Source organism: Periplaneta americana, chromosome 3 (genome assembly GCF_040183065.1).
Source record: "Periplaneta americana isolate PAMFEO1 chromosome 3, P.americana_PAMFEO1_priV1, whole genome shotgun sequence".
Taxonomy (NCBI): domain Eukaryota; kingdom Metazoa; phylum Arthropoda; class Insecta; order Blattodea; family Blattidae; genus Periplaneta; species Periplaneta americana.
The window spans coordinates 32490777-32602676 of NC_091119.1; the positions used below are offsets into that span (position 1 = coordinate 32490777).

Sequence of the window (111900 nt, forward strand, 5' to 3'; positions counted from 1 at the left end):
ATTCGTGTCATAATGTTATATTTTGCATATTTCTCATATTTAATGCATTCAAACCATAATGAGCCACGGTAAAATGTAATACTATGAAAGTTTTTCAGGATAGCTCTAAAATACCTGTATTTTCGCAGAAATGCAATGAAAATAAAGTATAGTCGGACCATCGGCTCTGTGTCCCCGTAAGATATGCGAACTGAACTCTAATTCCTTCTCAACCTCGGTAATTCATTTCTCTCCCTGCATTCCTATCTCTCTCCCTTTCTGTCCCCCACTACTCACAATTTTGGCCTTCTTGCAGGACAGTTTACAATATTTGCACTTGCAGTTCAGTGTTGTCAACTCAACATGAATATTGTAGCACGGAGTGGCGAAAGAAATATTATAAAGTACGTAATAGCATTTTGCGATGAAGAGAAACAAACAGGTCCAATATCTGTGTCCTATAAATCAGGCAACGAAAAAAGCAACTGATATCACAGGTGAGGCTTATTTTATTTCAACTGATTATGTATTAAAATTATTTACTTAACTAATACTAATAATACAACATTTTATGTAATTTATATAGACAGGTCAGAACTCCTAATAAAGAAAATCAGGAGAGAGGGAGCCTGTGCAGGAGATCAAAAGCTAGAATCACCAGAGAAGAATAGACCAAGGGAACTTTTAATTATTATAGATGATATGAACCGATGTATTTTAAGAAGAAAGATACAAGAATTTTATACCGTGCAGAAAGAAGTTTCAACATTGAATAAGTTACGGAAAAGTAATAATTTCCAAGGTTGGAGAGAAAAACTACCCGCCGCGCAGCTGACTCCCCTTCCTTGTTTGAAGGTCAACTGGCTTCCTTAACATGTGTTCTCATAATGTTGTGAGTACTGGTTGCAACAAGTCGCCATTGTGCATTTTGTGTTACTTCAAAATGAACGACATGATTGATAATCCCGCCGACTGTGAGGTGAGGAGTGTGATTCGATTTTTGAATGCCCGACATTTGAAACCTGCAGAAATTTACCGGCAATTGAAAGAAGTGTATGGTGATACTGTAATGAATGAAAGAAATGTGAGAAAATAGTGCGAAATGTTCAACAATGGGCGAACAAATGTCCACAATGAAACTCGACCCGGACGCCCATCACTCATCACAGAAGACCTGAAGACTAAAGTGAACGACAGAATCTTGCAAGACAGGCGCACATCACTCGACGAATTGCATATTGCCTTTCCTGACATTTCTCGTTCTTTGCTTGGTGAAATTGTGTCGCAACATCTTGGCTACCACAAAATCTGTGCCCGCCCGCACACTGCTGCTTCAACTCGAGAATTGCTGGATCAATTCGGTTGGGAAATCTTTGATCATCCGCCCTATAGTCAAGACCTTGCTCCTAGCGATTTTCACCTTTTCACTAAGCTGAAAGACTTTCTGGGTGGTACGCGTTTTGGAAGTGATGAAGAGTTGAAGAAGACAGTGAACACCTGGCTTAATGAACTGGCGACAGAGGAGTATAACACGGGAATTCTAAAGCTAGTGAACAGATACAACAAATGTTTAAATGTAGGTGGTGATTATGTAGAGAAGTAAAGGAAGCTTCAGTTATGTAACAGACTTTGTTTTTTCAAATAAATATATTTTTTTTTAATTATTACAACAAAACGGTCGTTATTTCCTGGATCCCCCTCGTAATTCAAGACATGGGATTTAGGTTTAAAAAATGTAGAAATACAAGATGTATTTTGACTGAAAGAAATAATATTGTAGCATGGAGGACCAGTTATTTATGACAATGTTTGACGGAAGTTTGGCAAATCCCTATTCGGCAAGGTTCGTGGCCTGCTGTTTAATGTGATGGGAGGAAAGCGGGTGAAATGGAGTGAGTACAGGCGTTAACTTTTCCAAGAACGACGACAGCGCTGAAGGGGCACAGATCCGATGGTCCGACAATATCCACTGACTGTGGAATGTGGGGTTGCAAGTAGCAGGTAGGCTTCTATTGTTTAGCCCTGTGAGCGAAAACATGCTGTACACAACAATACAGGGTTTCCTTACAATTTTCAAGTGTTCGTAACTTTCTCCTCCTCTCGGCCACTTCTTGCTTCTTCAGTATCTTTCCAACATGCTATTCTAAAAACAGAGGACATTTGAAGTAATCTGCTTAAATTAACATCCAACTGGTTAGACATTGTATTTTAATCAATGTACAGACGTGGACAAATTATTAACAAAATTCTTACAATTTTGCATATTTCTATCATTACAATAGATAGAAATATGAAAAAAGTCAACTGTACTCTAAATTGAAGAGTCAAATTTTGTAAAAATGTATAATAAAAATCTTCAGTTTTACTAATAAGTGTAAATACGCAAAATTTCAACTGTAGTCCAAATTGAAGAGTCTAATTTTGTAAAAACATGTAATAAAAATCTTCACTTTTGCTAATAATTTGTAAATATGCAAAATGTTAACTGTAGTCCAAATTAAAGAGTCAAATTTTGTAAATATATATAATCAAAATCTTCAATTTTGCTAATAATTTGTAAATATGCAAAATGTCAACTGTAGTCCAAATTAAAGAGTCAAATTTTGTAAAAATATATAATCAAAATCTTCAATTTTGCTAATAATTTGTAAATATGCAAAATGTTAACTGTAGTCCAAATTAAAGAGTCAAATTTTGTAAAAATATATAATAAAAATCTTCAATTTTTCTAATAATTTGTAAATATACAAAATGTCAACTGTAGTCCAAATTAAAGAGTCTAATTTTGTAAAAATATGTAATAAAAATCTTCAATTTTGCTAATAATTTGTAAATATGCAAAATGTTAACTGTAGTCCAAATTAAAGAGTCAAATTTTGTAAAAATATATAATAAAAATCTTCAATTTTGCTAATAATTTGTAAATATGCAAAATGTCAACTGTAGTCCAAATTAAAGAGTCAAATTTTGTAAAAATATATAATAAAAATCTTCAATTTTGCTAATAATTTGTAAATATACAAAATGTCAACTGTAGTCCAAATTAAAGAGTCTAATTTTGTAAAAATATGTAATAAAAATCTTCAATTTTGCTAATAATTTGTAAATATGCAAAATGTCAACTGTAGTCCAAATTAAAGAGTCTAATTTTGTAAAAATATATAATAAAAATCTTCACTTTTGCTAATAATTTGTAAATATGCAAAATGTTAACTATAGTCCAAATTGAAGAGTCAAATTTTGTAAAAATATATAATAAAAATCTTCAATTTTGCTAATAATTTGTAAATATACAAAATGTCAACTGTAGTCCAAATTGAAGAGTCTAATTTTGTAAAAATATATAACAAAACTCTTCAATTTTGCTAATAATTTGTAAATATACAAAATGTCAACTGTAGTCCAAATTGAAGAGTCTAATTTTGTAAAAATATGTAATAAAAAATCTTCAGTTTTGCTAATAATTTGTAAATATGCAAAAATATCAATTGTAGTCTAAATTGAAGAGTCAAATTTTGTAAAAATATATAAGTCTTCAATTTTTCTAATAATTTTGAAATACGCAAAGATGTCAACTGTAGTCTAAATTGAAGAATCATATTTTGTAAAAAATATATAACAAAACTCTTCAATTTTGCTAATAATTTGTCCACGTCTGTATAATGCAGAGAATTGGAAAAATCTAACATACATGTGTTACTGATAAAGTCATATTTCGAATTTTATTGCTCATTTTTTGTTTTTTAGGTCATAAATGCTTGCACATACAGTAGAACCTCTATTATCCGTGGTAATGAAGGGGGTTGATCGAAAAAATCGGATAATCCATACCATTAAAAATTTTGTGATTTCCTCCATGGTCTTGTATTTAACATGCTAAGTAGTGGATCAGAAGTTCATTAATTTAAGTCTGGTTGTCAACGACGGGTTTTTAAGGGGCAAGGAAGCCATTTGTAATGGCTGTCTCAGAGAAGATAGGAATAAAGGAAGTCTCATGTTGTAGATTTACATACTTTTTAACACTATATCCTTGTTGTTTTTATTAAATCGCGCAATTGTAACTCCATTCTCGTAATCTGATGCAAGATGAGCCACAGTTTTTCTTTCTGAAATCATTAAATTATTTCCATTTTTTTTTCCGATACTTAGCACAACACGTTTTCTGTTAACACCCGTGGAAGACATTTTATATACAAGTTATATTATAGAACGGCAATTCGAACAGTAGACAATGCTGTGTAACGATAAAGGCTTGTAATAACACACTCTAACAAAAACATATGTAGAACCTACTAATATGATGTGCAAAACAGTACTTCATATAAGTTATTTATTTCTGAGGAAAAAAAAAAAAAAAAAAGATCGAGAAATAGACAGTCGGATAATCCGTCAATTGGTTAATAGTGTGACGGATAATCGAGGTTCTACTGTAGCCTATTTTTTAGGTTAGTTATAAAACTTGAACTTGATTCTGACACATGTAATGCTAATCCAAATGCCATTTAATATAAACAATTGGAATACCCATGTGGGATAATGGTATGCGCTACCACTTTAGGAGTTGCGTGGGAGGAAAATCAGGCAATGTTGCCAACTTCATTTCGAATAAGCTGCAAAACCCTATCTTTCAGTTGTATATTTCGGAGGGGGGGGGGGAGAGTGTGAGGTATCCGAAAAAATACGATATCAATCTGTATTCACCATAATGCAATATCCTAACTGCTAGATGTTCATAAACTTGATTGTTATTTCGAATTCAAGTAACTCTTAAAAATGGTATTCCCTCAGTTAAGAAGTCCTAAGATGATAACATAACTATAAGCTGTAGCAAGAGAGAGAGAGAAACAAAAGATGTCAAAAACAAGAATGTTATTTATTAAAAGTGACACTGCAGCTCTTTAAACAATATATTCATTCTCCTAGCCCTTTCTTTTGCAGCACAATGAAAAAGTAGTAATAACTGGGGGGGAGAGAGGGGGGAATATGTATTAACTAATAGTAGTGATTAGAGATTAGATGAAGTCACGGTTTTATGAAAACACTAGCAGTTTTCAATTGAAAGTGATTATATAATTTTAAATTAATATATTTTGCATAACAAATTTGTGAAATTATTGTAACAAATTCTAATCTGGACTCATTGTGTAAACTGTTAAAATTTCATCGTAAGTGACTATGAAATTGTGTGTGGTAGGATACGATAATTCACAGAAACTGAAGATAACACATTCAAAACATATGCATTATTCAGAACTTAAAGAGTGCTGGCCCATATTAATGAGGCATATGTTTTAGCAATTTGCAGAATCTTTCCTTATGACAAAGTGCAACCATTATTTTTTAATCTGAATGCAGTTCAATTACAAATTACTGACAATTCTGGATTCCTTCATTTGGAATTAAAAATATTTTAATAATATAAAGCTTTAATCTTCGTTACTTCGAAGAGAGTCGAAAAGAAATCAACACTTACTTAAAGCATCCCCAACAATATCCAAATTATATCAAATTGTACTGGAAATTACTACATTTGAAATTTACTGTATAAATAATTGATTAAATGGCAATCTTACTCGTGTTAATTATATAAGCATGTGCGACTTACAGCTGTTTCGGTGCTACTTGACACCATCATCAGAGTCTTTTGTGTCTCGGTGCCATCTCAACTTCACTGCCTGTTGTGTGGGTGCGTTCGTGTGATGAAGAGTTCTGTCAAATATTGTGTGTGTTCTGAAATTGATCTTTGTGTTGAGAATTTGATTAGGGTGTGTTTTAGTGTGTCTGTATATTTCATATTGTTCTAGTGTGTCGAGTTTTTGGTTTTTGGGTTGTATGTGTAGGATTTCCATGTCTGTATTTATGTTATTGTATGTGTGGTTAGCATTGGTTATGTGTTCGGCACATGTAGATGTATTGTGTTCTCTGGTTATTGCTTTAATGTGTTATTTGTATCGAGTTTGGAATGATCTGCCAGTCTGTCCAATGTAGAAACTGTCGCAACTATTGCATGTGAGTTTGTGTTGTGTGAGATGTCTTTGTAGTGTTTTCTGTTCTGTATGCTATGTTGTATTTCTGTTTTCTGAATGAGGATGCGATCTTGTGCGTGTGTTTTTTTTTTTTTCGTATGTTAGTGTGATGTATTTATTGTGTTCTTGTGTTTGTGTTGTGTTTTGTGTGTTTGTTGAGTTTTTGTTTTGTCTTCCTTATGATGTTGTCTATTATGTTTGGGTTGTAACCATTTTCTTGTGCTATGCATTTGATTGTGTTCACTTCTTCATTGTAGTGTTGTTGGCTCATGGGTATGTTGAGTAATCTGTGTACCATTGTCCTGAATGCAGCATGTTTGTGTTGTATGGGGTGGTTAGAGGTGTTGTGTATGTCTATATATTTTGAAGGTGTGTTTGTTGTCAACTTTTGTTATGGTGATGTCTAGGAAATTTATGGAGTTACTGTTTTCAAATCCTATTGAAATCCTACATATACAACCCAAAAACCAACAATTCAACACACTAGAACAATATGAAGTATACAGACACGTGAAAACACACCCTAATCAAATTCTCAACACACAGATCAATTTCTGAACACACCCACTATTTGACACAACTCTTAATCACACGAACGCACCCACACAACAGGCAGCAAAGTTGAGATGGCGCCAAGACAGAGAAGGCTCTGAGGATGGTGTCAAGTAGCACCGAAACAGCTGTAAGCCGCACATGCTTACATAATTAACACGAGTAAGATCGCCATTTAATCAATTATTTATATTCAAGTGTTAAAAGTAGTGTACGAAAGATTCAACATGGATTTACTGTAGATATTAAAAAATGACACACTGCATTTAAGAATGATTAAAAAAATAAATACTCAATAATAATTAGTAAGAGTATACTGAAGAGATACGTCACCTACTTTCCTAACCCGATGTACCCTATTTTTTTAGCATTTAATTCCAAAAGTAGGAAACCTAAATGTCTACTTTCATTAAGGGGACTGGGTAGTCTTAGCGTATGGCTGTTGTGTATGCGTGAAGAAATTTTGCTATTACTCTTCAACTTTTGACTATATCAATTTACAAGTTTTACAGCATACACACAACATTCGCAGGTATATTTTAGTTTTTAGATTATCTTTCTACCTCATATACTTGATTTTATATATAAAAAAAAAAGGAAGAACTGGATAATACCCACGGCAGAGCAATGTCGATAGTCAACATTACTTGCTGGCCACTAGTCAGCCGTGTCAAACAGAAGACAATCGAAATGGTGGTAGTAAAATTCGCGACTATATTCTTAAATAAATCACTCCATTAGTCAAGTGCAAGGTTTATGTAGTACAATGACGATGTTTTGAATGCACTAAAAGAAAATGCTTATGTAGTAAGATCTTAAAGTAGATTATGACAACGAAATAAAGAGGAAAAAGGTGTGGTTCACGGAATATCATTTATATAACGGAAAGTAAATTTCCTGTTAATGTTCACCAAAGCATTAAATATATAATTATGAACGCGTTGCAGCTTTATTTGTGCCTAGAGAAAATACCTAGCCTTTTACGGAGGAAAAAAAAAATTTAGGGGCTATGAAATTATTCACCGCTTTAATTACATTACCGTCTATCAATATTACAGAACAAAAACTGTCATAAAGGCCATGACCGACTAGAATCATCGATACCGAAGAGATAAATCCCTATGGCCGTGATGAAACAAAGGAAAATGCGAGAGATTTTAGTTCGAAATAAAATGGACACACAATTTTGATGACCATACTGTTAGTAACTGGAGATCGCTTGTAAGATCTGTCTTCATCTTCTATGTAGAAATGTCGTCCAAGCAAATTGGTGGTCCAGGGAAAAATCATTGCAATAGATGAGAGCAACAGTGGTGCTATCTCTCAGTATGTTCATAACGAAGGAGGTAGAGAGAAAAAGAAACAAATTTCTCCTTCTAACGACACCAACGACCAAAATCATGTTATGTTGGCAACATTGTGTATGTAGTTAAATTTGGTAGTAAACATAATGGCACAGTTCAAAGCTACCGTGGTAATTCTCCAGTATAGCGAAAAATTTTAAACCTCAAAAACAATAATTAAATTTTAAGTTAAAAACATGGGTATTTTAGAGAATCCTATGTGGCTTACACAGCAATCACCAGAAAACTGATTTATGAATACAAGCTCTGAGATAACAAAAGGGTATCTGTCGGATACAGGGGGGAGAGCCATTAATCCTTCCCATTGAAGGCTTTAAGGAACCAACCTGGACAAATACCCAATGTCCCATCCCTACCGTTCCGTGGTGCAGCTGTTAGTAAGCATAATTTTACAAGCTGAACTAAAGGGAGGGGCTACTCATCAATTAGCACTGGTCAGCTTGATGAGTTAATGACTGCATTTGGTATAATTTTCCTCTATTCAATATCTAATTCCCTCTTTACCCTTTCCTATCCAGTCCTCTGACTGAACTCTTACTTTCTTCGACCCCGACGGCATTAGAGCATTCGAGGCCTAGGGGTTCATTTCACTTTCCTTCCTCCTCTTTCTACTTTTCTGTTCCTAGTGCTGACCTGCTATGGCACTAAAATCGTCCTCCAGTGGCTTAAGGAGGGAAAGCTGGTATCAACAAGATCTCCCAGCTAGGTCCAGTGGACCCGTCAACCAACAGCAGGTGTGGTCCTCCAGACATTCTGGGGGGTTGCGTGTGAATGAAGTAGCCACCAAAATGTTAAAATATGGTGTTCACTTAAATCGGCTACAACTTGCCATTTATAACCAAGAAATGGATTCGGAACACCTCAAAATCTGTGCTTCAGTGACTGACCATGATAATATCTTTGAAAAATATTGGAGTGCAAGAGGTCAAACGCCCGGCATTAGAAAATAACAACATATTTAATTAATATTTTTCAGGATTAAACATTTTTATAAAATCAAGTAGATGAGGTAGAAAGATAATCTAAAAACCAAAATATATCTACATATATTGTGTGTATGATGTAAAAATTGTAAATTGATAGATTCATAAGATGAAGAGTAATAGCAAAATTCCTTCACTTAAAAACAACAGCCATATGTTCAGATCATCCAGTCCCCTTAAATCTTAACTAAAGAAACAATATACATATTATGAAAATTTTGCTGAAAATCTAGCAAAATAGTTTCCGAATTATCGAAGCATACCGAAAGTGGAAAACATAATCTTCAGAAGTTTTATTTTTATGAATGAGAAAAACAATCCAATATATTGGAAGTTAATTTCAAAGACAGTGCACTATTTAAGCAAGTGTTTCATTCTGAGGTGTCTATATGTGTTACATTTCCAGTTCTTTCTGCAGAATGTATGTGGTTTTTTATACAAAATATGGTCGTGGGAGTGTACTTTAACTTCAAAACAAAATATACCTAATATCTGTCTTATAAAGGCAGTCTGACAGGACTACAACATGTTGAAACGAGTCCATTATGTGCAACACATACTTGAAAAACATCCCATCAGCTCTATGTAACATTTATCCCAGTCCTTCTGTATCTTGTAATTCAAATTCTCTGCTAATTATAAGGTACTGAACACAGAATTCTTACACAATAGAGGTTCAAACATTCAAACTTAAATATTAAAACCCAAAAAAGTTTAATCCACACTGCATACATTTCCAATGGAAGACAATATGGACAAATAAATTAGCAATTTTATCTCTCTTTAACGCATTTTGACCAGTACTGAAGAATTCTGTGTTCAAAAACATCCCTCTCAATCAGTTCAATTCAAAATCAACCAAAGAATCATGGTTCCTAGTCTAATAACAGCCTTATTTGTAAAATATTTTATTAACTTCTCACAAAGAGCAACCTACATTATACATGCAAGTTCTCCAAAGCCAACTCTTTTCTTCTTAGAACAGAAGCTAAAGAGTTTCCATTATCCCTAAGCCCACGACATGCATGACGCTACCATTATTATTATCTGCTGTGTGGTGATCTAATGTCATCAAGAGTTACAACAACAATCTTTCATTTCCAATGTAAGTCATTACAAAAACTCTGTTGACTTATCAATTTAATGCTTCCAAATTTAAATTACTTTTGTTAAGACTTAAAAAAAAAATAAAGAGGACCAATTAATGACATATGGTCAACAACCTGTCACACCAATCAGTCAATCAAGAAACGTTACAATACTTGGGAGTTATCACTGTAAAAATGCATTAGCTGTAGGGGTAAGGTTGGAAAAGCTGCTTCTTCGATCAGCTACATAGCTTTTAAATATGTATTTAAAAAAACAGCTCTCATTTGTGCTGCATAACAACTACAAAAACATCAAACCAAATTCAATTATTACACATATGTTGGGACAGAAGGTGTAATTTGCTAATGGTATTATGAAGCATCTGTCTGAACTTGTGAGTTGAAGGGAATGGGTAAAATGAACTTCAAAGTCGAATCGAAAATCTCTAAGACTTGAAAAAGAAAATCTCTGCAAACAATTACAAACATACGCACATAACACGCACACTCACAAACATTCGCGCGCACTACGAACTATGACTAAGTAATAGCTTTAACCTTTTACACTAGCTGTAATTAAAATCATTTGAGGACGAGTTTGTCACTTTTTTTTATCTACAACAATCAGCTCTGAGAGGGTATCTTCCCACCAGAATGTCCAAAATGATTCAAATTGCATATGATGCGATTAGGACAAAAGCCCACAAAGAGAACTTTTTCGAAATAACTGGATGCACTGACGATAAACACACACGACCACGCAACTTCTTCGAAGTGGAACGTGTTCGTAATTTATTCACATGTGTTATATTATTGTTGGGATATAACAGAGCCAATCTTGTCCTCGTACTCTTTCAATCAGAGACATCACTAAGACACAGCATTCAACAAGTTTTTCACAGTATGGTAGATGTGTGGTGAGGAGATTGTAACTAGTTTGTAACAGAAAAAAAGCTACAAGATATCTTATCACCAGCTGCAAATAATAACTTATGACAAAAAAAGCCACCAAAACAGATAACTTGATTCTGTCAACACAAAAACTTTATATTTCTTAAAAAAGTAACAAAGAAATGCAATGTTTTTAAATTGCAGAAATGCAACAGTCTCACTCACACCCTAAACAGGGAACTGAGCTGAAATGATTGAGACTTTCTAAGGTTAACTTAATGTATTTCAAAATGGTAAATCGGTTTAGTGCAGAAGTGGGGGATATAGGGACAGGCTTAGGATTCATCAAACACACATCCAATAATTATAATAATATTACTAATATAATTACATAGTTTAGAAAACAACATTATCATTACAACACACACAACCATTCTCACAATCACAACACAGTCTACCCCGCTTGCTGGTGCATGCACATTCACCCTATATGTAAACCTTCCCTTCCTATCCACGCACGCTTCGGCTCCATCCAACATCCTTATAATCTGTGACTCACATACACACGACAGAGACTCGTCTGAACCCACAATCGCAACCAAACATCACACCAACGGAACGCTGCTCCTCACAGAGGGCACTAGACAGCAAGAACACGAGACAATAACATGAGAGAAAAAAGTGTTTTCTTCTTTTCCATTTAGCACTCGTTCGCTCGGCTTTTGCTCGGCACCTCCGCACAGCATAGTCATAAAAAAATTAGGTTTTCAGGTACCTTTTGGTTGCTTGCTTAGATTTTAACTTTAAATTAACATAAAAGGGATCCAGTAATTGCAATGATGAGATGAGAAGCCGTACTGTACAATTTGCATCATGTCAAATAACCATCGAACATCCAGGATGTTCAACACGGGAGTGAAAAACGGATGAGCAAGAACACACTATGCCTGGCAGTAACAGAAGGTTATTTTAATTAAATTGAATTAAACATTCCTGACGTGAACTACAGTAGAAGCTGCTTTTGGAATCCCGTATATATTCACATAGCATGTGAATAATTCTAGCCCATCCCTCGACCTCTCCCACTAGTTTTATTGTAAGTGGTGTAGCAATTCATATTATCTGAAGTGAGCAGAAGATGTCAGCAGCCTAGACTATCTCGACTACTGGCATGATCGTGGAAGAATTTCCGGAGCAACCCTTCAAATGGTCCTGTGACATATCGGGTGAGTACCGAGAAATAGATCGAACAGCTGCAGTTCATCTTTCAGTAGGCTCTTGTATACAAATCATTATTTACCATACAAACTTAAAAAAGTTCTGCATTTTTACCTATTCTTTACGAAAAACCCAGATAAATATCAATACCAACTACACAGCATACATAATCGAGTCTTCAGTCCTGTCCAGTCGTTGGTTTCAAGATCACTGAAGCAATCCGGCAGATTGTGTGAACCCAGGTAGCTAGGTGATTCATTTTACCAATGGAATGGCTGCCAACCAGCAAGCCAGTTCCTGATTCAATCCTGCATCTCCTCTGGCATTTCATGAGGATTCAGGATGCCAGGAACAGACATCTGGATTCGGCGTTTCTCCTCTTGCGCCTGTTGTAATGCTGCCTCGCGTTCATCCAAGAAGAGATCAGAGTCGTCTTCACCCGTATATTCCTATAGGAGGCAAAATACATAATCAGTACATGTTGAAACAAGTTTTCTTGTGGCCAGTGGTCACCATTACAATTATGTTAATATTTACTTTATTAGCTTAACCACAATTTTAATGTTGTTGTTGTTGTCTAGTGCCTTGCATTTGGCAACGAAGCCATTAGCAGTCGTGCTTTCCAATACGGGGGTGTAAGGAGTAGCGATGCGCCTCCTATAGCCTCTCCTACCCAATTCCCAACCTCAACCTGCCCGTGGTACACCCTGCTTTTAACAGATGAGGATCTGGGGACCGAGTCACAGCGGTATAACTGTTTCATCTAAGATGGAGGAAATGCCATTTACATATGTGCTGGCCTATCACAGCACAACGGCGTCCCTCAGCGGCACATGAGGGAAAGGTCGGTGGATCTAAATAACATCTATTTAGTCCTCCCGGCTAGGTCCGAAGGACCCGTTGACCAACGACAGGTGGGGTCCCCCTTGCATAATGGGGGTTTACGTGGGTGATGTAACTGCCACATTGTAAAAACTGGTGCCCGTTAAGAAAACAGTTACATGAAAGCCACAACATACATGAGTATGAGTCCTAAAGATAAATATTCCGGAGTTAAAACTGTCCCCCAATCGGATCTCCGGGTGGGGACATCTTTAGGCAAATCTCACCATACCAATTCCAATACTTTAAGAATTCTACAGTGGAATGCAGGAGGCATGTCACAGTCTAAAAAGCTAGAGCTAATGAAAATATTAGAAGATCAGGATATAGATGTCTTCACAGTACAATTTTAATGTACTGCAGAGAAATTTTAATTAATTCATCTTTCATAAACGAAACAGAATGTAGATCTAGATTCATTTTCCAGGCTGAGAGGCCGTGGTCTGTTGGTTGGTTTTCTACACTACAAGAAATAGAATGTGTTCAAAACCAAGCTCTCAGGCTCATTACTGGTGGAATCAAAACAACTCCAATAGATTCTATGAGATTCCTCATTAATATTAACAGCATTAAAATGACACTAGAAGAAAAGCACTGATCCAATATGAAAAACTTATCAGATTACCAGGAAACAATTGGCATTCATAAAGTCCTCTCTGTAGATTAAAAGCTCAAAAAAGTTTCATATCCATGGTTCAAAAATCAAAACAGAAAACCAACATCCCGAATTTAAAAGAAAACTTACAAATTAAACCAAACCCTTTAATAGTAGAAAAGTTTTCCGGGCTATGAGGCCGTGGTCTGTTGGTTGTGAGACCAAACGCTTCGTTCACTGCTGCGGTGAACATCTTCAGTGGTGTCTATTGCTGGTGCGGCTGGTTCTACTGCGTGTGCCGATTACAGTCTGCGCTGGCTGCATCGTTGTATATATAGCGCGGGAGGGGGGGGGGGGGGCTTGCTGTTGTCGCCTCGGTCCGCGCTCGAATGTGCTTCGCGGGCGGGTTTGCTGTTTTCCACGCGCTCCGCGTCCGGGGTTGTGTTGTTTAATTGTGCAGCCAGCGCAGACTGTAATCGGCACACGCAGTAGAACCAGCCGCACCAGCAATAGACACCACTGAAGATGTTCACCGCAGCAGTGAACGAAACGTTTGGTCTCACAACCAACAGACCACGGCCTCATAGCCCGGAAAACTTTTCTACTATTGACGCCGGCCGTGAAAGCCTACACTCCAATACAAACCCTTTAACCCTATTAAATATAGAGTATAATCTAAATTTAACAGAAGGAATACTGAAATCAGAAGTAAACACTGAAATCAGAAGTAAACACTGAAATAATGAAGCAATTGTCTTTAGAGACAATTAATATTAGGTATCCTCCACAAAACTGGCTTCATTTATACACCGACAGATCCTTGATCTCCAGAGAACAAGGTGCTGGTGCAGATGTTACGTGCTGTCTCTTCTCACTTTATAGATCTCTTGGATATGGAACAACAAGTTTTGATGGAGAAATCATTGCAATAAGTGAAAGTCTCAGGAATCTTCTATGCCATAATCAGTAAATTTAAAAATGCAGTTATATTGTCAGACTCCAAAGCAGCTATTCTATCAATAGTCTTTAAACAAACACCTTCATCTCAAACAGAAATAACTAAAATGCTCTCTCAGTTAATAACACTCAATAAAAGAATTGTATTCCAATGGATACCATCCCATTGTGGAATCCTGGGAAACGAGAATGCGGATGCTTTAGCAAAGAAGGGCAGCACTGCTACTAACAAACCTGTTACTAAATCTACTTATTACTCTGTGAAAAGATTTATTAAATCTACATACTTAGACTTCAACAAACAAAATTTGATAATACAATCTCAAGGGAAAAAATGGAACTCTCTGCATCATAATCCACAGTTACTTCCCGATTTACCACGAAAATCGTCTGTAACTGCATTTAGATTGGCAAAAGGCCATGACTGTTTGGCCAAACACCTGCATAGAATTGGAATATATCAGTCCCCTAACTCCCATTGAGCAACTCAAGAAATGGATTCGGAACACCTCAAAATCTGCGCTTCAATGGCTGACCATGATAACATCTTTGAAAAATATTGGAGTGCAAGGGGTCAAATGACTTTATTGTCAAACGTCTGGCATTAGAAAACAACAACAACATATCAGTAATGCATAATAGCGTAAAAAATACTAAAAGTTTTCGTAACCTTATGACAGTTCTAAATGGCGACCATGTGATATGAAGAGCAGTGTAGCCAACGTCGCAACTATGAAGATAAACCTCTTTAACATATCTCTAATGTCTGCTTGTTTATATATGAATGAAAACTTTTACGCGCTGTAGGAACAGAGAATTTCACACTTTCCTACTTACACTCATCCAACACCCCTTTGAAACAGGCGAGTTCAAGTGGTAAATAATTTAAAGATATTGCCTCTACACATTGTTTGTAAGGCCTAAGTGACAACTTAACTGATGCAACCTGATCTAATCCAGGAACATAACGGGGTTTTCAGTCATGAACATTGTAAGGAGTAAACACAATATGTGGCATGTGTGATCCACAAAAACTGCTCACATTTTCGTCCGATTCTTCCTTTTTACACGAATGACTGTTTTTTTTTTTTTTTTGGCCTAGACAAAAGTGCCATTGTTTTGGTATTGCCGGTTATATGCGGGATTTTACTGTATTTTTAAATTTGTGTTGTATTTTCATTTAAATCAGGGGAAAACGTCAGCAGATTCCAGGAATAATAATAATAATAATAATAATAATTTATAACTTGCATATGATATGTCATTACATAAAACAATCATAGCTCTATGTGTGAAGTATCATCAGTAAGACAGAAAATCATGATAAACTACAAAAAACTAGGTAAAAAAAACTGTAATTTGAGATATAGTATATCACATATAATATGAGCAGACTTTAACCAAAAACGTGCATATTATTTCAAAACATTTATAGTACCTGAAAATAACCCACAAGAAATAATATCAGGAAGTATACAATGGTAGAATTTTATAAAACTAATATATTTCTATTACAATGTTGGCTCTGAGAATTGGGTTATATAAACAATAGGTCTGAGAATAGTGAAAACTGATATACACAACCTCAGGGACCAGGTTACTTATATCCGGGAAATATTAAACATATTCAATTTAAACTCATAAAAACTGCAGATTACTGACATCACTCTATAATACTGCACGTATTAACCCCCCAAAATATTCAATACAATACTAATGCCCACGTGCATCAATGTCGGTTAGTGTAACCATCGGTTAAAATTGTCACCTAATCCCTGATTAAGCATTTTTACAGTGGATCGACCTGGGTTACCACTTAAATAGCAGGTTAACCACAGTAATCTCTAACCAGCCAAATATGAGCGGTTAAAGGAGATAACCAGTGATTAGTAGAGCAAGTAAAGCAAAATGGCGGCCAGATCCACAACAGATTATTTCGAAGACGATTATTATTGTACAGTACTTGAATTACTTGGATAGAGCGTGAGCGTGAAGGTTCTTTAGTGGAAAGAGAGAATTCTTACGAGGAATTGGGTGACAGAAAATTTCAGGAGGGATTTCGTTTATCAAAATCTACAAATGGATCACTTGAAATAACACAAGAATAATCATATTTCTCCTACGGATCGGCTGCTTATATTACGATTCTATGTAACTGTTATTTTCTGTATTTTAAGAGGAAATACTCGAATACCGGTATCTCTTTCTCTATGTCACTGGCTGAACAAAGAGAGGTTATGGATGGATCTTAGGATAATGCACAATTCCCTGGTGTAAATGGGATCCAAGATCGTACACTCATTCCTACCAATCTTCTGCATCCTTTTCCTTTATGGATATTCCATCTTTTTTATATAATACATTTAAATCTAGTAATTAAGTCTATCGATACTTCAACCTAACATTGGGATATAATCATTTTTGGATTCAATTTTCCATTTTGTACGATTTTAACCTAACAGTACTAACAAACAAAGAAATGGAACTCACAAATATAACAGCGCCCAAAGGCAAACAAATGCAACGCGAAAATGTAGGATATGTTCATTTCGATGTAGAACATAATGAGCACAGTCGTTTTTAGACGTTGACTATTATCTTTGCAGCAGTATGGATGCTTTCCTTTAGTCATTTTGTACAAATAATGTATCATCATAGACTTTACTCCGGTTAAATGAGATGTCAGCTAGCCATGTTTTAGTAATCGGTGATTATGAATGGTGCACATAAATTACATTTTAACCACAGCTACTGTTTAACCATCGTTTCGTAATCTATGATTACTGCGTTTTTAATCAATGTTGATGCACTTCGCCATAAATGTCAAACCAATAGGATTAATAAGATGTCGGTCACATAGGAGGAAGATGAATATGATGTTGATGATGAAGAGGGATGACAAAATACCCGAAACAGTATGGTCTTACCCTAATCTGAACAAGGAAGTCACGCAGATGTTCTTTGAAAGCAGGGATGTCTTGATCAAGGTTGAAGAGTCCCTGAACCGTTATCTTGATCTGGTTGTCACTCAAATGAGGAAATGCTGCTCGCAAAAGACTTGCTACAAACTCTTGAACATAGAGTGTGTTATCAGAAGTTGGACCCAGGGGAACTGTGATGCGACCCAACTCCACCAGACTGAACATGTATGCCAAGATTGTGGCATGCATTGTCAAACCTAAATTAAAAAAGAAAACAAATTTATAAATAGAACCACCTTCAGTATTGTCAGTATGTAAATATGGCACATATATACAGTAGAACTTGGTTATAGCGACATCCAAGGGACCTTAAAAATTATGTTCTTATAAACGAGTGTCATAGTAACCGAGATTCACATTATCAATCTAGTTTTTTTTTTTTGTGTTATAATTTATTTATTTATTTATTTATTCTGGTGTAGTTAAGGCCATCAGGCCTTCTCTTCCACAACACCAGGAATACAAATACAATAACAGAAATAAAAAGGAAAAAAAAAAAACACTATAAACGAAGTAAAGTCACACAAAAATATACACAGGTTGCAATCACACAAACTTTAAATGAGTGATTAAGTATAATTAATTGTATCCTAATTAACTAACATAAACAAGAAACTTGCGATTTTAATCTGGAGTAAAAAAAAAAACAAATCGACACTTCTAGCAATATCTAAAAAGCATTAAACAAGACAAAATTTTCCAATTTAATTTTGAATTGTGATAAAGTCCGGCAGTCCCTGACATCATTAGGTAGCGAATTCCAGAGACGAGGTATTTCTACAGTGTAGGAGGATGAGTATAGAGACGTTCTATGATGAGGGATAGAAAGAAGTGCTTGATGTCAGTTTCGAAGAGTTGTAAGAAATTGAAAGCGCGATAAGAGATAATTCGGAGTAGAAGTATGCATGATTCTAAATAGAAGAGACAGTGAATGTATTGTTCTTCGTTCCTTCAGACGCACCCATGAAAGTAACTGGAGGGAAGGTGTTATATGGTCAAATTTACGAGTATTGCAGATGAATCGTATGCACACATTATGAACACGTTGTAGTCTCTCAGCTAAGAGTGAACTTACATTAGTTAGTAAGGAATCGCAATAATCAAAATGGGGCATTACAAGCGTCTGAATAAGATTCTTTTTTAGACTAAGTGGTAGAAATTCTTTCATATGAAACAAAGAGTGAAGTTGAGAAAATATTTTTTTGCAAGTGTGTGTTACTTGGGTGTTCCAATTTAGATCGCTATCCATAAAAATGCCAAGATTTTTAACTGTTTCACTGTATTTAACAATAATCCCATTCAATGTTATATGTGGTATAGTATCACTATCAAGAGTACTTCGTAGACGATTATGTCCCATTACGATTGCTTGCGATTTCTCTGGATTTAACCTTAATCCAAATTTGTGTGACCACAGTGCAATCGAATTTAAGTCTTCGTTTTTATTTTATTTACTGCGTCACTAGTCTCATCAGGGTGGAAATGCAAATAAATTTGCAAGTCGTCAGCATACATATGGTATTTGCAGTGTTTTATCATTTTAGTCACGTCATTAATATAAATCATGAAGAGTAAAGGTCCGAGAACTGATCCTTGTTGAATTCCAGATTTCACGACACACCATCTTGAAGAATAATCGCATGCAATGACACATTGTTGACGTTCGCGAAGGTAGGATTCAAACCAAGTAACAGAACTTTCAGAAAGATGCAGAAGTCTTAATTTACATAATAGAAGGTCCGTGTCAACTGTATCAAATGCCTTACTGAAGTCAAGTAATGTCAGTAATGTTAATTTACGTTCATCTGTGGCTTCACGTATATCCTCATTCACTTTTAGTAGTGCTGTAGTCGTACTATGTCCATTTCTGAACCCGGATTGGTATTCGTCCAGTAAGGCATGTTCGGTTAGATAGTTCATTAGTTGTTTGTGAACAATACGTTCCAGAGCTTTTGATAGGGCAGGTAGGATACTAATTGGACGGAAATCATTTGCACATAATGGGGTTTTAATTTTAGGGATCGGACGGATAAAGGCTTTCTTCCAGAGGTTCGGGTAGGTAGAAGTTATGAGTGAGGCGTTGAATATATGTGTTAATGTCGGCAGTATTATGTCCAATATTTTCTTCAATAATATTATACTAATATTATCCACACCTTCAGCTTTAGAAGTAATACGTTTTATTGCCGCTCTCACTTCAGTTTCTGTGACATAAGTGAAGAAAAATATTTCTCTATCCGGAATTGGAGTCATTTGTAATTCGTTAACTGTCTGCTGTTTATCGACCGTATCCAAGGTTATTGACTGTACCGTTGCAAAATGGTCATTTAGTTCGTCAAGAGAAACTGGCACACTGTCTACCTGAGTCCTGGGATTTCCTAAGCCAATTGTCCGTAAGTTTCTCCACAGTTTGGAAGGGTCAGCTCCCCCCCTTCAAGATGTTATGAAAATGTCTCAGTTTTGCGTTTCTAATGGCTTGAGTAGTTCTGTTACGTAAGAGTTTATAATAATTATAAGAGATTTCTGTCTTGTCATGTTTAAACGTTTTGTATGCAGTGTTTCTGTCCGTAATCATACTACGTATGTCAGCAGTCATCATGGTGCTGGTGTTCTTTTTATGCGTTTAGATTTGATAGGAGCATGCTTGTCATATAAATTTATAATATACTCATTTAGTTTAACAAGTTTCTCGTCAACAGTATGTAAGGTCCATATTGAGTCTCAGGGAATCTTTATTGCGTCTTCAAGTAGTTGGGTTTCATCAATACGTTTCAAGTCACGATACTTTATGAGTTTAGGTGTGGGCTTGGGACACTTCAAAGAATATACTAGATAAATAATATCGTGGTACGAAATTCCCGAAGCCGCACATTGTCCATGTTTTTGTACTTTGTCTGCATTCTTCGTAATAATTAAGTCTAATAGGGATTCGGAAGATTGGGTATGGTGGGTTGGTTCAAGGGGAAGGACTGCTAGATCAAGAGCCTGGAACATGGTCAATAGATGTCTAGTGTAGTTCGAATCAGAGGCCAACAAATTTGTGTTAAGATCACCCATTATTAAGACGTGTTCATAATCTGTGATGAATTCCAATAACGATCTCTCGATCTCCGCAATATCGTTAATCTTCGGGGGTTGGTAAATTACACAAATAAGGCATTTCTGAAAGCTTGTCAATACTTCTACAAATAGCATTTCAGGTTTTCCGGCATACTCGCCAGGAGATGTGTGTATTATTCTGGGATTGAGTTTGGTGGAAAATGAAAAATAACAAACTTGATTAGGCTTATTTTAGATTTATGTAAAGTCTATCATGAACATAACAAAATACACGTAGGCCTACAATTATAAATACAATATTCTGTATTAAAACAGTTTGTTCAGTACTCACCAAACTACTTTACTTAGAAGGGATGTAATCAGTCATTTTACTCTGTTGTCTTCTACTTGCCCAATACACACTTTCTAGGACTAAATTACGTTCTATGTTCATAATTTCAGTTGCAATTTCACTGCTCCCTTCCCTAGCTTCATAGAACATGTTCATAATTCTAATGACTTCTAAAGCGTCAATCACTTCTTTTATTGGCCATACTGCGTTAAATACGTGCACTTAGTGAAAACTTCCTATGGAAACTGATCAAATACCGCATGAATTCGGGCAGGTTACAATGGGGTGGGGAATCCGCCTGCATTCCAGAGGTCTATGACAGAAGGAGACTGTAAAGAATTTGTCAGGGTCAGATTTCAACAAAATATTTCTTAAAATACTTTGGTTCTTAGAAAATCTTATTCCAAACTGAGGTTGAAAATGACGTTATATGCGAGGTAGACGCATATGCGTTTGTCGTATTAAGCAAGGTAGGAAAGCATATGTCTTATGGGGAGTTTGTTGGGTCCACAGAATATTTGATGTGATAGGCGAGGTGTCGCACAAAACGAGGTCGCTACAACCAAGTTCTACTGTACATACATATATTATAGTACAGATAATGCCAATTTTTTAATATTAGTCAGGACAGGAAAGTAAATAATAGGTAAGTAATCTATCGCATGAGTTTTGTAATTTCAAACTCTAATGTACACATAACCACAAAATGTATATTGAAAAGTCAACTGGAAAGCTGCAGCTATATTGCAGCTGCAAAAGGAGCGTCTTGTGTGTGAACAGACTCGCAACCTCCAGCTGCAACTTTTGCAGCACTCAGGTTGCACAGCACGAAAAGTAGTATGCAGCGCGCTACTTTTGGCTTACGTGTGAACACGACATGCAACTTTTGGCAGCTGCAGTACAAAAGTTGCACAGCAAAAGTAGCAACGTGTGATTGTACCCTTAGTAATCAGAACACATTTTTTGTATGTGCATTTTAGCATATATGACGGATATACCTACCAGCTGTGTGAGATGTGTCTGTGACTACAGAAAAGATGTGCTGCAGAATATCCGTGAAGTATGTCTGATAGAAACTCTGAGCCGCTTGGTCATGTTGTTCCACATTCTGTAAAAGCTGATACAGAATCTGTAACATAAGAATGCAATTGCTTTCATTATTATTATTATTATTATTATTATTATTATTATTATTATTATTATTATTTCAGTACGTAGCATTGAGATTTTTCCCTCTTTGGTGATAAATGGTATTAGTTGGCAACACTGAAGAGACAGCCAAATTACACTTTTAGGAACTGCACTTACGTGATCCTCACAATAGTTTCTCTCCATGGTGTCTAAACCTAGAAATTTGATGTATTAAAAGTTACTACCATTAACTAAGATCTGACAACAAGGCACTCCACGTGTGGTGATGAAGAGCTAAATGGCAGTTAAAATACGGCATGGTTCCAATTTCAAAGACTTGAACAACAATAATGACACAATAACAAAAATTTTTTACATGCTGCTTGTCCATAAAGAAAACGAGACTACTATACACATGAAAGCAAACTGTGGAGACACAGACAGAGACCACAATAACTGATTACTTGGGGGGGGGGGGGGGGGGGGGAATTCTCGGAAAGATACTTTGTCCAAAACCTATCTAACAGAATATAGGAAATCAGATAGGAGTTATACATCTTCTATAATAATGCAGCACAGTCAACTTATACAAGTATTAGGAGACTAGTTAGAAAATCTGTGAGAATGGAAGATGGACACATCCCCAAAAATGTTTGAGGAACACTTGAAGGAGAAAAAACTCCACATTACACTACACAAACACACCCCCACAGGAAACAAAACAAAAAGCGCCAAGACCAGCAACAACCAGTTCTGAAGATGGCCAATAGCAGGCTGAAACATGTTAACAAGGTAATATAAAATTTAACACAAGAAAGACAAATAATACGTTTTCAGAAGTGATATAATGTTAAAAGTTGTTATGTAATCAAGGTGTATAGAAAAAACGAGTAGGAAGACCTCATAGCTGATACGAAGAGACTGTTCAGAAAGATGGTGCCAACCTGATCTAGGAAAAAATTGGAAAGGCAACAGCCCAAAAATGGGCTAAATGCCACATACAGGATGATTAAAAAATTGTTAATACTTATATCGGTGATTCAGTTGATAATTATAATATGGCTGTACTGAGCCCATTTCTGTGTTAATTTGTTTATGCTCGACCATGTCGAATTGTAGTAATTATACACCTGGTAGCAGTCCTTTAATGCATGTCATTAAAGTACACCTATTCATTAAAGTTCAGGTTTTCGATTATTCTCGGATACGCAATCGAAAGACAACTAGCAAAACGTCACGCAGGCTGGAAATCCAATCCTGTCGCAGAAGGTTATGTTGTTATTATAATAATTAGCGTTAATTGTAAATAATATTCAAATAAATTCAATTTGTCATCTCGTTTTTCAATGTCGAGTTCAATTTCAAGGTTATATCAAGTTTAACATTTATCTTGCTCTCTAGATTATATCAAAGTCGTCGACATTCGTTGCCAGGAAAAAATCAATACTTTCGCGTCTGCACACATCTCACAATTTACGAGATTGCACAAGGTCAGTTTGCTCCCCAGTCACATAAGAATAACATGAATACTTATGAATAATTTCAAGTTAGAAATATGGTCGAGCATAAAAAGTCGTATGAAATTTGCCTATAATGGAATTAAGATGTTCGTATGAAAATTATGAAACTCGCTTGCTCTCGTTTCATAAACATCCTCGCATCTTAATTACTATCATTATAGGCTCGTTGCATAATGTACTATTAAAATATACATAGTACATCACAGAACGTCATAATATTTTCATGTAGACAAACTTAAGTCCATTGTGTAATATGTAAGTGTATATTTGAATCACAATATATTCACCCATATAAGTGTTAACATTTTTTTCTATATAAACGTTATGAGTGGCCATCATTGTCACTATCATTTAAAACAACTACGTTTGTTCTGATGCAAGAAGAAAAATCTGAAAGAACTTTAACTCTCCTGGCATCATAGTGTTATTTGCACTATTTTTGACAATGAAATTCTGCAGTTTGAATTTGACTGCAACCACAATGTCCATTTCTCACCTGTAAGCCTGTATCTGCCACATTCCTCATCGTATGTTTAAAGGCCCAGATAATGGAATCTAATACCAACTTGAACTGAGCCGGTGGGATACTTAGGAATGCAGGAAAGCAATGGTTATTCACAGCCTGAAAATAAGCCATACTCCAATTAGTCATTTATATTACTCACATAATTATAAGACAAAATAGAATATATAGACGGGCAAATTCAATTTTATATCCACACTTATCCCAATAACTTTGTAGAACCTCATTTATTATATTAGTCTGAAGTTCAAGCCTATTATACCGTATTACTCACATAATAGAAGAAATTTTTTTCCCCCCAAATTTTTGGAACAAAACCACAGGATGTATATTTTATGTGAGGAAAAAATTTTGGAATAAAATTAGAGCTACCAGACGTATTTCATATACATTTGCTGGATAGTTGCCACTTTTTGGGCCACAAAATGCATTTTTTCATTTATTTGGCATTTCCTAAGTGCTTGTTTTTGTTTTCACCAGTTAAGCACATTGCAATCAGACAATGTAAACTCTCGACCAGTGACCACGCTCTCAGACTCATTATTGGTGGAATCAAAACAACTCCAATAGATTCTATGAGATTCCTCACTAACATTAACAGCATCAAAATGACAATAGAAGAAAAAGCACTGATTCAATATGAAAAACTTATCAGATTACCAGGAAACAATTGGCATTCATACAGCCCTCTTTGTAGATTGAAAACTTAAAAAAGTTTCATATCCATTGTTCAAGAATTAAAACAGAAAATCATTATCCCGAATTTAAAAGAAAACTTACAAATTAAACCAAACCATTTAACTCTATTAAACATAGAATATAATCTAAATTTAACAGAAGAAATACTGAAATCAGAAGTAAACACTGAAATAATGAAACAATTGTCTTAGAGATAATTAATATTAGGTAACCCTCCACAAAACTGGCTTCATTTATACACCGACGGATCCTTGATCTCCAGAGAACAAGGTGCCGGTGCAGGTGTTACGTACTGTCTCTTCTCACTTTATAGATCTCTTCGATATGGAACAACAAGTTTTGATGGAGAAATCACTGAAATAAGTGAAAGTCTCAGGAATCTTCTATGCCATATCAATAAATTTAAGAATGCAGTTATATTGTCAGACTCCAAAGCAGCTATTCTATCAATAGTCTCTAAACACACACCTTCATCTCAAACAGCAGAAATAACTAAAATGCTCTCTCAATTAATATCACTCAATAAAAGAATTGTATTCCAATGGATACCATCCTATTATGGAATCCTGGGAAACGAGAATGCAGATGCTTTAGCAAAGAAGGGCAGCACTGCTACTTACAGACCTGTTACTAAATCTGTGTATTACTCTGTGAAAAGATTTATTAAATCTACGTACTTAGACTTCAACAAACAAAATTTGGTAACACAAACTCAAGGGAAAAAATGGAACTCTCTGCATCATAATCCACAGTTAATTCCCGATTTACCACGAAAATCGTCTGTAGCTGCATTTAGATTGGCAACAGGCCACGATTGTTTGGCCAAACACCTGCATAGAATTGGAATATATCAGTCCCCTAACTGTCCACTGTGCAACTCAAACCAAGAAATGGATTCGGAACACCTCAAAATCTGTGCTTCAGTGGCTGACCATGATAATATCTTTGAAAAATATTGGAGTGCAAGAGGTCAAATGACTTTATTGTCAAACGCCTGGCATTAGAAAACAACAACTTTCGTGAACTTCTACAAATTTAAACACTTGCGAGAACTTTAATATTTAGACTTCACTTTGTTCACTGTAAAACACCAGTAATGAGCACATGGGACACAAGTGACATTGTAACAGACAACACTCCCAAGACACAGTGCTGCCAACTTTGTTAGATATTTTCCTACTAACTCGTTGAACCTGCTAAACTGGTGGAAAAATCTGCCAGAAAAAATATTTTGTACTTAATTCTGTAACTCTGTTTACTGTGAAAAATTAATGTTTTTGATTCAATATTATGCACCATTTCAAAACTGAGATATAGCAATTTTGCCATAATTCATAAATTGTTCAGCAGATAAATAGAAAATTGTTATTTTTTCAATACCAGTCCCTTGTTTTTTTAATAAGTTATTTTACGATGCTTTATCAACATCTTCGGTTATTTAGCATCTGAATGAGGAAAGTTACCTAGCATTTGCTCATATTGGGTTGAGGGAAAACCCCGGAAAAAAACCTCAACCAGGTAACTTGCCTCGACAGGAATCGAACCCGGGCCACCTGGTTTTGCAGCCAGACACGCTAACCATTACTCCACAGGTGAGGACGTCCCTTGTTAAGTCACTCTTTTATAACATAACACTTCTCCTCTGCATGAATTAACGTGTAGAATTTCAATACTCTCTATATGAAAATTGATATTTCAGGTTTTCATCCACGTCTTCTTCTAGAAATATTCTGCTATTATTACTATTTAATACGAGAAAAATTCGTACCGGCACCGGGAATCGAACCCAGGACCTCTCAGCTCTGCACGCTGAGCGCTCTTTCCAACTGAGCTATGCTGGGACACGATCCACGGCGCCGGCCGAACCCCTCTCATAATGCTTTTACGGCCTTACTACCTGCATTTGAGACGATACAAGTCATATATGCAGGAGCGCATATTTAAATGACTTTGTGGCCATATTCAACATCAGTTTGTGACAACTGCTAACAGTTAATACATCTCGTATTAAATAGTAATAATACATATTGGCTACTTCATAGTAGCCGTGTAGTATTCAATGAGGTGGGTGAGACCTCATACAAAATGAATATGTGACGTATATTCTGCTATTTTCAGACATCTGTATAGTTCGATGTTAGCCCATTTTTATGCCACACTGAACAGTTTCATGTAACTTTGACTTTGTAATAACAAAAAATCTCCCATTCATCGTAAATTAGAAACTAGATTTTCTTCTAAAGAATGTGTAATTATTTTACTAGTTGAATAACACAGCCAGTTAATAATTTCACTGCTTAAAATAATATAATCAATTAACCAATGTAAAAAATCTGGCAGATTTTCGGCTGTTGGCTGACAGGGTTATTTTCCAGCTTTAATGAATCCAAATCTGCCAGATATCTGAGTGGCAATACTGCCAAGAGACAATTGACAATAATGATGCTATGATACTGTGATATTCGAAAAGTCTGTTTTCTGTATGTTAAAATGAACAAATTGGAAAGAGTTACACAATATGAGACCAACTGCCAAAAACCTGTTTTCGAGGTACTGATCACTGATATAAATCTCGTTTTTATTAATGCAAGTAGTATTGTAACGTTCATAATATTACAAAAAATAGCACAAATAATACTAAAAAAAAGGCTACCAATTTTTAATAACAGACAAGCAGTTGATTTAATATTGTAAAGCAAAATAAATGAATAAATTTTATTCAAGAAACGAATTTTGCTTATAAATAGCAACAAAATGCACATATCGCATTCTTTATTTCTTCCGAGTTAAATATCAGTAATTCAGTCAAGAACAGATTTGTGTAAATATCATAATTAGGGACCGGATTTTTATGTAATTACATATTATATTCCTTTGAACCTAACCATATATAAATAACAAATCTTTGCGAATCTTGTAATTACCATTAATATATCAAAATTTGATACTACATATTTTTACATATTTACCCCACATTACACATTATGGCTTGGTATTACATAAATCTGCATATTTAGGGGTTTTATTCATTTTTACTTCTTTAAAAGGAAAAAGAAAACTGCTGCTGGGGAAATTTACAATTTGAAATAAGCCTTTTTATATACCCGAAAACATAACACCTAAGTTCCAGGAAGTAAAAGAGGCACTCACCCCTTACCGCCCACTGTAAATATGAATGAACAAAAGGCAACATTTCTCATACAACTACTCTGTATTGTGAAATTCAAAGATGGAATAATCTCATACCATAAGCGGACGACATAGTAGTAGGGTCTAAAGACCTTACAAAGTTAAAAGAAACAATAAACATCATGGTAAAATGGTGCAATGAAAACAAATTTGATATAAATGTGAACAAGACAGAAATGATGATACTCAGAAACGGCAGAAATCGCCATGAAGAACAGAAAATTAAAAATTGTACCAAACTACAAATATCTAGGCCTAACAATACAAACCAGCGCAGATACTGATATTAAATATTTTCATGATTTTACATATTTTGATACATATTCAGCTTATTTTTCTTACATAAATATGTACATATTTCACACCTTGATATTACATAAAAATCCGGTCCCTAATCATAATATATTTTTTTTTTCAAATTGTCGGTTGGTCTATTGCTGCATAGCTCCGTCCAATTATGAGAATGCATTTTAAAAATACCAATCATGATCAATTAACTCACTGTTTTTTTTTTTTTTAATTTTTAATCCAACTTAACATTACGATTCTATATGTTACTGTTGATTTACAGTGAGGGATTTCGGTTACTGCATGGGACAGGTATCTTTGCCAGTGTCGAGTTTACAAACTACTATCTCTACAGTCTATAACATCATCAGTACACTCTGCAGGAAATATCAGTTGCCTCGGAACCCGATTATTTGTCAGAGTTTCACAATGCTGACTGTATCTATTGCTTCTTTCTCTCCCTCATTCCCTGCTAATAGCTATATATTGACGTAAATACAACAGCAATGCTACGTAGCTCAGCAGCATTCCTATTTGTCCTAAGTGGTACATAAATTTTCCCGTAGCCAGCCAATATAGTTTACATATCTTCTTCAGCTCGGGGCTTTTCAGAAGAGTGACGATTTTATATTACCTCAGACATTATTGAAAATGGAATGTGTACATTATGCAAGAAGTTTTTTACAAATATTTTTAATTTTACTAAGAAAAATTGGGATGCAAACAATTATGGTGGCATAAATTAAGCGAGTAACAGAAATATCATAAAAAAAAAACCTCTGCACACAAATATTATTCACATGCTTCACGTCAAAGAATTTAACCACAACCGTCCACTTTTAACATATACTTCATGTAGAATACAGTAATCCTAATCTCAGATTTTTGTACAGTAATAATGTTATATACACACTGCAATAAAAAGCAGAGTTCAGTTACCTGCAAAAGCAGAAAGAAATTTGTTCTATGTTCAGGATATTCTTCGAAATCCTTATTTATCATCTCCAATGTACATTCAAAAACAGCATCGAATATCTTGGGAACTTCACTGGTGATGTGACCTCCCAACTTATTAACAATGGTCCCCATAGCACTCAAAACCTCTGGTTCCCGAGCAGAAGGCACACTAGTCCGCTGATAATCTAACAATACTGCATCCAACAGTGGAGGGATGAAATTTTCCAATACCTACAAGGAAAACAGCAGTTTTAAAATTATAATACACGTACGTGATATGGGTATACAGTAAAACCTTGATAAGACGCGCCTGCTTATTATGCTATCCTGTGTAATACGCTTTTTTTGTCCGGTCCCTGCACATTTCATATATAACACCTTTATAAAATACTCCGTTTGTTGCACTCATGTCCCGCATAATACGCTGTTTTTGTGGAATATTTTCGATGTAATTTTCAGCAATGTACTGTAACAGCAATGAAACATCTTGGTCAGTGCACTCACTGGTGCCATTAACCTGAAAAGTATTGGTATTCGACCCTTTACCTGTGCATTTAAACCTTCATACTTCATATCTTAGTATACCCCACTCTCTTGTTACGCTCTCTTATTCCACTCTTTACTTGCGTGGTTAAAGCCTACATACAGTTACAATACCTCACCCTCTTGCTAACCCTCTCTCTCAAACAGCATTCCTCACTCGGCCGTAATAAAATTCTGGAAATTTTTGCTGGGCAGTTTGTTGTCCTTTAGTGTATTGAAGTGTCTGTGAATGTGATTACAATGACAATGAGTGTTAAACAAAAAGTGCTTTCTGTGTCGGAAAAATTGGAAATCTTACGAAGTACGATGAGAACAGTACTCTTACTCAGAAACAACTCTCTGATTCATTAGGAATTCCATCATTGATATTAAGAACAATAATAAAAAATCGCGACTCAATCACTACAGCTGCGACATCAACGCAGGAAACTGAAGTGTGGTAAACATGAGGACTTGGAGAACACGCACATGGCAAACAACTATAAATGACTTCTTTCCGAAAGAATTAAGTACAGTACATATTGTAAATGTCTTTGACGTACAGTACAGTAATTACATAATGGAATAATACTATATTACCTTTCATGAATCATGTATTTCGATAATGAAAAATGCTAATAGATACTGTATATGTCAAAATTAGTATACCCGCCTAATACACGGTCCCGGTTAATACGCGGTTTACACCCAGTCCCTTGAACAGCGTCTTATCGGGGTTTTACTGTATAAAGTAAATCAATGTTTACTTTATTTATTTAAAAGATTTATTTCTACTGGCAAAGTTAAGACCATAAGGCCTTCTCTTCCACTCAACCAGTATAAGAACAATATCAAATATAAAAATGACAGCAGTACAGGAGCAATATACAATTAATAATAATAATAATAATAATAATAATAATAATAATAATAATAATAATAATAATAATTATTATTATTATTATTTATTTATTTATTATTTATGTGCTATACAACAGCCATTGGCCAATAAAAGTCCAGCTCAGCAATACAATTAATACAATAAAATAAACAATTATGGTACAAATTAAATAATTGAGATAAAAACAACAAAATCAAGAACAAAGATTACAATGATTAATTTACAAGAATTAATTCTATTATATGTTAGGAAGGGAGAGTGCATACGCACGCACACACTCACACATGGTTGAGTTTTTATCAGAGATTTTGAATAAGTGTTTTCCCATTAAAGTCAATACTTTTATAGCCTTACAATACTTCATCTGTTATTAGGTTGACCAGATTTTTTATGGCCCAGCAGGGGACATCAGCAATTAAAAAAAAAAAAAACACAAACGCTTATTTAGTCACTCTCCATTGAAATGTTGCACAAAATACATGTAACAGTAGATACAATGATAGTACTTCGCACACTAAATTTGTAAAAGTATCTTAACTGTTTTAATTAAATGCATAAACACACGTAACTCCTGTACATAATTATAGTCACTAAGAATTCAATTTTAGTACTGACACATGCATGGAAGTCTTTCACATAATATTGTACACACTGAACTCCAACATACACATACTTGTCTGAAGAATGTATTTATTTAAGCATCTGTTCATTCCCATATAGCTTCACACTAAGTTCTTCACATGAGGAATGAAAGTTTGTTTTCACTTGTAACAAAGCTTTAACTGTTTCAATTTTCATTCTTGAATTTTCATCAGTCTAGATTGAGTTCATTGTGGGGAAAAAGTCTTTCAAATGATGAATTACTGACTGAAAGACACATGATTAATGACACTATTTTGAGAAGATTTTAAAATGAATGGAAATTTTTTTTTTTCAAATGTTGAAAATCATCATACCATTTTTCACTTGTTGGTTTGTCACAAAATTCCTCATTTTTTTAACTACTTAAAAATAGACACCGTAGGAAGTTCTAACATTCCGCGCAAAGCTAATGAAGACAAAGTTGCTGTGGTCTTCTCAAAGAGTGCAGAATATCTCATACTGTGCTCGTTGGTTCTTCTGCCTCATACTGAGAACTGTTCAGAAATGTGCATGAATCACAGCAGTTTCATCATGATACTTAAATCCATTTCAAACTGCATCCTCATTAAAGCTGACAATATGATTAAAAGCGCAGTAAAGGAAATATTACAATTACCAGGTGACACTCCTAATAGCATGATATATACAAGTAACAAATACAAAGGATTGTCAGTGATGCACGCTACATAGGAAGCCTATCTGCAGCAACTCAACATCAATACCAAGCTAGAAAACCTAAATGACCAGCATGTTAATGCTGTACAAGATTATGACACTATAAGAACCCGTTTCTTGTTGGAATTGCAAGTGAGCAGAGACGAGGCTACAGGATCCGTGAAGCAATTAAGACAACATCTTCGGTACCGTGAATTTAAAACCTGGTGTGCATACCCCCAGAAGGGAAAAGGAGTTGTATTGTTTGAAGAAATACCTGCAGCCAACTCCTGGATCATCAAGCATGAAGGATTATCAAGTTCTGAATGGAGAGATATGCTAAAAATGACTGCGATGGTGGCACCAGTACGTTCTCTCCCTGGTCGCTCTACAGGCACAACCCACTGTAGGCACTGCAGTGAGTATGAAACTTTACCACATGTGCTTGGGAGTTGACCACAGGGAGAAGTACTCAGAATAAAACGTCACAATATCATACGTTCTATGATCGCAGATGCACTTCGATCCAAAAATCTAGACGTTTATGAGGAAGTTCATTGTATTGCTGATGGTGGAAGCAATCGTAGGATCGATATCATAGCTATAAATAGAAATAAACAGACAGCCGAAATAATTGATCCTACAATCAGATTTGAAATCTCAGCCACTCAACCATCTGAAGTGAATGAGGAGAAAAAGAAAATCTATGAGCCCACGATTCAGTACCTATCGGCGAAATACAACATAGAAAAAATCACAGTTACCGGTCTCTTCTTCAGAGTGTGAGGCACCATTCCGAAAGCCTTTGTAAAGTGGAGGGAAAAATACAAGCTGACGAGAGATCTTCAAGATGCCATCGTCACCTCCATCATAAAATTTTCTGTAGCGATATTTCGTCAGCATCTTAATGGTGTACATTCAATTTAAATTATATTTGGTTCTGTTTTTTTTTTCTTATGTCTTAATCAATTTTGTCTGAAGCCTGTTTATATAATTTTTCATTTTAAATTTTATTGTGAGCTATTCTGTGTCGCAGGGCAAACCCAAAATATTGGGTCAGAACAATAAATTAATTAATGTGTAAAATATTACTGAAACAAAATCAAAACTTCTGGGGACAAAATTTATTTCCAGGGACATTTGCTCCCAGGGGACAGCAACTCAAAACCGGGGACTGTCCCCGGAAATCAGGGATGTCTGGTCAGCCTATCTGTTATACTTAATAATGGGAAAGTAAAATGGTGTATAGGTTTAAATATGTAAAAATAAAATGCAGAAGTTGAACATGAAGAACAGAAAACTAAAGCTTTGTACAAATAAACATAAAAATTAATACTTTTTTCAATATCAAAATAAACTTTGCATGTAATGATAAATGCATCTATCGACTTACCATGGTATGGTCGGTTGACCTGCTAACCCAGTCAGAAATGAGCTTCAGTGTCTCCTTTTTTACAACACGCATACTCTTGATAAGTGGCTGTTTTGTCACACCTTCTCCATTCACTGCAATCGCCGCAATGATGTTCTCACTCATAACTTTATACACATTCAACATATCCAAATATATACGACCCAACTGGAACAAACAAAAACATAAGCTTTTGTAGTACACTAATTCACACTTTTCTTTTTTAGTAGGTTATTTAATGATGATGCATCAACTGCTACATTATTTAGTACTGACAGAATCTGTGATAGTGAAATGGTATTTGGTAAGCTGAGACAGGGGATTCACCATATGATCATCTGTCATTCACCTTACAGCTGGAAAAATCCTATGAAAAAATCCAACCTGGTAATCAGCCCAAGCACAGCTCCGGACTTGCAGGCAAACGGACCTGCTCGCTGAGCTATGCTCATGATTTTTTCCCTTATTACCCACAAACATTTTAACAGTTGCCATTCTATATATTATACTCCATGTTAACAGAAATTCAGCATTTTATAGCAGTCTTCCATAAAAGAGGTAAGTGTTGAAACTTAACGTAAAAAAATAAACATACAAATATGACTTTAATAGCTATGTAATTCACTGAAGATTCAACTAAAATGTCAAGTATTTTAACATTATGAGGACTGAAACTTTCAAACTACCTAGTACAACCAGCACCACTCATTTTGACCTGCACGTTTTATCGTCAATTTTTCTATTAGAAAATTTTACTTGAAGAAATAATATCTTACTAAAGACTTAGTGACTGTAATTAAAGAGTTGAGGGTTAATTTCAGAACATAATTCGATACTGGTTTATACTCTTCTTGTAAGAAAAAATTATGTTATGCTAAGATGAAAAAATTTGTTTTATTAATTGTGTATAACTACCAGCATATTAATTCTACCATTTCTCAGTTGAAATTCTGCTCTTAACATCATGTGCAATGAATTATTCATGTTCACTCAATTTTACAATATATATTTCAAGAAATGGATTCGGAACACCTCAAAATCTGTGCTTCAGTGGCTGGCCATGATAATATCTTTGAAAAATATTGGAGTGCAAGAGGCCAAATGACTTTATTGTTAAACGCCTGGCATTAGAAAACAACAACAACATTATATATTTTGGAAATGCAGTAACCACACAAGGAATGTCTGAAACAGCAAGTTCAGGAAGAATGGAAGCAGACACGTATGACGTCATTGAAAGGAGAGACGCGTGGTCGCAAATAAGTCCTTCGTCACCTTGCAAGCAACAGTCACTGAAGACTGCTGACAATAGCGGAAGGGATAAGATGACGAATCAGCTGACAGCGGGAAGAGTAGGTCATAGAAAACAGGTCAAGAAGGTGGTTAAGAAGAAACTAGCAAAATGTCCGGAGCCGACAAGAAGGGGAAGTAAAGAAGATTTGGGTAGTCCATCTACTTGTGAGTGGAAGAAAGGAGGAAATAAAGAACCGCAGAACTACAGTCTACGAAGTTGGTGCTTAAGTTGGTCGAGTGATAAAAGTGTGGCAAAAGACATAGAAACAATAAAGTGAGTGTTCAAGGAGTAAGAGTAACTAGCGAAATAATCGGAGAGAGAATGTATGAACGAATAAGTGAATTAGTGTTCAGAGAGACAAGAGTTGATAAAGGAAGTGACTAGAGAAAATTAGAAGTGTTTGTTAATAGTAATTGGTAGTGAAATGTTACTAATATTGGAGTGTCGACTAAGTTAGCGTACAATCAGAGAAATAGAAATGGTAGGAAGACAGAAAGTATTTTAATGTAAGTTTACAAATGAAGGTTGAGTTGACCTACAAAAATAGTGGCAAACGGAAAATTTATCGGGGTGGAAGGGAACAGTTTAACAAAATAAACATGTAATTCAGTGTCTAATGGAGAAATAGGGGATAAGAGTGATGACAGAAGTGAGGAGAGGTAGAACTGATTGTAAATTAGTGATGAAAGTGAATGAGTATGATTAAATAGTGTTAGTAAAAGTTAGTTCAAAATTTGGGAAATTTTAGACGATAGGAAGTACTTCAAATATAAGTAAACAATAAAAGTGGTGAGGTGTTCATTAGAAAGAAGGGAAAATTTTAGGGGAGAGGTTAGAGAGCAAGTTGAGAGTATGTATTATAGTAATAGAAGTAACAAAGATAAAATAAGATGACAGCACACGTCAATGAAAGTTTATTGTAATTAGAAAGTAATGGGAAGCACGAATACAGAGATGTGGTGGCGACCCATTACCAAATAAGAGTTGTAGAATAAACATATCAATATCAATATTTTGGAAATATATATTTTGTGTTTTCTGAATGTATATCGTCTATTGGTCATTTATAATCACATCTCGCTCACACATACATTATTCTTTCAGAACATTGGCCACACAAAAATCTATATATATATCATTTGAACTGGTAATGGAAATTACGGGAAAACGGCTGAACGGATTTTAATAAATGGCCCCTCATTTTGAAGCTTGAAACCCAAAGTTTTTCGGAAAAGTAGTAGTTTTCAGTAAAATGTCAATTTTCCTACATAATTTTCCTATTTTCCAAAATCCATCTGTTGTCAGTTTTGAGAACTAATTTTTATTGAATCACGGCCGACTTGATTGAATTTCAGAACAAAACACACACTACAATAAACAATAGGCTATTGCACGAAGGCCATGACCTGCAGGATTGCCGACATATTTTGAGCTCAATAAAATTCAATTTATCATTAGAAACTGATTCTGCAGTGTATAATTTTCTGAGTATAGCTGTGTATTGGACGTTCAAATCTACGAAACTTGAGCTGGTTTGATGACATTATTACCATTAGAAATTAAATATTATTACAGTTAATATCATGATGCGTCTATTCTTCATTAATTGTATATAATATTGATGCTATATTGATGACATGAAAGTGAAACGTTTTGAGGTTATGTAAGTAAATGTAGAGAATATCTTAATTTAGATCTTCATTTCTATAATTTACTGAGTGGCTGCTATATATAACTACAAAACTTAAGTAAGATAATAATATTGTTATTAAAAATCAAATATTTTTATACTTATTAAACCAGTGGGTTGGGTCTTTTTCATATACTTAATGGCGGTGTAGTGTAGATATTGATATGTGTCATTGTCTTCAGCATTGGCTCGAGAGAGCGCAAAAATTACAGTTCCTAAGGAAAGATAAAAAGGTATTACTTACTGATAAAATAAGAGGCCTAGAAAATTTTGTAGTCTCCAGATCATTTCAGCAAGATCTCTTAAAAATGATTTTATGCTCCACATTTCAAGTTCTACATGCAGCAGCTATACGAAAATGCTATTGTTCGAAAGCTCAGCAAACCTGACATTTTTTTAACTTTTGCCTACAATCCACAATGACCTGAAATAGCTACTGCTATCGTCCTGACATTGATACTTGCGTTTTCGCGTTGAAACTCAAAAACTGAAGTTGGATAGGTTCAAGAAAAAGTATTTGGCCTAAAAAAATCCATTCAGAGGGAGTATGTTTCATTATTATGAAAGCAAATAACTTTCAAAATGTCTGGTATTCTTCATTGAAAATAAATCTGAAAAATTTTTATTTGAACGTCTAACGAACTTAGTTTGCAGCAGCATTTGCTGCACAAGCCACTAGTTTGTTATATTTAGTGCAGAAATGTGATGTTTTGTTTCTGCTATGACAACCTCCAATCTGACAGATCTTCCTCCCTAGTTTCCTGGACACTGCTGAAATATACAATCTTTCAAGATACAATTAAGATCACCAGTCTCATTCTCATCTTCGTCACAAATACTAACTCGGTATTCTTTCTCCAAATCTATTTCTGACAATGTTTCTAAATAATGCAGAATTCTTCATCGCTCATGATTTTTCGTGCCAGAAGTTCTTCAACACTCGAACCTTTCATGCCATGTTTGCAAAAGAACTACAGTAAATGGCGAAGAGGAATCTTGACTAATGACACAGTTGTCAAAAGAATTGCCACTGTCATCCAAAATATATTGACTGTATTGTGATGTCATAGAAAAGCGGTTATAAACTCCCTGTTGTCATTTGTATATTTTGAGTATCAACCAGTCTACGTAATGGAAATATCAGTCTACATAAAGGGAATATTTTTGGTAATATGAAAAACTTGCTGCATACATTCAATAAACTTACCACATGGTGATGATGAATTGAATTCTTTGTTAGACAACGAAAGACAATCATAAAACAGCAATATTTGTACTGCAGTTTGCTGCTGCATGAAAATAAGAGAGACCTGTGTTGGTCCTTCTAGGTAGCTGTACTTGTTACGTCCATAAATAATAACTTTTGGGACTTGAAATTTTCAGAGAACCTTAAGAGAGTAAATGCAATAAAAGTCCCGAAGAATGAACTTGATGAGTCAATACATAGAGGAGATACAAATAAATTATCAACTGGTGGCTTGTGCAGCAAATGCTGCAAACTAAGTTCATTAGACGTTCAAATACAAATTTTTCAGATTTATTTTCAATGAAGAATACCAGACATTTTGAAAGTTATTTGCTTCTGTAATGATGAAACATACTCCCTCTGAATGATTCTTTTATGCCAAATACTTTTTCTTGAAACTATCCACCTTCAGTTTTTGAGTTTCAACGCAAAAAAACAAGTAACGATATCAGGACAATCAGTGGGTTTTTCATGTGGGAGTAAAGCAATAGCTATTTCAGGTCATTGTGGATTCTAGGTGAAAGTTAAAAAAATGTCAGGTTTGCTGTGCTTTCGAACAATATACATAGCATCTTGGCATAGCTGCTGCATGTGGAGCTTGAAATGTAGAGGGTAAAATCGTTTTATCCTGCTAAGAGATCTTGCTGAAATGATCGACTACAAAATTTTGTAGGGCACTTATTTTATCAGTAAATAATACCTTTTGGTCTGTCCTTAGGAACTGTAATTTTTGCACACTCTCGAGCCAATACTGAAGAAAATGACGCATATAATAATATCTACACCACACCGCCATTAAATATATGAAAAAGACTCAACCCCACTTGATTAATAACTAAAAAAATATTTGATTTTTAATAACAATATTATTATCTTACGTAAGTTTTGTAGTTATATATGTACTATATAGCCCCTACTCAGTAAATTATAGAAATGAAGACCTAATTTAAGATATTCTCTACATCTACTTACATAACCCCAAAACGTTTCACTTTCATATCATCAATATAGTATTAAATTAATGAAGTTTTTAATGACCAATTGAATTTGGGCTCTAAATATGTCAGCAATCCTGCAGGTCATGGCCTTCGTGTAATAGCCTATTGTTTATTGTAATGTGTGTTTTGTTTTATACTGAAATGTGATTAGTTCTCAAAGTTAACGAAAGATGGATTTTGGAAAATATGAAAATTATGAAGAAAAACTAACGCCTCACTAAAAGTTGCTAATTTTCTGAAAATCCTTGGATGTCAAGCTTCAAAATGAAGGATCATTCATTAAAATCTGTTCAGCCGTTTTCCTGTAATTTCCATTACTAGTTTAAATTACATATATATATATATATATATATATATATATATATATATATATATTGTCATGGTTAGCCTCAAAATCTGTACTTCAGTGGCTAACCATGACAATATCTTCGAAAAATATTGGAGTGCAAGAGGTCAAATGACTTTACTGTCATACGCCTGGCATTAGAAAACAACATAGCCTATATAGATATAGGTCAAAATGACTGGTTTCTCCTTCTAGTGTTAAAAAACCTTTACTAACCTGCAAAACATAAGGATGGCCAAGTGCTTTGCATGCACGCACATTTGTTTTTAATATACTTGCAAGCTGTTTGACAGCATCTTGGTCTTTCAACACATCCACATTCTGTAACAGAATAAAAAGGTAAAATAAGATAGGCTACATAAATGTGCAATGGCAGATTTCGTATTATTCCATAACAGAATTTGTCGTCTCTTCTGAATTTTATGTAAATGCTGTTGAATACCTCAGAGCCTGGGTTGTTCTTTCACAAGATATCTATGCAATGCATTTTGCTGAGATCTTCTCCAGCAAGAGTTTTTTCATATGCTGATATCTCTCCAAGGAAATTGTGAAAAAAATCTGGTAAATTTACCACATCATCATTAACATTATATCAATAACAAGAAAGAAGCACTTACTTTCGATGCTTGACTGATGATGTCATCCCATACTTGATTGGGAAGCATCATGTACTTTTCAATGAGATGCTCCTGGATCACTTGATCCACCTGGGCACTGATCATGTATCCAACTGCTTCGTAAAAGGTGTGAACCTATAAAAATATTTAAATGATTACATCAAACATCACTGCCACATGTATTCTAAATTATTATCAAATAATTATAATTCTGATGCGACCTTCAGCCTGTACAGTTCCCACAGATTTGCAGCTGCAAGATGTGATTTTCAATTTTATAACCAGCCTGCTCTAAAATATGCTATCCTTGTGGTTACTCTTTTAATAACACTCAACAAAAGAATTGTATTCCAATGGATACCATCCCATTGTGGAATCCTGGGAAACGAGAATGCGGATGCATTAGCAAAGAAGGGCAGCACTGCTACTTACAGACCTGTTACTAAATCTACCTATTACTCTATGAAAAGATTTATTAAATCTACATACAGTACTTAGACTTCAACAAACAAAAATTTGATAACAGAATCTCAAGGGAAAAAATGGAACTCTCTGCATCATAATCCACAGTTGATTCCCAATTTACCACGCAAATCGTCTGTAGCTGCATTTAGATTGGCAACAGGCCATGATTGTTTGGCCAAGCACCTGCACAGAATTGGAATATTGATCGTCTCGTTCAAAAGTATGACAACTCAAAAAAACAAGTTTTGAGATATCTTCAGTTGAAAGTTTCAAATAAATCACTTAGAAAGGAACACAGTTCTGGTTCATAACTGCGACAATTAGAAATGAGTCGGTATTCAGGACGAGTTTATCACAATCTTCCAGTTCATTATTAATACATTTCGAAATGTACTAATAATGAATTAGTAAAGTCCATAGTTATAATTATTTGTAAAGCAGTTTATTTAGTTTTTTTTTTTCTTTTTGGTTGTAAATATGACTTAGCTCAATACTGAATCGGAAAGAGCTCCGAAAGGGGCTTTCAGTAGTATAAATAACTAAAAAATGGCAATTTTTGAGTTGTCGCACTGTTGAACTGGACGATCGATATATCAGTACCCTACCTGCCCATTGTGCAACTCAAATCAAGAAATGGATTCGGAAAACCTCAAAATCTGTGCTTCAGTGGTGACCATGACAATATCTTTGAAAAATATTGGAGTGCAAGAGGTCAAATGACTTTATTGTCAAATGTCTGGCATTAGAAACAACAACTTTTTAAAATATCTTGGTGACTGTTTAATACGAGTTTTGTAATATATAAAACAAAGTTTACTTTGCTGCAATCATTCACAATCTGGATGAATTCTAGTGAGGTCATGACAGCCTTTGCAAGGTGAAGATGGGAGTCTTGTTAAAAGATAACTCAAAATTTTCGATATTTTATAATTAATTACACTTTTTCAATTCATATTTCTGTACTTGACAAGATTGGTCTAGGACAACTGTGGAGACAAAATCATGAATAATGTTTTGAATAATATAAGACAAAGGTGTAACAATATAGAAAACCAACAAATGTTTAGTTATGTGAATGACAAAACTTCACCGCAAAATTACAGGAAAATTAAAACTGTATGGAATCAAAAACAATATATAATGATATGTAATAGAAATACTAGAATTAGTTTTGCATGGATTAGGTAGGGAGAGTGGAAACTGAGAGGTTTTCAGAGGTAATATAGAAAATGAAAGATGTATATTATGTAGTGAAATAAAAACTATAAAGTATATATTATTAACACGTGTCAAGACAGATTGGAGTGAACGCAGTTTTACGAAAAGGGAATGGTTAAATTTTAGTAATGAAATTGTTTTAGCCAAAAAAAGAGAAAAACGAATGAAGGAAATTAGTTAAAAGTCATGTAAAATAAAGTTTAAAATATATGTGTGCATATTAATGTAAGAAAGTCTACCTATGTATAGTCCGGATCAGCTTACTTCATACCCTAAGGGTGAAACCTAACCATTTTCCCCCCATTACTACATATGCTAGTGGATTGTGGTGATTTTCTAGTTTGCAGGTTGAATTTTCTTTTGCCAACTTCGTTTCGAATTTCGATACTGACAAATACTACAAATGGTAGTGATTTTGTAACTAGTATGTTGGCAGCTGAGACAAATATCGACAATATTTTTCGGTACTGGAGTTCCATGAAATTGAAATTGTACTAGATTCCTGAGCTTGTTATTGGAAGCTAGTGAACTTTGAACATACTAATAATTAATTAATATCAGTATTAATATCAATACATAATAGTTATTTTATGTGTTGTGTTGTGGTTATAATTCAAGACTATAATCAGGTAAGTTTTCGGAGTTAGTAATAATAATTTCATGTGGTAAACAAAATACATTTTTAGGTTAGGTCTCGTGAGTCAACTGTTTAGTCAAACCAATGAATTTCGTATTGCCAGACAAAATACTTGACATGTTGATTCCTTTCTCATATAGTTTGCCTACGAAAAAATGTTACAAATTATTGAATTATTTAGAATAACCTTCCAGCATAAAGTACGGTAAGTAAATAAGTCATTTAGTATGAAGGGTCGTGTGATATCTGGTAACAGTTGGCAACACTGACAAGACGGCAATATTACTGTTCTTATGTGACCCTCACTATATATACAAAAATTGTATTTTGATAAGTGAGTGATAGCTATATGACCTGAGGTCAATGCTCTCATTCATCATTGTAACGCACTGCAGCCAAATAAACAAATTCATATTTCTTATGTAATATGAACTAATATTAGTCTATATTTTGTAAGGGACGGGGTACTTAATTAGCCTGTAATACGGACCTTGAAAACCAATACATTATTATTCTTTCCTATATATATTCGCATTGTCTGTAATGAGGCGATATTAACAATTCTAGTGGTAAGCAACTATGTATGGATGCATATTTACTACATATTGAGCTTCGTGACTGTATATACTAGACTGTGGTATTACTTTGAAGAGATTCTGCAAACATACATATCTCTTCCTACTTCTATATATGGAAAAAGAAACAAGTCTTCAAAACCAACTTGAGTAAATAATAATGTTTTGTCACTTTTGTTTATGCAACTAAAACATGTCAAATTTATTTTTCAACAGTAATCTCACTAGACGTTTTGATTTTATCGATAAATCTGCAAGTGGAACACGAGCAGATTTATCTAGAGAAAATCAAAACTCGAGTGGGATTTAATTGACTATTACACGATTAGAAGAAAGTATAAAGATTAGAAGTAACGAAGTACTCCAATACAATAAAATATTAATTGACTTACGAAAATACAACTGTCTTCAAATGTATTATTGTACCATCTCAACATTACAAATATTACGCTAGATGCATGCTAGATGGCAGTAGTGTCTTTATACAGACACTGTAATGATTACTATTCAATAAATCTTAGTATTAAACAATCTCTGATACGTGACTATCCATAACATCATATAGCAGAAGTTCTTTTTATCCTCTCAGAGCAGAAGCTATAACATAACCTAACTAATATACACAAGTGTTAGAAAAGTTTTAATTAACGACGATGACATAAAAAATAAACAGGAATAATTTTAAAAGGAATAATTATTGAATGTACAATTTTCAAATTTGAATGTGGTTGGTGGTTCAATTGATGTTATATTGGACGTGTGCGTAATAGAAGTGGAACTCGTTGATTTAGGCCTACATGGTGTATTCAACTTATTCAGAATTTCCGAATGAATAATTTTAAAAGGAATAATTATTGAATGTACAATTTTCAAATTTGAATGTGGTTGGTGGTTCAAATGATGTTATATTGGACGTGTGCATAATAGAAGTGGAACTTGTTGATTTAGGCCTACTTGGTGTATTCAACTTATTCAGGATTTCCGAATGGTGCTCTTCATTTATTTGTAAATCGGATTTCAGAAGATGCATAGGTATGATCAGTGATTTTTATTAATTCTTGTTCTTGAATGCCAATGCGAGTCATATTTGAAACTGCTGTGCATCGACTGGAGTGGTTTGTAATTTTATATATATTTTTGACGTCCAGACCAGCGCAGTTTCAAATGTTGGCAAACAAAGAAACAAATGCTAGGGACGCGATAAAATTAAACAAATGCTAGGGACGCGATAAAATTGTGCGATAAGCAGCCATGATTGGTTGAAATACGTCCTTTCGTACCGTTTTATTGGTCAAAAGTAGTATGACGTAGTAAGAGTGTAATAGTCAAATATAAATTCAGGCATGTTTGATACATACTTCCTAGATGTAACTCACCTGTTGTGTTTGCAAATCACAGATGATTGTACTGATGGTTGTCAAGATTTCCTCAATGAATGGCATCACTTCTCCAACCTGAACCGTCACAAAGTGTCTCCGGCACTTCAAAGCTATTTTTATAAATGTATCACATGCCATGTCCTGCACACCATCATGAGTTTCTAAAATAAAAAAAATAAAAATACTTAATACTGTGCAAAATGTTTTCAGTTATAACACAACATAAAATAACATAACACAACAAAACATACCTTAAATATTAATGTAAGATTCAAACATACCAAGTAAGTATTGGTTTATCTCACAAAATTTCTTTCAAACAATAAATATTATCAAGAATAAATTGTCCTGGAAACTGCACATGTACTAGAACAGTCTAAAGTGAAATATGATTTTTACACGTACACACATAATATTCTGAGTATTCGAGAACAGAATGCACATAGCTAGACAACTAATGAATTGAAGATATGCTTCAAGAACTAAAATTATTATTACATTTTTTTTTTCTCTTGCTGTTATTTAGCCTATACTTGCTTTAACATTTCTGGTCATATTGCCTGTGTGAAATCCAAAGGCCTGTGTACTATTGTTGAGACCAGTTTATTGTTGTGAACTAGATGGCGACTGTATATGTATTACTGATTTGTTATGAATATGATTTCAGTGATGAATGAGGCCGGTGATATTCAGGGATGTTGTGGCCCGAATTTTCTGGCATTTGCCTTATAGTTGAGGGAAAACCCTGAAAGAAGGAAGTTCAACCAAAGCGGGAATCGAACCCGGGCCCTCTGCGTAAGAGACCAGCATGCTGACCCCCACACCACAGAGGTGGTTTTTATTATTATTATTATTATTATTATTATTATTATTATTATTATTATTATTATTATTATCATCATCATCATCATAAAAATTCATGATTAAATTTTATTTTAAAGGCACAATATTACTCAAAATTCTAAATTACGTGACTGCATCATAATTGAAAATATTTTATAATAAAAGCAGTTGACATGCGACACCATGAACTGAACTGTGTTTCTGGGTAAAAAAAATCATCTGGCTAATGACTAATACATACTTACTTACTGGCTTTTAAGGAACCCGGAGGTTCATTGCCGCCCTCACATAAGCCCGCCATTGGTCCCTATCCTGAGCAAGATTAATCCAGTCTCTATCATCATATCCCACCTCCCTCAAATCCATTTTAATATTATCTTCCCATCTATGTCTCGGCCTTCCCATAGGTCTTTTTCCCTCCGGCCTTCCAACTAACACTCTATATGCATTTCAGGATTCCCCAATACGTGGTACATGCCATGCCCATCTCAAACGTCTGGATTTAATGTTCCTAATTATGTCAGGTAAAGAATACAATGCATCCAGTTCTGTGTTGTGTAACTTTCTCCATTCTCCTGTAACTTCATCCCCCTTAGCCCCAAATATTTTCCTAAGAACCTTATTCTCAAACACCCTTAACCTATGTTCCTCTCTCAAAGTGAGAGTCCAAGTTTCACAACCATATAGAACAACTGGTAATAGAACTGTTTTATAAATTCTAAATTTCAGATTTTTTGAAAACAGACTGGATTATAAAAGCTTCTCAACCGAATAATAACAGGCATTTCCCATATTTATTCTGTGTTTAATTTCCTCCCGAGTAATATTTATATTTGTTACTGTTGCTCCCAGGTATTTGAATTTTTCCACCTCTTCAAAGGATAAATTTCCAATTTTTATATTTCCATTTCGTACAATATTCTGGTCACGAGACATAATCATATACTTAGTCTTTTCGGGATTAACTTCCAAACCTATTTCTTTACTTGCTTCAAGTAAAATTCCCGTATTTTCCCTAATGGTTTGTGGATTTTCTCCTAACATATTCACGTCATCCGCATAGACAAGCAGCTGATGTAACCCGTTCAATTCCAAACCCTCTCTGTTATCCTGGACTTTCCTAATGGCATACTCTAGAGCGAAGTTAAAAAGTAAAGGTGATAGTGCATCTCCTTGCTTTAGCCCACAGTGAATTGGAAACGCATCTGACAGAAACTGACCTATACGGACTCTGCTGTACGTATCACTGAGACACATTTTAATTAATCGAACTAATACATACGTTTATAAAACATCATAAAATGTATACTCACCATGCATGAACTCGAACAGCTTGTTAACCACAGTCTTAAGGAACTTCCAATGGGCCCGAAGGAACCTGGGATATTGCCCCACAACATACATTATGTTGGATGCAATAATAGCCTTGTTGTCCTTCCCTTTCTTTTGCTCGCACAGACCTAACAAGTCTTTAATAACGGTCACCAGAAACCTCTTTTCATCTTCTTCATGCATGGCACCAGATATACTTCCTATGGCCCAGCAAAGCTATAAAAATTGAACACAATTATTCTAAATATAATTGAATTACGCAATTCAATAAAAAGAAAGACTACTTTCTGCAAACTTGTACACAAAACCATATGCATAGTATTTTTATAGTTTGTGCCATGTTTAAAAAGCCTTTGCCTATGATCGGCAATTAATAACAGAGGACGTACTTCAGATAACGAATGACTGCCTCCATGGTCTGGTGGTCAGCATGCTGGCTTTCAGATCTGGAGGTGCCGGGTTTGATTCCCGGGCTGGCTCTTGGGAAATTTTCCTTGAAGAAGAAAAGTTTCCTGGGTGTCTACAGTCTGGATACTTGCATGAATGTGAATGTGATTGTGCCAAGTTAATATTAATTAAAATATGCTAGAGAGTTAACAATTGGGGAAGGGGAGGGGGGGGAGGTAACGAAACCATCACAACCTCCGATTTCGTCTTCAAGATATCCAAGGAACACAAATAATTGACTTTAGGTTTATTATGTTTTCTAAGCAATAACGATACTGCCACTTCTTATGGATGACTGTCACATCTGACTTGTATGAGCTTTGCAAAGGATAAGATACCAGTAATATATAAGATAGAAAGAAGTAGCAACTGTGACAGCAAGATCACTGTATGTCTGCCCTACTCCCAATGTCAAACAAAACACTGATGATATAATAAAGACGGTCTTTTAAACATGGCACATACCATATAGTGTATAAACATATAGTAAATTTCTGATTATCTGGCTGATGATGGGGACACAAAAGTAACAAAAAGTACACATAACGGAGCTGACTTCTTACATGGACGATTTTACAAATTGACATTTTATTGTACTACCATATCCAGCACATAAAAAAACACATGTACACACACATATTAAAAATTCCTTATATTGTGTAAATGTATCTTATATTCTTATTACATCTAAGAGAGCAAATGGAACTTCTTAAGTTGTGAAATTCATCAAAATTGTTTATATATCAGCCATTGTTAAAAGTTAATGATATAAATTAATTATAATTAAAACAGACTGTATAAACCAGTGAGACTATTAACTGATATTTTTTTCATTTTCTTTTACCACAAGCCTTCACAATTATGAATTCATTATCATGGTACAGTATATTACAGCACGAGTTAAAAAAGATTAAACGAAAACGACTAAATACAGAATTTTGGTTTTATCATTATTCAGTCATGAACAAGGGATCTTTTATTACGTTTGAAAACAATGCTTTTCGTGACAATCAGTGAGAATGCCTATGATTGACAAAATCAGGAACAATGTTCTCTCTCCTCAAAATCTCGTGCATTTCATAAAATACAAACAAAATATGAAAATTATACAAAAGAAATGTTTGAACAGACTCTACCAGAAAGAAAGAAAGAAAGAAAGGAAGAAAGAAAGGAAGGAAGGAAGGAAGAAAGCAAGGAAGGAAGAAAGAAAGCAAGGAAGAAAGAAAGCAAGGAAGAAAGCAAGGAAGGAAGAAAGGAAGAAAGAAAGGAAGAGAGAAGGGAGAAAGAAAGGAAGAAAGCAAGGAAGGAAGAAAGAAAGAAAGAAAAGAATAGAAAAGAAAAGAAAAGGAAAGAAAGCAAAGAAAAGAAAGGAAAAGAAAATAAAGGAATAGAAAAGAAAAGAAGGAAGGAAAGAAAAAGAAAGAAAGAAAGAAGAGGAATAGACAAATAACAAAAGAAATAACAAAAAACATGTGAAGTGACTGGAAGATAACTACAAATATAATAAAAATTGTAGAAAATCAATAAAGTATAATTTGGATACAGGAAATGGCCAAGGCATTCTAAACACACTAAATAAATCAGAAAAAAAAGAAAGAAAGAAATATAAGTCTGTAATGAGAAGCAAAGAGTAAAATAATATGGTATAGAAATAAAATATGGGAGATACACATTGCACTAGAGTAAAAGAAACGTGTTCTTACTGTGTTCAGGTTTTTCCACGACCATTCTGTCCCATTGACTTGGTTTTGAAGTTTTTCAGTCATGACTCGCTCTGTGTCCGCATAATCTAAATGGGTGAGGTACACCAACGTCTCCCTCATATTCTTATACAAATTTATTGAATCTGTATCTTTCATGAACTCTCTCACCACTTCCCCATTCTCATTTTCTACAACTAATACTTCTTCTGGTTTTGCCATTCGACTGATCATGATGTACCGCACCTGAAATGATTACAGGACAAACAAAATTATAAGTCACAAAATTTCCACACAGTTATAATGAAAGTTTCCTTGTACTGAGAAATACAATGGAAAAGCATTTTCTGATATCTTTTTTAAATAAAAATTTTAATATCAATTAATGACGTTCAGTACTAGAAAATGAAACACTTTTTTTCCTTACTTACACCAATACAGAATTTGAAAAACATGTAATAGCTCGACCAGTCTTATGTTACGGGAGTGAAGCGTGGACTATAAGGACAAAAGATGAAAGCATACTAACAGCTTGTGAGATGAGATTCATGCACCGAACAGCTGGCTACACTAAATGAGATCAAAAGAAAAATGAAGATATCCTTCAAGAACTTAGGCCCGATTGTATAAACCATTTAATCTTAGATCAGAGATTAAATTGATCCTTGTTTCAGCTGAACTTGGAATTTTGTGTTGTATAAAGTCTAATCTGAGATTAATTTGTCTCAAACTAAAGTCAACTTTGACTGAAGAAATTTCTCCGATTAAGTTAGATGATCCAAGTTCAGTTATTTCTTTTCTGTTTGAAATATACGAGTGACAGATTGTGCAAATAAAATATCCATTATTAATAATATTAATAGATATGATAGGTACATTTATATATATTTCTTTCAATTTCTTGCCTTAATACACAATCTTATATTTTATAAGGCTCTATCGTGTTCAGCAGTATCAAATAACATAACCTATAATTATATTATGTTTATAACAACCATTAATTATTAATGGATATGATAGGTACATTCATAAATTTTCAATTATCTGTATTACTAAACGAAAATTGTCGTTTTATAAAGCTTTATTATGTTTAGCAGTATCAAACACCATAACATGATAACAACTCGGAGAACAGTCAACCTTCTTCGTATTGTCCGTCATTATTTACATTGCACAAAAAACCAGTGTCTCCAACAGAGTGTACAGAAAGTCGCCAAAAAGTAGTTGTAAAGTCGCTAGATTTCTCATTATCAACAAAGAAAGATTAAATTTTGTCACTATGGGGTGCTAAAAAGGTCACTAAATCCTTATTTAAGCAATATAAAAGTTAAAAGAAATTGTTGTTGAAAAAGAGTTAAAGTCGCTAGATTGGCAACACTGAACAAACCTGTCCACGCATCACGTATTTCACCTGTTTATGCGATGTTGCAAAATCCTTTTCACGTGAACTTAGATTGCATTTGAACCAAGGTAATTTGATCGCAGAAAAGTTTTATACAATAGAAGAAGTGTCTGAACTCGGTTCACTTTTCGATCTTCGATCAAAGTTGATCTTTAGTCAGGGAGTTTTATACAATTAGGCCTTAATGTGTCATCAATACTGGACTATATCTCCAGATATCAAGTTAAACTGGAAGGAACACGTCTCAAGAATGGTTTCATCCAGGATCCCTAAGGCAATAATGAAGTATCGTCCAAATGAGAAATGGCCACTTGGTCGACCTATGAAAAGATGGCAAGAAAATCGCTTTTTCAGGCCATAACAGTTCTTTTGGGACTATAGTCGCGACGCTGTTATTCCCGGCGTGACTCCTCCTCTTTGCTTACGTCTTAGGAAGTGAAGGCTCTATAAAGTCTAGGTAGGTAGTATCGTTCGCCATTTTTGTTCTTTCGTTGCCGAGCTACCAGACGAGGAATCTATTTGCCACACCGTTAAACATTATCATGTCGTAGCTCCTATGATAATAAATCAAACGCACTGTAATTCAGCAAATAATTGAGCGGCAAATAACGTCTTCATGTGCTTTCTGCGAACGCCAACGAAAGAGCCAAAATGGCGGGCAATTATATGAAGTATTTATCGAGCCTTAAGAAATGAATAACGTCTTCATCAGCGAATCACAAGACGCACACGTTTAAATGTAGCCAACCTGCAACGCGATTGGCTGCCGGAAATTAGAGTGACAGGACTATAGTACTTGACATCATGATGATGATGATGATGATGATGATGATGATGATGATGATGATGTTCTACTCAAATTTAAAACAAGATCTACAAAAGTGATAATTAAATGTTTCACTTTCAAAGGTGTACTGTCAATTTTCTATTTTGCAAACTATGAGAAATATTATTTTCGGCTTTCATTGTATCATAGCACAACACTCCTATGTTCAGAATATATATCTAAAAACCATCATTCACATAATTCGCAAGATATCTTTGATTTGTCTGTAATTAAAAGAAACTTACCTTTGTGAGTACTTCACTGTAGAACATTCTACGAGGTGGAATGGCCGAGTTAGTTTTTGCCAGGAAGAGAGGTGAAGGAGCAGTAAAAGGACTCTCCCTGTAGAGATCAGCACTCAACCCATTCCAATATTCGAGACATATCTTGAATATCTCCACTTCATCAACTTCAGAGATCAAGACTAAGTAATGAAGAGCCTATAAAAATTACAAACAAAAATTAGAAAAAATCCGATCTTGTGAAACCCATCATAACCACAGCATGCTAATCAATCCAATGCAAAACTAAGTTTCATAAATAACACTGTGTATACCCTGAAATACAACAGAACCTCGATTATCCAATCATGCATTTAATCAACTGACAGATTTTTTTGCAAGTTCATTTTTCCACATTGACAGCAAAGAGGCTATATCTTAAGTATACAAAGTTGAGATGCTGAGAACAATCCACTATACAATACTGTGTAAGTTATAGGGCTACTGCTAAGAGCTAAACACTCCCTTAGGCCAGGTGCACACAGAATCAGACACGGGGAGACACGACATTTTGCTTTACAATGCCTCACGACAGCTTAACACGGTCTGCTCGCGACAACAGATTTGCTAGCTGTGTGGATTTGAAAAACTGGCCTAGGCTAGAAAATGGCGTCAATGAAAGAGGACTGTCTATATGAGAAATTCTATTGTATTGGGTTATTATTTCCTAAGGATGCCTAATATGGATAAAAATCTATAGGATTGAAATTAAATAGTACTAATGTAGTGCACAAACGTCATTTTGTATGTTTATGACTACAGCAGAACCTCGATTATCCGTCACCCTATTAACTGATTGATGGATTATCCGACTGACTTTCTCTCTCGCTCTTTTTTTTTTTTTTGATGTAGAAAAAATATGAAGTACTGTATGCACATTATATTAGTACGAATTTTTTCTACAGAGTGTTTTCTTTACAAATCTTTACCCTTATACAGTATGGTCTACTCTTAAAGGGGCCGTACTGTCTAACTTCTATGCAAAATGTTTTCTACAGGTGTCAAAAGAAAACGTGTTGTGCTACGAAAAAAGTACAAGTAATTGAATGGTTTGGAAAAAGAGAAACTGTGGTTCATCTCGCATGAGAACGTGAAACAGGAATTACAACTGTGCACGATTTAATGAAAAAAATATATATAAAGTGTATAAAGTATGTAAATCTACAACATGAGACTTGTAGGCCTACTATTCCTATCTTTTCACAGACAGTCGTCATAAGGAATTTTGTCGTTGAAAATCAGACTTAAATTAGTGAACGTCTGATCTGTTATCTAGAATGTTAAAACAGAAGACCACGGAAGAAATTACGAAACTGTATTAATCTATGCACTTAATTTATGAAAACTTTATATGGTACGGATTATCCGATTTTTTCGATTAACCGTTCACTCCACCCCCTTCATTACCACGGATAATAGAGGTTCTACTGTACTTCACGACTCACAATAAACAAAAATAGTATATTAAATCAATAATGTGTGATAGTATAGAGCAGAGAAGTAGGTCTGCTACAAATTATTATCAATATTATTATTCACCTGGTGTTACCATCTCATTTGCAATTTCCCACATATTTTTAGAAACCACATTATTGTCGTGATATTGTTTCAAAGATTTTATAGAATGTATATTTCCTGTACTAAAACAACTAATTTATCCATATCGAATTCCATTATGAATAACGTGCACTACACAACATTATAGCATTTGTAGATAGTGAAAGCGTGAAATCATAGCAACTACCAACGCATGCGCAGTACAGTGCAGCTATCAGACAGTCTCCTCGCAACTAACTTCAAGCAGTCATTTGATGTTGTCTCTTCATGTCTCCTTGCGACCGTCGTGCCGCGTCTGATTCTGTGTGCACTACATAATAATAAATCACTGGGAGACAAGTACCATGAGACAAAATATCGCGTCGCGTCGCGCCTCGTCTGATTCTGTGTGCACCCGGCCTTACAGATACTTCGAATAATACTATTTCCTGACACATACTCGCTATCAGAAAAGTGTGCAGAACTCCCAGTCTCCCCTATGAAGAGGGGGAAAAAAATAAAGCCAATTAAAGATTGTGAGAAAAAGTGATCAACTTAATCACAGAAGCGTGGGTTGTTTCAGAATATAAGATGGAAACAGGAACAAGAACGACATAAGGAACATTTGTTCTAGAAAAGATATTCGTGTAGTAAAGGAGAGGATAAATGAGTTGGAATACATCACGGAGGGAAAAAAAGAGTGTGATGAATGCAAAACAAGATTTGGCAACTAAAAGTGATTAAAGGAAGTACAGTAGCAGATGAAATGATGTAAAAATCAGTAACAAGGAAGTAGTGAATAACAATAGCAATAAAGATAAAACTATGGTAGAAGTGAACAGTGTGGAAAGAAACGATCCAGAGTCATGGAAAGTGTTAACAGATGAAATGAAGGAAAAAATGGATATACTTCAGTACAGCCGGTCGTTCTCCGGCCCTGACGTTTCTCGTGACCAAGGGAGACAGTACTGCCGATACGTATAGACAGACTGAAAACTGTCACGCCCTCGCCGGCCGATTTTGTGGCGCAGAATAAAAACTAATTCGAACGCGTAGGCTTGCCTATAAATCATTTTACATATAACTTAGATCACATCCTTCATTAATCTACATAGCAGGCGTAGATCACAAAAAAAAAAAAAAAAGCTAATGCGAACGTGTATGTAAATCATTTTACAGTTTTACACAAACGTAGATCGCATCTTTCATTAATGTACACAGCTAAATAATTATAACAGAATAAAAACTAATGCGAACACGTATGTAAATTATACACAGGCCTACAGTATATTACAACAGACTATGGGAATATCTTTATAATGAAAGTGTATCAAATGAAATAGACTCTACTTTCCTTAGAATCTATTAATACTCAAGTGGAAAGACGCCACACTTTTAACTGTTATTTTTCCCACCTTCAAAGCGTCAAAAACTCTATCTACCACTTTTGTAACAGGAAGAAGAGGTTCTCCATTGTCTCGCTCCTTCTCAAAATATTCACGCAATCTGTATCATGACTTTAGCCCTTAAAAGAGCCGATTTTTTCTTTCTTTGATTCTGACGACCACTGGCCATATTACTATATCAATAATAAGGTTTACAGGCACCGTAAATCGCTCAAGCACAAAACAACAACTACTTAGCCTGTACTATAACACAAAGAACTAACGACTCGTTCGCCACGTGCTTCGCATAAAAAAGAAGTGGCAACATCGCACTAAATACATTAGACGCTCATAGCTGGTTGGTTCTAGCAGACAACTTTAACCTCTAGTGTCTGCCTCTCTCCCAGCATTGCAAACTGCGGTTAAAATAATCTTCGCATATCAGAACTCAAGTCTTGTAACAGCAAATTACAATAGAATTAAAAACATTACTTTAAACCGAACCAGAGTGTTTTAAGGTTAAAATTTAGCAGAATAGTTGCATTCACAGTGGAATTTCGAGGTTCTTTTCACAACTTCAAAACGCCACAGGTTGGCAATGCTGGTCACTATCTTTCTCTCGCGTTCTCTCTTCTCTTTCCAAGCGAAATGTCAGAGCCGGAGACTGGCCGGATGTAGTTTAGTAAATGAGATATGTAAGGATTGGTGTGAGAGCATAGGTAAATAAGATTAATGTTTCGAAATCTAGTTAAGAGTAAAGGGGAATAGTGTTAATACGGCACGGCACGTCCTCAGGTTGCAGATAGAGGAGACAGCCTCCAGTGTTACATTTTGTTCAAACTATCTCTACTTAAAGAAGTTTCAAGAGAGTTCGGAAGAAACCATGGCATCAGTTGGCTTACACAAGAACAAAAATAACCACTTTATGTAGTAAGTAATACAATGTTTGCAAATTTAATAAATCCAATATAGTTTTGTTTCAAATAAATTTATGTAGTCTTGAATCTAGTATGACTCGGTTAAGAGAGAAGTTTTATATAATATTCTTATTGAATTTGGTATTCCCAAGAAACTAGTTCGATTAATTAAAATGTGTCTTAGTGAAACTTACAGCAGAGTCCGTATAGGCCAGTTTCTATCTGATGCTTTTCCAATTCACTGCGGGCTAAAGCAGGGAGATGCACTATCACCTTTACTTTTTAACTTCGCTCTAGAATATGCCATTAGGAAAGTTCAGGATAACACAGAGGATTTGGAATTGAACGGGTTACATCAGCTTCTTGTCTACGCAGATGACGTGAATATGTTAGGAGAAAATCCACAAACAATTAGGGAAAACGCGGAAATTCTTGTTGAAGCAAGTAGAGTGATAGGGTTGGAAGTAAATCCCAAAAAGACTAAGTATATGATTATGTCTCGTGACCAGAATATTGTACGAAATGGAACTATAAAAATTGGAGATTTATCCTTCGAAGAGGTGGAAAAATTCAAATATCTTGGAGCAACAGTAACAAATCTAAATGACACTCGGGAGGAAATTAAACACAGAATAAATATGGGAAATGACTGTTATTATTCGGTTGAGAAGCTTTTGTCATCTAGTCTTCTGTCAAAAAGTCTGAAAGTTAGAATTTATAAAACAGTTATATTACCGGTTGTTCTGTATGGTTGTGAAACTTGGACTCTCACTTTGAGAGAGGAACAGAGATTAAGGGTGCTTGAGAATAAGGTTCTTAGGAAAATATTTGGGGCTAAGAGGGATGAAGTTACAGGAGAATGGAGAAAGTTACACAACGCAGAGCTGCACGCATTGTATACTTCACCTGACATAATTAGGAACATAAAATCCAGACGTTTGAGATGGGCAGGACATGTAGCACGTATGGGCGAATCCAGAAATGCATATAGAGTGTTAGTTGGGAGGCCGGAGGGAAAAAGACCTTTGGGGAGGCCGAGACATAGATGGGAAGATAATATTAAAATGGATCTGAGGGAGGTAGGATATGATGATAGAGACTGGATTAATCTTGCTCAGGATAGGGACCAATGGTGGGCTTATGTGAGGGCGGCAATGAACCTATGGGTTCCTTAAAAGCCAGTAAGTAAGTAAGTCTTGAATCTTAAAATTACCAGACATTAAATTACCAAGTAGAACTTGTATAATAAATAAGACGAATGTAAGTAACAAATTCTAAATACTTTAAATCTATTTTAATCAAGCAAAGATCTTAAAAATGAATTTTCTTAGAAGCATTTCACACAAACATTATGAACACTTGAACAGCACACACTTTGTACAAAAATGGTAAAATACAATATTATAACCTAAAGCTTCCTTACCTTCATTAAAACCTCATTAAGCTGTTTCTTTTCCACCAAAGTACCATGCTCTTTCAAGTACGTGCACAAAAACATGGCAAGGTTTTGAATGAAATTCTGTTCCTGGTCCTGCCCACGTGCATACGCTTCTCGGATGTTGGTGTTCAGGGGAAGCATCTGGAATAGAAACAAACTCTTCTAATGTGTTGTAACTATAACAGTGTGACTTATAAAAGTTTTAACCCCACAAATGATCAAGAATGCCAGTTACAGTACCAGATCACTATTGATTTCATTATTGAACTGACTAAAAAGAAGAGCAAGAGGACAATGCAGACAAAAGCGGTAGTGAGTATAGCAGTGAGGGGGTAGAATTAAACAATTTACTAGCATTTCTCTGCCAAAATGTTGTCTGGTAGTGACAAATTGACAACATGATCTTGATGACAGCATAGCAAAACGTATCTTGTCTGTTATCTATACTAATAATAAATCTGTAGCCCAAATTTTTCTGGTAATTTTCGATTTTCCAAAAATAATTGGTGTTAACATGTATAATTAACCATCCTGAAACCGAAAATCGCTTTTTTGAAATTTTTGTTTGTATGTCTGTCTGTCTGGATGTTTGTTACCTTTTCACGCGATAATGGCTGAACCGATTTTAATGAAAATTGGAATATAAATTAAGTTCGTTGTAACTTAGATTTTAGGCTATATGGCATTCAAAATCTTTATTTAAAAGGGGGGTTATAAGGGGGCTTGAATTAAATAAATCGAAATATCTCCCTTATTATTAATTTTCATGAAAAATATTACTTAACAAAAGTTTCTTTAAAATAATTTCCGATAAGTTTTATTCTATACAAAATTTTGATAGGGCTCATATTTAATGAGATAAATAAGTTTTAAAATTACAATAACAACGCCATCTAAGGTGCTGTACTGAAATAAAAACAAATGACTTCGTCTATAAGGGGCCTTGGACAACAATAATCGAAAGCTATTAAACATAGCCTAAGAGAATGTTTCTGTGTTTGTATGAAGTAATATTGGAAGCTAATTAATTGTTTAATTATTATTTCACCATTGGAAGGTGTAGTTTCTCTAGATGGACATAATTCTACAATGTTATTACAGTAACTTCTGAAACATATAGCAAGTAATATAAAGTATACACATTAAAACTAAATGATATGTCAATCTTCATTAAACTATGGTTGCATGTAATAACAATTAAGAAACATGTTAAAGGAATTGTCATTGAACCAAATGATTGCTCTCTGGACCAAAATGACTGCATTTTAATTATTTAAATACAATTTAAATTAAGTAACATATTAAACGATTTATCCTTCTATCAAACACGAATGTTCCCTGGATCAAATGTCCTATTTTAATTATGTAATTACTTTATATTTATTTCTAACAGGTGCAGCGGAGCGCACGGGTACGGCTAGTAAAATATAAGGTTGTGAGTCATACTGTGTGGGTGAAATCACATGTGTGGAAGCGAAGTGTCATCTTGTCCAATAACAATTCTAGATTCAGGAATGACGTAACAAAATTCAGGTAAGATTCTCTCCATTTCCGGAAATAAATAATTCATTCCATTGAGGCACTTCTCACACAGATAAGATTCTACCAACTCAGTGACAAGAGCCTAAACAGGAATACTGCATGACTCCAGGTGTTCCCTCATGGGGAATGAAGATGTGTTAGCGAATAAATAATGCCTCTTGCGTCCAGAAAAATAAGATTAAACATTTAAATTACTAGTTTACAATGAAATCTTTCTTTGTTCCATAAGGTCCAGGAGAAAAATTCCAATTTAGAATACTGGTTTATAACCTATCTACATTGATAACACAATCTCAAGGTAAAAAATGGAACTCTCTGCGTCATAATCCACAGTTAATTCCCGATTTACCACGAAAATCGTCTATAGTTGCATTTAGGTTGGCAACAGGCCATGACTGTTTGGCCAAACACCTGCATAGAATTGGAATATATCAGTCCCCTGATACATTGATAACACAATCTCAAGGCAAAAAATAGAACTCTCTGCGTCATAATTCACAGTTAATTCCCGATTTATCACGAAAATCGTAAATAGCTGCATTTAGATTGGCAACAGGCCATGACTGTTTGGCCAAACACCTGCATATAATTGAAATATATCAGTCCCCTGACTGCCCATTGTGCAACTCAAACCAAGAACACCTCAAAATCTGTGCCTCAGTGGCTGGCCATGATAATATCTTTGAAAAATATTGGAGTGCAAGAGGTCAAATGACTTTATTGTCAAGCGCCAGGCATTAGAAAACAACAACATTCTGATACATTCTTTAACACACTGATAATGCCCTTCTCTGACCATCCTATATGTATTTCATAAATAACACATCACATTATCTAGATAAAAGATTATGAAACGATAAAATGCGTACCTGTTCCAACTGAGCCATAGTGTGGGTGAAGAGAACTATAAACATGTCATCGTAGTTGGTCACAGTTACACCAGCAATTTCTGTTAAACATTTTAATGTCACATTCCGGAACATCGGAACATTAAGGAACTGAAAACGAGAGACAAACACATAAGCAATATTCACTTTAAATAACAAGTATTCAAATTTCTTAAAATTCTGCATGACAGTATCTTACCTTAAATATTAACGTATTGATAAGCTTCGTTTCAAATATATAACCCAAAGGAATCCAATTTAAAAACCTCAGAAGTGTTTCCAATGTCGAGCCAACCAAAGGAGCATTTTGTGAATTATCCTGGAAAATACAGATTAATAAGCAAGACATATTCTTATTACATCAATGTCAAAACAAAAATAAGTAGTCCACCAATTGCAACATAATAATTCTTTGCTAATGTCCCTTTTCCAATAAAAAATACCTGACACATAAGATGGTATGATGGTAGTGGGAAAGGTGAAAACTAAAAAAACTTCCAGCAATACAGCTTCTAATTTTTCACATTTACATTTGCATCTTATTCTAATGTACAGTCATTACATTAGCTGGCTTTAAAGGTATAAAATGGCTGTATTTATATGTAATGGTGTACAATTATAAAGGTTGCCAGTTAATAGCAGAACACTATGAATGAATGAATGTTAAAAAGTAGCCGGCTTTGAAATTCCTGGAAATTCGAAGCTGCCCATTCTTGTCCCCACACATGCTAGCTTCAGTAAATCAGTTATGTGCCAGTGGGAGTATCAATTCAAAGATGGGAGAGAAGTATGTGCAGAAGAAATGAAACATTTTAAACAATGAAAATCCAGGTCCAAAGCTGTGACAGCACCGAATACAACTATCTTAACACCACTCCAAACTAAAAATTTTTGACAGACTCTACCTAACATAACGAGAAAGTTGCTGATTGGTTTTTGAATTCCAATGAGTGGAAAAAAAAGAGGAAGTGTGTTTGTAACCAACTTTTTTCTGTAAAATACTCACATGTTATTAATTATTACTGCTATTTCAGACGTAATTAACTACCATTTCAGTTATATGTTTTTCTCATTTATAAGTTTTTTTTTTCTTCAGAACCCCATAAAAACGTATAAATGAAGTTTTACTGTACAAAGAAGACTGTGCACTAGTAAGGTCTGATTGTATAAACCATTTAATCTTAGATCAGAGGTTAAATTGATCCTTGTTTCTGCTGAACTTGGAATTTTGTGTTGTATAAAGTCTAATCTGAGATTAATTTGTCTCAAACTAAAGTCAACTTTGACTGAAGAAATTTCTCCGATTAAGTTAGATGATCCAAGTTCAGTTATTTCTTTTCTGTTTGAAATATACGAGTGACAGATTGTCGCAAATAAAATATCCATTATTATTAATATTAATAGCTATGTTAGGTACATTTATATATATATATTTCTTTCAATTTCTTGCCTTAATACACAAACATTCTTATATTTTATAAGGCCCTATCGTGTTCAGCAGTACCAAATAACATAACCTATAATTAGGCTATATTATGTTTATAACAATCATTAATTATTAATGGATATAAATGTTCAATTAACTCTATTACTAAACGAAAATTGTCGTTTTATAAAGCTTTATTATGTTTAGCAGTATCAAACACCATAACATAACAACTTGGAGAACAGTCAACCTTCTTCTTATTGTCCGCCATTATTTACATTGCACAAAAAAAACCAGTGTCTCCAACAGAGTGTAATACGGAAAGTCGCCAAAAAGTAGTTGTAAAGTCGCTAGATTTCTCATTATCAACAAAGAAAGATTAAATTTTGTCACTATGGGGTGCTAAAAAGGTAACTAAATCCCTATTTAAGCAATATAAAAGTTAAAAGGAATTGTTGTTGAAAAATAGTTAAAGTCACTAGACTGGTAACACTGAACAAATGTCTATAACATGGTCCGCGCATCACGTATTTCACCTGTTTATGCGATGTTGCCAAATCCTTTTCACGTGAACTTAGATTGCATTTGAACCAAGGTAATTTGATCGCAGAAAAGTTTTATACAATAGAAGAAGTATCTGAACTCGGTTCACTTTTCGATCTTCGATCAAAGTTGATCTTTAGTCAGGGAGTTTATACAATTGGGCCAAAGACATTCAAAACAGCATACTGATTGATGTTTTTTTACCAGATGCCTCCACAATCATTGTCATGACATTTATTACTGAGAGTAATAACAACCAGGACATAGAATTTTGCTTTTATTTATTAAAAAAGATGTATTCGCATGCCATGAATTTATTGTGTTAAAAATCCATTGCTCTTGGCAGGGGTAACCTGCATAACATTACAGATCCCAAGTACCTTAACCACTAGATCACCAAGACTGACCAAAGGTACCATAGTGAAATAAAAAGCCTAGTCTCAGAAGTGCAAGAACCTACTTAATTCTGACACTGAATTATTTATAATTCATTTCATAGAGAGACTGAACTTACAGAATAAAATAAATTGGACAAAAAATTGAGATCTAGTGTGCAAAAAACACAATACTGCCAATGCACATATAAAAGGTCTTCCAATAGGGGTGTCCTACTTTTAACACATAACAGCAGCCGTGTGTATGAAGCTATAGCAGTCATATTTTTCCCATGGTTACAGTTGTTGACAAATGATCATGGAAAGTTACACCATTCCACACAGCACAGAAATCGTTAAGATCAATTATTAAATTGCGTCATCCATTCAACAAGCATTTCGTGCATTATGTGAAGTGTACAGTGTGCGTAATCATCCCTGTGACAGAACAATTGGATGTTTAATCAAAAACTTCAGGGATTATTTTTGGCTTTAATTGGAAGGTATAGATCTCAGAAACGTCTGGTTTCAGCAACGTGTCACACTGCTCATGAAACAGTCGACCTATTGAGAGAGTAGTTCAGAAACTTCATCATTTCGTACAGTGGTGTTGTTAACTGGTCCCCAAGATCATGTAATTTAATGTTGCTAGATTACTTCTAGTGGGGTTCTGTTAAATCACGGGTTTATGCCAACAAGCCAGAAACAGTTAATGACCTAAGGAACAATATCACGCACATTATTCGTGAAACTGAGTCAGGTTTATGTTTGTCTATCATTGAAAATTGGAAAATTGTATACGCGCAAACCAACAAAGCCACAGCGGCCAATTAACTGACGTTCTCTTCCATATGCAATGACATTAAGTGTGCTTCAAAATAGTAGTAATGGAACAGATGCATTATAGGACCCACCCTAAATATAAAAATATGCAAAGCCACAAAAAAAGGTCAACGGAAGTAGCGTTTCGATCAATTAAATGATCAATATATATTGTTTTCATTATGTTGCCAACCAATCAATATTGTTGTAAATTAGTTTGATCACAATCATGGCGGCAATTTCAAATGCTATTACTTACTTACTTACAAATGGCTTTTAAGGAACCCGAAGGTTTATTGCCGCCCTCACATAAGCCCGCCATCGGTCCCTATCCTGTGCAAGATTAATCCAGTCTCTATCATTAATTTCAAATGCTATAGTTAAATTAATATAAAAAAGAAGTGGATCAAATTCTCCCTCTTGATTTAAAATGGAAATTATGGAATTATAAATAAGTTGTAAACTTTTTAGTAGCTTTATCCATGAATAAAGACATGTAGGCTATGTTTATGGTTCTTATGCGAATTTTTTTTTTTTTTTTTTTTTTTTTCCGTTGTTGGTAACTCTATAGCATCTATTAGATGCTTTATGGTTGTGCTAACAGATAAAGTTACTTGTCAACAATGTGACGCTGAAACGTGTGTTCAGGTTACTGCCCAGCGACAGTCCTGATGTATTTTATATTTTGATGATTGGTTAATTAATATTAACCCGGCACACTCACAATCACACTCACATTCATACAAATTTCCAGACTCTAGACACCCACGTAATTTTTCTTCTTCAAGAAAAATTCACTGGGAGCGGAGCCCGGGAATCGAACCCAGGATCTCCGGATCTGCAAGCCAGCATGCTGACCAACAGACCACGGAGGCAGTCTCTTATGCGAATGTGGTATACTTAGGAGTGAAATGTTTTGCGAAACATGTAATCCTGGAATGAGACTGAAGAAATTTAAAAGTAAACAAGATGAGCTCCTGTGGAGATGTCATTGGAAATTACAAGGTATTAAATGATAGACACAGGAACGCCGTATCCTAGCACTTTGTGAAATCACTGGATAACGGAGAAGATGAAACGGAACATCTCCAGTGAGGTCCATGGTAAAATGGTAATTTTACATCAATTTTGTTTTTAATTCTTTGGTCCAGGGAAAATACTAGTAAAAATGTGTTTTTGTGAAAGACTAGTATTTTCTCTGGACCAAGAATGCAGTATAAATGGAGTAGAATTAGTATTTTATAATATATAATAAAGATGACTAATATGCACTTAATTTTATTGTTGTATTGTTGGAAAGTTTAATGTTTCTGTGTTTTAAGTTTAGCTTTGGTTTGTTTCTTTGACTTTATTTTGAATAAAATTTAATATATTGTATAATAAAGGTGAATAATATAAGTTTAATTTCAATGTTGTTGGTTTTATTAAATTATACATGTCTATAGTTACTATGTATTTAGTATTGTTAAGATGGCATACTTGATATAATAATCGAAAATATACAATATATAATAGATACTATGGAATACTCGGGATGGGTCCTATAATGCATCTGTTCCATAGTAATAATTAAATAAATGCAATTCGTTTCATTTTAAAAGTATGACAATCTTATTGGAAGACCCTATACAATGTGATTAAACATTGATTGTGAGTGAAGTTGTAATGTTTAGGACTCACCATTACGAACTGACACAACTGAAAAATTTGTGAGAACTCTGAACACATGGTGTCCTTCAAATGTTTAGCCTTTGTCTGTGTCATCTGCCCACTGGAGAAGTCAAACACTTCTTCACTGAGAAGTTTAAGTATAGCCATATTGTTCTGACATAAACTCTCATTGGTCTTGCTTGCTCCTACAATGTCAGGGATAAAGGATTCCCAATTCTTGGGCCATTCACGTTTCAACACCTGAAAGAAAGAATCAAGTATTTACATTAATATGCATTGTCTATCCAGAATTACACTGACCTAAACATCAATAAACATATTTATTATTCTACCACTTGCTTATGATCAGACAAGTTATACTCACATAATGGTACATCAGAACCTAGCCAAAATTACCTCACAATGATGCATTTATGTGGTGAAATAATCATGCATTGACTACAACTTTATATACAATTAATATGATTGTCTGCAATACTACAAGAACAGTTGTCTTACCTGCACAAGGATCATATTCAATTTATTCAAATACACCTTCTCTCTCTCCATTGTATCTGGATCTGACGAGGTTTTGATGATCAGACCCACAATGTACTTCTTTATTCCTAAAAGCATAACACACAACACATGAAAAACGAAATAAAGGAAAAAATCAAGTAAAGTTAAGATAAAAAATATTAAATCATTCTGAAAGTTAAATAAGCTTCAAATATACTCTTTTACACCATTATCACCTTTCCGCTTCTCATTTCTCCCCCATAAATGTACAGTAGATGACCTAAAATGATGGTGACGTATTAAGCTAATAACAAAGTTAAACGAAAAGAATCTGCAGAGCATTACAGTGCTTGGTATGTAAATTAATTTAGTCTTTAATACATTTGCAAGTCTTATTAAAGTTTCAAAATGATTTAATACTCGTGCTAAGTAATCATTCTTGACTTGGTATTATACACTGTGACCAGCAAAACTCCAAAAAGTGAAGCAATAGAAATCACCCAATTGTTTTTGGCCTGACAATGATAATCTTTGTCTATATTAAACCTAGAGTTAATGAAAACCTTTACGACATCGCTCTTTTTCTACTAAGTATCAGTCAACTTCATTATTACAATTAAGAAAAGAAAACTAAATACATTTACAGGAACAGCAGCAGATAAAGACTGCTGCCACCTGCATCAACGTCAGTTAGTGTAATCACCCATTACAATTGGCAACTAAACCCTGGTTAAGCATTTTTATGGTGCATAGACCTCAGTTAGGACTTAAATAGGAGGTTAACAACGGTTATCTCTAACCGGCCATATTCAAGCAGTTAAAGGAGTAATTAGTAGGTCAAGTAAAACAAAATGGCGACCAGATCCACAGGTGATTATTTCGAAGACGATTATTATTGTACAGTACTTGAATTACTTGGATAGAGATGATGGTACATGAAGTTTCTTTAGTGGAAAGAGAGAAATCTCACAAGGAATTGGGTTGACAGAAAATTTCATTGTCTCATTGATTGGTTTCTTCCGAGGTTTTCCCCAGCAGTGGGACTGATGCTGGATGGCGAGTCCTCGGCCTCACATCATTTCACCCCCTTTGGTATGATTGGGTGACCTGGTGGGTTTTTTCCGAGGTTTTCCTCAACCATAAGGCAAATGTCAGGTAATCTTTTGGCGAATCCTCGAGCCTCACCTCATCTCATCTCATCTCACTACATCTCGCCAAAATATTGTAAAAAATTGTAGAAAATTGCAAAATTATAAAATTGTAAGATGGTTTTCATGTAGAGTAATGCCTACATAGTTGAAGTTCAGAATTTCAGTGACTTAGTTAAGATAAACACAGATGCTCGCAAAGGATTTTGTCCCAACACAAATATAATTTCCACTGTGCAATGACTACAACACAAATATTTTTTTTTATCCAATGCCACCAGGTTGTCTTTACGACATTTCTGGTCTTCTCTCCTGGCTGTGGCTTAATTGTAACCCACTTCTGAGGTTGGGGCGCCTGGAAGGCGGAGTTACATTACCCCGATGATGTGATAGGATGATTATGATAATGTGGTGCCAGGAGAGGTCTTAAATCTAAACTTAACCTAAATTCCAGACCATGGACGAACACAGGAATAATCCCCTTTAAGGAAAAATTCCTGTGCTCTAACCGGGAATCGAACCCGGGACCTCATATGAGGCTGGTCACAAATATAATTTCCACTGTGCAATGACTATCTCTATCACGAATAGAACCTTTGAAAACTGATCCGCATGTTTCAATGTCAGAGGTGTCACAACCATGAAATCTTCACTATGAGTAGGCCTACTTCCAAAAGCACTTGCTTTTCATGATACAGAACTGCCAACAAGACAGATTAATGACACTGCAAATGAGTATTCCATAGGGAATAGGATTAACTCCAAAGATGTAATTGCTCATTGTTGCTATGGGATTACAATTATCTAAACTATTTCCAACTAAAGATTGAAGTAGACGTAAACAAACCTGAAATGTATTACTCCGCAATCGCAAGCTAGCTACCAAAGCAGCCACCAGGGCGCATTATTTTCAGCAAGTGAGCACGCAGGACAGCCACCGTCCGATATATTGCAGACATTTCAACACATTCACTGAACTAACCCGTAAAATGCTCACAGAGGGTTAATATTTATTATTTCTCTACTGGGAATAGTGGATTTTAATTTTCTGTAGATTCATGATTAAATGTTATTCTTTGAAGAGTGGAGAATTTCTTTAATTCTACGGAAATTTATTTGAGGTTGACAACACTGAATCTCGCACTGTATTATACCAGCTGTGCCGATGTGCTCTGTGAAGCTGCAAGTCACCTTGGGAGGGATTTAATGCCTATTACGCATGCGCGTTGCCATAATACATGTTACAATGATTTAACACGCAATGTCTGAAACTACTATTATAAACATGTTGTTTAAATCGTAAGAAAGTGTTCTTATAAACATGTTTAATTCACTCGTAATCCATGTATATTATTAATTTTATTATTTTAGAAGGAACTATTTTAATATGAGGAAGAAGATGACAAGCATGAGTTTGGAGGTGTTGTGCATCCAATAGCCAATCAGGAACCATTAAGCCACGTGCATTTATTTACATTTACTTCAATCTTTAACTGGAAAGAGAGTAAATGAGTTTAGACACTCATTATGCAACATGAAAGCAGTGTGAAGGATGATGAGTACAAGATGCTGGAGAAAATTTCAATGAGTCAAGAATCATTGAGAGAGAATGAGTTCTTGAAATAACAAGCCAAGACATCTGAGAAATGTGTTTAAGCAATAAGAGTGTTGAAAGAATGATACATGCTTTGGCTGTAAACCACTTGGACCCAAAACGACCATGACTGCAACCTAATTTTTTTTTTTTTTTTTTTTTTTTTTTTTTTTTTTTTTTTTTTTTTCCAGCAATTTATTGATAAAGTACCAAAACAAATATGTTTTCTGCCTTTTCATATTTAGTGTAAATAATCATTTTACTCCTTCCACTTTATTCTTGTTGCAGCTAAATTTTATTTTATTGGGTTATTTTATGACGCTGTATCAACATCTTAGGTTATTTAGCATCTGAATGAAATGAAGGTGATAATGCCGGTGAAATGAGTCCAGGGTCCAGCACCAAAAGTTACCAGCATTTGCTCGTATTGGTTTGAGGTAAAACCCCAGAAAAAACCTCAACCAGGTAACTTGCCCTGACCAGGATTCGAACCCGGGCCACTAGGTTTCGAGGCCAGACGCACTGACCATTATGTTGTTGCAGCTAAAAGATCAAGATGGCGTTTCATGTAGAACAATACTTAATTACATAGTTGAAGTTCAGAGTTTCAGTGACATAGTTAAGGTAAACACAGATTGGCCAAACACCTGCATAGAATTGGAATATATCAGTCCCCTAACTGTCCATTGTGCAACTCAAACCAAGAAATGGATTCGGAACACCTCAAAATCTGTGCTTCATTGGCTGGTCATGACAATATCTTTGAAAAATATTGGAGTGCAAGAGGTCAAATGGCTTTATTGTCAAATGCCAGGCATTGGAAAACAACAACATATTTAGTGTAAATTCAAGTAATAATGCACAAGTATTGTTCATGTCCAGCTGTCAAAACAATTGGGCACGGAGACATTAATGTAGATGTTATGAAGTCGGAGGTTGTGGAAAAGTGCATGTTATTCACTTAAAAAAGATTCTGGTGTTCTGTGTTTCTTGTAGAAATTTGCATTGTATTGGCCAAGACACTTGATGAATGGATTTTCACTTGAATTTGCACTGTTATAAAACTTCTTAACTTGTTCACATAATGAGTCTTTCAGAAATGTCATGTCCAAATCAAAGTGTATTTGTGCATTAGTTGTGTACCAGTCTGAATTATTGCAACCTAAATGCAGGGGCGTATTTTGCGGGCTACCGGTGGTAGCCCAAGGAAATTACAAAAGAAAAAGTTTATAATATAACATAATGTAATAATTTTGTATTATTAGTTTTACCATAGTAATTAAAATTAAAGTAATTGTTAGATATATTTTGTGTAATAATAGGGTCAGCGGTAGCCCAAACCCTTTAACCAGTATACGCCACTGCCTAAATGACAGCTAAAAGAACTACAGCTTCAGCACATCACCCACTAGATGGAGATACGTGTATGAATGACATAAATCAAATGGCTGCAAATAAATAAATGAATAAATAAATAAAAATTTAACCACCAGCATATCATACACTGAATTCAGTAGATTCATTGAGAATTCGTTGCAAACTGTATGGAGGAGATTCTCAAAAAGTGAGCTTCACCATGACAATTCAGAATTGAAGAGTCCACTGGAAGAATGATGGATGTCATTTGGAATACATTTTGCAGGAGAAGCAATTGAAAGTTTGAAATGTTTAGCGCTCAAAGCTTAACTGAGATTTTCCGATCATTATTGGACAATGACTATCAGTGTTAATGCCATATAACTCTCTATGTACATTCTTTATGTCTTAAGCTATGCATTGACAGTCTTGATTCATTTTCGACAAGAAAGTGACATCCATCATTCTTGCAGTGGACTCTTCAATTGTATTTATCAGACAACAAAAATGTGGGAGATCAACATTCCAGGCAATGGCCAAGAACATTAAAGTACTCTCCTCGAAGGAATCAACTAGGAACAAGCCCACATAATACTTATTCAGACATGCAATCATTACTTCGTATATCAGTTGGCCATTGTGTTCCTTTGCAAAATGACATCAAATTTTCCCTCAAATCCTGACATCCTATCTTTCCTATTTCATTCTCACAGCACTGCCTTATTGTGGAAATTACTACAAACTTTCATTCCTAACCACTGGCAACACTGACGATCCACACTGGTCATTTAGTAAAACGCATTTCCCCTGGCTCACTTCTTTATTGTCAGACTTAAGTTGTTTTCTATTAAACAAAAGAAACTAATATGGCATATTACGACTGATATTTTCAATTTTGGGGAAAATCTAGGTTAAAGTAAAAAGCAGTCTATCTATTTCTATTATTTTTCAAGATGAAAAGAAAGATTAATTTATGCTACAGAAAAAGTGTTGTCTCATCCTCAATGTTATCTAATGAAATAGTTATTTGCAGTTTTTACTTCTCCAAAGCTTTCTTAACCTTCGAGTGATACTTGTGCTCAATACAAAAAATATAACCAAAACTTAAATAACATTCCTCACCTTCGCACTGGTTCCTGGGCAGCACTTTCCATCGTGTTTTGATGACTTGTTCTAATATCTGCAGGGCATAATATTTTGTTTGTTGGTTATTGGAAAATTCAAGAATTGTATCAACTCTTGTCCAAGCATCAGGATGCTCCTTAAGTGTTGTCAAAACTTCCTGTGCCACACGTTGCTGAAATAATGCAAAAAAGAAATAATTTTAACACAAATGTATATTTTCATTAAAAAGTTGTATGTGGAATTTAAATCTTTAAGCTTTTAATAGAAAAAGGAGCATTTTTTTGCGGACCTCTGGAAAAAGAACTAAGGAAGAGACTAGTGAAATGCTTTGTGTGAAATGTGGCATTGTCTGGGGCAGAAACATAGACATTACAACGAAGTGACAAGAAGCTACTAGAAGCATTTGAAATGTGGATATGGAGAAGAATGGAGCATGTGAAATGGACAGACAAAATAAGAAATGAAGCTGTGTTGGAAAGAATGGATGAAAAAAGAATGATGCTGAAACTGATCAGGAAGAGAAAACGGAATTGGTTGGGCCAATGGCTGAGAAGAAACTGCCTGCTGAAGGATGCACTGGAAGGAATGGTGAACAGGAGAAGAATTCGGAGCAAAAGAAGATATCAGATGATGAACGACATTAAGATATATGAATCGTATGCACAAAGAGGAAGGCAGAAAATAAGAAAGATTGAAGAAAGCTGGGTTTGCAGTGAAAGACCTGTCTTGGGCAGAACACTATGGATCTATGAATAGCTGAATCTGAAACATTACAAACGACATTTTATTTCCACTTGCAATCTTTTAATACAATAACATTGCACGTACTCTGTTTTATATTTTATTGAACTCTGTTGGCTGAAAATGAAAGCAGAACCTTTAATTTAGACTGTAGAACCTAAGAAGGTGTGGGAAAAGTTACAAGAATATTATAGATTTATTAATTTGTCCTACAGAACAATATCTGTAATATTGGCAATTAATATTTGAGGAGAAAAATTCGCTCTGGCGCCAGGGATCGAACCAAGGACCCGGGTTCGATCCCCAGCGCCGGAGCGAATTTTTCTCCTCAAATATTAATTGTCAATATTACAGATATTATTCTGTAGGACAAATTAATAAATCTATAATATTCTCATAGCTGCAGTGCATATGTCTGTACAGATTACTATGCACTTAACTGTGGAATCCTGGCCAAACAAGTCACTCAACTGAGTGCGCTCCTAATATAATGGCAGTTGACATTGGACATATACGTCAACATATATACCTAACTTGGAGTCAGGCCACAAAGGGAAACATTGAAGGAGGAAGGTTCAGTCCGGTACTGTGGATTGAATTCAGCATAGCTCAGTGGTCAGAGTGCTTTGTACATAGAACCAAGGACCCGAGTTCGATCCCCGGCGCTGGAGCGAATTTTTCTCCTCAAATATTAAAAGTTACAAGGCTTAGCATGAAGTATTTTTTTACCCGTTTCTGTAAAATTTCAATTTGGCGTTTGTAATGTTTTTTCCGCTCAGCTATTCATATATAACTTATCCATTGTACATCTAACTTGACGATATATTATGTCAGAGGAAGAACAAGTGTTTATATAAATCTTAAGTCTGATTAGTATAATGCTGTATGTCAACGATGTATGCAATGGGAGGGGAAAGGAACTGGCCACCCTACCCCATTATCTTCTGGCTTAGTTGCCTCATGAGTTATGCCTTTTGAGGTTCAAACCTGTCTTCAGACAGCTGACTAAACATACAATTTATATATGCATGAACAAGAGCTGTATCCATATCATCTACAGAATGTACAGGCCTTGTTACAACAAGATTATCCTATAAGAGTAATATTCTGCCATTGGTTCTTATAGCAATGTGATACTAATTCCAACTTAGCAGATTTTGAGCCTTTCACAAATGAGGCAACATCCACAAGATATGAAATCTAAAATTTTTATAACCGATATGTGTGGATAGATGAAAATTTCCTTTCAATTGTTCAATCTTATCTTCAACAGAGGTTTTCCATCAACATCTAGGCTGGCATTGTTTGACACTACTACAACGTATAGCTCGATAATCCAATGTGGGTCCTGACATTATTTAGAAGTTTTCTTGATTTGGTACTAGACGGACAGTGAGACTCACGTGGCATGGAGTCAGCATAGCACTAGGCTTCCACAGAAGACAACAAAGATGTCACAATCAATGCTCATGTCACTATGGCCACCATGATCAGAGATCTATCACATACTTGGTTAATAAACAGAAATGATTTGAAGTATCTGATATATAAAAATAATTTATTCTCTCAGATTCTACTTTTGGTACACATTCCATTATGAATAAATCAGAAGAGTAATACGCCCACAATAGCTAATTAATGTCACAATGTGTCTAAAATAAATTAAAGTATATGCATGTAAATAACCGTTTTTTTTTTTTTTTTTTTGGCTCACTAATCTCTCATTACTATATGGTTTCATAACACGTATTTTTAACATCTCATTGTTCAAAACATCTTGGTTAAACATTTCCAATATTAATACCTAGCATGTGCGTTTTTATAGATATTTAAATTCTGTGTTTCACTAATTTAGTCTCACTATACTTTGAAACGATAAAAATATTTAAACTTAATCCTAACTACAGGTGGCCAGCTCAATTGGTGAAACAACTAGCTACAGACTGTAAGGTCCGAAGTTCAATTCCAGGTGGCGGCAGAATTTTTCTTGTTGGCAAAACTTTCAGCTCACTCAGGCTCCTACCAAATTAAGTACTAGGTATTTCCTGGGGTGGTGTGTGGTGCCAAGTGTCAACGTCATGAAAGAATAGAGCTCCATGTCTTAACTGGGGATAAAGGGGATACCTTTATCTTTACCCAACTACGACTCTTCCAATGTTACATAAATATATGTCCTATGTCTGGTAACTTTATACAAATACTTGACCTACAATTAAATTTTATTTATAATAATTTCAGAATAATAATTTTTAAGTTGGGTCCCCTTAAAAAAATGTATCTCAAACCCACAGGAAACAGGTACTGCGTAAACTTGTAGCATCATTAACACTGTGACGAATATACAAAACAGCTTGGAATGAGACATGTCAAATGAAAACATTCCAGGGAAAAAAGACGAGGAGAAAGAGAAGGAAGGGGACAATAATGACAACGTAATTTAAATTGACGCAATAATTATATGGCAAAAATAGCCATGGATGCTAAATTACATGTAGAATGAATGCAATGCTATAAGGTTTGTCAGTATGTACCAAATGTATATAATACTAGTTTATATTTGGACACAGAAATGAACAAAGCATATACTATTGTCAAACAAACAAACCAACCAAAGTCGTCTCTATAATAAACAGAGCAGCTAATCTACGAGTATAATCCAGTTATGCAAATAAAATCAGCAAATACACTGAACTAGCCCGGAAAATCAAACAAATGTAAATTATGATGATTCAGGAGTAAAGATAAAGTCATTTGCAACGAAAATAGTTATTCCAATGTACTTAATGTTTCTGTTGTATTGTTTTGTGCTGAACTGTAATTGGCCCCTGGCTGTTGTACAGCACATTAAATATTAGTAAATAAATCATTATTATTATTGTATTATTAATTGTATTCATCATTGTGTTTATTATTAATTGTCATATTGAGTGTAATTAGTTACCACTGCCAGTAAGTATTTATCCATTTGCAGTGTGAATAAATACATACATACATACATATGTGCAACATTTGGTGTAACTCAAAGAATATCACACATTTATATGTTCCAGAATATATGTAATCTGCACCTTGCACATAAATTGGTCTAAATACATAATGATCTCTAGTATGTTAGAATTCCTTTAAACACTCTTGATGTAATATTAAGATTTTGTAAAATAAATCAGTACCACATTATTCAATGATATGCAGTGGCAAAATCTGGTATTTTGAAAAGGCTTCAAAGATCTTTGCCTGTATCTTGTCTCTTGAATGTATATTATACTTTTATCCATTCTCATTTAATGTATATGTCATTTATTTGGGGATATAATAAGAAAACTGCTTTGAGACCTTTGCAAATTATTCAGAGCTTTAAGAAATTTATTGGGTTTTCATTATTTGACTCCAGCTAAATATCTATATCAATTTTCTTTCATTCTACCAATTGAATCAATTATCAAATTAGGTGCTGCTATTTTCATGTACAAAGTTATTAACAATTTAATACATAGTAATATTATATTTCAGTGTAATAAAGATATACATTGTCAAAATTCTCATAATAATCTCTATTATCTAACATTATTTGAAATATATTAACATTCTAAGTATTTTTAGCTTAATTCTGCTACACAGTTTGTATTTCAGTGTTTAATTAATAGTTCATAGTATTTTGTTGTTTAATTCGTAAATAACTCTTGTATACATGTAGCTCTTATCTAAATCAAAATGTTGAATTCTTTGTCAGTTCATGCCTTATGGCCTTAACTCTGCCAGCTAAAATAAATCATTATTATTATTATTATGTGACATTAATTCAGTCGCTAAATGGTCGGAAGACAATGGTATGACAATTAACGTATCCAAAACTAATGTAATAGCCTTTTCTAGAAAAACTTCTTCACTGAAATTTAATTATTATCTAAATAATGTACTAATTAACAGAACGGATTGCGTAAAAGATTTGGGAATATTCTTTGACAGTAAATTGTATTTTCATAGTCACGTTGATTACATTTACAATCACGCAATCAGAATGCTAGGAATAATACGGTCAATAACTTATTCTTTTTCCACGCCCGATTCTCTTTTAATGCTATACTATACATTGGTGCGATCGAAACTCGAATATGCATCTGTAGTTTGGAACTCGATTACAACTACGGACTCGGCTAAATTAGAAAATATACAAAGAAAATTTATATCCTTATGTTCATTCAGATTTCTGCCCATTAATTCCGGGTATAGTTATGAGAGAAAATGTGAATATTTTAATTGTCAAAATCTATATGCTAGACGCCATGAGCTAGATTATCTGTTCTTTTGTAAAGTCCTCAAAGGTGATATATCCTGTGACTCTTTCTTAAACAATATTACCTTACGTATTCCAACAAAAGATATGAGAGTCCACAAACTTTTCTATATTAGAAATTCGAAATTTCTTTCACCAGTCTCCAGATGCATTAAAAATGCCAACATGCATGGCTGCGAATTCGATCCCTTCAATGTATAGACTTTGTTTGCTCTTGGCAACGATTTATCATTTATGTATTCTTTTAGGCATTATACTCAATTAACATTCTCTCATAGTATTCTTAGTTATCCATTCATCGTCATTATTGTAATTGTAATTATATTTATGTGTAATAATTATTTTTGTTTTATGTTTTTGTTATATTTGTACTGAACTGTAATTGGCCACTGGCTGTTGTACAGCACATTAATTAAATAAATAAAAAAAAAATAAAATAAAAAATAAAAATTATTATTATTATTATTACATACTTATTTAACAAGACAAAAAGAAAATAAATTTTTTTCTCAGCATAGCTCAGTCACTTATGGAACAAAAGGACTTCACCATTTTTAACAACTTTTAACAAACTTCCTTTAGAATGTAGAATTTTACCAAATTGCCGGTGTTTTAAGAATTGTTTAAAAATACGTTTTTGGGAAGATCATTTATTTTAATTCTCAGATGATTATTTTTTTTATATAATGGTTTCAAACTCTTTGTTCTTTCTGCCCAAAACTTTATGTTATGTATTTGTTCTTACTTTGCTTCATTTCTTTAATAAATTCTTGTGTTATTGTTTGTTTTTCACAGACTGTAGTTGCATGACTTTTTCAATTACATTGTATAACATATGTATGTGTTCTTGTATAGCCCCTAAGTATGAGTTATACTCGTTGGGGCATACTCAATAAATTATTTAAAAAAAAAATCTATCACTGAAATGAGGCAATGAAAATCATACCTAACAATTATGACTGTCTTCTCCAAAATTTCTCAAAAATTCTCTGTGTTATCTTGAAACACCCTCTATCATTTATGTAACAGACAACCCTAAGCCATGCTTGGCAGACACTATCCGTCTACATTACTCTGCCTTTCAAGAAATTTATGAATGTGCAAATGTCTTGTATAATTTTATGCCATACCATATTATTTAGTATTCTCTTAATGTGATCTATCTATCTTAAATCTGCAAGTGACATTTCCTTCACCTCTTTCTACAGGTCCATCATAATTTTCTTTTCTTAGACGACAATTATCTCATTACTTAATCAAATATTGAATTATTTGCAGTTGCATGGAGCAACAGTCATATAAGGGGCCAAGGTCGAACCTAGCACTACAATCTAGCAATCAGCTACATGACTACCAGGCAGGATAGGATACAGCATGATCAATGTTCTTAAGTCTCACTCACAGATGTTATTAGTCAGCTTTTCTTTGACCAAATTTGCCACTTATAATGGCGCCCCAATTTCCTTTATCAGTGAACCCCATTTCAGACTCTGTTTCCTAAAATTAATCTTGGATATAGCAGCGAATCGAAACTAGAATCACATGCAGTCTCGTTGGTTGCTAATATCTCCAAAGAATTTCGTTAATTTTATTTCCACTGTATTTTTTTTATAATGAGGTACAATTTGTAGTATCTTTCGTTGTCTATTTTTTTTATCACAACATATTATCAAAACTACTAAACTTGTTTATTTTTTTTAAGTTACAGTAACTACAAACAACATAAAATTGTACCTTAGCTCCGAACTTCTTTGTGTTCGCAAATGTATTTATCTAATATGTTGTTGTTTTCTAATGCCAGGCGTTTGACAATAAAGTCATTTGACCTCTTGCACTCCAATATTTTTCAAAGATATTAAGTGAAAATGGCAATTTGTAGCCGATTTAAGTGAACACCATATTTTAACGTTTTGGTGGCTACTTCATTCACACACAACCCCCAAAATTTATCTAATATAAATTAGCATATATGATTTACAACTGAAGTTTATTTTATGTACTTATTATTTTCATTTTTATGTTATTTTCTTATTATGTGAAATATATTTTCACATTGTTAGACAATATACCAGCAAAAAAAAAAAAAAAAAGAAAAGTCAGATGAATTAACCGCTATTTACAAAATAATGCTTTCAACAGAAAACTTAAAAATAGGAGGTCTGAAAGGTAATCTCTCTTTAGAAAACACTTCGAAAAATTGGAGTAACCACAGGCATCACGAATATAGAACAAAAACGAACTTCATTTTTCTACAGGAACATTATTTAGGCTACAATATTGAAAACTTCACACAAAATTTTTAGAGGTTAAAGATATGTATAAGAATTTTTTTACAAAATTAATGTAACCCTAAGCTGTTTTGGAGACAGGTAAAAATAATTTTTTTTGTGGTACAATCTCAGAATCTGTATCTGTCTCGCCACAAAATAACTTCAAAGACAGAATCATCTGTCTTATTTAAAAACAGTCGTCAAAAATTATGTTGTATCTTCACCAGGCTAATATCTATAATACAATATTATTGTTCATAAAGGACAAAAGGCAAGAATATACATTTTCTTTCTTTCACAATAAGTCCTACTGTTGGGTAGGTAATATGAGAATCTGATCAGAAACTAGCATCCTTTAACATTGCCTAATAGCTATTTTATCCGAAAGTTAGCAATATTAATTAAATACATACACACAAATCCTACAATTACAAAACAAATAACATATGTTATTTAATGGAATTAAAAAGCATTACTTTGTGTCCAATACACGAGGGTTTATTATTCTATTTTGGTAGACAGCGAAGGAAATTATTTATGTATGACTTTTCAATGACTATTACACTTTTACTACGTCACACTACTTTCGACCAATAAAACGGTACGAAAGGACGTCTTTCAACCAATCATGGCTGCTAATCGCACAATTTTATCGCGTTCCTAGCATTTGTTTAATTTTATCGCGTCCCTAGCATTTGTTTATTTTTATCACTACCCTAGCATTTGTTTCTTTGCTGGCCAACATTTCAAACTGCACTGGTCTGGACGTCAAAAAACAAAAAATTACAAACCACTCCAGTCGATGCACAGCACTTTCAAATATGACTCGCATTGGCATTCAAGAACAAGAATTAATAAAGATCACTGGTCATATGTGAAGAGAACCATTCGGAAATCCTGAATAAGTTGAGGGATACACCATGTACATCAACGAGTTCACTTCTTTTACACACACGTCCAATATAACATCAACTGAACCACCAAACACTAAAACATTCAAATTTGAAAATTGTACTTTCAATAATTGTTTCTTTTAAAATTATTCATGTTTATTTTTTATTTCATCATCATTAATTAAAACGTTTCTTGTTTATTTCATCATCCCTAATTAAAACTTTTCTAACACTTGTTTATATTATTTAGGCTATGTTTGTTATAGCTTCTGTTATATGATATTATGAATAGTCACGTATCAGAGATTGTTTAATACTAAGATTTATTGAAAATCATCTGTCAAGTGACGTTGATTACTGGGCTCCGGATGATTGAAGTGGAATGCAAATGTTTTAATAAAAATGAAACTGAATCAACAAAGCCTTCTTGACTAGTAACAGTCCACAGAGTTCAATGATGATTCCATAGTTGGCACAACTGATACCGGTAACAAGAAAACATAATCATAAAACACTACTGCCATCTAGCGTAATGTTGAGATGGTACAAAAATACATTTGAAGACAGTTGTATTTTCGTAAGCCAATTAATATTTTATTGCATTGGAGTACTTTGTTACTTCTAATCTTTATATAGTTTCTTCTAATCATGTAATAGTCAATTAAATCCCACTCGAGTTTTGATTTTCTCTAGATAAACCAAAACCTTTAGTGAGATTACTGTTGATAATTTTTTTTTTTAAATCCAGAGATCATTACAGTCTATACAAAACTAGAAAGATATTGACAGTTGTCTCTATCACATGAGTGAAGGGAGCAATATTGTGAAGTTGTGCAGCTCATTACGCCACCTGTCTGCCATGTTGGAGCTGAGCAACGGACACAAACTCGTAAATTTCTATCATACGGAGTCTCTGACTAGACATATATATGAGGGGGGATCCAGGAAATAACGACCGTTCGCGCATACCCGCCGCGCAGCTGACTCCCCTTCCTTGTTTGAAGGTCAACTGGCTTCCTTAACATGTGTTCTCATAATGTTGTGAGTACTGGTTGCAACAAGTCGCCATTGTGCATTCTGTGTTACTTCAAAATGAACGACGTGATTGATAATCCCGCCAACTGTGAGGTGAGGAGTGTGATTCGATTTTTGAATGCCCGACATTTGAAACCTACAGAAATTTACCGGCAATTGAAAGAAGTGTATGGTGATACTGTAATGAATGAAAGAAATGTGAGAAAATGGTGTGAAATGTTCAACAATGGGCGAACAAATGTCCACGATGAAACTCGACCCAGATGCCCATCACTCATCACAGAAGACCTGAAGACTAAAGTGAACAACAGAATCTTGCAAGACAGGCGCATATCACTCGACGAATTGCATATTGCCTTTCCTGACATTTCTCGTTCTTTGCTTGGTGAAATTGTGTCGTAACATCTTGGCTACCACAAAATCTGTGCCCGCCCGCACACTGCTGCTTCAACTCGAGAATTGCTGGATCAATTCGGTTGGGAAATCCTTGATCATACGCCCTATAGTCCAGACCTTGCTCCTAGCGATTTTCACCTTTTCACTAAGCTGAAAGACTTTCTGGGTGGTACGCATTTTGGAAGTGATGAAGAGTTGAAGACAGTGAACACCTTGCTTAATGAACTGGCGGCAGAGGAGTATAACACGGGAATTCTAAAGCTAGTGAACAGATACGACAAATGTTTAAATATAGGTGGTGATTATGTAGAGAAGTAAAGGAAGCTTCAGTTATATAACAGACTTTGTTTTTTCAAATAAATATTTTTTTTTAATTATTACAACAAAACGGTCGTTATTTCTTGGATCCCCCTCGTAATAATAATAATAACAATAATAATAATAACAATAATAATAATAATAATAACACTGGATATAAATAAGACTAAAGATGATAGTGATTCTATTTCTGACGACCTTACAAAGTGGATAATAAATTAATACCTTCGCAATCAAATTACCAAATGAAGTAAAGTTACTCAAAAAATGGACAGTGACTTTCCGAAGTTTCTTAATTAAGTAAAAGTTTAGGTAATTATGGAGTTTGAATACTTTTCGACAATTTTTTCCAAACTACCATTTTCGCCGTATTTTATCGTCGTAAAAACGATACATTTATTATCATTTATCGGAAATGAATTACAACCTAAACTTACCTAACTTAAGAACACGTTATTAAAGGTGATTTCCGACAATTTAAAGTATTTCTATTGTTTTTACGAAGGTAAAATAAGGCAAAAATGAAAGTTTGAAAAAAATAGTCCAAAATCCATAATTACCAGCGAATATAATAAGCTCTGCAACTTAATCAATCAAACGTGAAGTGGTCAATATAGTAGGGTCTCCCAATCTGCTTTCAAAATATCTACACTATATCCACAAGCACAATTATCAGATAACACCATGATTAATTAAGAACCCACGCAATTCTTGGTAGAACTTCGTTAATAAAAATCTAAACTAACCACACCTAACCTTCGTATACGCAAGATGTACAACCATGCTGCCAGTGCATCAGACGTCCATCCACTGCCAACAAAAAAAAAAAAAAAAAAAAAAAACAGAGCCTGAATACTGCAATCGAACTATCAATTGAACTCCACTATCCAGCAACCAATCACAACAATATCCCATTGAAACCACTAACCCTTCTTTGACACCTGAAACACTTTGTCTTCCAATCTGCTTTCAAAATATCTCCACAAATGTCACACGCACAACTATCAGATAACACACCAAAGATTAATTAAGAACACACACAATTCTTCTTCTCTCAATCTAATAAACTCCACCTCACTTGTTCTACATCCTGCACACAAGACACGAGCCACTTTGATCGAAGTCATCCACACAAAAGACAGATCCTTCAATACTGCAATTGATCGACACCATGATTAATTAAGAACTCACGCAATTTGATTAATTAAGTACTCACGCAATTCTTCTTCCCTCAATCTAATAAACTCTACATCACTCGTTCTAAATACCATGCACAACACAGGATCCACTTCGATCGAAATCATCCACCAAAAGACAGATCCTTCAATACTGCAATTGATCGACCAATCGAACTACCCCAATCACAAAACCCCCCACTGAAACCGAGCCACCAATCATCACAACACCCACCCAATTCAACAGTTGAAATCATAATAAACTGCTAATCAAAAACAACAAAAAAAACATGTTCCCGTCATTTCAGACAAATAAAAAGCAAAACACTGTTTTCACCTTATAAAACCTCTCTATAATCAAGAGCCCTTATTTAAAAAACCGCGTAGTAGTCAAACTCCATAATTGTCAAAGTCTGCTTAACAGAATATGTGTGTGTGTGTGTGTGTGTGTCTGTGTGCGCGCGCACATGCATTTTTTTATGATTTTCTATTTCTTTTTATGCTGAAACTACATCTCTGTATTAGTTTCGTAATCCACCCAAGAGTAACTTTCTGTTTTTCTCAAGTACAGTATTTCATTTCTGCTGCTTTTATTCTTGATGGATGTACTGCTCTGATTTTTCCATTTTTCACTACTATATAAAAGTATGGGGAGAAGGGATCTCGATGACCGTACACCAAGTCGTACAGCAGCAACAACTCATTAATTTCTTCCCTGGGTAACTACAACCTTGCTTTAGATAAACACAAAAGACCTAAGAGCGTACTCCACCCTCTAGCTTGGAACGACAACGTACAAGACGCAAATCAAATTGAACATTAAACAACAACATGACTCGACAGACAGACATAAGTCTACTAATGCACTAATAATGTTATTTCTCTGTTTCAGGGTCATCACGTTATTGGCTGCATAGACGTATTGTAAATGTTTTATTGTAAATAATTTTTATGGATTTTTAATGTATTTGTATTTTAAATTATGATTAAAAGCCACCTCAATATATACATATCCCAATGAAGCCAATTGGCTTGTCGTCAGCACGACACCTCTGCCTGCTCAAGGTTTTTTCCATGGTTTCCCTTGAGTAATAAGACAATGTTGGGATGAGCCCTAAAAGAAATGGGCCACGGATCACTTCCCTTCCCCCACTCTTTCTCTTCCACTATCACAAAGAAATCGCTAATTTCTTAGATAATCCTATAATATGATAATAGGGGAAAATAAATATACTGTAAATTCACAGAGCTAATGACTTCAAAGCTGGGTACCTGGTTCTAATGAAGTGCACAGGTAGCAATATAAAACATGGGGGCATGAGATAGTTACTCTGCCTGTCATAATATATTCACTTCAATTAAATTCCTCAATTTAAAAAAAAAAAAATCTCGACAAAACGACGAGCTATGGCCTGTGTTCGGGCAGGAGGTGGACATTTTGAACAGTTCATCTAAGAACATGTAAACAAAATGCATTATAATTATTCCAACAAACAAACTTATTGGAGTGCATTATGATCATACTTGCAAGCCCTACTCAGAAACCAAGCATTTCTGGACCCATTCAGTTTTTCTTCTGTACATATGAGGATACCTCTGATTGAGTTTCTGGCTGATACGTAGCCTACATCTATTTTATCAGGAAATACATATCACTTGACGATATGTGTCAGAAGAAGAACAATTAAGTAGTTTAATATCAAAGACAGACATCTGTCGTCTCCATAGTTTTGATTTAGAGGCAGTTTTTTAATTCACAGTTTTCGTTGTATTATTTAACACAATTTATTTTATAAATGTAGTGTTAGAGTTTGCATATGGTTTCACTATAACTGGAAAAAGCATGAAAAATTGTATAAAAAACCACAGATATCTAAATTTAGATTGAGGTCAGATGTCCGTCTTTGATATTAAGCTACTCAATTGTTTGTATACATCTTAAGTGTGATTAGTGTAATATGTTACTATTCTGCGATGTATGCAATGGAGGGGGAAAGGAACTGGCCACCCTACCCCACTATCTCCTGGCTTAGTTGCCTCATGAGTGATGCCTTATTGGTGTCACTTATGAGGTTCAAACCTGTCTTCGGACAGTTGACTGAATAACAACAACATATGAGGAATCCATACATGAAATTTTGTACATTTTTTTATCTAGGCCACTTTCTCGTGAAACCTACCTGTGCATGAGAGGAATCAGAAAGTGGACTGAGAAGCTTCCCTCCCTCACTACGCTTCACTTGGCAGCTAGCTAGCTCTCATATCTCCACTATAAGTGTATTACTACAAGCTAAGGTGCACATTTTCATTTGGTTTCACGAGATAACAAATGACCTATACAATCAATCAATCAATCAATCAATCAAAGGACATTATGGAGCATGTCAATTTCACAAAACACTTCCACTCTGTTCTGTCTTTTGCTAGTTCCTCCCAGTTGGTAATTCCCATTTCCATGCATTCCTTCTGAATTTCATCTTTCCATCTACTTCAAGGTCTTCCCAGTGGCCTTCTGTTGTTAAAGATATTCATATATATTTGTTTTACGCTGCTGCAGCTATCCATACATATAACATGTCCTGCCTAATTTAATCTTCTGGTCAGTATTACATCTAAAATTGACAGTTGATTATTAAGTTTGTGAATATCATTATTATTATGTCGAATTTTCCACTTGTTTTCAAGTGGGTCAAACATTGGACCAAAAATTTTCCTCAACACTTTGTTTTCTAAAAACCATTAATTTGTGTTTTTCCTTTTTAGTTAACTCCATGTTTCCGATTCATATAATAATTAGTACAGGTTGGATTAGTGTTTTGTACAAAATGATTTTTAAATTGTTAAAAACCGGGAAGATAATAATTTGTGAACAGCATAAAAAGTTTTGTTTTTATCATGTAGTCTATTAAGTATTTCATGTTTTTTGTCATTAGAAATGTCTATCAAAACACCAAAATATTTGAAATGATTTACTGTTTCAAAAGTATAATTTTTTATTTTACGGCTACTTATTGGGAATCCTTTTTGTTTTAGTGATTACCATAAATTTTGTTTTACTCTCGTTAATATTTAATCGAATGTTTTGTGCTTTTTTCATTAATTCAATAAATACTCGTAGCTGTCTTATTTCAAGCTCATTTCTTCCTATTAATAATAAATCACAAGCATATGCAACAATTTTATGTTGTCCGTAAGTCTATTGTATTACCTTCTCTAATGCTATATTAAATAAGATTGGCGAGAGTCAGCTTGTTTTAATCCTGTTTGATTTACGAATTCTTCTAACATAATTCTATTTGTTACTACTTTGCTTACTGTATCTTACATACATATCTTACATAATCTGATTAATTTCAAATGGTTAAAAATAGTAATTTTAATAGTCGACCTCCTATCACATGTAATAGAATATAAGCACTTGAAACTAAACGTTTTTGCAAGTCAGTTATCTACTAGTCGCCATTCACGAAATGTTCTATAATGCAGACAATGGTAACAACCTACCAGTACTTATCCTAATAAAAAAAAATAATATAATTATAAACGATATAATGAACTATTTATGTCGTTATGTTTAATGAAATACGATCAGCCTACTTAAATCAGAAACTGGAAGAAAATGTTATGTATGCAAACACATACAAATCATGACCTAGATCTAGTTCATAAGATCTTCAATAGCTACCATTTTAATGCTACAAAAATTAACTCTAACAAAACAAAAGTTGCAAAATATTGTTTGCACTATATTCCATTAATCTACCAAATAAATAGTTTTCTATTGCCAATTCAAAATGTTAGGATCTCTAACAAAATTGAAAACTGTTTCCGAATTAGGTAACACTATATTAAACCAATCTAGCAACACTAGAATATAGACGACTCCTTTCGGTAACTATTATTTTCCCAGTGTAAACATAATCAGAATTATAAATAGGCCTACTTTTATGCAGTGAAAGCCATCATTTAATAGAACTACGGACAGATTCAGAAACAAAATTTGGGTCACTTGAATTTTCCAAGTTCCAGTTATAACATACTGTGCATGCTCAGTAAGCTTACTCAGTGCTTACTGAACATGATCAGAAGGCCTATGTTATAACTGGAACTTGGAAAATTCACATGGCCCAAATTTTGTTTCTGGGTCTGTAGGCTACATAGTCCACTTACACAGTAATTTCGATCACACACTGAAAACTTCACCTACAATTTTATTGGTCGCAAAGTTACTTTATAAATCCTTAGGTCTACAAGTAAACTAAAGGAGTCACTCTTTATTCTGCCATATCATAGGCTTAGAAGTATAGTACTAAAGGGGTCACTCTTTATTCTGCCATATCATCACAATTTCAGTGTTTAGTAACAATAACTTGCAACGTAAAACTAATAAGGTCTACACCATCTCTTTCATATCACGAATAGGTACCCAATTTTGCCCACTAAAAAATATTATTAAGTCCTAAGTTAGGTTATTTATCAAACATTTTTTGCAAAAATTTTGAAAATAGCCAAATAGCGCACACTCCCTTCTGGATTTCTGATATATAAATATGATAATCAGGCAATAGACAACCATAAGAATCGCATTGTACTTTCTCAGTATCAGGGATGTTGAAATTTACTCCATTTGTATTAGCCTATAGCCTATTTTTGGTCAAGGAAAACTTTCTGTTTTTTCAAAATACATGCTAACCTAATTCTCGTGACATGTTGCTTGAATGTAAAGAGGAAAGTTTGCAACAGTGTAAGACACATACACCTACTTACTACTCCACTTTTGTATTATATTTTTGGTCCAGAGAAAACATTCCCTTTTTGTGTTTTCAAAATACATGTTTATAAACAATGATGTTCTAGTCTCGCATCATGTTGCTTCAATGTAAAGGGTAAAGTTTGTTTGGGCTTAACCTGAATACCTGCTACTGTTACCAATTCCACTACTGTGCCTTCTTGCCACTGCTGCTGCTGTAAGTCATCCACTAATAATGCGCATCGACACCTCGTACAATACACAAAGCAATAAATGTTCAGCTTTTCCCAAAGTTTGCAGCAGTATAAATAAGACACTTAAATATTTATAATTATTTGAAAGACCTTGAATAAACGGAGACGCGAAATAGCGGATAAGTCCGTGTGCGCTATTATACCCAAAAATGCGAATTCAAATACGGAGCTACATAAAATTATCATGAATGTTGGTATATGATGAAGTAACTTACACTCCCACGAATATTGTCTACGTTTAGAATAATGCCAATTCAAGTTAACACAAATAAGATCAATGAAGTCAGTGTAGGCTATTAGAATTTACAATAAATTAATATTAATATAAAATTTATAAGTCTTTTCACAATCACATACCTGTTCTCCAATGCCACTGTACATACATCCCACAATATTATCCAGAAGAGCGATATCAAGCTTCTGGTTAAAATCCAGAAGTTTGGAGGCTTCTTCCGCAAGAGTCGCCATTCAGACTGAGAAACTGCAGACAGAATATACACATTACATTAAGAAACGGGATTTGTGCTACAAACATCACACTCCCATTACAGTAGACTACAGAATCTATGGTGCAATCATTGCCTCAACAACAATAACAAAGTTCACGTTAGGCCTACTCACTTTTACTTTTTCAGATCAGAAGCAGCTTAAACTCTGCCTGTTGGGTCGGCTGCGAACAATCATTCCTTTCCCATCCACTTATTTTCCTTCATAACAGAATAAACAATATCAAAAACAGACGACATAACCTGACAGATGCATGAAGGTTAAGACACCACTTTCGAAGCAATACACATAAACTGATTTATATAATTATAATGCCGTTACAGTTTAACGATAATAAACTGTTACTCACGATAAAAGTACTTTCTAATAAAGTATCTTTTGTTTAGTTTTGCCTAAAATCCTAATCCACACCCTCTTAACGAACTTTCCACCACTATTTTCACAGTGATTATGTTGTTATTCCTCCTCTTGTTTATCTTATATCACAAATAATAACATTAATATTAATACCTACAACAAAAAATACTTCAAATAATGTATTATCTTTACGTCATTCACAAGTAATTGTGTTTAAAACGCCGACAACACAACCGTTGCAAATATATTCCCATCTTCCCGCGCGGTATGCACTTCACCGCCACTCCTGCACGAGGTAGTCACTAACAAACAAAAATGGCGACTTCCGCATAAGGACCTAGTTAATGTAATATTGTATTTAATTGTGCTATTGCTGTAGTATTGTTTTGTAGTGTACAAAATTCTATAAATTACAATTTTATCAGACAACTCTCACTTGCTACTATACAAAAGGTTAGGCACCACAAAATCGGGACCTGTTCTTGTTATTAGAAATGGCGCATGCGTTCGCAAAAGCTACAGGTTGAGACTTTTCTATAGAACAAAAATTCTAAATCTGTAACAGAACCATTTGTATTTCTCTCTCAAACGTGCTAAATTATAATAACTATTCGTAAAGTTAACCCAACCTGAAGATTTTCGAAAATAATACAAGATGGCGGACCCAAGAACACCTCAAAGATATGCTATGCCTTTCATGATTGGACAACAAGATATTTCCCTTTACCAATGACAAAATAGCTATGCCACAAATTCATGTGACGCATATCTGACGTCATCCATACACGTGTCCACAGAAATATACATGGTCTTATCCCAAATGCTTCCATGATTTTAGACTATGTAACAGCAATACAATTTTTTACATAAATACTTATAAGACATGGCATTTTGGGTTTAGAACCAGTTAAAAAATCATGCTATGAATTTGCACTTATCAGGGATTATTTTCCATAGTAGGCCTACTGCAAAAAAAATGCTTTGTTTACAAACAATATATTGGAAAAATTATGCTCTTGAGAGAAGTTTTGATTGACATATTTAATTACTTAAGCCTGTAATTATATCAACACATACAATTAAAAAAGAAAACATAAATTAGGTTGTAATCATATATGCTGCAGTATTGTATCACTAAGAATGATGGTTCTTTCTAAAATACAACCCTGACATTTCACTACATACTCAAATTGTACACAAATGGAAGAACATTGGAAAATCATAATTACCTCTTAACATTCAATGAAGATAATTTAAAGATCTTGAAAACTCAATATTCTACCGCAAGAGCCTGGTCATATTTTTCAGGAATTTTATTACTAATTATACAAATTAACTTACACTTATTAGATGATTTAAAGAGTACCGGTAGTTAATTTAAAAAAAAAAAACTTGAGCTACTGGTTACTAGCATTTATCAGTTCAGTAATATCTAGATAGCTTATGTTGTTGTTTAGTCAACTGTCTGAAGACAGGTCTGGACCTCACAAAGATATCAACAAGACACCTTTTATGAGAACTAAGCCAGGAGGTAATGGAGTAGTATGATCAGTTCCTGCCTCCCTATAGTGTATGAAGATTAGTTAATTAGACATTTTTATTACTATTGTCCCATTAATAAAATGGACAATGGAACATTGTGTTTAATTTCATAAATCATACTAGGCCCATCTAATAACCATTGCAAATTAATAAATAATCTATCATCATCATCAGTAGCTCTACAACTCATTGCTGAGTCTTGGCTTCCTCAAGGACTCGTCTCCAGCCATCGCGATCCAAAGCTACCATCCTCCAATTTCTCACCCCAAGAGCTCTGGCATCACCATCCACTCCATCAATCCATCTCGATCTCGGCCTTCCTTTCCTTCTTGTCCCATCCGGCTGTGTTAGCATTACTCTCTTTGGGATCTCTGCCTCGTCCTTCCTTATCAGGTGTCCTGCCCATCTTAGCCTGGTTAACATTATGTATTTAGAGACTTCCACATCTTCATAAAGAGAATACAATTCTTGGTTATACCTTTTCCTCCTCACACCCCTGTCACACATTGGGCCACAAACTCTGCGCAATATTTTTCTTTCAAAACACTGGAGAATTTGTTCATTATTTTTGTTCATAGTCCACGTTTCACAGGCATACAGTAGTACTGGTCTTATGAGGGTCTTATATAACGAGACCTTCACAGAGCTTGATAATATGTTACTCTTCATGTGTTGAATCAGACCAAAATAACATCTATTGGCCATCTTGACCCGTTGTTTGATTTCTTGCGTAACATCATTGTTCATTTGGACTATGGACCCCAAGTAAGTGAACTGGTGACTAATTCAAAGGTATATTCTCCTATTTTTACATCAGTTCTGTTAAAATAACTACTGTCAGATGTCATGTATTTAGTTTTCTTTTCATTAACAGATAAACCCATTTTCTTGGCATTTCTTTCGAGTGCAAGGAAAGCTTCTGACATTGCGGAAAAGGATCTGCCAATTATATCTAAATCGTCAGCATATCCAAGTAATTGTACTGACTTGGTAAATATGGTGTGGTCTCTCTGTATCTCAGCGTCTTTAACAACTTTTTCCAAGGCTATGTTGAAGAGGAGACATGAAAGACCATCTCCTTATCGTAATCCGTTATTACATTTGAAGTCCATACTCTTGTCATTTTGGATCTTAACCTTACAACATGCTCCTTCTAATGTCATTCTGGTCAGCCGAATCAACTTAAGGGGTAATCCAAATTCTAGCATAGCTATATATAGTTGTTCTCTCTTAATACTATCATATGCAGCTCTAAAATCTACGAATAGATGGTAGGTGTTTGTTTTATATTCGTTGGTTTTTTCTAACATCTGTCTGATGGTGAATATTTGGTCTATTGTTGATTTCTTATTCCTAAAACCACTTTGATATTGTCCGAGTTCTTTTTCAACAAAGGGTAATAATTTTATACGAATTATAGCTGAGAGTAGTTTATATGCGATATTTAAAATACATATTCCACGGTAGTTTGAACACACTAGTGGGTCACCTTTCTTAAATAGTGGACAGATCATTCCTCTTTTCCATTCATCAGGCATTCTTTCTTCTTCCAATAAATAATCTATACTAATAATAAATCTGTAGTCGAAATTTTTCTGGTAATTTTCGATTTTCCAAAAATAATTGGTCCTAACATATATAATTAACCACCCTGAAACCGAAAATCGCTTTTTTGAAATTTTTGTTTGTATGTCTGTCTGTCTGTCTGTCTGTTTGTTACCTTTTCACGCGATAATGGCTGAACCGATTTCGATGAAAATTGGAATATAAATTAAGTTCGTTGTAACTTAGATTTTAGGCTATATGGCATTCAAAATACATTATTTAAAAGGGGGGTTATAAGGGGGTCTGAATTAAATAAATCGAAATATCTCGCTTATTATTGATTTTTGTGAAAAATGCTACATAACAAAAATTTCTTTAAAAATCATTTCCGATAAGTTTTATTCTTTGAAAAATTTTGATAGGACTGATATTTAATGAGATAAATGAGTTTCAAAATTAAAATAACTGCCATCTAAGGCCGTGTAATGAAATAAACAAATGACTTCGTCTATAAGGAGCCTTGGTCAACAACAATCGAAAGCTATTAATCATAGCCTACAGAGAATGTTTCTGTGTTTGTATGAAGTAATATCGGAAGCTAAATTAACCGATTTGTGTAATTAATTATTATTTCACCATTGGAAAGTGTAGTTTCTCTATATGGACATAATGCTATAATGTTATTACAGTAACTTCGGAGTGAATTGAGGACAGGTAAGATTAAAATAGCTTCTTATGCACAAACAACTTGATAGGCTATTCTGTGTATTCGTTTCCTGTATTTCTTAAAATAATGTTTATCTCAGAGAATTAACGAACCACAAGAGTGTATTGATTTAGTATGCAGTAATAATATGTTAGCTTAGCATTCCGTTATTTTATAATCCAAATTTTAACTATGCTCAATTGAATCGTGTTAAAATACATCAAATACATATGCATTAAATGCAATGCAAAAAAATTGGGTAATGAGCCAAGCAGATTATGTTGCGCTGTTGTAAAATAAAATTTGTTCCTCCTGAAATTCAAGAGCCCCCATAACAAATTAAAAACTTACTTATCTGTGTGTACATCCGTTATCACCACATTTTTTATATAATATAATATAATATAATATAATATAATATAATATAATATAATATAATATAATTTAAGTTATTTGAAGGGTTCAGAACCATAGTGGCCCAAGCGCTATTTACTGAATACGTAGAAAACAAGGGTTAAAATTAAGTTATTATCATAATTCAATGGAAACATATAGCAAGTAAAATAAAGCATACACATTAAATCTAAATGATATGTCAGTTTTCATTAAAGTATGGATGCATGTAATAAAAATTAAGAAACATGTTAAAGGAATTGTCATTGCACCAAATGAGTGGTCTCTGGACCAAAATGATTGCATTTTAATTATTTAAATACAATTTAAATTAAGTAACATATTAAACGATTTATCCTTCTATCAAACACGAATCTTCCCTGGGTCAAATGTCCTATTTTAATTATGTAATTACTTTATATTTATTTCTAACTGGTGCAGCGGAGCACACGGGTACGGCTAGTTTAGTTAATAAACATAATAAGCTTAGGCTATATCACTCTAAAAACTAAAATTTACTTTTTTGGCTTATTGTAATTCTTTACTTTAACTGACGGCGCATTTATTCGACAAAATTTATTCAGAATTTCTTGAGTTGATTTGTGGAATATGTACAAACTACTGAAATTGAGCAGCAGCAATAATAAATAACTGTAGAGTCTGATTTCCTGTCAAATTAAGGAGTTCTGAATAAATTTTATTGAGAAACCACATCATCAATCAGCTAAAGTAAATACCGATAACTACAATAATAATAATAATAATAATAATAATAATAATAATAATAATAATAATAATAATAATAATAACCCATTTTAAGCCACTTGTGTAGACCAATTTAACAAGTGTCATGTTCACTTCGAAGCTTCCTTGGACATTGGTCAAGCTCGAAGTCAAAAGTACATAGGTATATATTATATATTCATAAATTATTTATCTAGATACAGTATATTATATCTCCCAAGGATTTGCCTTTTTTTTTTACATAGGATGAAGAGATATATTAAGACGAGCTGCAATACTCGATATATCACCTGAATGTAATAGCACAAAATTTCAATATGAAAATTTCCCCAAACAAAACAAAAATTATGGCATTCCAAGGACAGCCAGTTAGGAGTAAAATTTGCAATGGAACCCATACGTTATAATAGATAAACTCATTTAAATATTTAGGTTATAATTTGACATATTTACCTGTTACTGATATATCTGAAAATATTCAATGGAGCCTTAAGAACCATCAACCAGGTTTTCACAACTACGAAAACCCAAAAACATACCAGGTTAAAAGCTTATAAAGTTCTAGCAAGACCTGTCCTCATGTATGGTAGTGAGGCCTGGACTGTCCGAAACTCAGATGCTCAACGCCTAACAACTACGGAAATAAGATTTCTAAGGAGGACTGCCGGCTACAGCTTGCTTGACCACAAAAGGAATGAACTAATTACAAAAGAATTGAAAATTACACCTATTTATGAACATCTCAACCACTATAGACAAAAATAGCTTAACCATGTCAATAGGATGGACCGTTCCAGACTCCCAAGACAAATTCTCCACTATATGGAAGACAATCTTTGGGACGCCCCCTGAATAGATGGACGGAGACCGTAACAGGCCACTAGGCCTAATACCTGCAAGGACGATTGTGATGAAGAGATATATGAAATGAGCAGCTCAGTATCGTCTCAGACTCATATTTTTCGAAGCAATTAATTGTTATGTACAGAATTATTTTTACTTTTATTTGCGATGATGAGCAGATGTAAAAGACCAGATGATGTAATAATAAATTTTCACTCGTGAGTGAACAACTGAAGGAGGATGCTGAAGGATTAGAATGAAAAGGGAATTGAATAACAACGTGTAATATAAATGTAAACGTGTAAACACCAAAATAGTTGTAACATGTATATTACTTTTAAACACCGATTTTCGAAACATAAAATAGTATTGGAAATAATTTCAATATACAATTTACCTATTTTATGTAAATTTGTGCACTAATTACGTGCAACTACATAATGAAGTCAAATATCTCAATTTTGCAATTATGGCCAGATCCCTTCTGTATGCGCGTTAAAACTCCAAGAAAGTGTGGACTGAGAACACCTCAAACTTTGTGTCGTCTTATCAAGCAGAACAGAATGGGATTACTACCCTGGGAAGCCAGAATAAAAATGATACCTGGCTCTTCTCCTAAGTGAATCCCACAGCCAATGTGTTATTGTGTGTAGTAATTTTATTCGTAATACTACATGAATTCGTTTTGTCTCAGTGAAACTTACAGCACAGTCCATATAGGCCAGTTTCTGTCAGATGCTTTTCCAATTCACTGCAGGCTAAAGCAAGGAGATGCATCATCACCTTTAGTTTTTAATTTGGTCTAGAATATGCCGAATATGCCATTAAGAAAGTCCAGGATAACAGAGAGGGTGAAATTGAGTGGGTTACATCAGTTGCTTGCCTATGCAGATGACGTGAATATGTTACGAGAAAATCCACACACTATTAGGGAAAATACGGGAATTTTACTTGAAACAAGTAAGGAGATAGGTTTGAAAATAAATACCGAAAAGATAAAGTATATGATTATGCCTCGTGACCAGAACATAGTACGGAATGGAAGTATAAAAATTGGAAATTTATCCTTTGAAGAGGTGGAATAATTCAAATATCTTGCAGCAACAATAACAAATATAAATGACACTCGGAAGGAAATTAAACGTAGAATAATATAGGAAATGCGTGTTATAGTTTGGTTGAGAAACTTTTGTCATCCAGTCTGCTCTCAAAAAACTGAAAGTTAGAATTTATAAAACAGTTATGTCAGGTGGTTATAAATAAACTGTGTTCAGCATTGTATAGCACGGACTGTAATGATCGTAGGAGTGTGGAACCTCGTAGATATGCTAATTAAGCAATACGCTCGCGAATTATGAAAAAAAAATTAGTTCCAAGTCTTGCCACCAGGTGAAAATGTGGCGCTGTAAACAGGCAGAATGTGGTATGGGCGGGAAAGATCAAACACATGATAACGGTGGTTCTGGCACGTTTATTAGGAACTATGGTTACAAACACTATTCAACATAGTCTCCCACCTCAGCAACATGTTGCATCCATAACACGGCATACTTGACAGTTGCTCGCAGCATATTTGGTGAAATCAAATGAGATTAATAGACACGATCTTTCAAATATCCCCACAACCAGAAGTCACATGGATTTAGGTCGGGAGATCTTGAAGGTCACGCATCTGGAAATTTCCTAGAGATGATGAATATTTTTTGTCCAAATTCTTCAAATTTTAATCATAACTATCCTTAAGACTTTCACATCACACACTGCATGCAATTAACTATTCGCACTGTACACCAATCTCAGCAACTTTATTGGATGAACAACCTTCTCCTCTCTATATCAACCCTCTTTGGTTAGCATATTTTCCTTAATTTTTGCTAAAGTGATAGTGGAAAATGTCTTACCTTTTCCAAATTCTCCAAAAATCATTAATATGTCCACGGGATAATGTGCACCCTTTATGAAATTATTCAGATGGTAGCCAAAAGTGCAACCTGGAGCATGATGGCTGAAGATGTCTCCATTCCTTCTTCTCAATTCTCTTTGTATAAACAGTGAGTGTATTCCGAATCTCAGCGCTGAGCAATCTGATGGCATCACGGTGTTCCGAATTTCACCGATGGCGTCACTGATGCTCCACCGGTGTCATCAGCTTGCAGAAGTGGTGGCAGTCTCCATCAGCAGCCATCAGTGAATCTGATTGGTTCTTGTACAGGACAGGAATTAGCAGACAAATGACATCGTGCACTGTTGTGTCATGGCGGTGTGTTCTGCTGTATTGTTTGTAATGAGCACAACGTAAAAACAATATGTTAATGGCTTATGAGCGAACATGTCAACGGACCAGTTATTACTACCAACCGGTTCAGGAAATAAATTGTTTATGCTCTCTTTTCTTTGAACGGGATGGCAGTATGGAAATTTCGCAAAATTTTGCTAGCGTAGCACAGACAACAACTTATACAGTCGCCATGACAGCCATCGATCCTTACAGCAGTTTTGTTCCTATTTCGCTGCAGCGTGACGTCATTGTTGTCCACCAGTCCGGTGAGATTCGGAATACGCTGCGTGTGAGATTGTACAGTTTCCCTTAGAACTATTTTTCTTCACTGGATGATTTTCATGTTTAGCAATAATTCTATTTAAGTGAAAATGAAGCTTACTAAGCATCTACAGTATGTTATAACTACAACTTGGAAAATTCAGACTGAATATGCGCGTACTCTATGTTGTAACTAGAACTTGGAAAATTCAGGTCGCCCAAAGTTTGTTTCTGGGTCTGTACAACTTAACAAGTCACATTTTTACGGAGACAGAACAGAGAAGAATGGATGGCAACTTCTGCCCCTGCCAAATATATCCAATTTATTTTTTTTATATAGTTTCTTTAACTTCCAGGTCATTTTTACATCTGTCGACTATTTGGAGCAGTACTTTGTCGTTGATACATTGGATTGCTGCCATCTATCAGCCAGTCTGCTCACCCTCATGCCATCTAGTGGCCAGCCCACTAGGGACTGAGATCTTGCAAACCATAATCTATATATTTTGTAAAAGAAATGAGAACCAATCCGACATTTAGTTTTTTTTTTTCTTTTTTAATAACTAGATACTTACTGTCAGTTATGTAATGATTAGGGAATGGATTTCTAGGTGCTAATAAGGAGAGATTTGGGACTTTATAAAATCAAATTTAGGGCTTTTAGGAGTTTATATGAAATTAACAATTAATAATTTTAATTTTTAGTAAATAGTCCATTTTAGGCGGAATGTATTATAAAGAACTGAAGACTCAAATCCTTTCAGTGAGACAGACTGACTGCTGATGATGTTTCATTTCGCATAACAGGAGTGCATTGACGCGAAAAGTAATTTGTAAGCTCTTACTGTAACTAACCTGAACAACCTATCACCTCTCGTATGCTAGATGGACTTTTTCAAAAGAACTTCGGTCCCAGGAAATTTGGTAAAATCTTATTTTCTCTTCTTGTAAGACCAATAGGGAATGAATTTGCTAAACCAGTGTTTGTTTGTAAGAAATTTTTTCGCGTTTTAAATAGCATATATATATATATATATATATATATATATAGTCCTGCACCGTGGCATCACGGTCTAAGGCATCCCGCCTAGGACTCGCGTTACGGAATGCGCGCTGGTTCGAGTCCTCATGGGGGAAGAAATTTTCTCATGAAATTTCGGCCAGTGTATGGGACCGGTGCCTACCCAGCATCGTGATGCACTTGGGGAGCTACGATAGGTAGCGAAATCCGGTTGCAAATACCAACTATAACGGCTGTGAGGATCATCGTACTAACCACACGATACCTCCATTCTGGTTGGATGATCGTCCACCTCTGCTTCGGCATGTGGGCGAGGCCAGCAGCCGGCTGGTCGGTCTAGGCCCTTCACGGGCTGTGCACCACGGATTATATTATTTTTTTTTTATTGGGGGGGGGGGAGTATTTTTGCATTCTTAGTACTGGTATTCTTATTTTATGCAAATACTAAAAAAGGGTTTTCAAGTATTTGTAGGAGTTTATGATTCATTTAGGCGTTTTAGGTCCTACAGAATTTTAAAAGGGAATCCTTGTACATGAAACGTAAAGATATCTGAATAACATAATCTAGGATGTAGCTAACAAAATAGGTACAGAACTAGAAATCTGTTCCCTAGTAATGATCGAGGAAACAACTAAAATCCCGATCAGAACCTCCTGCATATAAGTCCAGTGTTCTACCAATGTAGCAATGTACTACTCTGAAATTTACCTTGTTTGGCTTTATGAAGTGATAAGAGATCATCACTTGGAGACCAATGAAGATGGATTTCACATTGTCGTCTTCAATATACTAGAATGAATTTCTACAACAGTTTTTTCTAACTCCTGGAATGGTAGCAAAAATGCCTTGATCAGGATATGAGTGTTTGTTGTCTCTTTGCTTTTGATATGATGCTGATACATATTTAAGAATACACTAGATAAAGAAAAATTCGAGGACAAGCACTGTATCACGTTCAGTGGCGTAGCGTCAATGTAAGCTAAAAAGCTCAGCTTCCACAGTTAATAATAATTTCATAATGAACCTGCAGGTTATGGACAAAATTATTTATTAATTTTAATAGAATTTATATTTACGCATTAAATATTGTGATGCGGCAGCTCAGGATGATTTGTGATGCAGCAGTAAACAAGAAGCCTGCACACACCAGCTTCCAAGCAGACTGGTTTCTTACACTCATTCTTCTGTGTAACCCACCCCGCAGATTTTCCATCCCTTTCTAACTAAACTATCCTGGTCGCAAGGCTATCAAGAAGCTAGCTTTGACATTGAAAATAAGTAGTTTCCGAGTTATCCCTTTTCGTCAGTTGTGTTCAGTTGAAGTGTTAGTGTGCATTGTGGCTGATATAATAAATAATGAATGAAATAACAGTTGCTAACACCAATTTACTTGAATTTTTAGGACAATTCTATTATCAAGACTGACTTACGAACAAAAGTGTGATTTAAAAAACAAATGACCAACTCCTTGCTGTCAATGAAGGACACAACCAAAAGACAGACGCATACTTACGTAATGATACTAATACTGTATCTATTGACCATTAATATTGTGATTCCTCTATGACAGGGAGTGAGCTAATGTTATACGTTAGCACCTATTTGTCTATTTGTTAGAGATATGTGTAAACCGTGAAATCATATTTTACTACGTACCATTTGAGGTCATGCCTTATTGGTGTTACTTACGAGGCTCCAACCAATCTTCGACTGCTGACTTGACATTGACTACTATTTATTTTAAGACTATATTTTTGTAATACGTTTTCTCATATTGCATGAAAGACAACATGAATTAGCTTCCCCTGCTCAAAATTTCATGCTACGCCACTGATCATGTTACCCTTTGATGAAAATTAAAAGTACTTTTCTACGATAATTTATATAAATATTCAGTCTTGCATATTTTTTTACAGAATAAGGCATTTAAATGTTGCATAATATTGCAACACACTAAATACACTCAGATGATGTCTGTTCATTAGTAAGGGGTTTTTCAGTTCATATACTTGGATAAGTGGTTGTCATTTTGGATTATGAAGCAAGAGGACATGGGTTCAATTCCACATGATGGTTTTTATTTTAACCAGATACGAACGAAATTAAATATTTTTTTATATAATTTCATTTCAAAATTACTGGTATTACAATAATTTGATTTGGTCCAACTTAAAACTCAATTTTACGTTTGTGCATTCACATGGGTTTTTCTGAAATAAAGTGATTTATATCCAGCAAACCAAACGAGATGCTGGTGGTAGTGGTTGTTGTTGTAATCATTACTTGAAAATTTTACAAGACGAAAATAAAAACAGAAAAGAAAATGCCTTACAATTTGAATTAAAATGAATAAATGAGAAACTACTGAAAGCAGATACACTATTACCATATCCACAGCTTTAGTTCATATTTCTGAGAAGAAATACCGAAGTTTTGGAATTTATACAAATTGAAAAGTGTTTTTTTCTCTACAGAATCACATGATGGGGGGGGGGGGGTCTTCCAATTTTCGACCCAGCATGAAATAATAAATAACAGTTTTATCACTAGGGAACGGAATTTGGAGCAGTAAAAGCTAGTATTGGCATCTACACAGCCGTTTGTTTACAACCCTTTATAACAAGTCCTCCCCTCCAGGACATACTCGCAGATCTACTCAGGTGAACGGGACAGTTGTCGCATAAGAACGTCAACATGCAGGTTTGCAGTTCAGAGTAGTGAAGTGCAGGTACAATGCCGAAAGTGAAACCAACTAACAATACAAAATTGAAAGACTAGCCTATATTTGTAAAAGCTCCAGATCGAGTATCAAAATTCAGGAAACAATTCCCTAAATTGTAGCTTCCCCCATGGGGATGGGGGTCATGGTTAGAAGCTTGCAATTATTACGCACATCATCTCCAATCTGTGAAGAAAGTGGTCCAGTCTTTCGACCCCGATGACGCCGCTGTGATTCAAATATGTCAGGAACGGCTAAATGATAGCAAATCGAAAAAGAAGTCGTGGATATTAAGTCAAATTTTTTATATTTACCGGATGCCATTATTCGATTAGAAAAGTCAGGAGTAGAACAAGTTGAGCAAATAAATATTATGAGGACTACTGTAAATAAACTGAGTGCAGTAGAAAGTGAAGTAGGAAAACGTGTTGGTGAAAAAATGAACAGAGTTTTGATTAAAAATGATGGGTACAGTATTCTTAGCCGGATTTTAGATGTACTAACAAAGACGTGTCCCAATGACATCACTCAACATCTCAATTTAATTGACGCATCTTGTTTCAAGTACTCTCCAATTGTCTCTGCAGATGTAGAGTGGAGTTTTTCCATGTTAAAAAATTTCCTTCCTTGCAACAGAGCAAAGTTGTATTTTGAAAATTTGAAAATGATATTTACAATTTATTATAACAAGGCACAGCAGGAATAATTGTTTCATCGACAAAACATAGCATAAATTGAAAATGCCATTTCGTTTGGTTCTACATTTTGTTCAACATTTAATGATACTGCATTAGGCTATATTGTAAATATTGTAGTGTATTGCATATATTGTAATATACGTTGTATACATATTATCATATTTTATAATATTGTAAATAAAAGTTTTAATTTAACACGCTCCTGACAGAAAAACACACATATTCAGAGGCGAGTTCCATACAGAAGACAACTGTCTATCAGCCATCAATGTTTCCACTGACATGCGAGGACGCAGAGATTGATATTTAATTATGTATATTTGTAACGTTTATTGGTGTCTGTGTGTTGCCAAGAAAAACATATGTAGTTCAAAATGAAATGCAGATTATGTATGTAGGCCACTATATGTCATTAAACTATAACATTTGTTTATTCTGAAATACGTTTACACAACATTGCGTGTAAGTTTGTATGAAGTGGACTGTACTCGTCCATGCAGCTCGCTTGACAGTCACTAAGCTACGAATATCTATACTACGTTTCACCATTTGTTATAATACTCCAAATCCCTTCCCCTGCTTATCACAATGATGATAGAGTAAGTTTCTAATACATAAACTAACTTAAATGTAATTAAACTCCTGTTTTGAGACAAAAACAACAGAGAGAGAGAGAGAGAATAAAATTATAAGAAGAGTTAAACTTTTGTTTCTTAAAAATATTACTTTGTATAATTAAGATGCCATACTACCGAAATAGATCAAATTAATTAAAGAACACAGTCAAAATTGTGTATAGGATTCATTCTGGTAAGAACTCTATTTGAAGTAAGGTATGGAGAAGGTTCAACTGATAGCAGGAAAGCTTTAATTCACATTCATTTATATAATATTTGTTTATGCATTCACATTGTTCCTCATTTCAAACACATACTTATCAGCATTAACATACGAAAATAAATTTGACGATCATGAGATATACCATTTACAACAGATGCTAACAGCTTGACTATAAATTCATACTGTCGATATAATCATATCGTTTGCATAGACAAAGCGAATATGTTCTAAGGCTCAAAGGTCATTTTGAAGTTCTGTATTCTTTGCCAGGAATAAGAGGCTTGTGGTTAAACATGGAAAGTGCCATTGTGAAAATAGTCACAGTAATTTTTCCAATCTGTGCAAAATATCTTTTGCTGAAGATTGAAACATTTGATATTACAGTAGTTTACTTTCATAAAGAATATTTACAATGGTCTTATGCTTCAATCTCGTAACATTTTAACTTTTCTTTACCAGGCATTTGAATATGGCACAAGATTCCATGCCCTGGGTTTATATGGTGACAGTACAACCTACGTATTTCATACCAGTAATACAATCATAGGTTTCATCTACATTTTATAATAGAAGTGATGCTATTAAAGGAGGTTAAAAATTTTTTTGCTATATAAATGTATCACGCACTTCCATACTTGTATGAAAACAATGACTACAGAAGAAAATGTTAATATCTCAATTTAAATATATCTGGCATCAGAAACGCAGAATATGCAATTAAGGGGGAAGATAATTATCTACATATTAAAAAAAGTTTGTACGATTTCACCATACTACCCACGATCTTGCAAGCTCAATGGAAACATAGGCCTGTGCAGTCATTCTGGTAATATAAGAAAGACAATCCATTGTTTAAAAAAATGGCAGAGTAACTAATTTATTATTTAACTGTTAAAGTCATATATAAGTTAATAATAAAGTACAAAACAAAATTAAGCATCCCATTATGGTGTTTACCACAGATACTGTGTTATCACCAAAACCCAATACAGTAAAAAACATTACAGGTTACTGGCAACACAATGGGGGGAATGAAGTGGGATGTTTCAGTCTTTCACAAACTAACACGCGTATTTTAGCTACTAGTGCACTTTTCAATGGTCATTCATGAATAAATATTTTTTAAAAGTTATGTCATTAAATATTGCTATATTAAATGGTTCTCAAACTTTTGACAAAATGATTCCAGAACAGATCTTTGCTTTTACATTTTTCACGACTTTCTGTAATGACAGAAATTTATAAACTTTAAATTGTGCCTGAATCAATTAGAAAGTGCCATAATCCAGCGAAATTCAGTGAAGAGGCAAAATAGTATAATCAATGCTATGAATCACACTGCAGTCTTGAAAATCCTTACACTAAACAAGACTGCACTGTGGCAAATATTAAGGGCCAAATACCCTTTGAGTATGGTTCATCAACGAAGCACAGAGAAGTGCCTTTATCCTTCATCACATGAATTTTTCTTCTGCTGTGCCTTAGCATTCAATAAGCATGAATTATACGAGGGGGATCCAGAAAATAATGACCGTTCGCGCATACCCGCCGCGCAGCTGACTCCCCTTCCTTGTTTGAAGGTCAACTGGCTTTCTTAACATGTGTTCTCATAATGTTGTGAGTACTGGTTGCAACAAGTCGCCATTGTGCATTTTGTGTTACTTCAAAATGAACGACGTGATTGATAATCCCGCCGACTGTGAGGTGAGGAGTGTGATTCGATTTTTGAATTCCCGACATTTGAAACCTGCAGAAATTTACCGGCAATTGAAAGAAGTGTATGGTGATACTGTAATGAATGAAAGAAATGTGAGAAAATGGTGCGAAATGTTCAACAATGGGCGAACAAATGTCCACGATGAAACTCGACCCGGACGCCCATCACTCATCACAGAAGACCTGAAGACTAAAGTGAACAACAGAATCTTGCAAGACAGGCGCACATCACTCAACGAATTGCATATTGCCTTTCCTGACATTTCTCGTTCTTTGCTTGGTGAAATTGTGTCGCAACATCTTGGCTACCACAAAATCTGTGCCCACCCGCACACTGCTGCTTCAACTCGAGAATTGCTGGATCAATTCGGTTGGGAAATCTTTGATCATCCGCCCTATAGTCCAGTCCTTGCTCCTAGTGATTTTCACCTTTTCACTAAGCTGAAAGACTTTCTGGGTGGTACGCGTTTAGGAAGTGATGAAGAATTGAAGAAGACAGTGAACACCTGGCTTAATGAACTGGCGGCAGAGGAGTATAACACGGGAATTCTAAAGCTAGTGAACAGATACGACAAATGTTTAAATGTAGGTGGTGATTATGAAGAGAAGTAAAGGAAGCTTCAGTTATGTAACAGACTCTGTTTTTTCAAATAAATATATATTTTTTTTTAATTATTACAGCAAAACGGTCGTTATTTCCTGGTTCCCCCTTGTATTACGAATTTAAAATTGATAAGTTTCAATAAAGATGACTGAAGTACATTTTATATTAATATTGATCCACAAATATTAGCTAACATAGGTATTTATTCCTAAAATGTGACTATATACTCTTAAAGGTGTAATACATCTCATATACATTTTATATTGATAATCTATTTTTTTTATGAAGTATGAAAGATTGTCCATTGAAGTGTATCAACTTTTGACACAGCTATAAAATATGTACGAAGATTTTCTAGCCTTTCATTCAATTCTTTAAAAAAAATATATCAAACTAATAACTGAAATGCTTATAAAAGTATAACAATTATTCTTACAAAACATCTCATATGAATTAGATTTCTTGAATAGATACATGACACTATCTTGTCAAAAATAATTTCATTCAAATTTATCTCGGTACTTACTCATACAGCAGATGTACAATACTGCTATGAAAGCACGTTCATCCATCCCTCCCCCACTTCTATTTTCTCAACACACACTTTTAAAATAATTTTATTTATTTAATTCGCATTCTTTTCTGTTCACAGGCCGTACTACATACCTTGTTACTAATGCTTTCATATTATATAGTTACGAAATAATCGCATTTGTCACATAAAGTTTGCATTCTAGAATATAATGCACAATTTCCATATGCAATATAAACTTTTATATTTCCCACAATACAACATACTATAATTACAAATTTATTAGCAGTAATTACTTTATACAATAATTAGCTTAAAATATTCCAGAACCACAGACAGGGTGTATCACTTCAATTCTGCGTTAAATGGTGTTCTATAGTCAATTTACATTACTAAAACACACAAATTGTACTAATTCTAATGGATATTGATATCAAATGCTTCATAAAATTCATAGCATGCAATAAAGCTGCGTAAAAATAATCACAGAGAGGAACGCAATTTCTAGGGAAATTGGCAAGACACATTTGTATGTGACCAATCTATTTCCAGCATTTAAAGTTGGGATGCGGAGGGAAAATGAATTCCTATTGCAACCTCTCAACAAAATCAAATCTGACATATCAGAATAAGCAAAAACATGAACTTCTGTTGATATTCATGTTAAATTGTGGAACATTGAATACAAGGTGGGTCAAAAGTCGCTTTCTCCAATATTCGTTCTTAGATTTTATACTTGTACATATATACAGATCTAATAACTTGAATAAACGAATAGCTGGTGTAAAAAGTGGTGGGTTGACAACCATGTTCGTGCGTCAACTGTTTTTCCGATGTCATGTCTTAAAAACAGCCCTCGTTTTGCTGAAATGCAATTAATATGACAACAGGATGGATCACCACCTCATTTTGGTGTAGGAGTGAGGGACTTCTTGAACCAGCAATTCAATGATTGGATTGGCCATCGTGACACAACAGAATGGCCTCCCAGATCATATGACCATGTGATTTTTTGCTGTGGGGTATCTGAAAAATTATGTCTTTGCTCAGAAACAGAACGATCTGCATCAGCTACGACAGATGATCGAACAGTCATTCGTGAAAATCGACGAAAATCGTGAGTTATGTGCTGTCATCTGTATACAGTATCATTGTCTAAATGTTGTGAATTGTGTATTAAGAAACAGGGCCTCCATTTTGAATAAAATCTTTAAAGGAATATATAGTCTAATGTAAATTGAATGTAATTAAATGTAAGGAAGTGTTTGGGGAAAGTGACTTTTGACCCACTTTGTAATACAATGAAATATTTAAACTATTTTCCTTATTTTCCAACGATTTTTAAAATTACAACAAATTCCACAATTTGGGACATCTGGCCGAAATCTACGGCTGACCACTAGGATCCAGAATACAAAGCAGATGTTAAAAATACAATATGATTGTGGAGAGAATACGGAACAATGATAAATTTAAAAATAAAGTACAATTTGATTTCGGAGAAACATGAGATGAAAATACATTGAAGAGTAATGAAATGAAGTGAAAAAAAAAATTACATAGTATTATACAAGTGATTGTGTAAAATGGATAATGAATCTCTCAATACCATTAGACAAATTTTGTTAATGTCCTCATTAGAAAATTTAAGAGAAATGAGAATGGTTTTGGTTAACCTAAATGAAGTTCCCCTAGCGCCAAAAAGAAGTCCTTTCACTTCCCATGTATTAATATTCATTTTGTATCCCTCACTGAAGTGAGTAAATAGACTTCTTTTCATCGTTAATGTTATTGGCTTGTTGATCATCCTTCTCAAAACGGACAGTGGGGTCAAGAATGAGGCTTCTTTGATTCCAGCGATCGATGGCTATAACATTTAAGTTGCTGTGGATAAGGGAAGGATATAAACTGCACCCCCGTGCAGGGTTAACTCTGACTTTAGAATATGTCTGATCAAAGTAAAGTTAGCATCATTAATTTTAAATATTATAGGGTTCCTGAGTAGTACCATACCACAATGATAAACTACAGTAAGGACGAAGGATTAGGGAAACTTAAATCGACAGATATATAAAAGTATAAAAGTAATCAATCATTTCATTATCAAAAGATTACTGATTCAGGCATTTATTAGTGCACTTTAGAGAAGAATCAAATTTTTTAAGGAGCAGTATATCATAGTTCGCCCAAGTTTTAATTCAATTATTAATATATGATTTCTTTCAATAAAACTCCATTTGACTGCATACTTTTATGGTAAGACATGTAATAGGAACAAATGTTGCATTAGAACAGTGTGCAAATGTACAATAAAGTAAAATACAGATACACACTTTTGAGACATTGAATTAAATCGAAGGTGGGAATGTGGTTGCAATGATGGTAAGTGGAGTCTGAGATTTCAGCCATTTACACCTGATTCATGAAGATCATGTCTTTTGGATCAGCATATATTAAATTTATTTATTATATGCGGATGATCTAGTACTAATACAAAAGACCGAAGATAATGTACTAAAATAATATATGCCAAGAGCACAATTTTAATATCTCAATACAGAAATCTAAAGTAATGGCATTTTGGGGAAAAGAGATGATACGGTCAAAAATTGTATTAAATAATAAAATAATAGAACAGGTATCCAATTTTAATTATCTTGGTAATGAGGTGAATATAAATGAAATAAGAAAGAATATCGATACAAAATTAAATAAATTTCAAATGATTTGCAGTACAATCAACTGAACTTTGAAAAATAAAACTAGAAAGGAAATAAGAATGAAGTTTCATAAAACAATGGTTGTACCAGTTCTACTACACGGTAGTGAGACTTTGATCACCACAAAAAGATATCAAACAAGAATACAGAGCACAGAAATGAGATTCTTAAGAAGAACAAAAGGTTGCACCAAATTAGATCAAATAAAAAATGAAGATATAAGATCTTAATTAGATATATTCTCAATAAACGATAAAATAAAATAATATCGAAATAATTGGGTACAACATGTTGAAAGAATGAACGCGACCAGAATACCGAAAGTGGCATATTAATATAGACCACAAGGAACGAGAGACATCGGAAGACCTCAAAAGAGATGGAAGGACTTGCTATGAGACCGGAACAGGCTGTGGCCTAAACCACGAAGTGGAGAAGAAGAAGATACATTAAATTTCGTAACAACATGCAACAATGTTGTTCTCCAATGCTCAGTATTACTGGTGACTCAATCAGAAGGAATTGGACCTTCTTGACCGTGACTGTTGATTATAAACATCGCTCAGATAAGCATCCCAGTAGCCAGCTTATTATTCATGTCAAAGACATTAGTAACGATATGCGTATGGAAATTAAAGGATACTAATTGTTTTAATGAAGTAGTTATTAACAAGTACTTAATCTAGTACGAATTGTAATTAGGGGAGAGTTGGGTAGTATCGGACATTGGGTAATATCGGACAGTGAGTTTTTTTCATCTACAACCAGATGATAGTACCTGAATGACATGGTTACATTTCTGTGATGTCGCATACAGTTATGTAACCACTGTTATGTACCATCTGTGGTAGATGAAAGAAACGCACTGACCGATATTACCCGATGTCCAATACTACCCAACTCTCCCCTAATAGCTTAACTTTTCACTTCCTAAGCACAAGAACAATCACCAGCAACTGATGAAGTCTCCATAGTCCTTAATAAACAGTATCGCTACTCCATCACATAATGTAAGCATTGACATCACTAACATACTTCTCCTGCTAGCCATCTCATGAGTAACAAACAATAGTTGTGAATGAAGCTATTTGCCATCTTGCAGTCCAATACTTTTCGATGATGTTAACAACATATGTGATATAATTTTTGTAAACAATGTACAATAAAATCCCTTATATCCGGCACCCAAATAACCGGCAATACCAAAACAACGGCACTTTTGGCTAGGCCAAAAAAAGAAGTCATTCATGCGAAAGGGAAGAGTCGAAGATGTGAGCGGTTTTCATGGATTGCACATGCCGCATATCGTGTTTACTCTTTACATTATTCATGCGTGAAAACATAGAAAAAAAAACCTGTTATGTCCCTGGAGTATATCGGGTATCATCGGTAAGCTGTCACTTGGACCTTGCAAACAATGCACAGAGACGGTATCTTTCAATTTAACACTTGAACTTGCCCATTTCGAAGAGGTGTTGGATGAGTCTAAATAGGAAAGTGTGAAATTCTCTGTTTCTACAGTGCGCAAAAATTTCATTCGAGTGATGGATAGTATCATGGCTATTACCGCTAACGCTGCAGTTCCACAATGCATTCTGCAAAACACAAGCGAAATATTCTTACACTCAAACCATTGAGTGTTATTTCATTGTCTTCATATTTGCGACGTTGGCTATATTGATCTTCACGCCACATGATCACCATTTAAAACTGTCATAAGGTTACGAAAACTTTTAGTATTTTTTTACGCTATTATGTATTACAATAATTATGAACTGATTAATGTACATTACCGTATTCAGTACTAAAAATAAACATTGTACGTATTTCAAAACTTTATTTTTAAATATCTATATGAAAATTACTAAATTTCAACATGGAAAAAAAGTCTGTGCAGTACAGTGTGTCTTTACGTAACCTATGAACGTATTTTCCAATTATCCGGCACTGGCTTTGTCCTGCAGTTGCCAGATATGAGGAATTCTACTGTAATTGTATTATTAAGAGTACGTATTAAGGGACATTGGGCCTGACATTTGAAACTTTTTAGTTTTTGACTAATTTCTTTCAAATTTGACAGGTTTGTTGTGTCTGTATATTTAAATAACAGTACCAAATTTCATTCATTAGTTCCTTTCCTTAGATATTAATTTTCACTTATTTTAATGACATTAAATTATGTGTAAATTCAAAACATCCCTGACAGCTTCAGAATTGTTTTTTTTCTTTTAAACATTTTCTATGAAGGACTTACATTTCATGATAAAGAAAATTGTGCATGGATTTTTATATTTGAGAATAACTGATTCACGAGATAAAAATTTTCTTACAAATCATAATTTTTGCTCGATGATTTTCTTTAATTTTTAAAAGTTAAAAGTTTTCAGTGAAGAGCCGATTTCATGCACAGATTTGTGTATTGAAGTATCCTGAGTATTCTTGCAAAGTTTCATGTAAATCGAAGCAAATGGAAACTGCTAGAAACTTTATTATTGATGAAAAATGCAGTTTTGAGAAAACTTCATTTTTAGTGGGTGTGATAGGTTTAAGAGAGCTGTACATAGCATTTTAAAAATGATCACTAGACCTATAAAAGTAGTAGACGGGAGCTAAATATTAGGACAGAATGTTAAACAAATATATAAGGTAAATTATTTATGTAAGAGAACAAAAATATTTATTTTCACCATTTTGGCCAAAAATTCAGTCCTAGTGTCCCTTAAAAATTACCATTTTGTCCGAAATAAGTGTCATAATACAATATAAAAAAAAGAGTTTATGACAACTCTGGTGTTCTACATTCAAAGACCTTCAATACAAAACATATCAGTCCTCTCCAAATTTGTGCCATAAGAATGGATCAACAATGTACTAAAAGGAAAGTCGACCCTAATTTTGAGCTGCTTTATGTTGCAACTTGTGAGTGAAGATGAAATAAGCATAAAAAATTCGAGAATTTAAAATCTTAACAAAAAACATATATGCCCCTATTTGTAAATCATCCCAATCTCTCTGTTATTTGTTTCTGTTGGTAGGAGGAAAAGTACTGTTTGCTAGTGTACAGACAGTATCTAAGTGGAGAATCATACATCATGAGTGTATGACTAGAGGTGGGGAGTGACAGCATTTTGCCATCACAGCTCCAGAAAAATCGCTATGATAGATAGTGGCGATTTCGTCACAGTGCGATTTTTGTGTTTGAATGATTCTTAGAAATTGCGAATGGTTCCCATCATGAGCCGACATGTTTATGTTGAACACTTTTCTGCGAACTGGCATATAGTGCCATAAGTATTATATCAACAATCCTGATGTGTGGATGTAGCTTGAGCATCAAAGAGTTGCCAACGCTAACCTTTTGAGTGGGATGATAATTAATTAGATCCCAGTTATCTTGTCCAAGTTAGTATGAATCTTCTGACTTGCAGTTGTCTAGAACTGTCACATATAAATACATCAGTCACCACAGCTATGAGTCACATGAGGTGGAGATGGCAACTTCTCAGAGCTGTGATTTTCGAACTACAGTCACAGTTGAGATGGCAACAAACCTGTCACAGTGACAAAATCACAGGTCTTCAAATCACACCCTACTACTATGTATTGGCATCATGAATTTGACTCCAGTGAGATGTATAGGAAGTAGTCAATCTTTGTAGTTAAGCAATGCCATACAATACAATATGGTTCAATGCAATTTAAAACAGTGACTTATGTAAAGAATAAAATATAATATAAAAATGTAAAAGAAAGCTCGACTGGGAAGAAAGTTCAGTGTTTGGTCATAATATAATTAGCAAAGGATTGTGGCCTAAGAGATTACCTGATTTAAATCTGTATAGTTTTTATCTGTGAGCAATACTGAAAGGAAAACTTCTCGAGAAAATAAATGAGTGCCGTGAAGGCTTGATAAATGATGACAGTGTTGTAATGAGAGTGATAAACTCTCCTACAGACAGCTTAAAGATGCCTCAACAACCATGGTGGTCATTTCGAACCTTAAATGTAACAATTCAGAATGTTGTTGTTTTCTAATGCCAGGCGTTTGACAATAAAGTCATTTGACCTCTTGCACTCCAATATTTTTCAAAGATATTATCATGGTCAGCCACTGAAGCACAGATTTTGAGGTGTTCCGAAGCTATTTCTTGGTTTGAGTTGCACAGTGGGTAGTTAGGGGAGTGATATATTCCAATTCTATGCAGGTGTTTGGCCAAACAATCATGGCCTGTTGCCAATCTCAATGCAGCTACAGACGATTTTCGTGGTAAATCTGGAATTAACTGTGGATTATGATGCAGAGAGTTCCAGTTTTTCCCTTGAGATTGTGTTATCAAATGTTGTTTGTTGAAGTCTAAGTATGTAGATTTAATAAATCTCTTCACAGAGTAATACGTAGATTAAGTAACAGGTCTGTAAGTAGCAGTGCTGCCCTTCTTTGCTAAAACATCTGCATTCTTGTTTCCCAGGATTCCACAATGGGATGGTATCCATTGGAATACAATTCTTTTATTGAGTGATATTAATTGAGAGAGCATTTTAGTTATTTCTGCTGTTTGAGATGAAGGTGTGTGTTTAGAGACTATTGATAGAATAGCTGCTTTATAAAATATAATATAAAAATGTAAAAGAAAGCTCGACTGGGAAGAAAGTTCAGTGTTTGGTCATAATGTAATTAGCAAAGGATTGTGGCCTAAGAGATTACCTATTTAAATCTGTATGGTTTTTATCTGTGAGGAATACTCAAACAAAAACTTATCGGGAAAATAATGGAGTGCGGTGAAGGGTTGATAAATGATGGCGATGTTATAATGAGAGTGATAAACTCTCTTACAGACAGCTTAAAGATGCCTCAACAACCATGGTGGTCATTTCGAACCGCAAATGTAACAATTCAGAATGTGTATTCCTCAAAACAAAATTGTAAGTCAATCACAAGTAATAAAATTATTAATTTAGAATTCTGTGTTCTGTAGATACCGTTGCAATTTGGACCCATACTGATTAGAAATTTTTCACTCAAAATAATCCCAGGAACACTAAGTAAGTTATGGACATCCTGCTGCGGGACACCTGTATAAAAGCTTCACATCCATTTATTGTCGGACCATCAGATCTGTGCCCCCGTAAGATATGCGAACTGAACCCTAATTTCTTCTCAGCCTCGGTAATTCATTTCTCTCCCTGCATTCCTCTCTCTCCCACTACTCACAATTTTGAGCCTTCTTGCAGGACAGTTTATTAGCACTTGCAGTCCAGTGTTGTCAATTCAACATGAACGCTGTAGCAAGGAGTGGCGAAAGAAATATTATTAAGCAACTACCTAATAGCATTTTGCGATGAAGAGAAACAAACACGGCAATATCTCTTTCCTATAAATAAGGCAACGAAAAGAGCAGCTGCAATCACTGGTGAGGCTTATTTTATTTCAATTGATTACGTATTAAAATTACTTACTTAACTAATACTAATACAACATGCTCGAGATACATGAGCAACAGCCACAAGAGGTGTGTCGTGAAAAACAAGTCATCTATGAGCCTTGTTGTCAGCATCTTGGAGCACAATACCACATCACACACTGGACAGTTTTTGGGCTCATGTTCGGTGCCCGTGGCACGATTCCACATGAAACTTTAAATCAACTTAAACAATATAAAATTTCTGATGCAACGATTGATGCCATAGGATCTGACGTGTTAAAATCATCCTTAGCTATAATTAGTAATCATTTGTACCCAACAAAATTTTTATTGTAAATGATTTCCTATGTTTTCTTATCATTTATCTTAATGTTTTTTTTTTTCTTTCCAAGTGTCACAAAATTGTTTTGTTTACTTATTATTCTTTATGAATTGATTAGTAAGCCCATCTATCGAACCCTCATTTAGGACGGCTTTTGTGTATATTCACAAACTACTACTATAGGCAGGTCAGAGTGCCTAATAAAGAAAATCAGGAGAGAGGGAGGCTGTGCAGGAGATGAAAAGCTAGAATCACCAGAAAAGAACAGATCAAGGGAACCTTTAATTCTTGTAGATGATATGAACCGATGTATATTTTAAGAAGATAAAAAAATGTTATACCGTGCAAAAAGAAGTTCCGACATTGAAGAAATTACTGAAAATTGCGAGAGAAGCAATAATTTCCAAGGTTGGAGAGAAACGCTATGGAAAGTGATTAGAGACATGGGATTTAGATTTTAAAAATGTAGAAATATAAGATGTATTTTGATTGAAAGAAATGATATTGTAGCATGGAGGACCAGTTATTTATAACACCGTTTGACGAAAGTTTGGCAGCATTCCTATTTGTCAAGATTCGTGGCCTGCTGTTTAACGTGGTGGGAGGAGAGCGGGTGGAATGGAGTGAGTACAGGCGTTAACTTTTCCAAGAATGACGATAGCGCTGAAGGGGCACAGATCTGATGGTCCGACAATAATATCCTCACTTTGCGAGGTGTCCCAATTTTTGAAACTCTCAAATCTAGTCATCTTAATGTAATAAAATCGCATACACAAACTGTAGAATGAAAATGATTGAATACTCATCATCATCATCTTCCTAACAAGTATTAGGCCAAGTGGCCTGTTACGGTCTCAAACTAGAATTTTCAGTCCATCTCTTCTTTGGACGGCCTAGAGATCTTTTGCCATATGGATGGTAATGAAACAGTGCTTTTGGAATTCTGCATCGATTCATTCGTTCGAGATGACCCTTCCACTGAAGTTGATATTTGCTGATGAACTGCATAATGGGTTCTATTTGAAGCTCTTGCATTATGTCCTCATTTTTTTTATGATCCCAGCGACTGACATCTTTATTCTTCACAGTCCACGCTTTGC

The 111900-nt window shown here is 34.5% G+C and overlaps 1 protein-coding gene across 4 annotated transcripts; it reads right to left on the bottom strand.

Annotated features, from left to right (window-relative positions):
* Positions 1–9796: 9796 nt before the first annotated feature.
* emb (exportin-1 emb) lies at positions 9797–86588 on the bottom strand. Of its 4 annotated transcripts, none has more exons than XM_069820245.1 (21): positions 86522–86588; positions 85650–85735; positions 85386–85509; positions 68900–69074; positions 63680–63786; positions 63191–63421; positions 58545–58664; positions 58328–58456; positions 55902–56057; positions 50605–50799; positions 48135–48377; positions 45966–46200; positions 43807–43970; positions 39536–39670; positions 39135–39239; positions 33327–33512; positions 29197–29445; positions 24055–24180; positions 21910–22036; positions 17463–17713; positions 9797–12550 (listed from the first exon to the last, which is right to left on the bottom strand). In XM_069820245.1, the coding sequence occupies exons 3-21, from the start codon at positions 85494–85496 to the stop codon at positions 12404–12406; spliced, it is 3192 nt and encodes a 1063-aa protein (XP_069676346.1). In that variant the 5' UTR covers positions 85497–85509; positions 85650–85735; positions 86522–86588; the 3' UTR covers positions 9797–12403. The 4 variants fall into 4 exon arrangements, with proteins under 4 accessions (XP_069676346.1, XP_069676349.1, XP_069676350.1 ...); XM_069820248.1 differs by lacking the exon at positions 86522–86588 and adding an exon at positions 86050–86188; XM_069820249.1 differs by lacking the exon at positions 86522–86588 and adding an exon at positions 86046–86178.
* Positions 86589–111900: the final 25312 nt, after the last annotated feature.

What these genes read in the sequence shown, in the direction of transcription:
- emb (XM_069820245.1), bottom strand. Translation starts at nt 85,496, where the DNA reads ATGGCGACTCTTGCGGAAGAAGCCTCCAAACTTCTGGATTTTAACCAG. An exon ending in GCCATCCTTATGTTTTGCAG is followed by an intron (nt 33,513 to 39,134) that starts GTTAGTAAAGGT and finishes TGTTTGTTCCAG; the next exon opens with TTGGGTCGTATATATTTGGA. An exon ending in ATTTCTTTCTGCTTTTGCAG is followed by an intron (nt 24,181 to 29,196) that starts GTAACTGAACTC and finishes GCTTATTTTCAG; the next exon opens with GCTGTGAATAACCATTGCTT.